At 40.9% G+C, this 144,179-nt stretch overlaps 1 protein-coding gene across 2 annotated transcripts; it reads left to right on the forward strand.

Moving 5' to 3' along the window:
• Window positions 1-1,926: 1,926 nt before the first annotated feature.
• Window positions 1,927-71,939, forward strand: GPAT3 (glycerol-3-phosphate acyltransferase 3). Of its 2 annotated transcripts, none has more exons than XM_007999116.3 (13): window positions 1,927-2,018; window positions 2,315-2,570; window positions 10,665-10,731; window positions 46,903-47,173; window positions 52,841-52,915; window positions 53,783-53,872; window positions 55,857-55,950; window positions 60,458-60,573; window positions 63,203-63,258; window positions 63,779-63,864; window positions 64,411-64,539; window positions 65,015-65,094; window positions 70,671-71,939. In XM_007999116.3, the coding sequence occupies exons 2-13, from the start codon at window positions 2,430-2,432 to the stop codon at window positions 70,768-70,770; spliced, it is 1,305 nt and encodes a 434-aa protein (XP_007997307.1). In that variant the 5' UTR covers window positions 1,927-2,018; window positions 2,315-2,429; the 3' UTR covers window positions 70,771-71,939. The 2 variants fall into 2 exon arrangements, with proteins under 2 accessions (XP_007997307.1, XP_007997306.1); XM_007999115.3 differs by lacking the exon at window positions 1,927-2,018 and adding an exon at window positions 2,047-2,166.
• Window positions 71,940-144,179: the final 72,240 nt, after the last annotated feature.

Consider the following 144,179-nt stretch of genomic DNA (forward strand, 5'->3'; position numbering starts at 1 on the left):
TCACAATCACTTTCAACCCTGAAAAGAACCCATCTTACTGATGAGAAAGGTGAAGCACAGAAGCACTTGCTCAAACTTACATGTGTCAAGCTGGTGTCAATCGAAGACTCCAAATTCCATTTTATTACCATTGCACCATACAGCTGTGGAAGAATAATTCTTCCGTAACAGTTAAAACAAAACCAAAACCATTTTGTGGAGTTTGTTCATGAGCACCAAAAATCATTGGAGAGTGTGTGCACTCAGCTCACGCAAAGTTGTGTGTATTATCTCCGTTGTGGGGTAAACTTTGGTACAAGGATTCAGCCTTCCTTAGTCATCTTGGTTTGAGGAATAAAAGGAAAATAAGAGTTTTGCCTGAACATACGGTGTTAAATATGCCAATATAATCTTTGGAGTTTTGCACTAAATATATATAGTTTTTGGAAGCAAGGACTTTGGGCAGCTTTCGGTAGTTGTGTTTTCCGTGTTTTTCTAAACTAGCCAACCCATACAGAGGTTTAATTTTGAGAAACCAAGCTCCTAACACGTCTTTATTCATAATCTGTTTCTTTGTTTGTTTGTTTCGTTTTTGTTTTTTGAGACGGAGTCTCGCTCTGTCTCCCAGGCTGGAGTGCAGTGGCACGATTTCTGCTCACTGCAACCTCGGCCTCCCAGGTTCAAGTGATTCTCCTGCCTCATCCTCTTGAGTAGCTGGGACTACAGGCGTGCGACACCACGCGGGGATAATTTTTTGTGTATTTTTAGTAGAGATGGGGGTTTCGCCATGTTGGCCAGGCTGGTCTTGAACTCCTGACCTCAGGTGATCTGCCCACCTCACCTCCCAGAGTGCTGGGATTACAGGCGTGATCCATCGCGCCCGGTCCATAACCTGGTTTTAATCATCAGGTTATAATTTTTTCCGTTCTTAGTGCTGGAGGGGGCTTGTGACAGCTACCTGGCAGTAAGTACATAAGGCAGACATCTACATTATTTACAGAGGGGCTTCTCACTTTCTTGGCTCCCCACTTCCTCCACACCCTGGGCAGGGACCATTTTCTCTGCAATATTTGCTATCAACGCTGTTTCAATTCAGTTTGCTGGCCCTCCCAGTTTTTCCAGCTTGAAACAACACCTGAAAAGTACCTGTAAGATATTTTGGTCGAATTCAGCGGCAATCTGGAAAATCCCTTCTCAAAATCTCTTCTGCTCATTCTTAAAAATAGTTCAGGTCTCTAAGAGAACTGCAATGGAGTAAATGACATACAGGATTTTGCCCTTCGTTGCTCTGATAAGGGCTGGCGCGGTAGAAGCGCGGAGCCTGAATACCCAGGAGACACGTGTCAGCTTGGTGAATGAAGGCTTGCGCCGGCCTGGCATTTCTGCTACCTCTAAGCGCGGAGAGTATTAGCTGAATGGTAGGGGAAGGTGTGGTTGGAATCTTCTCCAGGAAGGGAATGACAGGTTTCTGTGCTAGGGAGATGGCGGCTCAATGGGTTAGGCGACGCGTGGACAGAGCTTCCTAGTCTCGGGATAAGCAAGATTGAGCCCCACAGCTGTAGGCCATGCGGGGAAGGAGGTGTGGGAGCCTGAAGCGGCGTACACGGCTACCTGGTGCGCTCTGCATTTTCCTGTCCTTGGAAGCCCTTCCCAAGAGTTCGTTTTACACCCACACAAACAAGACCTCAAGCGTCCCAGAAACGTCAGTAGTTCGTTCTGCGGGTGAAGAAAATATTAACATTTTTCAGATGAAAACTCTCCTCCTGAAAGGACCTTTGCTGAGTGCTGGGGGAGGCGGGGCGCGGGGAAGAACTGAGACCGCCCAGGAGGCTGCGGCGCTCCTGGGCTAAGTCCTGCCAGGGAGCTCCCCCGTTGGGTGACGGAGGAGGTGGGGCGAGGGCAGCGCGCAGAAATAGGGCTCTGGACACCTGAGTGCAGCCAGCCTCCAGCACAGCCCGCGGCCCGGTGCGAGCTCCGCCCGCTGCCGGTGTGCCAAAGTGCGGTGCTCCCGCAGGGAACCTGGCTCGGGAAGGGCCTCTGTGAGTCATCTGCTGAGTTGTCGCAATCACCACCCAGAGGAAATCAGGCACCGGGCGGGGCGCGTTCCCGGCTGCGTTCGCGCGCTCTGCCGCGCGGCGGTGTCCCTCCGCTTACCCGCAGCTGCGACCACTGGCTCGCGCTACCCAGGTCTGCGCACGCCGCGGTGGCTTCAGCCCAGACCTGGGCCGCCGGCGGAGAAGGAGTTAACTGACAGGGGCTAGGAGGAGCCCGGGGAGGAAGGAAGGATATTGCCGTAATTCTGAAAGTTTTTTTCCTTCCTCTCTTCCCCTCGCAGAGGTGAGTGCCGGGCTCGGCGCTCTGCTCCTGGAGCTCCCGCGGGACCGCCTGGGGGGACTGCTGTGGCGCTCGGCCCTCCACTGCGGACCTCTCCTGAGTGGGTGCGCCGAGTCATGGAGGGCGCAGAGCTGGCCGGGAAGATCCTTTCCACCTGGCTGACACTGGTTCTCGGCTTCATCCTTCTGCCTTCGGTCTTCGGAGTGTCTCTGGGCATCTCCGAGATCTACATGAAGATCCTGGTGAAAACTTTAGAGGTGAGTGCCAGGAGGGATGCAGCCAGCCCCACGCCGCTGCGGGCTCAGAACCCTGGGGTCCAGCTCTCAAGGTCAGTGGTCGCAGGTCAGGCGTGTGTGTGCGCGCGTGTGCATGCGTGCGTGCATTTCTGTTCCTTGCCCGCGGCAGTGCGAAAGTCAGCATCTCGGCTTCTTTCGCGAACCTGGAGGGATCTGGGCTGAAACCACTGGACCACTCTATTGTTCCTCTGGTCGGAAGCAAAAATCACTCCATTCCCTGAGCATCGTTATTATTTTACAGATTATAATAACAATGCGACCAACTTTTTGTATCAGAGGATTTGCTTATATCCATTATGCAGTGCAGTTTCCGCTTCACCCGCTTGTTTTTACAGCCCCAGGTTTCAGAGGTCCTTTTGTGTACTCAGGCATCCTGTTCAGAAAGGCATCATGTTCTTCTTTATGCCCAAGCATCATGTTCTTCTTTATGCCCAAGATAAGAGACCAATTCCTGGATGGCAGAAAGAAATTGTATTTTATTTTAGTGGAGTCATGGAAATTTTATCTAACTAACAGCACTTGAAATGCCATTGAAAAGGTATATATTCTTTGACCTCAGGTCTCCCTACCCTCCTGTTTCCAAATTCTGCAAAGAAAAATGTTAGATGGAAGTGGGCCTGGTAGAGAACAACTGCAGCTTACTCTTAGGGTTTTATTAAGTGTCAAAAGGCTGGGTAGGGTAGAGAGGGCAAGTGCTATCCCCCTTTTACAGAGAGGGAAACTGAGAGTCAGAGATCAGTGGTTTGTTTGAATTAACTGTTAGAAGCAGGAGTCTTTTTTTAAAAAAAAATTGTATGTATATAATTTATATCTACTTGTTTCAAAAAATATATATTTATATATTATATATACTTTTTATATATATATATAAGAGACAGCGTCTTGCTGTCTTGGCCAGGCTGGTCTTGATCTCCTGGCCTCAAGCAATCTTCCTGCCTTTGCCTCCCAAAGTGCTAGGATTACAGGTGTGAGCCCCACGCCTGGCCAGAAACAGGAGTCTTAACTGAGAAGAGGCCCTACAGCCTAGTGGTTAGGAGTAGAGATCCTGGATACAGGTTTGCTTAGATTTGGTACCAAAATTGTAGCTCTGTTTCTCAAAATGTGACCTTAAGGAGGTCATCTACTCTTGTGCCTCATTTTCTTTATCTATAAAATAGGAGTAACAATAACTCCTATTTCCACAGTGTTATTCAAATAAGTTAAAATGTATCAAGCACCTTAGAAGGCTGCCTGCATCTACTATATGAATGTTTGTTGCTATTAAAAGAATAATATGATTACTGAGATTCTAGCATTCCGCAGTGCCTTCTTATAAGTTTGGTTCCCATTTTTGTGACCTTGTTTTCTCTCTGCCCTCAGGACGTGGCTTTATCTGCTCTTCTTCCTCAGCTAATTGGGTGGCTCCCAGGTATACTTCTCTAACCCACTGGACACTGTCTTGTACCTGCTAGCCTCCTATATTGCCCTAGACTCTTGTTTGTGGCTATTTCTTTGCCTAGTCTTTGAAGTTGTATGTGATTCTTCATTCTCAGTGCTCATGCTTTTAAAGTTCTATTGTTTCTACTTGGGAGCTATTTCTCACTTTTGAACTCTTATTGACTTTACATTCTGAGCTTGGTCACATTATGCTGTGAATTTCTTAGCTGCCTCCTACTGTTAGACCTTCTTCAGAATCCTCTCCCATAGCAGATGATCCTCTTCAGCTGGTGTTCCGTCTTTCTCTGAACTCTGAAATGATTGAACTGTTCTCCCATACAGCAATGTCTTTTGGAATTTATACCCTGTTTAAGAATGGTTTAAGGTAAATCATACCCACTGGCTTCCAGGGGCTCACTCCTGTTTTTCTTTAGTGACTCAAGGTACAGCTAAGGGCAGAGGCCAGCTAGTTGCTGTCAACCTGGCAAATTATTGCGCCTGATAGGATGATCTCCAGTCCAGGATCTGACTTTCAGTTTGACAGGGCCACAGATTTTAATTTTTGTCCTTCTGCACAACTCCAGAGCTGAACTCCTTGTCAATCAAACTGTCAAGAATGCCAGTTTTCTAATTCTGGTGGGAGAAACTAGATAGCTTGGAAACTAGGTAGGTGACACATAAGGAACCCACCCTGTCTGCTGAGACTAAGTTATTAGGTCAAAGAGATGCTTGATGTATGTGGAATTTGAATACAGATTCATTGTGTGAGCCAGCTCTGATTTGTTGGCTGTGACTGCCTGGAACTCCTGTGGGAGCATCTGAGCTCATCAGGAAGGAGAGCTGTGATCCCATAGTGATTTCTGCTTTAGGTGCAGGAGGACAGTAACCCAGGATCTTCTATCCTTCAACTAGAACAGTGTTAGATATTTCAAAGACATTTCTGTTAGACTGGGGTTAATATGGTGGACTGCTTTTCTCAACTATAGGAATAATTCCTTAAGGGATTATGTTGATGTTTAGCATGAGAAAATCTTCAGTGCTGGACAAATACACTGCCTTTTTGTAGATTGCATTCAAGGCCCAGCCGTTGTATCACTCCGTGGCAAATTCTTAATTGATTTAGTTGTTTCTTTCTTTACATTTCATTCCCAAGAATATTCTTTGAGCTCTGATCATAATTGGATGTTTCTCAAGTTTCCTTGCTTATAATTTATGTACCATTTAAAAAGATCATTTAGTTTTGTCTATTATACGTTTACTTTGACAAGTTTTACTGTCAATGGGTTTCTTTCTCATGACCATAAATGCAAATTCTAGAAGTTGAAATGTGTGTAGGGTACCTTCTAAATTGCTGATTTTGATAATTGTTACTTGTTAACTCACTGAGCTTTATGCTCTTCTCTGACCCCTTCTTAACCCACTGGTTCAAGTAATAATCATTTATTGAGCACCTACTTCTACTTTCTTCTGCATTGCTGGGTATCTCTAGATGTATGCATAAGTCACTGATATGACAAGATACTTGAGGATAAGCCTTGAATACTTAGAATAAGTTTAGTGATTCTCCAAGTCAGTGATTTTCAAGGGATATATGATAATTTGTTGGATATGTATGTTAATATTACAGCTTTATATTTGAGGAAATTGTTTTAGGAATACAAATTATGAAAAGTAAAACTTGGCCAGGTGTGGTGGCTCATGTCTGTAATCCCAGCACTTTGGGAAGCCGAGGCGGGCGGATCACTTGAGATCAGGAATTTGAGACCAGCCTGGCCAACATGGTGAAACCCTATCTCTACTAAAAATACAAAAATTAGCCAAGCATGGTGGTGTGCACCTGTAATCCCAGCTGCTCAGGAGGCTGAGGCAGGAGAATCACTTGAATCTGGGAGGCACAGGCTATAGTGAGCCAAGATCGCGCCACTACACTCCAGCCTGGGTGACAGAGCAACACTCCATCTACAAAAAAAAAAAAAAAAAAAAAAAAAATCAGACTTAAAGCCATTTCTTTTGGTGAATTTTGGATAGCTACCTTTTTCCCTCCAAGAGGATTTGGAAATTAGGTGGAAAGATAACTTCATTGATAAGTATCTTTCAACTTTCCTGGGGAGGCAGAAACTCTGGGTTGTTAGAAGCCACTTTTGTACTTTAGGACCATTTTGCTGACAGAGCTGCCTCTTTTGTGATGCCTTGAGGCAGATATGTTCTGATATACCCCTGTAAGAGATTCAGAACGTCTGGAAGAGATATTCTGTCTTTGTATTTGGGTTGATCTGATTGGCTAGAAAAGCTAGCATAGTAAAAGAGAAATAACTATTTTTGGGGAGAAGCACTGGACAGTCTGGAAAAAAGTGGCCATTTCAGAGGCCTGAAATGTGGAATATAGGGAGGAGGAGGCTACTTTGTGGCCTGCTGTGTGGTAGGCAGGAGCTACATTATCTCCTTTAGCCTTTACAGCTACCCTTGGTATTGCCCCTGTTTTATTTTTATTTTATTTCTTTTTGTGAGACAGAGCCTTGCTCTGTCACCCAGGCTGGATGGAGTGCAGCGGCACAATCTCGGCTCACTGCAACCTCCCCCTCCCGGATTCAAGCGATTCTCCTGCCTCAGCCTCCTAAGTGGCTGGGATTACAGGCGTGAGCCACCATGCCTGGCTAATTTTTGTATTTTCAATAGAGACGGGATTTCACTATGTTGACCAGGCTGGTCTCCAACTCTTGTCCTCAAGTGATCTGCCCGCCTTGGCCTCCCAAAGTGCTGGAATTACAGGCATGAGCCACCCCGCCTGGCCTTGTCCCTGTTTTAGAGATGATGGAATGGATGCCCCAAGACGTTAAAGTCTCTTGTGTGAGATGATTACAGCCAGGAAGTGGCAGAACTGCAATTCAAATGTATATCTATCTAGCTGCAAGGCACAGGTATGTTTTTACTTTCAGTGGCGGGTCATCCTACAGAAGAAAAGGGTTTTCTAGTACAAATTCCCTTAGGCACTAAATGTCTGCTTCTTCAACCTTAACATTTGCATATCCTTTTTTTTTTTTTTTTTTTTTTTAGGCAGGGTCTCCCTGTCACCCAGCCTGCAGTGCAGCGGCATGATCACAGCTCACTGTAGCCTTGACCTCCTCAAGCAGTCCTCCTGAGTGGTTGGGACCACAGACGTGTACCACCATGCCCAACTAATGTAAAACTTTTTTTTTTTTTGGAGAGACAAGGTTTCACCCTGATGCCCAGATTGGTTCGAACTCCTGGACTCAAGCGATTTTCCTGCCTTGGCCTCCCAAAGTATTGTGATTATAGGCATGAGCCACAGTGTCTGGCCTAAAATGTGCTTATCTTAACACAGTAATTGTGTTATGCAGGTAGACCTTTAGAGCTATCGTTTCAGGAGACAGAATGCATTCTGTAACTTGTCTGGTGCCAAAACATGGAGTGCTTTTGAGCAGATCATGCTTTTTGAGGAATGTCACTGTATTAGTTTGCTAGAGCTGCCATAACAAAGTGCCACAGACTGGTGGCCTAAACAACAGAAATTTATTTTCTCAGTTTTGGAAGCTAGAGGTTCAAGATCGAGGTGTCAACAGGTTTAGCCTCATTCTGAGGCCTCTCTCCTAGGCTTGCATGTGACTACCTTCTAGCAAGAAGGTGTGGTATCCTCACATGGCCTTTTCTGTGCTCACATCCTTGTGTCTATTTGCGTGTCCAAGTTTTCTCTTCTTACAAGGACATTGGTCAGATTGGATTAGGGCCCACCCTGAGGGCTTCTTTTTAACGTAGTCACCCTTTGAAGACCCTATCTGTAAATATAGTCACATTCTGAGGTACTAGGGGTTAGAGCTTCAACATATGAATTTTAGAGGGACATAATTCAGCCCATTAACAGGAACAGAATACCAGCATTTTCCATCATATGAGCATGGAATAATAGTTCTAGTCTGAGGTAACTACTATTTGTATAAAATATAAAATCACTCGCCCACAATGAAAAAAAATGAGTCTGACATGAACAATGATTGACTGTTTACAACATTTTATTTTAATTATATCTTTGGTTTACTTACAAATGATAATAGGCCCTGAAGCTTTAAGTGAAAAACTATGGAAACAGTTACTTCAGTTGAGAAAAGCTGAGTGGTATTAGTCCAGAGTTTGAGAACTCGTGCGCTAAATCCGCAAAAGATAACAGGATGAGTCTTATGATTTAGTCACTTGTCACTGGAAGCTGAGAAGACTGGCCTCTATTTATAGGCTGTTTTCTAAGTGCAAATGGCATGTTCTTGTTTGGCTCTGTGGGTTGTTTTGAAGGGTCCTGACGTAGTCAGATATCATGCATTACTCCCTGACCTTCATGCACGTTTTAGGTTATTCTCTATCAGTTACGTTCTTATTTGAAAAAGTTTTTAACCTCTCGTCAACAAACTCTTTTGAGCCTAGCAATAACTGAGGTTTTTTGACTTGGTCTATTAATAAATCTGTCTCTGGGCTGGGTGCAGTGGGTCACACCTATAATCCCAGCACTTTGGGAGGCTGAGGCATTTGGATCACCTGAGGTCAGGCGTTGGAGACCACACTGGCCAACTTAGTGGAACCCCCATCTTTACTAAAAATACAAAAATTAGCTGGGCTTGGTGGTGGGTGCCTGTAGTCCCAGCTACTTGGGAGGCCGAGGCAGGAGAATCACTTGAACCCAGGAGGCGGAGATTGCAGTGAGCCGAGATCATGCCATTGGACTCCAGCCTGGGCAACAAGAGTGAAACTCCTTCTCAAAAAATAAAATAAAATAGGCCGGGCGCGGTGGCTCAAGCCTGTAATCCCAGCACTTTGGGAGGCCGAGACGGGCGGATCACGAGGTCAGGAGATCGAGACCATCCTGGCTAACACGGTGAAACCCCGTCTCTACTAAAAATACAAAAAACTAGCCGGGCGAGGTGGCGGGCGCCTGTAGTCCCAGCTACTCGGGAGGCTGAGGCAGGAGAATGGCGTAAACCCGGGAGGCGGAGCTTGCAGTGAGCTGAGATCCGGCCACTGCAGTCCAGCCCGGGCTACAGAGCAAGACTCCGTCTCAAAAAAAAAAAAATAAATAAATAAATAAAATAAAATAAAATAAAATAAATAAAATAAAATAAATAAAATAAAATAAAATAAAATAAAATAAAAATCAAATCTCACGCCTGTAATCCCAGCACTTTGGGAGGCTGAAGCCAGTAGATTGCTTGAGCTCAGGAGTTCAAGTACAGTCTGGTTGACAAGGTGAAACCCGGTTTTTACAAAAAATCTAAAAATTAGCTGGGAGTGGTGATGCGGGCCTGTGGTTCCAGCTACTCAGGAGACTGAGGTGGGAGGATTGCTTGAGCCCAGGAGGTCAAGGTTGCAGCAAGCCCCTGTCTCAAAAACAAAAAAAATCGTCTCTGCCCCTTCAAGGGTACTTATGTTCAATTATAATTATTACAATACTTTTTAGTGTAAGAGCCCTGGGGATTCTCTAGAATGAGAGACTTGAAAAGTTCACTAGCAGTTTTTGAACTATGATGTTAATAGTGAATAATTTGGGAAGTGTGTAAAAAATGTATAAAGAAAAAAAAAATCACATCCGGGTAGATTTTTTTATTTGCTAGGTACCTTCAAAACAACACAAGAGTTGTTTTCCAGTTCTTAAATTCCCTAAAATCTGTAGATCTTCATAATTATAACATTTTCCTATGCATCTTCATAAGTAACCATGTGGACAGACGATTTTCTGTAGTTAATGATTTCTTTTTCTTTTCTTTTTTTTTTTTTTTGAGAGAGTCTCACTCTGTTGCCTAGGCTGGAGTGCAGGGGCCTGATCTCTGCTCACTGCAGCCTCTTCCTCCCTGGTTCAAGCAGTTCTGCTTCAGCCTCCACAGTAGCTCCAGCATGCGTCACCATGCCTGGCTAATTTTTGTATTTTTAGTAGAGATGGGGTTTCGCCATGTTGGCCAGGCTAGTCTTGAACTCCTGACCTCAAATGATCCACCCTCCTCGGCCTCCCAAAGTGCTGAGATTACAGGCGTGAGCCAATCGTGCCTTGGTTAATGATTTCATTGAGTCCTTTCCAGCTTTCCAAGTCTGTGCTGCCTCTTTCTGCAAGCTTATTTCTGATGCATCTTTGAGTGTGTCCTACCCCTGAATGTCTAATTTGTTGTGAAAATACTTATACTTTATGCCCTACGTTTTAGGCCCTTATATGTGTCATCTTGTTTAATGTGACAGCAACCCTATGGGATAGGATCTATTATCCTTATTTTACAATGAGGAAACAGAGGCCTATAGGGAGTAAGAAATTTTAAACCCAGACATTCTTGATGCCGTGACCTGTACTCATGCCCCCCATGCTTCACAGCCTTCTCAGTGAGTAATTTATCAGGACACCCATGCATGTGAGGTGGTTGAGAAAGGGTAAATATTGTCCTTTCCACATTTTATTAGGGCATTATCAGTAACTGATATAAAAGTATACTTGGGACTTGGAATACTGCTACATCAGAGATTCACTGGGGTTATCTCTTTAGTTCAGATACTGTCACAGCTTGATGTGTAATTTCACTTGTGTATAATATGGTTGAAGTATTTTATGTTGTGTCTGTGGGACAGTTTAAATTAGTATTTCTTGTTTTTGAACAGTGGGCCACAATACGAATTGAAAAAGGAACCCCAAAGGAGTCGATTCTTAAAAACTCTGCTTCTGTTGGTAAGTTTTCCTTTTCATTATGATTGTTACCATATTCAAATTGCGTAGATGTAAACCTACCCAATTTGAACTTGAAATATGCAGAGAGCAGTATGTTCTATAGGCTTTGGATCTTTCATAATTCTGTCAGTGTAAAATAGCAGCTGCCTGAGTTTTCATGGACTTTTTATTGTAAAGGTGGTAATATGTGTTAGCTCATCTATGTGTTCTTATAGGTATTGTTTTCCTTTCTAAGGGCATGCATTTGAAGATGGCTGTCCATGGTTTTAAAGATGTAGTCAATGGCCAAAAGAAAAAAGAAAAAGAAAAAGAAAAAGGCTAATGGGAGTTCCTGCAAGTTAAAACCTATTATTGAGGTTTCATTAACCAACTTGTGATTCTCAAAGTATGTTTCTCAAAATACTCTTTTCTGCTGAAGGCTGATTGGTAATACATGAAATAAAAAATAATTTTCTTGTGAAATAAGCTTAGGAATCATCACATACTACACTTTCCTTTTGGAGAGTCTATTGCATACTAATAAAGGCTCAGAAGAGTCCTGCAATAAAGAAACATGCTTGACCAGGTGCAGTGGCTCACGCCTGTAATCCCAGCACTGTGGGAGGCTGAGGCGGGCAGATTGCTTGGGCTCAGGAGTTCAAGACCAGCCTGTGCACATGGTGAAACCCCGTCTCAACAAAAAATACAAAAATTAGCTGAGTGTGGTGGTGTGCACCTGTAGTCCCAGCTACTAGGAGCGGGGCTGAGGTGGGAGGATTGCTTGAACCGTGCAATTTGAGGCTGTAGTGAGCCGTGATCACACCACTGCACTCTGGCCTGGGCAATACAGTGAGACCTCATTTGGAAAAAAAAAAAAAAGTCAAACTATCAAATACTTTGTTGGAAGGAATTTATCTTCTGGAAGCTTTTCTAAAAGGAATTGTAGAAATTGTATTCTATAACGAGTTTTGGAAATAGCAAAATATTTGACTGAAAACATTGGAGTATTTTTGTATAATCGGATTATGATTTTCAAATGATTGAAGCAACTAGTAGAGCTTCATTGTGTATACTTAAACACCAAAATATTATCACCAATAACATTTTTACCAAGTCTGGATATTTCTGGCTATATTTTATCGTTTTTTTATTGCCAGATACCTTCTCTGAGATATAACAGATCTATAATTTTAAAAAATTATTCTGAGTTCCTTTAAAAATGTATGTCCTTATGATTTAAGGAAAGAACAAACTTTCTTGCTGGTTTTCTGTTGTGCTTGGTGAGACTGAGCTGTTGATCTTGAGTGAAAATCAGTGAGCCTTAATATATTGGGGTGATTGCGGTACATGTTTTGGGCCATGAATTTTAATTTAATTTAATTTTCTTATTTACATTAAATTAATTAAATTTTCTGCTTTTGAGACAAAGTCTTACTCTGTCCCCGACGCTGGAGTGCGGTGGCGAGATCTTGGCTCACTGTAACCTCTGCCTCCCAGGTTCAAGTGATTTTCCTGCCTCAGCCTCCTGAGTAGCTGGGACTACAGGCGTGTGCCACCATGCCCAGCTAATTTTTGTATTTTTAGTAGAGATGGGGTTTTACCATGTTGGCCAGGCTGGTCTCAAACTCCTGACCTCAAGCGATCCTCCCACCTCGGCCTCTCAAAGTGCTGGGATTACAGGGCATCAGCCATTGCACCTGGCCAGGTCATGAGTTTTAAAGGACACAAAGTATTTCAATTTGGCAGGTGATGGGATTAAAAAATCAGTAGATGAGAGGGTCCAGTAGCATGGGTTTAGTTTTTTTTTTTTTTTTTTTTTTTGCCTATGCAGAAATGAGAACTTTTTGAATATTTACACTTACTGGATTACTATTTTTATTGCAATCTTTGTCAAACATCTGCTTTTTCTGTTTTTGATCTTTGTCTTTTCCGTGGTATCTCCAGGAAAGAATGGAAGTGAACAGGAGGAGAAAATAGAAATCATAATATTTTAGAGTAATGCTGATGCCTGCAAAATTTGTCGTATTTTATTCAGAGTGTCTGCCCTTCCTTGTAGCCTGTGAAATTGGAAATTGACTCTCATAGTTATTGAACAACTGCAACATGTAGGGTTGACAAAGGATCCAAAGTTGATTAAGACATGGTCCCTGTGGGGAGATAGGCATTTCACAGACCACTGTGATAAATACTGAAATAGGTGCATAAGCAAAGGACAGTGTGAGATCTCATTTCGGCTCTGATATGTACTGCTTTCGTCTCTGCTAATCCCACAACTGTGCATGGTATGCAACTGTGCTCCCCTCCTGACTTGGTGCTTGGGTATCCAGGGGTACTTAGTACCAGCGGTATTAAGTAAGGGGTGTGTGCCCTGTTGATACATACTAGTGTTTGGAGTCATCTGAGAAGTAGTGTCATAATCCTAGACAGGCTGATAGAGGGTGATGATGAAACATTGAGTACTTGTGTGCTTGGCTGGTGCAGTTTTTGGCTTTGAGAGCACCACGTCTCTGTATCAAAGTTTAGGCAAGGGTCACAGGCAGGCCAAGGACCCCAGGAGTGTGGGTACAATTTTGAGATGTGTCTGAATGATATAGTCCTGAAAATAGATTTTGAGGAGCTGAGAGGGAGAGTTATGCTTATTTTCTGCACTGAAAAACTTCCTTCTGCTGCTCTTTCATTTAGTGAAACACACTTTTTTTTTTTGAAATGCATTTCAAGTCTCCCCAGTTAAATCCCTCTTGCATTGTATTTCTTCTGTGCTTTTATTGAATAAGCCAATTGAAAGGTGAGCCTAGGCAAATTGTTAACTGTGGTTAAATAATTCTCTTCTGTCTTTGGTCATATTCTGCTGTGTCTTTTATTTAAAAGCTATTTAATTTGTTGAGCTTCAGATATGATTATGGGTAAATCTTGTTAAGAAGTTATGTTATTGCACTTTCACCTTCCTCTTCTTCTTCTTCCTTTTTTTTTTTTTGAGATGGGGTCTGGCTGTATTGTGCCAAATTCCTGGCCTCAAGCAGTCCTCCTGCCTCAGCCTCCCAAAGTGCTGGGATTACAGCCATGAGCCATAGTGCTAGGCCATACCTTACTCTTCTAAGCTTAAGGACTTTTCCTCATTGTTAACACAAAAAAGGGTAAATCTTTTTCCCCACTTCAAGTAACTATTTTATTCTGAGCATTAAACTTCAGTGGAGAATATAGTTACCCTTCTAGCCTAGTTTTGTCCCCTGAAAGCAGAAGTGCTAGAGCCACAGCATAGAAGGCTAGAACAAGAAAATACAAGAATAATGGCTTGTTTGCTTCTTTTTATCAGCTGTGCTTTTGTTGCTCCAGCCACAGGACAAATGCATCTCCTTGGACCCTGGGACTTGGTCTGACTGAGATCTTAGCAACTTTTATTTTAGCCTGTTTTAAGTATACAAAGGATCATTTGACTTTTAAGAGGCACCAGCCTTACTCTTTGGGCATCTGATTTTCAGGGATTATGATGCTGTTAGGTTTGAATTTGAATTTGGTTCATAGCTTTGATAGTAATTGTGATTAATATTAGTAATTATGTAATTTTAGTGACTCAAGATGAATTCTACTCTAATTGCATTATGACACTAGGACATTTTGAATGATTACCATGAAAAGTCACCAAGCATGAATAAAGGCCTGCATTTACCTGGGAGTGAGTCATAAACACCACAAATACATAGAGGCGGTAGCTTGTCCTTTGGCATTGTTCCCTTAGAGGGTGATGCTGGCGTGACTCAGCATTGTTGGCCACAAAGTGCACGCAACCACTGCAAGTCCTACACCATCCCCTGCTCCAGCAGCACCGCACACGAAGACTGTGGTCGCATGGCCTGCTGTTGATTTAGCCCCCGTGCTGAATTTCTCTCTGCCTTGTATCTCATGCCCCCAAGTCTCTTTTGCCCACCTAAACACTCAAAAAGGAGAAGGTACTAAGGTGGAACTTCTGTTGTTATACCTATTCAGAGAGAATTCAGGTTGCCTAACATGGCCCTCTAATTTTACTTTGGGAATTTTTTTCTGTGAGGCAATTGACTACATGAAATCCTGTATACATTGGTTATATGAACATTAATAAAATCTTATACATTCACGGAAAAATATAGGATCATATTTTGTGACAGAAGTTTGAGAAATATGAAGTCAGGTGGGGTCATGCATGCCTATAGTCCCAGACACTTGGGAGGCTGAAGGGGGAGGATCTGGAGTTTGAGGGTAGCCAGGGCAAAATAGTGAGACCCATCTAAAAAAAAAAGAAAGAAATTTGAGGAATATTTTTATACACTTATTTTGTTTTGGGCAGGCTGTTTTTGATAGTCTAAATTAGCTAACTTAATTAATGGTGTACACTCTGTGAATACAAACCAGTATGTGTGCCCTCAAGAATATGAAGTATAATGCATCTAATGGGGTTATTTTATTGATACAATACAGGAAGTTGTCATATATATATATGTATATGAAACATGTATTTGTGTGTGAAATATATAAACTTGTCTCATATATATGAAACATTATGTATTAGTATGTAAAATATGTATTATTAATACATAATATATATTATTATTTTTAAGACAGTGTCTCACTCTATTGCCCAGGCTAGAGTGCAGTGGTGCAATCTTGGCTCACTGCAACCTCTGCCTCCCGGGTTCCAGCAATTCTCCTGCCTCAGCCTCCTGAGTAGCTGGAATTACAGGGGTGCGCCACCACACCTGGCTAATTTTTGTATATATTTATTATTATTATTATTATTATTTTTTGAGATGGAGTCTGGCTCTGTTGCCCAAGCTGGAGTGCAATGGTGTGATTTCGGCTCACTGCAACCTCTGCCTCCCGGGTTTGAGAGATTTTCCCACCTCAGTCTCCTAAGTATCTGGGATTACAGGCATGCACCACCATGCCTGGCTAATTTTTACATTTTTAGTAGAGATGGGGTTTCACCATGTTGGCCAGGATGGTCTCAATCTCCTGATTTCATGATCCACCCACCTAGGCCTCCCAAAGTGCTGGGATTACAGGTGTGAGCCACTGCGCCCTGAGTTGTTAAACTCATTTTTGGGGGTTAAATTTATATTGTAAGCATAAAAAATAGAAAACCCCAACCAAATAAAACATTAGTAATCATTCAGCTAATGTTTATTCTGACAAATAGAACTAGTTATATATGAATGGAAGATAGGTACCTTCTTGAGGTGTGATTTGATGGTTATCTGCTCCAAAACAGCTCCATTCAGCCTGACCAGTGCCTGGAATTTAAACTTAAACCTGTGGAACAAAGGAGTTTTTAATAAAAATACATTACCTCTTAGAGCTGGTTTTCTCAACCTCAGCACTACTGATACTTTGGATTGGGTAATTCTTTATTGTGGGGAACAGTCCTGTACAATGTGAGATGTTCAGCGGTATCTCTGGCCTCTACCCAGTAGATGACAGACAGTAGCACACTCCCATTTGTGACAACCAACAATGTGTGCAGACATTGCCAGTTGTCCCCTGGGGGCACTTCTCTCCCCTTCCCTCACCCCACCCCTGCTCATTTGTGAATCACTGCTCCTAGAGAAGAATGCATTAGTGTATTGGTACCCACTGTCGTTAGCATTATTTTAGTTTTCTAACAAGTAGGCCCTTGAAGGAGCAGAATATGATTTCTACAGTTTTTGGGGGTTGATTTGGGGAAGAATGGAATGACAAAGTAAGGCATAGGTGGGGGTGGTTAGATGAGCAGCAGGGTTAGCAGATGGTAGAAGAGGAGGCAGGTTCCTTAAGGAAAGGTAGAAGCAGACAAAGAAATCTTCCTTCAAACTTTGCCTCATTATCTAATGAGAACATACTGGTCTATTTTGGAGGGAGCTTTACTTAGTGGATTAGAGACTGGCATATAGCTGTGCTTTATGGACTGAATGTCTATGTCCCCCCTCCCTAAATTGATATGTTGATATCCTAACACCCAAACCGATGGTATTAGGAGGTGGGGCCTTTGGGAGGTAATTAAGTCATGAAGGTAGAACCATAATGAGTGGGATTCGTGCCCTTATAAATAGGGGCCCCAGGGAATTGTGTAGCCCCTTCCACCATGTGAGGACACAGAGAGAAGATAGCCATCTGGAAATCGGAAAGAGAGCCCTCACCAGAGCCTGACCCCACTGGCCCCCTGATCTTAGACTTCCAGCCTCCAGACCTGTGGGAAAATAAATTTCTGTTTTTTGTAAGCTACTCGGGCTATGGGACTTTGTTATAGCAGCCTGAAGTGACTAAGGCAGTGCTCTAAACCTCTGAAACTAAATGACTTAGCATTTAACTTTGACCACTGATGAATGAGCAGGATGAAGTGGTTCTGGCCGGAAATGAGAAGGTAAAAGGTCAGATCAGGGCTATGGTCTTGTAACTGCATTGCGAAGTGATGGGTGTGAAGAGAGGGAAATAAGCCTTGAATCACAGAAAGGAAGGCTCCCATCTAAGGAAACTAGCTAGGACATTCATAAAATGTCTTGAATTATTTTTTAGATTGTTTTTCTTTTCGAATAGTGGTAACAACATGGATAATATTCCTGTGCCTTACTTCTATTTTCAGTGAAACTAGTTTTAAAATTTTCTGTCTCTAGCACTAACTGCTGAAGTTCTGGTTGGTGATTTAGCTGCATTAGTCCAAAGCTCCTCAGCAGCTTGGAAGAGGGTACCTGCATCTCAGAGTTGTGGAGTTTTGAAAAGGTTGAGTGAGAACTGAGATTCAAAGATTATTTGAGGCCCGGTGCAGTGGCTCACACCTGTAATCCCAGCACTTTGGGAGGCCAAGGCAGGTCGATTGCTTGAGCCCAGGGCTTTGAGACCAGCCTGGGCAACATGGTGAAACCCCGTCTCTACAAAAACTACGAAAAATAGTCAGGCATGGTGACTCAGGAGTCTGAGGTGGGAAGGTCTCTTGAACCCGAGAGGTCAAGGGTGCAGAGAGCTGAGATCGCACCACTGCACTCCAGCCTGGGCGACAGTGAGAACCTGTGTCAAAATAAATAGACAAAACGAAACAAAACAAAACGAAATGAAATGAAATGAAATATTTGAGAGTGAGAAGATAATAGGATCAGACAATAGTCCCTTATAGTCAACTCAAGAATACATAGCCTTTTATTTATTTATTTAGGGAGACAGGGTCTCCCTCTGTTGCCTAGGCTAGAGTACAGTAGTAAGGACCACTATTTACTGTAGCCTTGACCTCCCAGGCTCAAGCTGTCCTCCCACCTCATCCTCCTAAATAGCTGGGAGACCACAGGTATGCACTACCAAGCCTGGCTAATTTTTTCCTTTTTGCAGAGGCGGGGTCTCATCATGTTGTCCAGCCTGGTCTGTAACTCCTGGGCTCAGGTGATCCTCTCGCCTTGGCCTTCCAAAGTGCTGGGATTAAAGGCTGCCTGCCTTATTTATTTAGGGAAGTTCTCTTCACTGTTGGTAGGAGCAGACCTCTTAGCCAGTATCTACCGCACTGAAAATCCAGCTTGTCATTTTAGAAGTATTTCCCAAACCAGGCTCCCCACCCTCTGTATATCTCCTGGTCTCTTTATCTCCCAGAGAAAAATCTCAATTAAAACTCCAAAGCTTCTTTATTTTAAGAACCTGTCAATAATAGTAATCATAGTCACCACCATTTGTTAAACATTGGCCCCACTCTTCCTAATTATTTATTATATATGAGGGGGTCTTGTTAACCATCATTTTACTTGCTCTACATTGCGTGGCTGGTCAAAGGCAGCTTGAAAAGAATCCCAGTTTGTCTGTTCTACTCAAATGCCCCTGTTACCACTTCCTACTACTCTCTTACTATGCCTTCCTTACTAGCTCCTCTGGGCCATACTTTCTGATTCTCCTTTTGATGTTTAAGGTGACTCTTTTACACATGGAATGGAAGCTCCCTCTTCTTTTCTTTTCTTTTATTTTCTTTTGAGATGGAGTCTTGCTCTGTCACCTAGGCCGAAGTGCAGTAGCGTAATCTCGGATCACTGCAACCTCTGCCTCCTGAGTTCAAGTGATTCCCCTGCCTCAGCCTCCTGAGTAGCCAGGACTATAGGCGCACGCCACCATGCCTGGCTAATTTTTGTATTTTTAGTAGAGACTGGGTTATGCCATGTGGCTAAGATGGTCTTGAACTCCTCATCTCAGGAGATCCACCTGCCTTAGCCTCCCAAAGTGCTGGTATTACAGGTGTGAGCCACCAGGCCTGGCCTCCTCTTCTGAGAATTGGCTTTGTCACTGTGATATAATAAGAAACATGTATTGGACTTCTGCTGCCTCTCCCTTTCCTGGCACATAGGTCCTAAAACCTTTGGCATCTCTGCAGTGATAAGTGATAGTATCTTTGTATATGCTGTTGAGATGACTGGTGGCTGGGAGCTCCTGGATAGCCTCAGGATGGTGGCTGATTGCCAGGGGAGCCAAACGTGTGATTACAGGGTTGGAACTTTCAGCTCCCCTCCATATTGCTCCCCAAAGGGCAATGGTTTAATCGATCATGCTGATGTCCTGAAGCCTCCATAAAAACTCAAAAAGACAGGGTTTAGAGAACTTCCAGGTTGTTGAACACATCCAGGCCTGGTGGGAGGTGTACCCCAGCTTCATGGGAACAGAGGCTTCTGTGCTAGGGACCCTTCTGAACCTTGTCGTCTGTGCAGTCTTCATCTGGCTGTTCATTTGTATGCTTTAAAATATCCTTTGTAGTAAATCAACGCTAGTAAGTAAAGTGTTTCCCTGAGTTCTGTGAGCCATTCTAGCAAATGACTGAATCTGAAGAAGGGGCTATGGGAACCCTCAATTTATAGCTGGTAGATCAGAAGTACCAAAGGCTTGGACTTGCAATTGACACCTGAAGTGGAGGTGGTCTTGTGGTCTTGTAGAACTGAGCCCTTCATTTGTGGGATTTGACTCTAACTCCAGGTAGATAGTGTCAACATTTAATTGAATTATGGGACATCTAACTGGTGTTGAAGAATTGTTTGGTGTGGGAGAAAAACCCATACATCTGGGGTCACAGGAGTGTTCTGTGTTGTGGTGAGAGTATAGTAGAAGAAAAGTCAGTTTGGTTTTTTCTTATTATGTAGTCACTTACCAGGAAGCTCATAACAGTTTGTCCTCAAGTCGTCAATGACATTTTTGAAGAAACAAATCTATTAAGAATGTTTAGCATTACAATCAAAGATACTATACATAAATGCCAAACCACAAGGCTGACATTTTAAGGGAACTGATGGTTCATTTGACAGTGGAGTTTTATGAATAGTTCTGTGTTGTGGGATTTCTTGTTTAATCAAATTAGCTGTGTCCAAATCAACAGAGTTAATGTGGGCTGCCAGCCAAGATGTGGGTCAACTGTGTGTTGAGTGGGTTGTTTAAATGTTAGTCATTAAAATGGAACTCTGTTGAGACCATTCTGGCCAACATGGTGAAACCCTGTCTTGACTAAAATACAAAAAAATAGCTGGATATGGTGGTGCACAGCTGTAATCCCAGCTACTTGGGAGGCTTAGGCATGAGAATCGCTTCAACCCGGGAGGCGGAGGTTGCAGTGAGTCGAGATTGCACCACTGCAATCCAGGCTGGGTGACACAGTGAGACTCAGTCTCAAGAAAAAAAAGAAAAAGAAAAAGGAAAAAAAAAAAAAAAGGAGGAACTCTGCCTGTTGTTCTCAACACTGGTGTTTGTTTTTTTTTTTTAGTGCTAACTGACAACTGATTAGTGTCCACAGCTCCACCCCCTCCCCCATTTATGCATCAAAATTCACAGTTAATTATGTGGCTAATACTTATATTTGGGGTTAAAATTTTCCTATTTTATAATCAGCATTGATTATTTTGTAAGTTTTTGGAGAACTACGGGAATATGTAATGATGAAAAACGAAATAGATTTTCTCATCTACCTTTCTCAAAAAAAAAAAAAGTAAATTTATTGCTTCTAGCCTGGTATTTTTCTTAGTCCACTCAGGCTGCTATAACAAAATACCATAGAGTGGGTGGCTTATAAATAAGAAACATTGATTTTTCACAGTTCTGGAGGCTGGAAAGCCCAAGATCAAGGCCCAGCTTCCTATTTGTACAGGTTTATACAGAGCTGTCCTTTTGCTGTAACCTCACATGATGGGGGGAATGAGGGATCTTTTTAGGACCTTTTTTTTTTTTTTTTTTTTTTGAGACGAGTCTCGCTTTGTCGCTCAGGCTGGAGTGCAGTGGCTCAATCTCGGCTCACTGCAAGCTCCGCCCCCCGGTTTCATGCCATTCTCCTGCCTCAGCCTCCTAAGTGGGTGGGGACTACAGGCGCCCACCACCACACCAGGCTAATTTTTTGTATTTTTAGTAGACATGGGTTTCACTGTGTTAGCTAGGATGGTCTCGATCTCCTGACCTTGTGATGCACCCACCTTGGCCTTCCAAAGTGCTGAGATTACAGGTGTGAGCCACCACGCCTGGCCTAGGACCTTTCTTATAAGGGCAATAGTCCCATTCATGAAGGCTCCACCCTCATGATCTAATTACCTCTCAGAGGTCCCACCTCCAAATACTCTGACATTGGGGATTAGGTCTCAACACATTAGTCTTGGCAGATACGAACATTTAGTCTATAGTGGTACTTTTAACTTGGTTTTAATAACTGAGAGATGCTAGCAGAAAATTACTCAGTTATAAAAAAAAGGGGAGGGGTGCAAATTATTCTGTTACAAATATGCAAACCATGTAGAAATGGGAATATTGAAGTTACCTTTATTTTAGTAAAGCTTTTGATTCTATTGTAATCCCAAGTAACAGGGTCAGCAAATCCATTCTGCCTGTTCCCTTGCCATCATCCTGGCAGACATCACTAGTTGATGAAATCTGACTCTAACTCAGGGGTATCCAGTCTTTTGGCTTCCCTGGGCCACGTTGGAAGAAGCAGTATTGTCTGGGGCCACACATAAAAACACTAACACTAACAATAGCTAATGAACTTTAAAAAATTGCAAAAAAATTTCATAATGTTTTAAGAAAGTTTATAAATTTGTGTTGGGCCGCATTCAAAGTGGCCCGAAACAAATTTATATGCAGCCCACAGGCCATGGGTTGGACAAGATGCCCTAAACTGTGATATGGCCTCAGAACTCTTTTATGCAATCCAGTAGACAGCTACTCATGTCTCACTGTTTTGGAGTTGGCCTTTGCACCACCTCTCATCTGGAGGACAGATAGGGGTTCTCATGCTGTGTACCAGAGTGGGTCACTAACTGAGAGTTGGGGAACCTGTTGAGTAGCTGGGTTTTGGCATGCATTTGATTTTATTGTTTGAGGTAGTATTGATGAATTTGACATAATGTAAAGGGCAATGTAGTTGATTGGAGACTCTTAGAGTTTTAAACAATGTAGGAAACCGGATTTTAAAGTCATCTTGATTGGGTGTGGTGGCTCATGCCTGTGATACCAGCACTTTGGGAGGCCGAGGCGGGTGGATCACCTGAGGTCAGGAGTTCAAGACCAGCCTGGCCAACATGGTGAAATCCCATCTCTACTAAAAATACAAAAAATTAGCTGGGTGTGGTGGTGCATTCCTGTAATCCCAGCTACTAGGGAGACTGAGGCAGGAGAATCACTTGAACTGAGGAGGCGGAGGTTGCAGTGAGCCAATATCATACCACTGCACTCCAGCCTAGGCGACAGAGCAATACTCTGTCTCAAAAAAAAAAAAAAAAAAGTCATCTTGATAGTTTTGATGAATGAGCCATCAGAGAGCAGAACTGCTTTCAAGATTGTTTACCCATAGATGATGCTCTAAAATGGGATTAAAAAAACTGGGCTGGGTTATGTGATAAAGGCGTGCCACATAATGGCAGAGGCAGAGGTTTAGACAACCAGACGGTGAAAAACAAGGCAAAACATAGAACCTAAAAAGATGCAGCAATGCATATCAGAACCAGCACATACATACCAGAACCACACAGCCATGACTGAACCACTCACCCTGGTTTCTGCATGCAGTATGAAAGGAGATCATTTTGGATAGGGGACATTAGAAAATGTTTTTTGGTGGATATGTTGGTGTTGAAGCGGCCATGTGGAGATGGATTGGGATTAAATAAAGTGAGAAGACTGTCTAAACTGGAGGGATGAGGGAATAACTTAATTAGCAATGGGAGTGTATTTAGTTTAAAGAAGGGACGAAACATAGAAATAAAGTTGTAGGTAGGCAAGATTGGGTTCTGGAGGCCCTAAAAACAAAGCAGTTTGGCTTTGATGTAAAAGCATAGATAAACCCAGGTTTACTGTTCATATTAAGGGTGGTAAAGAGGAAATTCTGAAGCCTAAAAAATGGTTAAGAGATCTGTGAATCTGTTAAATGAGATCTGTGAAAGCTGATTACTGAATTTAGAGAAAAACCAAGGGATGACTCATATTAAGTTGGTTAACTAAGTTGGAAAGAGGAAGCAAACCCACGGTTTCTCAAATTCTTAAGAGGTGGAACAAAAAGATTGGCTTAAATGGGAATAAAAGAATTATATTGTATATAAGAAAAAACTTCTTATTAGCAAAAAATGATTAGAAAACTGGACCAGATTAGCAGGTAGATTATATGAGATCTTTTACAAGTAGGATAAATAGTTCAGAATTTTGGGAGAGGTATAAGTTATATAACAAAGCTCTTTTCATTTTCTTAACAGTGCCTGGTCATCTTGGTTATAAAACACCTCTATAAAAATTTTAAATGTCTGTTTATTTTTAAATCCTTCTTTAGGCAGTGTTTATAATTGTGGGACTATCTCATGTGGATTACTTAGTATATCGCAGATAAAGCAGGAAAGTTTTTTTTTCTTTTTTTTTTTTTGGCGATGGAGTCTTGCTCTGTCACCCAGGCTACAGTGCAGTGGCCCAATCACTGCAACCTCCGCCTGCCGGGTTCAGGTGATTCTCCTGCCTCAGCCTCCCAAGTGGCTGGGATTACAGGCGCATGCTGCCACGCCCGGCTAATTTATTGTATTTTAGTAGAGATGGGGTTTCACTGTGTTGCCCAGGCTGGTCTCGAACTCCTGAACTCAGGCAATCCGCTTACCTCAGCCTCCCAAAGTGCTGGGATTACAAGTGTGAGCCACTGCGCCCGGAGAAAGCAGGAAAGTTCTTCATCACTTCTTTTAATCTGCTAGCGAGTATCAACAATCCTTTCATTCTCCTTTGCCTTTTCTTCTTTCTCTAAAAGGTTTTGGTAATGAAATTTCCCATTTTTCTCTGTCCTCTCACTGAAGCTCCTGGGACCCATGCATTCTCATATGAACAAAAACATGAGGGGGGCAGGTGGCAAGGCATGCTTTGTACACAGAAGGTTGGGGAGATGGAAGTAGATAACAGCGCTTCTGTTCGTTGAAAACAGGCTTTTGGGCTCAGAGAAAGTAGACAGCCAATTGGACTTGTGATTAGACAGACTCCTTTTCTTGGGTTGGAGTAGGAAAAAGCCAGTGATGTCTGGATGCCCAGGGAGCAAGCAAAACCTTCAGGCAGGAGCTTTGGTCTTTGTGAGGCAGCCTCAGAATAGTATAGTGGAGGCTCCACTGTGGACCCCTTCACTGACTTTTCTAGACCGGGTGCTTGGTGTTCCTGCTCTCTTCCTCAAAGCTCTGTTTCCCCCCCCCCCCCCAAAGATTGGGCTGGTGAAAGAAGAGCTTTGATTGCCTAGAGGCCCATGAAGTTTCCAGAAGGTCCCTCAGGGAGCAAACCAATAGACCTTTACATCTTCTGTAATTTCTGAGGAATAGCTGGTGAACAAGAGCAAGACGAAAGTGCGACGTGGCCTGTTTTTCACCAGTTTGAGCCTCAGCATTTCTCCCTGGGGTGGGTGGGCCTAGCCTCCGAGCTTCTCTGGTATGGTGCCCAGGCAGCCCGTACCTGCTCATTTCTTATTTATTTTTGTTTAAATTTTTTTTTTTTTTTAAATTTAAGTGACATCACGGTCATACGTACCTGCTCATTTCACCTGAGAAATAGGAGTGGACCCTGAAGCATGAGGATGCAGGGGATACTGAGGACAGATTTTTGTGGGTGGGATACTTTGGCCCCTTTACCTTTGAGTATCTGGGAAAAAGCACTCTATGCAGAGGACTGTAACTTGGAGGAATACTGGTGATACAGTTTGGATGTGTCCCCGCCCAAATCTCATGTTGAAATATAATCCCTGGTGTTGGAGGTGGGGCCTGGAGGGAGGTGATTAGATCACAGGGGTGGGTTCTTATGAGTGGTTCAGCACCGTCCCTGTGGTACTGTCTTCATGACAGTGAATGAGTTCTCGCAAGATGTAGTTATTTAAGTGTGTGGTACCTCCCCTCCTTCTCTCTCTTGCTCCTGCTCTGGCCATGTGATGTGCCTGTCCCCGCTTTTGCCTTCTGCCATGATTGTAAGTTTCCCGAGGCCTCCCCAGAAGCAGATGCTGCCATGCTTCCTGTACAACCTGCAGACCCGTGAGCCAATTAAACCTCTTTTCTTATAAATTACCCTATCTCAGGTATTTCTTTATAACAATGTGAGAACAGACTAATACAACTGGCATCAGGCCTTTTCAAGAAGTTAATGTATTTTGGAGACAGTGTATACACATAGCAGATGACACCCTTCTTCAAGTTATTAGAGAAAACAGCACATGGGGGGTGATTTCTAGTATCCTTTTGCAACCAGCAGTATTCTCTTGGTTTAAGTGGAGAGAAACTGATAATGAATTCCAGAGGCTATCATTTTAACATAACAAAACAGAATTTTTTGAAAAAAGGAGATTAATGCCAGAAAGAGATTACAGGCTTTGGCTATGTGTAATTAATAACATGCTTGGTAGAATATGTAAAGTACTTAAAAAGTCTTTGCAAGGTGTAAGTGCATGTTCCTTTTTTTTTCAAGATTGGCAAGCTTTTTAGTTGTTAAGCTGATATCTGTCAGTGTATCATTCATATCCCTTCTTCTTCTTGCCTCTGCAATGATGTTGACACAAATGTGCTAAAATAAAATAACATCCTCGTTTTCACTGACTCATTGTCCAAATCAGTGAGTTTACTTGCCAGTGTGTAGGCCGACCCACATGACCTCCCACAAATAATATCAAGTGTGTGATGTGAGCAGGGATTGCAAAATTAGAACATGTGCTGGTATTCAGCATCTGATGTTCCACTGGCGTCCTGCACAAAAAGTATAAGCCCAATAGTGCTAATCAATAAAGAAGCATCAGGTATTTGTATCAGGGTTTGTGTGAAGGAGAGTTAAAAACAGGCATTTTGTAATTGAGAAAGATAACATAAATAATGTCCTTTTTCTTCCCTTTTTGGGTTAAAAAAAAAAAAAGAAAGAGAGCATTGCCTTGCCATTCCATCCTTATCTCTGTAGGACAAGGCATCTATCATGTTCTTTAATACAAGCCTGATTTAATTTTAGAAGTTTGGAAATGATATTTCGTAAGTTTGATATAAATTGGTCATTTTTTGGTCTTTGCTTATAATCATTTAAGACAACCCCTTATGTAATGAATGGAGTCATGAGCTCACGGAAAATAAGAAACAAGACAACAGAGTTCTACTGATGTGAAAACTGAGAATGATTTCAGGGAAAGGGGCATCTTGTAGAAGAAATTGTAAGCAAAGGCAGGAGGTTAGGAGAGCCTAGGAGATATTAGACACCCAATAACTGATTTCTAGTTATTATATATATATTATATACTTTGGCTGCAGCTAGAAGGCATGAAGATGAGTTGGGCATGGATGGACTTGAGATTGAATATGCAGGTTTACATTAAATCCTAAAAGGCTTTAAGTGAATGCCAGGCTATGAAATTCATTCCTGAGAGGAGGAGATCACAAAGTTTTGAAAAGATGAATCTGGCAGTTTTATGAAAGTAGGATTAGACAGGATATGTGTGGGGGAAGTGGAGAAAGGAGGCGGAGTAGACAGGAGGACATTGTGGAAGATAATGGGGGCTTGAACCAGAGCAGTGGCATTGGTGGAGTTTCCTAGCAGCCGTATAATAATGTGAGCCTGGGGAAGAAGTCAGGACTATAGGTACGTATTTGGGAGTTATTTGCAGAGGGTGAAAGTTGAAGTAGTAGATTTAATGAACTCACAGAAAGTGAAAGACATTTATAAGGGCTGGAGAAAAATTCATAGAAAGAGGGCAGGAAGAGATGAATGAACGAGACAAAGATCAACGAGGAAAGAGAATAAGAGCAGAGAAAATGGAAACAGAGAGAGAGAGAGAAAGAGATAGAGATAGATAGATAGATATAGATAGATAGATAGATAGATAGATAGATAGAGATAGATAGATAGGTAGATACTTCTAACTATATATATATATTCTCTCTCTCCTCATTCTTCTGTCCACTGCTACTCTTGTGGGCTATATTTTTCTCCCAAGAATAATAGAAGTTGTCTACCAACTCCTCTTCAGAAACAAAAGTATTGAATGTCTTATCTGTAAACTGTGCTTTTCTGTGAGTTAGTAACACATATGAGGCGGGGGATTATTAGGGGCTTCTAAAGCTAACACAGAAATTAAGTATTTTATGTAAGATTTGGAATGAAAGGGTAACACTAGTTATCGGGAGAACCCACTCCTGATGTTACGTAGGTTCTTTTCTATTTCCTAGGTGTCTTGGCTGGTTTGAGAAATAAAGGGAAAGAGAGTACAAGAGACAGAAATTTGAAGCTGGGTGTCCGGGGGAGACATCACATGTCGGCAGGATCTGTGATGTTCCCCGAGCAGTAAAACCAGCAAGTTTTTATTAGCGATTTTCAAAAGTGGGGAGTGCACGAATAGGGTGTGGGTCACAGAGATCACATGCTTCACAAGGTAATAAAATATCACAAAGCAAGTGGAGGCAGGGCGAGATCACAGGACCACAGGATGGGGCAAAATTAAAATTGCTAATGAAGTTAGCAATTGTCATTGATAACATCTTATCAGGAAACAGGATTTGAGAGCAGACAACCTGTCTGACCAAAATTTATTAGGTGGGAATTTTCCTCCTCCTAATAAACCTGGGAGCGCTACAGGAGAACCAGGATTATTTCATCCCTTCCGCTTTGACCATAAAAGATGGCACACCTTACGGGGCTGTTCATAGGCCTACCCTCAGGGCGCATTCTCTTTCTCAGGGGTGTTCCTTGCTGGGAAAAAGAATTCAGTGATATTTCTCCTATTTGCTTTTCAAAGAGGAGAAATATGGCTCTGTTCCAGCCGGCTCACCAGTGGCCAGAAGTCTTATCTCTGATGTTCCCTGAACATCGCTGTTATCCTGTTCTTTTTTCAAGATGCCCAGATTTCATATTGTTCAAACACACATACTCTACAAACAATTTGTGCAGTTTACACAATCACAGGGCCCTGAGGTGACATTTGTCCTCCTCAGTTTACAAAGACGACGATGGGATTAAGAGATTAAAGACAGGCATAGGAAATCACAAGGGTGTTGATTGGGGAAGTGATAAGTGTCCATGAAATCTTCACAATTTATGTTCAGAAATTGCAGTAAATACAGGCATAAGAAATTATAAAAGTATTAATCTGGGAAACTAATAAATGTCCACGAAATCTTCACAATTTTTGTTCTGCTGTGGCTTCAGCCAGTCCCTCTGTTCGGGGTCCCTGACTTCCTGCAACACTAGTTATGTGGAAGGTACCATAATCCAGTTTTACTTTGTTTCATCTTTACAATTCTGAGGACTTGCTGAGCCATCAGACTGATGTTATTCTGGGAGGGCTAGTACTGGTGGACAAACACACAAAGGATATGTGTGTGCAAGTTATTGTGTAAACACTTTAAATTTGGGTTTTACTCATTGTTTTGAAAACGTTTTAATTTTTTGCATAAGTAATAAACTCACATTGGTCAGAAATTATAGCAATGTAAAAACATACGTTTTAATAAATGTAGCTTCCACTCCTATTACTACCTCTATCCCAAGTTAGTTTCTTATGTATCTTTCTATTGTTTCTTTATGCTATTACATCACAAACATATTATTCTAATGCAAGTATTTATTATTTTCTTTTTTCTTTTCTTTTTTTTTTTGAGATGGAGTCTCACTCTGTCTCCCAGGATGGAATGCAATGGCACAATCTCAGCTAACTGCAGCCTCCGCCTCCCAGGTCCAAGCGATTCTCCTGCTTATAGCCTCCTGAATAGTTCGGATTATAGGCGTGCACTACCACACCCAACTAATTTTTGTGTTTTTAGTAGAGACGGGGTTTTACCATGTTGGCCAGGCTGGTCTCGAACTCCTGACCTCAGGTGATCCACCTGCCTTGGCCTCCCAAAGTGTTGAGATTACAGGCATGAGCCACTGCGCCCAGCCAAGTATTTATTATTTTCTTGACTTGCTAACACCAAATATGATGTCCTATAAACAGTATTCTGAGCCTTGCGTTCTTCACTTATTATATACCCCGTAAACCTTTCTATATTATTACTTAGAAAGTGTCTTCTTCTTTAAGAGTTGTAAGAAATTTCATTATATGAACGCAAATAGTTCAATTTACCAGTAGTTCCCAACCTTTGCTGCTTAAAAAATGATGCTGAAGTAAATATATCTGTAACATGAATTCTTAGCAATAGGATTGCTCTGTCAGAGAACATGTGTGATTTGGATTGATAGTGTCAAACTGCCCTCCATAATGACCTCTATTATGGAGGCTAGTGGGGCTATGAGTTCCCGCTAGGAGTGTATGCAAGTGCCTGTCTCCCCACAGCTTCACCAATGTTGTAAATACATGTCTAACTTTTGGATTTGTGCCAGTCCAATAGACAAGAAGTGGAAACGCAGTTGGGTTCTAATTAGCATTTCTCTGATAAAGAGTGTGCGTTTGAACATGTTTTCATGTTTAAGGGTCAATTGCATTAATTTTTCTGGGAACTATCTACTCCTGTTTTTTGACCTTTATTCTATCAGGCTGTTCTGTTTCTTTGTTTTCTAGGACCTTTTCATATATTAAAATGATTAGTGGTGGGTGTGGTAGTTCAGGCCCATAATCTTAGCAGTTTTGGAGGCTAAGGCGGGAGGATAATTAGAGCCTAGGAGTTCAAGACCAGCCTGGACAACATAGCAAGACCTTGTCTCTACAAAAACTCAAAAAATTAGCCAGGTGTGGTGCTGCATACCTGTGGTCCCAGCTACTTGGCAGGCTGAGGTGGGAGGATCACATGAGCTCAGGTGGTCGTGGCTACAGTGAGCTGCGATCATTCCACTGAACTCTAGCCTGGGTAACAGAGCAAGACTGTGTCACAAAGAAAGAAAGAAAAAGGATTAGCTTTTGTCTGTGGTGAGAGACAAATATTTGTTTCAATTTGCAATTTGTATTTTTACCTCTGCTTATCATACTTCTTACTGTGCAGACATTTTTTATTTTTATGTAGTCTAATGTATCAATATTTTCTTTTTCTAACTTCTGGATTTTGAGCTTTTAGTAGAAAGATTTTTTTTTCCTCTGCTAAGTTTTAAGGGAATTCTCCAAAGTTTTCTTCAATTACTTCCATGGTTTTATTTTTATGTTAAAATCTTTGATTCATTTATTCTTGTGTGTTTTTCCAGATGTCTATCTAGTTGTCTCAACACTCTGCAAAAAAATCCTTCAACCAACTGATTTGAGATGCATCTTCAATAATTTGCAGAATTCCATTATACATTTATTTATTTATTTATTCATTCATTTATTTATTTATTTTTGAGATGGAGTCTTGCTGTGTTGCTCAGGCTGGAGCACAGTGGCGCAATCTCAGCTCACTGCAAACTCCGCCTCCCGGGTTCAAGTGATTCTCCTGCCTCAGCCTCCCAAGTAGCTGGGATTACAGGTGCCCACCACTATGCCGGGCTAATTTTTGTATTTTTAGTAGAGATGGGGTTTCACCACGTTGACTAGGCTGGTCTCGAACTCCTGACCTCAAATGATCCTCCTGTCTCAGCCTCCCAAATTACTGGGATTACAGGTGTGAGCCCCCATGCCTGGCCTCCAGTTTATACATTTAGATCTGTTTCTGAGCTATTTTATTTCATTTGTGTACTTGTCTTCTCATGCACTGTTATCATATTATCTTAATTACTGAATTTTTTTTTTTTTAATTGAGACAGGATCTTGTTCAGTCGCCCAGGGTGGAGTGCAGTGGTGTGCTTTCTGCTCACCATAACCTCCGCCTTTAGGGCTCAAGTGATTCTCCTGCCTCACCCTCCCTAGTAGCTGGGATTACAGGCACCTGCCATCATGCCCGGCTAATTTTTGTGTTGGGGAAACCAGCCCCACACCACTCGGCATGTACCCCGAGTCCAGCAGAGACAAAGCAATTAGAAAGAGACAGAGTAAGAGTTTAAAGGCGGTCGGGGGTCCGGAGCATCGGAGGCTTGCTCACAGCCCCAAGCTCTTCGTCTCCACCCAGTTTATTGGTTTACAAGCTCTTTGTTCTTAAGGCAAATGGGAGGGGTAGGAAGGTATGAAGAAAAGGATTCATCAGTGGAGGAGAACTCTGTGAATTTCCTTGAGCAAAGGCGTGTGTCTAAAGTACTTAAGATCTTTAACTTATCAGGACTGACGTCAGTAGGAGTGGGTTTCAGGAGAAACCAAGATGATTAGACTCCACTGCTTCAAGGGGGTGTTATTTCCCTGAGCAACCTGTGGAATGCCAGAGCTGTTGTGCTCTCGGGGCATAAAGACATGAAGGCAATAAGGAGACTTTTCTCCTCAGAGGCCGCCCATGGCTCCCCATGGCTGTCTCACACAGGGAAGACCAACTCATCTGGCATCCAAGAGACTCTCTTTCCCACATTTTCGTATTTTTGTAGAGACGGGATTTCACCATGTTGGCCAGGCTGGTCTCGAACTCCTGACCTCAGGTGACCTACCTGCCTCGGCCTCACAAAGTGATGGTATTATAGGCGTGAGCCACCAAGCCCGGCCAATAGTTGTTTTAGTGTCTGGTAGGAATAGTTGTTCTTATTGCTTTTCCTATTTATTCTTTTTTTTTTTTTTAATTAATTTGTTGTTGTTATTATTATTATTATTATTAATAGAGACAGGGTTTTACCAGGTTGGCCAGGCTGATCTGGAAGTTCTGACCTGAAGTGATCCACCCGCCTCAGCCTCCCAAAGTGCTGGGATTACAGGTGTGAGCCACCATGCCTGGCCTCCTGTTTATTCTTGTTTTCTTATTTTTCCATATGATCTTGAGATTCAGCTTTCTGTGATACAAGGAAAATACAACAACCCGTTTTTATTGGAGTTGTATTAAATTTGTAAATTTATTGAGGAAGGTTTGACATTATCTATATTGGGTTTTACTTTCTGAGGACATTATATCTTTCCATTTGTTTAGGTTTTCTTTTTTTTCTCCCATTTGTTTAGGTTTTCTTTTTTTTTCCCGCATTTGTTAGGTTTTCTTTTGCATCCTTAAGAGATGTTTTAAAATTTTCCTCAGATAGGTGTTGCACATTTCCTCTTAGTTTTATATTTTAGTTGCTATTATAAATAGGGTGTGTTCTTCCATTATATTTTCTAAATAATTGTTGTTCATGCATAGGACTTACTACCTTACTTTATTAGGGTAGAAGAATATAAAATTAAGAATTCTCATACTGTATATGGGTTTTCAGGAATTTCCTTTTGTTCAGATATATAATTATTTTATCTTCAGATATTGATAGGCTTGCCATTTCTTATTCAATTTTGGTTTGCATTTTCTTTCTTTCCCAGTTCGTACTTCTTTTTTTTTCTCTTGTCTGGTTGTGCTGGCTCATACTCCCTGCAGTGCTGAACGGTAGTGGTGCTAGTTGGCATTCCTATGTGGATGGTCTTCAATGCCTTTAGAGTCTTCCCAATAAGGATCGTGTCAGCTTTGATCTATTTTTCCATCTCATGTTAAATAGTTGTTGATTCTTGTTTTGTTACTTTAAATTAAGAATGAATGTTGAATTTTTCGTGCTTTTAAAGCATGTCTGATGGTGAAGATAGATTCTCCCCCTTAGACCCATCGTAATGAATTTTATTAATAACTTAAAAAATGTTTGAATTAACTTTGCATTTATGGAATAAACATTACCTGGTCATAATATAATGCTGGAAGTTGTCTGCCAAAATTGAAGTTAGGATTTTTACAGTTGATTCTTATACTTGTGATTAGTGTATTACTTACCTATCTTCCTTCATTTCTCCCTCCCTTGTCAGTTTAAATGTGTGGTAGAATTCCTTAAAAAAAGGTCTGGTCCGGGAGTGGTGGCTTACCTGTAATCCTAGCACTTTGGGAAGCTGAGGCGGGTGGATCATTGAGCTCGGGAGTTCAAGACCAGCCTGGGCGACACGGCAAAATCCTGTCTCTATTTTAAAAAAACAACAATAAAAAAAGCCTGGGTCTGGTGCTTATTGGTTGGTTAGGGGCGCATATATAAGTATTTTTTTGCTGCCTGCAACGTTATTTCATCTGTGCAAATGGTTCTTTTTAGCATGTTCATCTCTTGGTGTCAGTAAAGCTTTGAACAATTTTTTTTTTTAATAGAAAGTTGTCTATTTGCCCAGATTTTTATTAAAGTTATTTGCATAAGACTTTGTGTAGAATTCTTTCTTATGATTTTTATGATTTTTCTGTTTTTTCTTTGCACATTTTTATTTTGTATTATATGTGGGCCCTCTCTCCTGCCCTTATTTTATTTTTCTTAATTGGGTTAAGTAGTGGGGTGTACAGGTGCTTAAAGTAAACTTTACCCTTTTTCACATAAAAAAAAAATTGTTTGGAACTTGTAACTTTAAATGTGCCAACCCAGGCCACGTTACTAGGGGGAGCATGAGTAGTTTCATAACTTGAATGCTTTTTTTCAAAATAGGCAGTCGTGATTGAGTCATCATGATTGAGTAGTGCTTAGGAAAACCAAGGGAGATGCATTTATTTTGAGCACATTTCATGTATATTAAAGGTCATCATAGTTGTGATGACTTCTTCCGCTTTTCATTTTATGGACCTATTGTATGGTGTATCATACTCTATTTCTTCTAAGGCAGGGTTGTTGCTACCAGGAAACCTGTGAAACTTTTATGTAGTGAGTTTTTTTCATTTTTCATTTGTATTCACTTTTTTTTTTTTTTTTTTTGAGATGGAGTTTCACTCTTGTCGCCCAGGCTGGAGTGCAATGGCATGGTCTTGGCTCACCACAACCTCCGCCTCCTGGGTTCAACTGATTCTCCTGCCTCAGCCTCCCAAGTAGCTGGGATTACAGGCACCCGCCACCACACCTGGCTAATTTTTTGTGTTTTTAGTAGAGACGGGGGGGTTTCACCATGTTCGCCAGGATGGTGTTGAACTCCTGACAGGTGATCCACTGGCCTCAGCCTCCAAAGTGTTGGGATTACAGGCGTGAGCCACCACACCCTGCCTGTATTCACATTTTTCATTTGTCATCCTCTTCAATTTCCCCACTTCCAATAATTGAGAAACTTAAAACCTTAAAATAACAACGAAAGTACCTAACAAGGAGCAACCCCTCTTACTAGTACATTGCTAATGTAACCATTAAATAGGTAAAATACTATTCATAGTAAGTGAAATAAAGTGGAAAGATGTAATGTGTTTCTGTGACCTCCCAGTGTTCTAATACTTATTGGTAATAAGTTGGTTCTCCCATCTTAAGTATTTCTCCTAAATCAGCTTCATTTGTAAGGTGAATGGTTTAACATAGATCTGTTGTTTGTATCAACAAAATGATAATGTTATTCAGAGGTAGGGGCAAGTCCAGGTCTTGTGGGGGCTTAAAGCTTATGTAATTTGGAGGCCTTCTTTAATAAGGAATCCAAAGTGACCCAGGCAAAAGTAAGTACAGGACCTTGGAAGGGGCCTATGCAAGTTTGGACCCTGAATTTAACCTTACTGGCTTCATGGTTAATCTGTCTTTTGCTCAAAGACCTTGAACTCAAACCTGGAGTGATGACTGAGGATATAGCAGGGCTGCTTGACTCTTCGAAACAAGAAAGAGAGACCATTTTCTACAAACCTTGCCTGGCTGACAGTCCAGGTTATTAAAGATGTAAAAATTGTAGAAGGTGTGGGAATATATGTAACAACAATAACACCAACAACAAATCAAGGGTGATTATCCTTTCTAAACCTTGACTAAGCCGTAAGATGGGTAGGGAAGCTGCTTCTGCCGTGTAGAGGCCTTGAAGAGTAAGGATACTGGCAGGATGCCTGTGCATTGATGTTACAGTCTTAACAGAGGGCAGAACGGTCTCCTTGGACACCGTGGACCTGGCTGAACTACAGCACTGGGGGACCACTGGGTGCACCACAGCCCAGGGGATGGTTTTGTTTGTTTGTTTGGCTGATTGTAGGATGGTCCAGAGATTCTACATGAGAGGAATTTAAGTGGGTTCCAAGCTATAAAAGATTCCTGCCTCCGTTAAAAAAAAAAAAAAAAAAGGTAAATTGAGTCACAACTTGCTGGGAAGAATGATCAAGTGTAAGTGAATTATAAGTGCATCTCTAGATTAATGTTAGATAGGGGCCATATATAGATTTTCTTGTATCAATTAAAGTTCTCTTTCTTCCCTCAAAGGTAGGAGAAATGCTAGGAAGAGCTGCTACTCAGGGCTTTCTGTCTGGCAAGGAAGAACTGGGGGTGGTGTGATATTGACGGGAAATATCTTACATATTTGGGATTCATCAGTGGGCAGGTATTGGACAGAGTGATGTGAAACTTGAGGCAATAACATATGAGGAAGCACTTGGTTTTGGAGTCACTGACTTGGTTCCAAATCCTAGCTCAGTTCCTTCTTTCTGGCCCCAGGCAAGTTACTCAACCCCTCTGAACTTTAATTTCCTCATGTATAAGTTGGTGATAATAAAGAATACCTCATAGGATTGTGAAGACTACAAAAGTGTAGGTGTCAAGGGTTTTATATACAGCCTGGCATCAGGAAACACTCAATGTCAGCTGCCTTCTGGTTTAGGAAGGAAGATTTTAAAATATACATGGGAAGATAGATAGGATTGGCTAGAGCCTTTAATTGAAATTATAGCTAGAAATTTGGGAGAACTCTTTTTTTTTTTGAGAGGAGTCTTGCTCAGTCACTCAGGCTAGAGTGCAGCGGCATGATCTCGGCTCACTGTAACCTCCGCCTCCTAAGTTCAAGCGATTCTCCTGCCTCAGCCTCCTGAGTAGCCAGCATTACAGACGTGCACCACCACACCCGACTAATTTTCGTATTTTTAGTAGAGACAGGTTTTTACTATGTTGGCCAGGGTGGTCTCGAACTCCTGACCTCAGGTGAGCCACCCGCCTTGGCCTCCCAAAGTTTTGGGATTACAGGCGTGAGCCACTGTGCCCGGCTTGGGAGAACCCTTAAAGGTAACCTTTTTTCTCTGATTAAAAAAAATTGAAGTATAATTTACATCTGTTAAAATGCACATATTAAGTGTACAGATACATGATTTTTTACATATTTGTGGGCTCATGTGTTTACCCTAATCGAGCTAAAGAACACATTTATGATCTCAAAGTTCTCTTAAGCCCCTGCTCGATATTTGCCCTTCATCTCTCAGTCCGTGTGGTACTCTGTCTTCTGATTTCTGTCAGCATGTTTTTCACATTTACATAAATGGAATCATACATTGTATATTCTTTGTGTCTGTTTTTGTTCCCACTCTGTATAATATTTGTGAGATTTCTCCATGTTGCATGAATCGGTGGATTTTTAAAAATAATTGCCATGGAGTATTCCTTTATATAATACCAATAGTTTGTTTATTATAATGTTGATTGATAATTGGGCTAGTTCCAGTTTTTAGCCATTAGGAATAAAGCTGCTGTAAACATTGTACAGACATTCTTATGACTATCTGTGCCATAGGGTAAGCAAGTATTTGTTGAACTTTATTAGAAACTGCTACATGGTATTCTAAAATGTTTGTACACTCAGCAGCAACGTTTGAGAGTTCCAGTTGGTCCCTAGCATCTCCAGCACTTGGTATTTTTGGCCTTTTAAAATTTTAGCCATTTTTGTGGGTGTGTAGTAATATCTCATTATAGTTTTAAAAATAGCATTGTAAGTATTTTTCTCAATGTAAATTAATATATATACTTTATTGAAAAATTAGACGTTGCAGAAGTATAAATAAGAAAGTTAAAAATCAGTCATATGAAATACTTATTAATAAGAAAAAGCCTAATATTTTAATGTATTTTCCTTATAGTTTTTCCCCCATTCATATATATATATATAGTTTTGTTGTTGTTGTTGTTGTTTGAGATAGAGTCTCCCTCTTTTTTTTTGTTTTTTGTTTTTTTTGAGACGGAGTCTCGCTCTGTCACCCGGGCTGGGGTGCAGTGGTCGGATCTCAGCTCACTGCAAGCTCCGCCTCCCGAGTTCACGCCATTCTCCTGCCTCAGCCTCCCGAGTAGCTGGGACTACAGGCGCCCACCACCTCGCCCGGCTAGCTTTTTGTACTTTTTAGTAGAGACGGGGTTTCACCGTGTTAGCCCGGATGGTCTCGATCTCCTGACCTCGCGATCCGCCCGTCTCGGCCTCCCAAAGTGCTGGGATTACAGGCTTGAGCCACCGCTCCCGGCCTAGAGTCTCCCTCTTATCCAGGCTGGAGTACAGTGGTGCCATCTTGGCTCATTGCAATCTCTGCCTCCCGGGTTCAAGCAATTCTCCTGTGTCAGCCTCCCAAGTAGCTGTGAGTACAGGTGCTTGCCACCACACCGACTAGTTTTTGTGTTTTTTGTAGAGACGGGGTTTCACTATGTTGGCCAGACTCTCAGACTCCTGCCCTCAGGTAATCCACCCCTCTTGGCCTCCCAAAGTGCTGGGATTACAGACGTCAGCCACTGCGCCTGGCTTCATATATATATATATTAAAATGTAACTGACATTTTATTTTAATATATCTGGGAGTGGGCCCTGGTGTCTGTTTTTTAAAAGATTCCACAGAGAATTATGGAATGCAGCCATGCTTGAGAACCACTGAGTTAGCTCAACCCTTTTTTCTCTTTTTCCCTTATAACTTAGTATCTTGTCTGGTGCCTGTCACTCTTTATATATTGACTAACTGAATGAATGAGTGAATGATTTTTTAAAATTTAGATGAGGAAATTGATCCTCAGCTAAGCTGATATCTCCAACAAATTTCTTAAGTGCATTTTTAAGCATAGTATTAATTTTTTAAAAGTAGAAAGAATAGTACAATTAGTCACCTTATACCCTTCACCCAAGTTCAACAGTTATCAAGAATTTGCTACATGTATCATTTTATTTCAGGTTTTTCCTTTGTGTAAATATTTTTCAATTTAAAAAATTAATTACAGAAGCAATATGTGAGCAATGTAGAAAGGTAGAGAACACCAGTAAGTAATTAGAAATACCATAGTCTCATCTTCATGTATATCCTTTTATGAAAGTATTTTAAAGTTAATTGCAGGCCAGGCGCGGTGGCTCAAGCCTGTAATCCCAGCACTTTGGGAGGCCGAGATGGGCAGATCACGAGGTCAGGAGATCGAGACCATCCTGGCTAACACAGTGAAACTCCGTCTCTACTAAAAAATACAAAAAAAAACTAGCCAGGCGAGGTGGCGGGCGCCTGTAGTCCCAGCTACTCGGGAGGCTGAGGCAGGAGAATGGCGTAAACCTGGGAGGCGGAGCTTGCAGTGAGCTGAGATCCCGCCACTGCACTCCAGCCTGGGCGACAGAGCAAGACTCCGTCTCAAAAACAAACAAACAAAAAAGTTAATTGCAGATATCATATCCTTTTACATACTTCAGTATACATCTCAAAAAATGGACTTTTTGAAAAATATAACCCTAGTGCCATTATTATGCTTAACTAAATTAATAACAATTAAAAATTTTTTAAATGTTTGGCAAGGGAAGCAGTGATAATCAGGATCACAAAGGAGTCACTGTGAAATGAACTTAGCCAAGTGGCCTAACTTATGTCCTGGAAATCCTGGCTTGACTAATGGCTCAGGGAATGGTTTGGATTTGGTATATCTACAGTTTAGCCTTGCAGTGTTACATCTAAATTATTGTGAGAAAAGGTGGCAAAAAGTGGACTAGAAATCTGTGCAGTTAGGTGACTATGTTGTTGATGCAGTAATTAACATATTAACATATCTAGTGATTAATGAACTGTAGAAGGACAAGATGGAGATCAGTTGTACATTCCTGGGATCTGTCCTTGGTACTAGCTTGTTAAGATGGTATAATGATCTTTTTATTTTTATTTAATTTAATATTTTATTTTTTTGAGGTGGAGTTTCACTCTGTCGCCCAGGCTGGAGTGGAGTGTCATGATCTTGGTTTGGTTCACTGCAACCTCCTCTTCCTGGGTTCAAGCAATTCTCTACCCCAGCCTCCTGAGTAGCTGGGACTGCAGGTGCATGCCACCATGCCTGGCTAATTTTTGTATTTTTAGGAGAGATGGGGTTTCACTACGTTGGCCAGGCTGAGTCCAAGTGCCTGACCTCAGGTGATCCACCCACCTCAGCTTCCCGAAGTGCTAGGATTACAGGCATGAGCCACTGCACCTGGCCATAATGATCATTTGAGTCTTTACATCTAGGTGATTGCTTGAGTATAGGCCAGGCCTCTTCCTTGACATTGAATATTTCTGCTCTTTAATCCCAGTAGCTCTGGTCCATCTCATTCCCCAATGTATACATGCAGTTGGTCATTATACTACCTTATCGTGGTCTCTTCTTTAATCACACTAATCACATTTATGGGTCAGGGAGGAGGTTGGGGATGGTAGGGAAAGATCTAGACCTGGCTTCTTTGCCAAGGATCTGAGCCCCTCAGAGGAGCTTCTCATGCCAGGAAAAGTACGCTATCACCAATAATTGGTGCTGGAACAGGTAAACTCCTCCCTTCCCAATTTTAAAATAATAACATAGACAGGAGTGTGAAATAATAAGTGTACAACTTCATGCATTTTCCAAAATGAACTTGCTCATATACCTCTCATCTAGGTCAATAAATTGAACATTAGCAGTACCCCAGAACATTCCCCCAAAGCCCCCTTCCAGTCTCTGTGGGATTTAGGAATATATTTTTGCCAATTCCAAACTAGATTTAATTTAAAATTTTCCTATAGAAACAGTGTTAAGAGAGACTTTCTAGTTCATGCTATTACTGCTCTGTGATCACCTGTTTTTGAGTGAGTTAAGCTTATGACTGGGTAGGGTTCTTGCTCACACAGACCACTTCAAACAAGGCTTCCATGAGAAAGTGTTTTTCATGCTGAGGGTTTTGCTGCTGTGTTTGGAACACAGGCCATTGGTAGATTAAGGGTCTACTTCTGTATATAAGCTACTATATCTTCTTTGGTCTGCAGTAGACCCTGATTTTCTTAACTGCTTGCTTAGGAAGTTTGCTTTACAACTGGAGGACAGAAAAACTAGTGTGATTTATAAATGCACTGTTATTCTAAGAGTTCACTCAGCTAATTTAGAGTTAATTATGTTTGAGATGGTTTCAACTTCTGCCTTCATTTCCACAGGCCTTTCATGTCTGGTATTATTTGTGTACAAGTGACTTGCTAAAGGCACAGGGGCACAGGGCAGCTTGTGCAATTAATCGCTTGCGTGAGATAGAGGTACAGTTGTAATTTTATCTTCATCCAAGCATGGACTGCGTTGGCTGGGTGAAAGCATTTGGTGTAAGAACAAAGTTCGAACGTTTATGGCTTTACCCTTTTAAAGCTGACTTGTAAAGTAAAAGGAATTTTTTTTTTAGAATTAGAGTTTTACCAATTTAAGAACTGTGGACTGCTTTGAAGGATCAGGATTAATTTATTAAAAATAATGAGATTGCTTTAATGATAACAAAACTAATATAATAATTGAATCTGTGTTAGCTAATCTGATATGTGTTTATTTCTATGTATTCTGAAGACTTTTGGTCTACTCACGAACATTTCTTGGTGCCAAAACAAGTATTTCCTCTCTTCCTTTCTAATCTGTAATTTGAGGTCTGATGCATAGTGAGTGTTCCTTGTATGTTGATTGAATTGAATAGTTTTTCCTGTCAGAGCTTATATTTAGGTAAATTGGATCTGTAACTCAGACCCTCAGTAATCAAAATATCTCAGGAGAAAGTAATATTATGTTTTCAGTCGTGCTCCTTTTGACACCTTATTTTATTTTATTTTATTTTATTTTATTTTATTTTATTTTATTTTATTTTATTTTATTTATTTTGAGACGGAGTCTCACTCTGTTGCCCAGGCTGGAGTGCAGTGGTGTGATCCCGGCTCACTGCAAGCTCTGCCTCGCGGGTTCACGCTATTCTCCTGCCTCAGCCTCCCCAGCAGCTGGGACTACAGGCGCCCACCACCACACCCAGCTAATATTTTTGTATTTTTAGTAGAGACGGGGTTTCACCGTGTTAACCAGGATGGTTTCGATCTCCTGACCTCGTGATCCACCCACCTCGACCTCCCAAAGTGCTGGGATTACAGGCGAGAGCCACCGTGCCTGGCTGACACTTAATTTTATAATAGTACCCATTTTCAGATATTGTGTGCCTAATATTAGAGCACTCATAGTCTGGTACCTGCTGTTTTACAATGCAGATTTTCATCTTAGGGACAACTGTCAGTTCCATGTAGCACTTTATTTTTTGGTTATATCACATATGTACTTGCCACCTCATTTAATAAATACAACATTACAGAAACAATGGAATTCTCCTAGGCATCCTTTCCTGATCCCTTACCCTGCTACTCCTTGAAACTACTACTCTGACTTTCATGCTTATCTTGATGCATACTTTCTTTCTTTCTTTCTTTCTTTTTTTTTTTTTTGAGACGGAGTCTGGCTCTGTCACTGAGGCTGGAGTGTAGTGGTGTGTTCTTGGCTCATTGTAACCTCTGCTTCCTCCGTTCAAGTGATTCTCATGTCTCAGCCTCCCGAGTAGCTTCGATTACAGGTGTGTGGCACCATGCCTAGCTAATTTTTTTTGTATTTTTAGTAGAGATGGGATTTCACATGTTGGCCAGGCTGGTCTCGAACTCCTGACCTCAAGTGATCCGCCCACCTCTGCCTCCCAAAGTACTGGGATTACAGGTGTGAACCACTATACCCAACGGAGTGAGAAAATATCATTTTAAAAGACACATAGTACTTACTCATTAAGGCCAGAATCATCAATAGATGATAATACCATGGGTGAAAGTTTGAATTTACAAAGTTTGATATCCTAAATATCCATGGGGAGCAGGTTATTTACATAGTCTCAAAGTATCTCTCCTTTATAGATGCTTGTACATAATAAGTACGTACTTATTAATCATAAGGAGAAAAAATGCTAATGTTACATGGAGAAACCTGGAAGTACCACTTTAAGCCAAGTGATCAAAGTCACACATCACCAGTCACGACACATTGTTTCCTGATGAGATGCACTGAGAGCACCACATTCCTTACATTGTATTACTTCCAAAAGTGTACAATCTGCATCTAATCATGAAGAAACGTTAGGCAAATCCACATTAAGAGCTACACTACGAAATAAATGGCTCATACTTTTAAGAAATGTCAGTATCTTGAAAGACAAAGGAAGGCTGAGGAACCTTTTCACATTTAAGGAAACTAAAAAGACTTGACGTGTAAATGTAAGGTGCAATCCTGAACCAGGAAAAAAGAAATTGCTGTAAAGGATATTAGTGAGACAATTGTCAAAATTTGAATAAAGTCTGCAGATTAGATGCTCATATTGCATTAATGTCAAGCTCCTTGATTTTGATAATTATAATTTGGTTAAATAAGTGAATCTCTGTGTCCTAAGGAAACATATGCTGAAGTATTTGAGGGTAATGGGTATGATGTTTACTACATATTCTAAGTGGCTCAGGAAATTTTTTTTATACATATAAAGATAGAACAATAAAGCGAATGTGGCAAGATGTTGGCAATTAGTGAATCTGGGTGAAGTGACCTATTGTTGCAACTTCTCTGTACGTTTGAAATTATTTTTTAAAAAGATCTTCCTAAGTTATACCTGGGAGTGAAATTGCTAGGTCATAGGCTCTGAAGGTCTTTGAATTTACTGGCTAGTGCCAAGTGGTTTTCCAGGATGGTTGTACTAATTACATTCCGTTGTTCCACATCTTTACCAGTACTTCACATTATCAGATTAAACATCTTTATCAGGCTTAGGGGTATGAAGGAGTATCTCATTGTGGCTTTTTTTTTTTTTTTTTTTTTTGAGACAGGGTCTCGTTCTGTCACCCAGGCTGGAGTAGTGCAGTGGCGCAATCTCAGCTCACTGCAACCCCTGCCTCCCGGGTTCAAGTGATTCTACTGCCTCAACCTCCCCAGTAGCCGGGATTACAGGCGTGTGCCACCATGCCTGGCTAATTTTTTGTATTTTTAGTAGAAACGGATTTTCACTGTGTTGGCCAGGCTGGTCTCAAACTCCTGACCTCAAGGGATCTTCCCACCTCAGCCTCCCAAAGTGCTGGAATTACAGGTGCAAGCCACCATGCCTGGTCTCACTGTGGTTTTGGTTTGCATTTCTTTGATTATAGTGAAGCAGAACATATTTTCAAATGTTTCATCAGTAAGGCTACTCTTTTATGAATTGCTTGCTATATTCTTAGCCATTTTTAAAACAGAGTTCTTTGACACTTTTAAATTAATTTATTTTATGTATTAATATATTCTGGAAATTAATCCTTTGTCGACTAGATACACTGCAGTTACCTACATACTTTTGAAAGATGCTTAGCTAAAATATAAAATTGAGTTATATTTTATTTAAGTTACACAGAATAAACTAGGTAAGAAGGCAGAGAAAACATTGCACAACAAGTGTGTAGGAGCTGGAGGGCTGGCATTGTTTGCAGATCTCTTCTCTCTTGGCTCAGTCTAATAATATGGGGCAACTTGAACTTGCATTCTTATCTCTGGCCCCTCTGAAAAAGGTTATTTTTAGGAAGGCTGTCTGTTGTCCCCAGTGTATTTCATTCAGAAATTCGCTGAAGAATGTATTCTTCCCTCTTGCTGTAACGAAACTCTTGCACTGCTAAATACTGGCCAGTACTTGGATTGAGTAATGGGCTTTGAGTGGTATTGCAGTGCCTGTAGAGCAAGAGGGTAATTCAGTAGGCACGGTATCGTGGTTCATCCTCTAATACTAATTAAATCTCTTTTGAAGGTGGTGAAAAAAGATTAAACCACTTAGACTTGACTTCTGAAAAAGAGAACCTAGTAATCATTCAAGAACTTACTTTTTTCCTTCCTTCCCTCCCTTCCCTCCCTCCTCTCCTCTCCTCTCCTTCCTTCCTTCCTCCCTCCCTCCCTCCCTCTTTCTTTCTTTCTTTTTTCCTTTCCTTCCTACCTCCCTCCCTCCCTCCTTCCTTCCTTCCTTCCTTCCTTCCTTCCTTCCTTCCTTCCTTCCTTCCTTCCTTCCTTCCTTCCTTCCTTTCTTTCTTTCTTTCTTTCTTTCTTTCTTTCTTTCTTTCTTTCTTTCTTTCTTTCTTTCTTTCTTCCTTCCTTCCTTCCTTCCTTCTTTCCTTCCTTTTCTTTCTTTCTCCTTCCTTCCTTCCTTCTTTCTTTCTTTCTTTCTTTCTTTCTTTCTTTCTTTCTTTCTTTCTTTCTTTCTTTCTTTCTTCCTTCCTTCCCTCCCTCCATCTCTCTCTCTCTCTTTCTTTCTTTTCCTCCCTCCCTCCCTCCCTTCTTTCCTCCCTTCTTTCCTTCCTTCCTCTTTTCTTTCTTTCTTTCTTTCTTTCTTTCTTTCTTTCTTTCTTTCTTTCTTTCTTTCTTTCTTTCTTTCTCTCTCTCTCTCTCTCTCTCTCCCCCCCCTCCTTCCTTCCTTCCTTCTCTCCCTCTTTTCTCCTTTTCTCTTCCCTTCCTTTCCCTTCCCTTTCCTTCCTTTCCCTTCCCTTCCTTTCCCTTCCCTCCCCTCCCCTCCCCTCCCATCCCCTCCCCTCCCCTCCCCTTCCCGTTCCATCTCATTTTGTCACCTAGGCTGGAGTACAGTGGCATGATCACAGCCTACTGCAGCCTCCATCTCCCGGGCTCAGGTGATCCCCCTGCCTCAGCCTCCCAAGTAGCTGGGACTACAGGCACATGCCACCATGCCCAGCTAATATTGGTATTTTTTGTGAAGACAAGTTTCACCATGTTGCCCAGGTTGGTCTCAAACTCCTGGGCTCAAGTGATCCGCTCACCTTGACCTCCCAAAGTGTTGGGATTACAGGCATGAGCCCCCATGCCCAACCCCTGTTGCTCTAATTCTTAAGGTGACTAGGTATAAACTTTGCATATGGAACAAAAACAAACTCCAAAATACCCATATATCCCAAACCTAAAATCATAAAACATTAGCCCTGTAAGAAAACTAAAATTGTTTCCATTCTCTCAGTTTATAAAAGACATCAGTCATGGAGCTGGTGGTTGTCCTAAACAGGACTTGGCTTTTAACTCCAGGTCCTCTTTCCTTTCTCCTCTAGTATTAGTCCTTCCAAAAACTGGACTATTACAGCTCTTTCTACTGATACACATATAACTCTTCCTAGGGATAGGTAATACAGCACTGTCCATTTTCCTCATTGATTTCCTCGTAAACCGGAAAATGGGGTGATCAAAAAAGATCTTCTTTCAGGGAATTTAACATCTTAATCACTATCTCAAAAGAAAATATTTTTCTTTGTAGTCTAATGTCAGAAGTAACCTTTTGTGATACACCCCAAAGGAAACAATGAGTGATCATATGACTGTGAATGTAGTTACTCTTTATCCTTTGAAGACTTTCTCATTTTTTGTACTTAGTAGTTAGAATTGAATGACAGCAGTCATTTTTCAATTCATAAAAATTCATGCTGCTTTAAAAATCATTGGATTATTTTCTTGATGGAAAATACAATAACAACATAGAGAGGAAAATCTAATCCTATTTTCTAGAAATAACTACTTAATGTTTTCATTTTGACATTTTTTCTATGTATAGTAGTTCATAGAGTGAAGCTATAGTTTTAGATTCTGTCTTTTCTTGATTAACATTATAGTATTTAGTAATGGATGCATTTTATATCATTGTGTGGATTAATTATAATGAAGAATGCTATAGTGAACACCCTTGCCTACATTTGCCTACATTTCTAATTATTTTCTGATGACAGATTCCTAGAATTGGAGTTATTGATCATCAGCAAAACTATCTTCAGTCTTTTCATGCCAAACCAACTTTGACTAAGTTGCTACTACTTCCATACTTGTACAAGTTGAATATGAGAGTACCTGTGTCTTTCAAGTCATTGATTTTATCATTGAATAAAATGCTGCTGATTTGCTACTGTAAATAGGTCTTTGTCTAATTCACATTTCTTTTTTCATTAATGAAAAGTTCTATGATATTAACTATTAATATTTATGTTGTTTCTGTGAACTTTGCTTACTGTTATGCAGGAGGCTGTGTTTTTCTTATTAAATAATTTTCATATATTAAAAAATCGGCTGGGTGCGGTGGCTCACTGTAATCCCAGCACTTTGGGAGACCGAGGGAGGCAGATCACAAGGTCAGGAGAGCGAGACCATCCTGGCTGACACGGTGAAACCCTGTCTCTATTAAAAATACAAAAAGTAGCCAGGCGCCTTGGCTGACGCCTGTAGTCTGAGCTGCTCGGGCGGCTGAGGCAGGAGAATGGCGTGAACCCGGGAGGCGGAGCTTGCAGTGAGCCGGTATCGTGCCACTGCACTCCAGCCTGGGCAACAGAGCAAGACTCCATCTCAAAAAAAAATAAATAAACTTTTTGCCGTTTACAGTAAATCTTATGCCATTTTGCTTGCTTTTTGATTTTATGGTTTTTGTCAGGGAGAACAGAAGTCTTTGTTTTTACACAACCTAGAGCTATACTTGGGGATAATTATTTTTGTGTGCGTGAGTTCTTTGGCTAATGGTACACAGGGAAGAAATCCAAGCAAGAGGATTATGGAGGACCAAAACTCCTCTTTATAATTAACAAAGATCATGGGGTAGAGACCATTTCATGCAGACACAGTGATTTCACCCCTTTTCCCACTGCAATTGTTTGTCTCTTACTTCTGAAGATGGCTGATGTCACCCGTTAAACTTATTTACTTGTTTTGCGTATTTAACTTCTACACAGTTAAAGTTTTCCCTTTGGTCAATTCTTCTGTCCTATGGCATTTTCTTATGTCCTGATGCTTTCTTTTAAGGTATTATCCAAAGAGATGAGTCACCCATGGAAAAAGGGCTCTCTGGTCTACGAGGAAGGGACTTTGAGCTGTCTGACGTGTTTTATTTCTCCAAGAAGGGATTGGAAGCCATTGTGGAAGATGAAGTGACCCAGAGGTTTTCCTCAGAGGAGCTAGTGTCATGGAATCTCCTCACAAGAACCAATGTAAATTTCCAGTACATCAGTCTACGGCTCACTATGGTGTGGGTGCTGGGCGTCATAGTGCGCTATTGTATCCTACTGCCTCTGAGGTAAGTCACGTGCCTGGTAATTTGATGATATGCTTGACTCAGCTTTCTTTTTGAATCATGTACATAGTGGCCACATAAGTGTTCTGTGGTGCTTATTCCACCCATTTCTATGTAGGAAATGCCACCAAACATGACCTCTGCAGGAATGTATTAAGTCTCCATTTCCCTTTCATAATTTTTCCCCAAATGAAGTTGTATATTCAGAATCCAACGTGTATCTTAGAATCTGGATCCACTTTGCTATTAGAGTCCGAGCTAACTTGAGGATGGAGAGAAAAGGGAAGAAGAAGAAGGAAGAAGAAGAAGAAAGAAGAAGAAGGAGGAGGAGGAGGAGGAAGGAAGAAGAAGAAGAAGAGAAAGAAGAAGGAAGAAGAAGGAAGGAGAAGAAGAGGAGGAGGAGGAGGAGAAGAAGAAAGAAGAAAGGAGAAGAAAGAAGAAGAAGAAAAGAAGAAGAAGAGGAAGAAGAAGAAGAGGAAGAAGAAGAAGAGGAAGAAGAAGAGGAAGAAGAAGGAGAAGGAAGAAGAAGAAGAAGAAGAAGAAGAAGAAGAAGAAGAAGAAGAAGAAGAAGAAGAAGAAGAAGAAGAAGAAATCATCAACAGTTTCATATTCACTAGAGCATCAACCAACTGTAAGAGCTGACCAGAACCCACTGCCTTTCTTTGCCAGTCCATTGCACTTCATAATTGCATAAGAGAGAAAAAATTCTTGAGTGTGGTTACACATGGGAGACAGCCATTTAGTAGTGTGAGTTTGTTCCATCTAATTCATTGTGATCACGGACTTATCTTATTAAAGGGTCCCCACCTGGGTCCCCTTCTGCTTCGGAGCTTGAGTGCCACCTGCTGAGAAGGCAGTGTCAAGCCTAGTTCATGGAAAGCATGATGTGGAACGTGAGGAGAAGGCACTGCGTGGTGGGATGAAGCTGTAAGTGACCGAGATCTGATTAGCATGGTGGTAGCAGTAGTAGGCATGTATACCAGCCACAACATTATTGTTGATCATCTTGCTTCATTTCCCTGGACATGGGCTTGGCATCCTCTCAGCAGAGCTTTCCAGGCAGTGGCTACCTGCCAACTAAACTTGGCACATGAGTTGAAATCTTTTTACTACCCCCAGGGTGGCCTGTGCTTGCCTCATTCAGATTTATTACCAGGGAAAGTATTGCTTAACTACAGGCAAATGTAGATTTCTAAGAAATCATTTCTTTCTTTTTTTTTTTTTTTTTGCCCATATTGCTAGTTCAGACATTGGGGCATAGTATGTCTTTTGGGAATCGTTTCAGCTGTGATAATGAAGCAAAATTCAAGGTTTCACATACGCTTTTGCTTGAACCTTAAACTAGTGCCCCCAAAGTGGGGTTCATGTACTCTGGGAGTGTACAGGACTATCCATTGGCTTGCAGGAAGGAAATACTAGGGCTCTTATTTATTAAAAGCTTCTGTTCTGGCTGGGCGCAGTGGCTCACACCTGTAATCCCAGCATTTTGGGAGGCTGAGGCGGGCGGATCACGAGATTAAGAGATCGAGACCATCCTGGCCAACATGGTGAAACCTCGTCTCTGCTAAAAATACAAAAATTAGCTGGGTGTGGTGGTGTACACCTGTAGTCCCAGCTACTCAGGAGGCTGAGGCAGGAGAATCGCTTGAACCTGGGAGGCAGAGGTTGCAGTGAGCTGTGATCGCGCCACCGCACTCTAGCCTGGCAACAGAGCGAGCATCCGTGTCAAAAAAAAAAAAGAAAGAAAAGAAAAGAAAAGAAAAAAGCTTCTGTTCTCTTTATAACTAGTGCTTCCATTTATTCTGTTTTCATTCTTAAAAAGAGAAAGGCCAGGGGCATGGTGGCTCACACCTGTAATCCTAGCACTTTGGGAGGTCCAGGTGGGTGGATCACTTGAGGCCAGGAGTTCAACTGGCCTGGCCAACATGGCAAAACCCCATCTCTACCAAAAATACAAAAATTAGCCAGGTGTGGTGGTACGCACCTGTAGTCCCAGCTACATGGGAGGCTGAGGCAGAGAATTCCTTGAACCCAGGAGTCAGAGGTTGCAGTGATCCAAGATCACGTCACTACACTCCAGCCTGGGTGACAGAGTGAGACTCTTGCCTCAAAAAGAAAAAGAAGTTTGGCCGGGCATAGTGGCTCATGCCTGTAATCCCAGCCCTTTGGGAGGCCAAGGTGGGTAGATCAGTTGAGGTCAGGAGTTCTGTATCAACCTGGCCAACATGGTGAAACTCCATCTTTACTAAAAATACAAAAATTAGCCAGGTGTGGTGGCATGTGCCTGTAGTCCCAGCTACTTGGGAGGCTGAGGCAGGAGAAATCACTTGAACCCGTGAGGCGGAGGTTGCAGTGAGACACTGTATTCCAGCCTGGGTGACAGAGTGAGGTGAGGCTCCATTTCAAAAACAAAAACAAAAACAAAAAAATACACGAAGCTTTAGTCAAGTTCAATATATGGTTTGGTTCATATCCAAGGTAACCTGAAGGAAGAATGAGGAATTCTACAGCACAGTGCTTGAGATGCCCTTGTTTGTTATTGGTTAGCTTTCACCGTCCTGTGGGGGCCCAGAAAATGCTGTTGTGATTCCCTTATCTACTAAACAAATGCTCACAAAGTAGATAAGTGACTTAAAATATTTTTGCAAAGAAACTGATTTAAGATAATAAATCAATGTAAACATTTATCACTTCTTGGCCTTTGGGCTAAGATCAAGTGCAGTGATATAAGCATCTGAGAACAAAAAGAAAATGCAGAGTTAACACTCCTACTCTTAGTAGATACTTTTCAGTGTGGAAGAATTGCTTTGTAAATGCTTTTTAAAAGAAGCACCTAGTACAAAATGAGCTTTTCAAAAACCAGATTGTATTAAGATAGATTGTGGTGATGGTTGCACAACTCTGAATACACCAAAAACTATTGAATTGCATACGGCGCTATCTTGGGTCACTGCAACCTCTGCCCCACGAGTTCAAGCGGTTCTTATGCCTCAGCCCCTCCAGTAGCTGGAATTATAGGTGTGTGCCTCTGGGCCTGGCTAATTTCTGTATTTTTAATAGAGATGGGGTTTCGCCATGTCAGCCAGGCTGATCTCAAACTCCTGACCTGAAGTGATCCACCTGCCTTGGCCTCCCAAAGTGCCAGGGGGATCTCATTACAGGCATGAGCCACAGTGCCTGAACTGAATTGCACATTTTTATGGGGTTAATTGTGTGGCACATGAATTGTATCTCAATAAAGCTCTTAAAATACAGACTGTGGCTGAAAACTTATGTCATCTATGAGAACTCTAACACTGGCTCACTTAAACTGGGATACATAATGTTCTGGTCTGTTAATCTAGCAAGTAAAAAGTTTCAGTAGTTTTGAACCCAATTGTTAAACATGTTAAAATGAAAGTCCTTCTGATTTAATGGACAGGAACAAGTGATTCTCCTTGGGGCAAGATGGCAAAACTTTTTTTTTTAAAGTTTTGCATAATTGATGATGAGATTAAACAATAATTTAGTTATTGCATCAGTAACTGACAAGAAAAAAGAACCTGACCTTCAAATTGCTATGTCAAATCTTTAACAAGATTTAACACCTTATTTAACAAGGTATTTATAGGAAAGCATATTCAAAAAGCTTTCTTCTCGCTCAGAATAGTAATAGTATTATACTTATTAGCTATAGTAATATATCATGCTATTAAATTATAATTATACAATTGATAACATTATCATTACGTACAATTGATAATTATAATAAAATTAATAATATATATTTATTAATGTATTATTATATTATCCTATTTTGAGTGAGGACAAATTGCAACATTAATATAATTTCAAAATACTGTATTTTTCCATAAAAATACTTATTTTTTTTACATTCTTTATGTTTCCAGATGTTTTATAATGTACATTATATCAGTACAGCATATGCACATTATTCTTAAACATATTGGGGTACCTGTTCAGATATGTTATTGATGGAGTGTTTCTCCAACTGGGTTGAGACCGCTGCCTTTTATGCTGTTTCTTTTTTTTTTTTTTTTCTTTTCTTTTCTTTTTTGAGACAGTCTCACTTTGTTGCCCAGGCTGAAGTGCAGTGGCACGATCTTGGCTCACTGCAACCCATGCCTCCTGGGTTCAAGCAATTCTCGTTACAGGGATGTGCCACTATGCCTGCCTAATTTTTGTATTTTTAATAGAGACAAGGTTCACCATGTTGGCCAGGCTGGTCTCCAACTCCTCACCTCAAGTGATCCACTTGCCTGGGCCTCCCAAACTGCTGGGATTATAGCCTTGAGACACCGCTTATTTCTTTTGTTTTAAATAATGTTAAACTGCTATGTTAAATAATAATAATCTCCTGAAAGACAGAATAACATAATGCTTATGAAAATGAATTCTGGAGCCAGACTCCCTGGATTCAAGTCCTGACTCTGCTGCTTATTGTCTGTGTAACTTTGGGTACGTTATTTAGCCTTTCTATGCTCCAATTTTTTCATATGTAGAATGGGGATAATGATAATATTATTGCCCCATAGAGTCTTGGGGATGATTAAATGTGTTAAATATAAAAGGTACTTAGAATATTGCCTGGCATACAGTGTTAGCTGTTGCTTTATCATCATCTAATGTAAAACCTGGAATTGGTTAAGACAAACAATTTTATGCTCCAACTATCTGATCAGGAGGTAAACAGCAGTAAACGAGCTTCACCCTGGAGGGGGTTGCTGTTTCTCCTGACCCTTGACATTAGGCAGCCATTGTAGCTTCCCCAAACACACAGGGTCCTTCTGATACTGCAGTGGTGGTCCCCTTCAGTCTTCTTACTGAATACCTCATGCATTCAGCAAAATGTGTATGCTCTTCTGGGAACAGGAAGACATAGATAGGCCTCTGGTTTGATTTGAGAGAGCAATGAGATAATCTAAAGTTTCTGCTTTCTTCATTTGACAAAGATGATTTAAAGAATCTTATTAGTAAAATATGATTAAACTATTGATTTTTCCTCTCTTTTAACTAAATCCTATTTATTTTGAAAGATTTTAAGTCTTTCCTTTTTGAATAATTCTATTTACATTTCTAGAAATTACTACTTTCCTTTTGAAGTCATTGGATGTATATTAAAAGCACTTTTCAAAAAGAAGGCAATGTCTCTATGGAGGTTAGAGATACTATCAGTCACCTTGTTTGCTAACTTCTGAGTTATCTTGAACCATGCAAAAGGACAACAGTTAGATTTGCATTAAAAGATGTCTACATGGTGATATATTTTGGTGTTCTTATTATTAAAGCACCTTTAAATATATTCCCTTCACTAGCCCTCTTAACCCTTTGATGATTATATAGATTTAACTTGATAGTTTTATGGACATTTCCAGGCCTTCTCTATGCAGGTACAGACTTGTTACACATGTGCCTGTTGTTATTTTGCAGATGGCATCATATTCTTTAATTTATTCTGAAACTTACTTTGCTTTTTGTCTCTCAAAATGCATCGTGGAACATTCTTCCGTGTTAGATCTATATAGATTTACCCAGTTATTTTAGTGGCTGCATCATATTTCATCATGTGGATACTCTACAACTTATTTACAATTTTGTTATTTATGAGCTTTTTGGTTACTTCCCTATTATGTGTCAAAATCTTATATGACCCTTTCTTTTCTTTTTCAGGGTTACCTTGGCTTTCATTGGGATCAGTTTGCTGGTTATAGGAACTACACTGGTTGGGCAGCTGCCAGACAGCAGGTGAAATGTTTCCTTCCATCCAGCCATACATAGGATTGTTTTTACTCTTAGCTGTGTCCACAAAGAGAATATTTGTTTGATTCCTATGTATTGCATCATTATTATTATTATTATTTTTGAGACGGCGTCTCGCACTGTCACCTGGGCTGGAGTGCAGTGGTAGATCTTGGCTCACTGCAACCTCCGCCTCCCAGGTTCAAGAGATTCTCCTGCCTCAGCCTCCTGAGTAGCTGGGATTACAGTCACCCACCACCATGCCCAGCTAATTTTTTGTATTTTTAGTAGAGACAGCGTTTCACCAGGTTGGCCAGGGGGATCTTGAACTCCTGACCTTGTGATTTGCCTGCCTTGGCCTCCCAAAGTGCTGGGATTACAGGTGTGAGCCACTGCGCCTGGCTGTATTGCATTAAAATTTATGTTCTCTACTCATTTATTAGAATCCTGCTCACTTACTTCATCTTCATAGTCTTTCTTTGATTTTTTATCATACTTCCATATTAATCGAAAGAAATTGTTTTTTCAAAGGACAACTGAAGAAAGAAAATGAACTGAGTTACCTAAGAGAGTCTTATATAGTGGCAAGCTCATAAGACCAAGACGAAAGAAGCTTCAGTTTATCTTGTTCAGGAATTTGTCATAATAACCTAGTGGTTTTGAGCTACTTTTCATCAGAGTTATGTCCAGTTCTTTTGGTAGACTTTTATGATCTAATACTAAATGCACCAATGAGACTATAAGAATTGAACTGTACTGGTTCACCAGAATAGAATGCAGTATGCTGTTGTGGAAAAGCACATTAAAACTTTCATTATACTGTTTCTTAAGAGTGCCCAGAATGGCACAATAAAATGTTTCTATTTCCTTCAGCCTCAAAAACTGGCTGAGTGAACTGGTCCATCTGACTTGCTGCCGGATCTGTGTGCGATCCCTCTCTGGTACCATTCATTATCATAACAAGTGAGTATCTGCTGCCAACGTGCCTGTCTTTTTCTAGGTCAATTCAGCATGAGATTGACAAGGAAGCACTGGAAGTGGGTGGGAAGAAGTGGGTGGAGTCAGAGTGCTTCCAATGTGTTCATCTCTACTTCTCAGGGTGGCACAGGCATAATGCACAAAAACACTAAATAGCAGTGTTTGCAGAAAGAATATAATAATAAATATGTAGTTGTGCTCAGTAATTGGGCATTTATGGTGTGCAGGCCAGACCCTATGTTTCTTATAGTTCATCCCTATGAGATAGCCACTGTTAACCCATTTTAAAGGAGAAGAAATGTAAGCTTTGGGATTTGTTGTTTAGGGTCACAGTGAATAAGCAATGGAATCAGGTTTTGAACAAGGTCTGTCTGGTTTTAAAAACAATGAAGTTGACAGGTCTCTAGTGTGATGGAAATAGGACTAGACGTGGAGTCTGGAAATGTGGTCTCTAGTCTTAGTCCTGCTACTTCTAAAATTCCATAATTGAGCCTTAAAACAAAATTCTGCTTTTCTCTCCCAGAATTGTAGAGAATGAAGGTAGCAAAGGAAAATAATTAGCTAAGTGAAAGTGATTTTGATTGCATTTGAACTACTTTCTTGGTATCTCAATTTTTTTAGATTTAGCATCATTGTTTTAAAAGTTCTAGGCCAAGCATCTCTTTTTTACTGATTTGGTCTTTCTTTCTCATTTGTAGAAGAGAAACATTTCGCCATTTGGCTTTACCGTGTGGTACCAACATAAAAGACCCTTTAAACATTTTAAATTATATGATCTTGCAATTGGACTATGAGCTTTAAAGTGAAGAGTAAAAGAAAACACTCTGGCAGAGGTGCAGTCAGAAGAAACACCTATAGAAAAGGCACACTTACTACATAAAGAGGAGTTCCTAACTTCTTATAGAATTGCTTCTAATTTTAAAGAAAATGTGCTAAATAATTGTGTATTTGATTCTGTTTCTTCTCTGTATAGGCCCAAACAAAACTACTTTGCTTTATTGGTGTCAAAGGCTGGTTTCACTCTAGGGTAGAGATCCACAAACTGAATGGGAAGCCTATAGGCCAAATCTGGCCCACCATCTGTTTTCTGTAAATAACGTTTTATTGGAACACAGCCGTGCTCATTCACAGCCATGGTTGCTTTTGTGTCACAACAGCAGAGTCAAGTAATTGTGACAGGCATTGTCTGGCTTGCAAAGCTTAAAGTATTTACTGTCTGGCCCTTGATAAGAAAAGTTTGCCAACCTCTGCTATAGAAAGATAGGAGGGAGGAAACTATGGTGAATTTTCTGCATGGACTACCATGAAACCACTAAAAGTGATGTATATAAAGATAAAAATAATATGAAAATGCTTCAGATTAAATAAGTGAAAGCTGTGTATTATCAATGTTAAAATCATGGGCCCCCTACCACACTCTCATCATACTGCCTAGAGATCACCTTTTAAAGATGGGCCCATGTACCTCCAAACTTAATTTTTAAAAATATTCTTAAAAAAGACCAGGCACTGTGCTCATGCCTATGATCCCAGCACTTTGGGAGGCCGAGTGGGGCAGATCACTTGAGGTCAAGAGCTCGAGATGAGCCTGGCCCACATGGCGAAACCCTATCTCTGCTAAAAATATAAAAATTAGCCAGGCCTGATGGCACATACCTTTAATTCCAACTACTTGGGAGGCTGAGGCAGGAGAATTGCTTGAACCCCTGGAGGCAGGGGTTGCCTCCAGGGATTGTACCACTCCAGAGCCGGGATTGTACCACTGCACTCCAGCCTGGGCCACAGAGTGAGACTCCACCTCAAAAAAAAAAAAAAAAAAAAATATATATATATATACACACACACATATATATATATACACACACACACAAACACACACATACACATACACACTTAAAAAATAAGGTGACTATTTACATGCTGTGGCTATTTTAGAAGACTTTGAATTTTCCGTTGTTTGTAATTGCAGGCAGTACAGACCCCAGAAGGGAGGCATTTGTGTTGCCAACCATACTTCCCCAATTGATGTTTTAATCTTGACAACGGATGGATGTTATGCTATGGTAAGAGCAGCTCATTGATATTTCAAGTAGTTACATGTTTTATGGATTGATCAAACTTTTTATTTTGGCACAAATTAGCAAGTTGGTTTTATGTTAGAAATTTGGCTGCGTTATACTATTGTAGCTATATAAGTTATTTGTAATATATTTACATGAGGAATATGTAGTGCAAGAAAAGGAAGGAAAGTAGCCATTATATTTAAGATGGTAAAAATTTAACTTAATGAAATGCAGACATTCTTGAGCTTGATAGTACCTTGTAAAGTTGATTCAGTTTTCCTTGTAAAATCCCTGCCAGTGTTTAATAATGTTTGCAACATTAAATTCTTTCTTTTTACAGTTGTACATATCCCCCAGCCACCCAATTAGTTCTTTCTTTCTTCAGGGACTTATATTTTAACGAGGATCTAGCAAGAAAGGCAAATATTTATATCAGGTTGTCTTTCTCAGTCCTTGCCTGTAGCCCCAAAAGAAAAGAAAACGAAACAAAACCCAAGAACAAACTACAAAGCCCACAGTAAAACTGTATACCTCAGAATAGCCTTTCATGGGGATGAATACAGGAATCATATTCTGGCATTTTTTTTTTTTTCAAATCTGTGTTTTCTGTTGCCCTTGCAAATTTGTCAAGATTTCCTGCATCTCCTTTCTGTGTCAGATAGATTCTGCAGGATAATTGAAGCTGCATGGTGGTTAAATGTGCCTTCAGTTGGTGTTTGCCTGGACAAGGGTCCTAGAGGATCACTTTCTCATATTTTCATGGTGGTGGCTTGGGCTTCAGGGAGAGTAGATGGATTTTATTTCACTTACTATTTCCGAGGATTGATAGTCATGGTCTGGTGTGTTTTTCTGAGAAGGCATTTGAAGGGAGCCATTCTTGATTAAATGTCGCTGCAAGTAGGAGGGTGGAGAGTATTGGCACGTGTGCACGTATTTGACTCTGCATGGGTTACACCATCATTAAGGGAATTTTGAAGGCCTTTGCAAAAATTTCTACTTATTGCCATGTGTTTAATCTGTCTAAAATACATGGTCAGATACATAACTCTTGGACACTATATTTTAACACATTATTAAATTTCTCTAAATACTGAGCTCTTTCTGAATCCAAGGAAGCGTTAGCCACCTTTATGAAAAGACTTATGGGAATTGGTAATTCTTAATCTTTTCTTAGGTTAGGAATTAGTTGATAATTATGTACCTTTTTAAAGAAAAAACTAATATATATCTGCATCATACAAACACAATTTTATGTATAATTTCAAGATGTTTATGGGTTTCCCTAAAGACCGTCCAAGGATCCTCATGTTAACAGCCTTGATAGACGCCCCAGCACAATTCTCAGTGTATGTAATAATCTTTGTATTTATGTGGACAAACACTTTCATGCATTATATTTGACCCTCCCTGTAATCCAATCAGGTTAGGTCTGAGGTTTTATTATAGATGAGGAAGCAGAGGCTTAGGCAACCAATCTGACTGTCAAAGTTGATTTTGTGCTGCTATAACAGAATACCACAGACTGTAACTTATAATGAACAGAAACTTACTGGCTTACAGTTCTGGAGGCTGGTAAGTCCAATATCAGGGTGCCAGCATCTGGCCATGGTTGTCTTGCTGAGTCATCACATGGTATAAGGCAGAAGGGCCAAAAGCCCAAGAAAGCAAACCCACTCCCAGTGCCATTTTGTAAGGGCATTAATCCATTCATGAGGAGAGTACCCTCATGGCCTCAGTATTTCCCGTTATGCCCCTCCTCCCAAAACTGTTGCAAACCATAACACTCCTTGGTCATGGTTTTGTGTTTCAGAAATCATATTCCTCCTGTATTCTGGTCAACAAAGAGTTGAGTATAACCCATTTGTGACCAAGGACCTCAGAACTTTGTTGCCATTTTTCTTACTTTTGGATTGTGTATAACTGCAATTGCAATATATTAGTCAAAATTTAGAAAAGCATAGTAACTGCAAACTGTCCAATGGGTTGAGTGTAGAAAACTAAAGCTGACTGAATTTAAATTGGAGGTGGCGCAAGGCAGATGTGGGATGATATGGTGCCATTAGCCTCCAGACATCATAATTGGCCTCTTTTGACTAAATATAAACTCTTTATCTGAAGAACATCAAAGATCTCTTCTCAGTGACTCTCCTTTTATTAAAAGAAATCTATTGTTTAATTGACAAATAAAAATTATATTTATAGTATACAACAGATGTTTTGATAGATGTATATATTGTAGAATGGCTAAATCAAGCTAATTAACATATCCATTACCTTACTCAGTGACTTTTCTAGTCTTTTTTTTCCTTCTAGACAAAGACCTCTACTTTTCTAAATTTAGAAATATTTTCAAGCTTACAGAAAAGTTGTAATAATAAGAAAATCACAGTAGAGCACCCTTACGCCCTTTATCCACATTTACCTATTGGCAACATTGTGCCTCATTTGCTTTATCATTTGCTTTCTCAGGTACTGGGAAAAGCTGTCTTGTTCTATCTCTCCCTATAAAAATGTGGGTAAAATGTTTGTATTTTTAATATATTTATTTTTAAAATTTCTTTTTTTTTGAGACAGCACCTCACTCTGTTGCCCAGGCTGGAGTGCAGTGATGTGATCTTGGCTCACTGTGACCTCCATCTCCCAGGTTCAAGTGATTCTCCTGCCTTAGCCTCCCTAGTAGCTGGGATTACAGGTGCCCACCACCACACCCAGTTAATCTTTGTATTTTTAGTAGAGACAGGGTTTCACCATGTGGGCCAGGCTGGTCTCAAACTCCTGACATCACGTGATCTGCCCACCTTGGCCTCTCAAAGTGCTGGGATTACAGGTGTGAACCACTGTGCTTTTTTTTTTTTTTTTTTTTTTGAGACATAGTCTTGCTGTGTCATCCAGGCTGGAGTGCAGTGGTGTGATCTCGGCTCACTGCAACCTCTGCCTCCCAGGTTCAAGTGATTCTCCTGCCTCAGCCTCCCAAGTAGCTGGGATTACAGGCGCCCACCACCACATCCAGCTAATTTTTGTAGTTTTTAGTAGAGATGGGGTTTCACCATGTTGGCCAGGCTGGCCTTGAACTCCTGACCTCAAGTAATCCACCTACCTCAGCCTCCCAAAGTACTGGGAATACAGGTGTGAGCCACCATGTCTGGCCTATATTTACTATTTATTTCTAATATTTACATTGGAAATCTGAATACATCCAACTCTTAAGGTTCTTTCTTGCTTTCCTTCAATTCATATTTGTATCTCGCTTTTTCATAGTGAAAATCCTGTTTCCCAAAAATATCAATATGTTTACTAATTTTCTCGATTCTATAATACATCTAAAATTATTTCAGAATTGCTTCACTACTACAGACAAAAATCTAGTAAAAAGAATTCAGAATGTTTTGCATCCAAGATGGAGGGTATGTGGTGAGACACTGTCTGTGTAAGTTTCTTGGATGTTTCCCCCTTCTTTTAATGCTATTCTTTTATTCACTTAAAATACAATTGGGTTCATTTGCTTCAGTTTGCTTTAGTTTGTCATTTGTTCCTTACTGATTTACTTTTATTTATTTTTTGAGTATGTAGGGTATCAATATGTTTCCGAATGTCAAAACAAAGCAGAAAAGGTATACTTATTGAAGTGCTGCTACCTTCCATGTTCATTCCATCCCATTCCTTCCTACTCTTGTAGGTTCATTGACTTTGGTATTTCTTTTTGTAAAGATAAACACATGTATGTGTATTATTTCCCCTTTAGTCTTATGCAAAAGGTAGCATACTGTATTTGTTCTTTTGTCTTTTTCATTTAACAATATCTCCTGGAAGTTACTCTTTATCAGTCATAGAGATCAACCTTGCTGTGTTCCCAGCTGCATAGTACTCCATTATTTGTATGTACTATTGTCTATTTATCTAATTTCTTATATTTGGACGTTTAGGTAGTTTCTAATATTTTACCATAACAAGTAATGCTGTAGTTAATAGCCTTGTGCATATATATTTTCATTTTGTTGGAAGTTTATCTTCAGGATAAATTTCTAGGAGAGGAATTATTGAAATGAAAGATGAATGTATATGCAATTTTGTAGATGTTGCCAAATTTTCTTCCATTTGTGTTGTAATCTGCTGCCTTCTCCCAGGCAATGTATGAAAGTTATCCATAGCTTTATGTCAGAATGTATTGTCAAGCTTTTAAATCTTTGTCAGTGTGATGGGTTTGAAATGGTATTTCAGTGTAGTTTTAATTTGCATTTCTCTAATCTTGACCAAGTTGAAGAAGCTCTACTTTTTGAAGTTAGAGGATTGCTAGCACAAGAACATAACTTAAAATTCAAAAGTGCTACTAAAGAATACCTTTTTGCTTACATTTGACCTTTCGGACTCTTTGATCAGACTAAGAACTTCAGTCCATAGAAGGCCAATCTTATCTTTGAGTGGAGAACAGAAATTTGTTGGTACTTAAAAAACTTTCTTTGGACAACTGTGTCTTTTACATTTTTTTCTTTTCTTATGGTACTTCTAGGTTGGCCAGGTTCATGGTGGCTTGATGGGAATTATTCAGAGAGCTATGGTCAAGGCTTGTCCTCATGTCTGGTTTGAACGCTCAGAAATGAAGGATCGACATCTGGTTACTAAGAGGTAAGCAGTGAAATTACTCAGAGTTCACTGGAGTAGCATGAAAGCTGATAAATCTTGGCCTTCCTACCAAAGAGGGCCGAGCAGCACTGAGTCTCAAAACTAAAACAGAGCTCTGTTTGCAGTTGGATTTTCCTGGCAAATCACCTGTCTTAGCCACTTTTTTTTTTTTTTATATATACACTTTAAGTTCTAGGGTACATGTGCACAATGTGCAGGTTTGTTACATATGTATACATGTGCCATGTTGGTGTGCTGCACCTGTTAACTCATCATTTATATTAGGTATATCTCCTAATGCTATCCCTCCCCAAGCCCCCACCCAACAGGCCCTGGTGTGTGATGTTCCCCACCCTGTGTCCAAGTGTTCTCGTTGTTCAGTTCCCACCTATGAGTGAGAACATGCGGTATTTGGTTTTCTGTCCTTGCAATAGTTTGCTGAGAATGATGGTTTCCAGCTTCATCCATGTCCCTACAGAGGACATGAACTCATCCTTTTTTATGGCTCCATAGTATTCCATGGTGTATATGTGCCACATTTTCTTAATCCAGTCTATCATTGATGGACATTTGGGTTGGTTCCAAGTCTTTGCTATTGTGAATAGTGCCGCAATAAACATACGTGTGCCTGTGTCTTTATAGCAGCATGATTTATAATCCTTTGAGTATATACCCAGTAATGGGATGGCTGGGTCAAATGGTATTTCTAGTTCTAGATCCTTGAGGAATCACCACACTGTCTTCCACAATGGTTGAACTAGTTTACAGTCTCACCAACAGTGTAAAAGTGTTTGTATTTCTCCACATCCTCTCCAGCACCTATTTCCTGACTTTTTAATGATCACCATTCTAACTGGTGTGAGATAGTGGCTCATTGTGGTTTTGATTTGCATTTCTCTGATTGTCTTAGTCAGATTTTTTAAAAATGTAATTCTGTAGTCATGGTGGGATATATGATGGGATTAGAAGGCCAATGTATTTATATTGCTGTGACTTAGATATAGTCCAGTCACTGAATCTTCAAAGATAAAAATTACCACCTTTAAATTTGATATGTTCTCACTTGAGTATGAGCAATTTAAAAAATAAATTAGATATGTATATTTCACCTCAAGGAAAAATATATGAAGAAGGAAAAAGATACCACCTTGAAGGTTAAATAATTGATAACTACTTGCTAAATAGATGATTGATTGTTTGCTGAATGATTGTTATCACTTAAGTCCAGCTAGAAGCTGGGCATGGTGACTGACGTCTGTAAGCCATGCACTTTGGGAGGCCATGGTGGGAGAATGACTTGAACCCAGAAGTTCGAGACCAGCCTGGGCAACATAGTAAGACCTCATCTCTACAAAAAAATAAATAAAATTAGCCGAATGTGGTGGCATATGCCTGTGGTCCCAGCTACTTGGGAGGAAGGATCACATGAGACCATGAGGTTGAGGCTGCAGTGAGCTGAGCCTCACTACTGCCCTCCAGCCTGGACAACAGGGGGAGACTTTGTCTTAAAAAAAAAAAAAAGGTCCAGCTAGAGATAGAGGAATGGGAGAAGGAACCTTTGGGGTTTAGGGTAAAGTTGAGCTACCAGAAACCTTTGTTAGGAAACAGCTTTTGCCCTGAGGCCTTTAACTGAAGGCACATTGGTTATTGCTTCTATAAACACATTATATTCTTAAGAACATAATGAAAAGTATTTGCTGAATCTGCTTCAAGTTAGAGAAATGATTCCCTATCTTGAGATCATTTGGCAGTGGGACACTCTGGCAGCTGCAGTCTGGCTACCTCAGCCCTTACCAGCTCTGGAGAGAAGAACTGGGAATATAGTGTTGGCTGCAGGGAGGACAGAACCTAAGCCTGGGAGAACGTCAGTCTTTCTCAGCTTCATGGTGTACAAATGGAAAGTTCAACCTGAATCGTTTAAGGATTGTCTTGTACTTAATGGCCATAATGCAGTTAGATCCAGCAACCCAATATTCCCATTTTTCAGATGAGGAAACCTAAGAACATGGAAAAGAGCACAAAGCTCATGACACAGAGTCTCCAAAGTCCATGTCACATGACTGTCTAGTACTCTTTTTTAAGAACAGGCGAAGACACTGAAAATCACTTACTTTGGTCCAGGCATATTTGCTCATGCCTGTAATCCCAGCACTTGGGGAGGTTGAGGCGGGTGGATTGCTTGAGCTCAGGAGTTCCAGACCAGCCTGGGCAACATGGTGAAATGCCATCTCTACAAAAAATACAAAAACTCAGCCAGGTGTAGTGGTGCACATCTGTGGTCCCAGCTACTTGGGAGGCTGAGGAGGACGGATTGCTTAAGCTCAAGGGGTGGAGGTTGCAGTGAGCCGAGATCATGCGCCTGCACTCCAGCCTGGATGAAAGTGTGAGACCCCATCTCAAAAAAAAAAAAAAAAAAATCACTTACTTTGAAATTTGAGAAATTATAATAGTGCAGATCTTCTTATACTTTTTTAGAAAGGAAACAACTTCAAATTTATTTCTTTTACTTATATCTCAATTCTGTTCCCCTTATTGCTTCACAGTTGTGCCAGTAAAGTGCAAAGAATATCAAAAAGGACATCCACCTCTCTCTTTAAAAAGGCAAAATTTTGATCCTTTTTTTTTTTCGTAGACTAAAAGAACATATTGCTGATAAGAAGAAATTACCCATATTAATTTTTCCTGAAGGTAAGAATGGGCCTGCCTACCGAGCTATAGTTGATAACAATAAACCACCAAAAATGTGTGAGGAACAGAATTGCCATAGAATTGGCAACCTTAGCCCAGATCTCTGCTCTCACAGGAATGGGATGTCATTCTCTGAGCTATTAATTCCTTGCTTTCTTTTGAGATTTGATAAAAGTCATGTTACCTTTTTAATTCAAAAGTCATTTCTGGGTAGTGAACCGAGAGCAGAATTGTCCATGACTTTAAGGGTTGCATGTATTGAAATTATCACCTGTTGAGAAGAAGTTGTACCCATAGGCCCATGGAGTGTTCAGTAGAAAAGTAAAAGCTTCTTGTTAAACCTGCTTAGTTAGAACTATTGGATTACTACTTTGGCAGGGTTTGGTTTATGATATGGTAGTACAATGCCTGTAATTTTGATATTTTAAATTATTTTATATCAAAATAATTTCTTTTAAAATTTATTTTTAAAATGACTCCCTTTAAAAATATTTATGCTCCTACCTTCACCCCCTTGCAGGAACTTGCATCAACAATACTTCAGTCATGATGTTTAAAAAGGGGAGCTTTGAAATTGGAGGAACCATACATCCAGTTGCAATTAAGGTAAAACACATACCATAATAAGAATAATAATTACTATTATAAAGATATTGTATTGGTAATTTTATTTTGGTAGCATTTTAAACTTAAAATTTGCAAGAACGAAGAACACCAGTTTTTGCATGTACCAGTCCTCTGCACTTTGCCTCTTCTGCTTTCTCATGCACTCACTCTCTATCTGTAGGTAGATGTATACTGGATGACTCTGTGCCAGGCGCTGTATTTGCTCGTAGTGTTAAGTGAAACAGTTGCTGTTCCTGCTTTCATCAGCCTTCTAGTTAAGTAAGGAGACAGATATTTAATAGTCACATAAATAACTCTTGTTGCTGCACTCTGTGGTTCTATTTAGAAAAGTAGTCAGCTCTAGTCAGACGTGTTAGCTGGCCTGGTTTACTTTTATTTTTTAATAAATTCTATCAAGTGAAATAACTTCTCTTTTTCCTACAGTCTGATAAAGCTGTTTGGCCTACCACATTTAAAACATTGGGCACAGATGAGAAACCACCCTTAGTTCATAACTGGGATGAATTTTCTTTTCTTTTTTCTCAGTATAACCCTCAGTTTGGTGATGCATTTTGGAACAGTAGTAAGTACAACATGGTGAGCTACCTGCTTCGAATGATGACCAGCTGGGCCATCGTCTGTGACGTGTGGTACATGCCCCCGATGACCAGAGAGGTATTCCTTAGCTAACACTTTATCTAATCAGGTAGAGACAAGGAGACCTTCACCTGAAAACCTGGGTGTCTCCCTTCTCCATGCCATGCTTTTCTGCTTGCTCAGCAAATGAGTCATTTTTTAAATAATGTATTTAGCTCCCTTTAAATCAAACCATTTTATATTTAGAGATTCTTTTCCATGTTGGTGTTACAATTGCTCTTGGTTTATTGAACCAACAGATATTATCTTGGGTAACACTAATAAAGAGCGTGATAAATATATGCACATGGTAAAAAATTAAACAATACAGCACTGCATTTTCTTGATAGAACAAATATTTGCTATGATTGATTAAGAATACAAAGCATTTGAGCTGAAAATGAATCTTATATTTTAAAACAAATACAGATGATTATGAGATGGTATTAAAAACTCGATAAACTAAGATGTTCTTGTAATTTTTTTTTTTTTTTTTTTTTTTTTTTTTAACCAGGAAGGAGAAGATGCAGTCCAGTTTGCTAACAGGGTTAAGTCTGCTATTGCTATACAAGGAGGCCTGACTGAACTTCCCTGGTAAGAGATCTTTCAGAAGTACTATCACTTTTTTTTGTTTTGTTTTTAAGAGAATGCCTCACTCTTTTACCCAGGCTGAAGTGCAGTGCATGATCATAGTTCACTGTAGCCTCGACTGCCTGGGCTCAAGGGATCCTTCCATCTCAGCCTTCCGAGTAGCTGGGACTACAAGTGCTTGCCACCATGCCCAGCTATTTTAAAATTTTTTGTAGAGATGGGGTATCCTTGTGTTGCTCAGGCTGGTCTCAAACTCCTGGGCTTGAACTCCTGCCTAAGCCTCCCAAAATGCTGGGATTACAGTCATGAGCTACTGTTCCTAGCCTTTTTTTTTTTTTTAACTAAAAAGAGTCACTGGTAATAATGTCATTTATCATTCTAGTTAGTTATAGATTTAGCTGAAAGTAATAGTGGTTTATACATAACAATGGCTTAAGTAAGATAGAAGTTTATTTCTCACTTTAACATAACCAGTCAAGGCTGGTAACAGCTCAATCTGTATTGCTTTACTCTCCTCAATTTGTGCTTCTCTTATGGTCCACGATGGCTGTTCCAACTCTACTCATTGTGTGTAGCAAATGGCTATGAGGAAGGAATTTTAAAAAGGATACACCCATCTCTAAGAGCACAAGCTGAGAGTTGTATATCCCACTTGTACTTGTATCCATTGGCTAGTACTCAAGTCATGTGACAACACCTAGCTGCAAAGGAAGCTGGGGAATGTAGTCATTGTTCTGGGTGGTCATGTGCCTATCTCACATTTAGGGTTCTTTTTCTGAAGAAGAAAAGGAGAATGGATTTGTGAGTACGGCAGACATTGGGAGGCAAGGGGCTACTTTCAGGCTCATTCATATTTAACTCTAGCTATAACTGTATAATAAGAAAATTGAACAACTTGAAAAGAAGGGAAATAAGTGAAATATTTTAGTTATGGATCACTATGGTTTTAGTTTTTGTTTGTTTGAAGATTGAACGTAGGTGAATGTATTAGTCTGCTTGGGCTGCCAGACAAAATACAGTAGTCCCCTGGGATAATGGGGGATATGTTCCAAGAGCCCTAGTAAATTCCTAATACGATAGTACAAATCCTATATAGACTATGTTTTTTTCTTTATGTACATAGCTATGATAAAGCTTAATTTATAAATTAGTCATAGTAAAAGATTAACAACAATAACAACTATTAACTAGAACAATTATAATAATACACTGACTAATAGAAGTTTTGTGAATGTGGTCTCTCTCTTTCTCAAAATATCTCAATATTTTCCCAGGTTGACTGTGGGTAACTGAAACCATGGAAAGTGAAATCTTGTATAAGGGAGGAGTTACTGTACCACAGACTGGGTGGCTTAAACAATAGAACTTTGTTTTCCCACAGTTCTAAAGGCTGGAAGTTTGAGATTAGGGTGCAGCATGGTCAGTTTTTGATAAGGGCTCTCTTCTTGTGTTGCAGATAGCTGCATTCTCCTGTGTGCTTACATGATCTCTTCTTTGTGCAGGCGTGAAGAGAGAGTGCATGTTCTCTAGTCCTAGTTTCTTTTTATAAGGGCACTAATCCCATCATGAGTGCCCCACCCTCATGACCTCATCTAACCCTAATTACCTCCCAAAGGATCAGTCTCTAAATAGCACCACATTGGTAGTTAGGGAATTTTGGGGAGGACAAAAACATTCAGTCTATATCAGTGAAGGTTAACTATACCTACATTATAGTGGGAGGTTGAATTATTATTATTATTATTATTTGAGATGGAGTCCTCTCTGTCACCCAGGCTGGAGTACAGTGGTGCAATCTGGGCTCACTGCAACTTCTGCCTCCTGGGTTCAAGCAATTCTCCTGCCTCAGCCTCCTGAGTAGCTGGGACTACAGGTGTGCACCACCATGCCCAGCTAATTTTTTTTGTATTATTAGTAGAGATGGAGTTTCACTATGTTGTCTAGGCTGCTCTCGAACTCCTGACCTCAGGTGATCTGCCTTAGCTTCCCAGAGTGCTAGGATTACAGGCATGAGCTCCCTGGCCTGGAGACTGGATTCTTATTTACATACAGGGTATTAAATTAGCAGTCTGTCACAAAACAGTCTATACTTCAAGTCCTATACAGTTAATAAAGTTCCTGCTGTCTTTTTTGGTGTTTGAAAAACACTTTGCATGAAAAGTTTATTTGAGGCAATTGTAGCAATGTTTCTAGGAGGAGGATTTGGCCATCTGAGTTAGGCTGTCAGCCAGGAAACCAAGGACCCTCCTGAACCAGCAGAGGATGGTTTAAGGTGTCTGCCTCTAGAAGAAGGGCTGGCTAGATATTAGACAGTAAGCATTCACTTCACATCATTGATAGGTTCTTGTAGGCTGTGACTTTAAGCAAAATGACTTTATAGTAGGTTCTTGAATAAATAACATCATTTTGTTCCATGTACTTTCTTTATAATGTTGATGAGAAAAAATACTGGGTTTTGTTATAAATCATTTTGTTTAAAGTTACAGTTTCTAAGAACCTATCAACGGTGTTCAGGGAGGACTTACTGTACTCCGTTATGCAAGGGTGGGGAGTATCACTAAAATATTTATCCATTCACATAGTGTGAATACAACTAATTGTGTCCAGGTAAACCGTTTCTGATATCCATTATGCAAATTAACAAGCCACTAATTTCTACAGTGAAAACTCATTTCTAAAATTTGTTATGCAAGGACCTGGTGCAGTGGCTCATGCCTATAATCCCAGCACTTTGGGAGGCTGAGGTGGGTAGATCACCTGAGTTTAAGAATTTGAGACCAGCCTGGGCAACATGGCGAAACCCTGTCTCTACAAAAAAAAATACAAAAATTAGCTGAGCCCTGTGGCGCACACCTGTAGTCCCAGCTACTCGGGAGGCTGAGGCCTGAGAATCCTTGAACGCAGGAGGTTGAGGCTGCAGTGAGCTGAGATCGCACCACTGCACGGCAGCCTGGGTTACAGAGTGAGACCCTGTCTCAAAAATAAATAAATAAATAAATAAAATTTGTTATGCTAATTAACAAAGCTTGAGAAATCGATGGGCAATAAAGATAAAGATAGCTAAAGCCATTAGTGGCATCTCTGAAAGGCAGCCTTCTGATTAAATGCTGGCTGACCACCCTGGAGTATGAGTTCTTGACTAACAGGGTATATGACTTGAGTTCCATACACCCTGGAGTATGAAACTGACTAGTCCTAAGGCACAGGTTAGGACTAAACATTTGTATTACACTATCTACATTGGAATATGTTAAACTAAATGACAGAATCATAGCATCATAAAACTATATAAAACGACCTTGGTCCACAGATGTCCTATAACCCATGGTCATATGTGCAGCTGGGTTCCTTTTCCTTATTCAGTTTTTAAAACTCTTTACACACCCTTTATCTTACCTGACACTCAGCCCTCCTGCTTCTACCCTGAAGTCAGTGTCTGTAGTCTCAGATGCAGAGGAAGGGAAGAAAGCCTTGAGAGGCAAGAACCACTTAGGGGAGTCAGCCAAGTACAGACTCTCCATCAGAGTGGCTGAACTAAATCCGTCAAAAATGATCGTCAGAATTGTCCAATTTCCTTTTATCAGGCCATATGCAATTGTACAATAAAATTACTTTTAATTACCTAGCCTCTTAAAGAAAAGAAAGTGGCCTCATTGCCTTTCTAGAGATATTTGTCATTTACCTATTGGATATGAATTAACATATCTAGATTTTTTTTTCATAGATTGAGTGAAAATATAATTTTATGATCTTAAACTGGCTCTTACATATGGCTGCTCCTTTCCTTAAGAACTAAGACCTGCTGCCATTGCAAAGGGGAATTGGGTAAAATTTTGAAGTCTCTAGGGGTGGCAAGTCACAGTTTAAGTACTTAGGGCAGCATGAGGTTTATTGGGTGCTTGGGAAGGAGAATTGTACAAAATGATGTCAGATTGCTCAAGACTTAAATTTTTGCCTGTTTTGGGCTTGGATCTTGTGAAAGGAGAAAGGCCTTTCTTACTTCTTTAGTTGCCTTAGTTCTCACTATTCAGAATTCAGGTAAGTGCTGTTAATAGAAGAAGCTCATTTGGATAAAAGAGGCTTATGTGGACAATTCTGTGGACCTAACAACAAATTATCATCTTGTTTCATGAAAACTTCCCACAACTGACCCCCTGGATGATTTGTGGATCACAGTCTGTTTTTAAGTTGAGGACTTATTGCTGCGTCTTAGATTTGACTCTAGAAGCCAGAGCACTGCATTGGTCTCAAGCAGGTGTCTCTATGGAGGTCAAGTTCTGTCCTCATGGCACTGAGTTCACTGGCTAACCTATGATCATTCATCATCATCAGAAAGCATTTGGTAAACATGCACGCTTAACTAGGTTAAAATTAAACAGTCAGAGTATAAAGTAAGCAAGTTCTCAGCCCATGCTCTCCTAGCAGTTAAAATCTAAAACATTAGATTAGGAGCCAGATAGTGACCTATGGTAGTCCAAACTACTCCCAGCAACTCCTTTGTTTCTTTGTGTGTAATCCAAAGAAGGAAAAGCCTGCAGAGTTCTTATACCCAGACAGGCACCCTGGAGAGAGTTCAAAGATTTACAGGTTCTGAATGAAGGAATGCTGCTTACATAGGCACTTCTGGTTGAATGCAACTTGTGATTTTGTTGTTTGTTTTATTCTGAGTCTGTTTTGGAATATAAAAGATTATAAATGCTGGAAATGTAGTGCTTTGAATGAAAATACAACTTGTTAAACATAGATAGGGTTATATTTGAACAATGATTTATCTTTTTTGAATAATCATTTATCTTTAAGAAATTTACCCACACATATACAGTATATACCCTTACCGTTTCTTCTGTGTATATTTTAAATTTTCCTATGGTTTTCCAGTAAGACATAGGTAGATGAAAAACCAGTATTTTGTTTTCCTTAAGGAACAATATAGAGAAATAATCCTAGTTTTAATAATCCTTGTTTCAATCCAATTTTTGGTTTTTTTTTTTGTTTTTTTTGAGACAAAGTTTCACTCTTGTTGCCCAGGCTGGAGTGCAATGGCATGATCTCGGTTCACCACAACCTCCGCCTCCCAGATTCAAGTGATTCTCCTGCCTCAGCCTCCCAGGTAGCTGGGATTACAGGCATGTGCCACCATGCCCAGCTAATTTTGTATTTTCAGTAGAGACAGGGTTTCACCATGTTGGCCAAGCTGGTCTCGAACTCCTGATCTGAGGTGATCCACCCACCTCAGCCTCCTAAAGTGCTGGGATTACAGATGTGAGCCACTGCACCTGGCCAATCCAAATATTTAATACACTACCCCTTAACTTCTAAAGAAACTGAGTTAGAGATATTGTTACTTATTTTAACCAAACATCAGAGAGATTGTTGCTTCCTCAAAGCAATGTATGTTTGGCAAGTGGTAGGGCAGAGACTGAAATCTGGGTCTTCCTGTTTCCAAATCCAGTGTTCTTTCCCTTATTTCATCCCAGCTGCCTAAGCGTCATGGCATCATACAGCATGTTATTATTAAGTTAACTCTTTTAAATCACTGCTGTAAAGTATCTTTTATGTATTTGTCTTTCTGTTCGCAGGGATGGAGGACTAAAGAGAGCAAAGGTGAAGGACACCCTCAAGGAAGAGCAGCAGAAAAATTACAGCAAGATGATTGTGGGCAATGGATCTGTCAGCTAAGAGGACAACTGACAGCCTTTAGATCTACAACTAGCCCTTAGAAATGGAATGGCTTTGTTTTTTGTTTTGTTTTTATGATTGTGAATCTTTTCTACAGAATGATTGTCTCTACCTCTTTATGCCAGAGGCAGAACCTACAGGTGCCCTTTTTGGCTTTTGTTGTTGTAACATTAGCCCCATGGATTGTAAGGTGGTTTACTGAGTTCAAACAGATTCTGCTTTGATAAAATGATGGCGTCACTGTTGACTGAATGAAATATTTGTATAGAAAAAAGTGCTTGTAAACTGTGTTTGGAACTCATCGGTAGGGTACTTCTCCAAAAATGCCCAAACTCTCTTTTTATAATTAGCCTTGCCACTTTCTTCGGTCACTTAAATGGTGAGATTACACATCAATGCAAGATGACCATTATGGTTATGGTCTACTGCAAGGTTGAAAGGAAAAATGGAGGATTGTATTTAGGAAAAGGGACAACTTTGTGGCCACCTGCTCTGAAAGTCAAAAGGAAACATAAATTAGTGTTATTAGTATGTCGGAAGAGAAATACTACTTTTCTTTTTCACAGGAGTTCTCTGGCCCTGTGAACTCCACCTTGAGCAATGTCACAGATTACAGTTATTTTGCAGGTGAATTAAGCTTCACCAAAGAAAAGTGAGTCAAAGTTAATGTGTATGTGCATTTATATGTAGGCAGCTCATAGACCACATTTTAGCCAGCAACTGGTAACAAAGAGCTTAGTTTTCCTTGTTTGAATACTGTAGATCTATACCTAGTACCCCTCCCATCTACTGATTTGTTTGTTTTTATAACCAAACACATTTTCAGATAGAAGGAGCCTTAAAAAAAAAAAAAATCACATTGAGTAACTTCAGTATGAATGAATGAGAGTGTGCGGAGCTACCCCTCACCCTCCACCCCTTTGTGGTTTATTCCCTAGTTTTCCCAGTCTCTTAAACAGAAAAAATGACTGATATAATTACCTTTTGGAAACTGAGCCTTAATTTTTTTTAGAGGGAGAAATAAGTTTTCCTCAACTCACACAGCATAAGCAATGTTTGACAGCAATATAATGCCGTTGTAAACTCCTGGGAGTATTGTATCTGTTCTGGTAGCCATGTACAGAATGTGAAACTGTCTTATGAATATAAATAAATTCTATATTTCTAAATGTGTATTGCATTATTCCTCCCTCCCTTCCCCCCTTTTCTGGTTTTGAGTAAGTTAAATTCTTTTCTATTACAAACAAGAGTTTTTTGCTTTTCATTTCAGTGACATAGTTAGATTTTATTGGACTGGAACAAATGGGAAACAAGAACATGAGCCACTGACTCTCTCCCCCCTCCCCCCACTTAAATCTTATTTTTTAGTCTAGTTATTTGGACTCTGGCCCTCTGAACTCCACCTTGAGCAATATCACAGATTACAGTTATTTTGCAGATGAATTAAGGCAATTATATCTAACTAGGTAGGCCTAGCATAGCATATATCAGTTTATACTCTTCTTATCTATCTAGCTAGTTGGATTTCATCCCAAAAGAGAACTTGCAAATAGGTTACTCTCATGGCCATCCACCTCTCTGTTCTCACTCTCCCTACTTTCCCTTTGTTGTTTGGTGAAATTTTGCCCCACAAACTCTATTAGGAGTGATCTTGACTGAAAATTAGCAAATTCAAATATGTATGTTGGGTGACTTTTTGTCTTATTTTTTCTCAGAAAAAGGAGTGCCTTAAAAAAAAAATTCTATGTTAATTATGGCATGAATTAATAAATCTATTTCATTAGCCCAGTTCTCAGAAAAGTGTAACTTTCCAAGATCACTGTATTAAAAATAGCAATGCTATCATGTATTCACTAGATAACCTAATAGTGTCTCTATCTGAACTTTTGTCTTCCAGGTCTGATTTACACAACTAGTTTTCAGGTTGCTTGAGGAATTGCCATGTTGTTGAAACCATGTTTTTGGAAAGCTGATATTGCTCAGATTTAGCGTATGCTCCTTAGAACTCCTTTTACGTTTGCTTTCCTTAATATTATTCCATACCCACTTTAGAGATACTGTGTCCAGAGTTTAGTATTCCTGAGTCTTCCCTAATTGTAAGGCGATATGAAGGGAAGGCAGGATTTGGTAGAAAAATCTCATCAGATAAGCTGAGCTTTCATTGAACCCTTGCATACATTCATTAATTTAGCCTCAAGGTTGCCCTATTTTTATTTCAATTCTTTGTCCTGGGGTCATATTTATAGACAGCAGGTTCTAGGAATGCCAAGGATTTCTAAAATATGCCACATTCTGGGACTGGATGAGCAGCCGTGTGTGAAACAGTAAATATACTGCAGCGCAGGGAAAATAGTTTCAGATGCCACTCTGGGGCAAAGAACAATCTCGGGAAGTTTCCCTGCGTCAACAGACTTTCCAAGGCATAGTCACCTTTGTCTTGGTGATTTGCATGATCTCAGTGCCTATGTTGCAGTTTGCACATTCTGTTGATATTTTAACGTACATGATAAGAGTTGTTGGTTTCTTGTGAGTACAAATAACGTATTGTAGTCATGAGGACGGCCTCTTGGCCAAAGCTGCTCTCACGTTTTTTTTTTTCCTTCAATACGGCACTATTGACCTAAACTGCTTCATGATAGAAAAGGGTAGGTTATGATGGGAGGATAGGCCAGGGGTGGAGGTGGGGTGGAGGGAAGTGGGGAAGGGTGTTGGGGGTGTTGGGGACAAGGCTGGGATCTGGGATTGATACTGCTAGGAGCCCTAATAAGTATCTTCACAAAAACTGTGTTTGCTTTTGTTTTTTAACAGTTGTTTCTAGTGGATTGATACTAGATATGATTTTTTAAAAAAATAATGGTTAAGATAATGGGATTAAAGGGATAAAGAGTCATAAAACAAAACATTTTCTTTATTTTTTCTTTTTTTGTTTTTTGAGATGGACTCTCACTCTGTTGTCCAGGCTGGGGTGCAGTAGTGTGATCTCGGCTCACTGCAACCTCCGCCTCCTGGGTTCAAGTGATTCTCCTGCCTCGGCCTCCTGAGTAGCTGGGATTACAGACATGCACCACCATGCCTGGCTAATTTTTGTATTTTTAGTAGAGACAAGGTTTCACCATGTTGGCCAAGCCGGTCTCAAATCCCTGACCTCAGGTGATCTGCCCGCCTTGGCCTCCCAAAGTGCTGGGATTACAGGCGTGAGTCACAGCATCTGGCCAATTCTATTTTTTATTACACATTCCTTTTTTAATGATCAGTACATATTTATTATTATTACTACTACTGCTGTAAGCAAGCATTGGAGATTGGCTCATAATGTCTTCTACTTGCCATATGTCTTTATTAGCTCAGTTCATATTCATACCCCTTTTTATAGGTGATAGATGGTAACTTCTCAATCCTGTGTCTTTTCATTCAGAATCAGCACTTGTTCCCCAATAAAATAATTTCAATCATCCACAACATTGTCTTGCAGGCCTATTTTTCAAAATTGGGCAGTCTAGGGAAAGGGCTTTCCTTTGGTTTTGTTGTTTTCTTTCCTCATGTATAGTGACTGTGCCCAAAATGTAAGGAAAATCAAGAAATTGCAGAAGATATCATCAGCTATTCATATGAAATGTAAAACACTAAGTAATACTTAAGTTAATTTGTGGCTTGTAAAAACTTTGGAACGTTATATAATGAACTAATGGCACATAATTTCTGAGAGTTTTAATTAGACTGTTGGTATTTGCAGCATCAGCCTTAGCATACCTATTTTTAAATTATTAATTGATAGATAATTGTGCATAATTATGAGGGATAGTGTGGTATTTTGATACATGTGTACAACGTGTAGTGATCAAATCAACATAATTAGCAAATCTATCACCTTAAACATTTACCGTTTCTTTATATTGGAAACATTCAAAATCCTATCTTCCAGCGATTTGAAAATATACAAAAAGTCAGGCATGGTGGCTCATGCCTGTAATCCCAGCACTTTGGGAGGCTGAGGCGGGTGGATCACCGGAGATCAGGAGTTCGAGAGCAGCGTGGCCAACATGAAACGCTGTCTGTACTAAAAATACAAAATTTAGCTGAGCATGATGCCGTACACCTGTAATTCCAGCTACTTGGGAGGCTGAGGCAGGAGAATCACTTGAACCTGGGAGGCGGAGGTTGCAGTGACCTGAGATCGCACCACTGCGCTCCAGCCTGGGTGACAGAGTGAGACTGTCTCAAAAAAAAAAAAAGAAAATATACAATAAATTGTTAACTCTAGCCACCCTACAATGCTATATAGAACACCAGAATTTATTTCACTTATCTGGTTATAATTTTGTATCTGTGAACCAATCTCTCCCTATACTCCCCTTCCTCCTACCCTTCTCAGCCTTTAGTAATCACTATTCTACTCTCTACTTCCATGAGATCAAATTTTTTAGCATCGACATATGAGTGAGAACATGTGGTATTTATCTTCCTGTGCTTGGCTAATTTCACTAACCACTACTGTCCTCCAGCCTCAGCCATGTTGCTGTGAATGACAGGATTTCATTCTTTATATGGCAGAATAGTATTCCATTGTGTATATACACCACATTTACTTTATCCATCCATCTGTTGATAGACACAGGTTTATTCCATATCTTGGCTACTGTAAATAATGTAATAAACATGGCAATGCAGATAGCTCTTTGACATTGTGATTTTCTTTCCTATGGATAAATACTCAGTGCTGGAATTGCTGTGTCATATGGTGGTTCTGTTTTTAGTTTTTGAGGAACATCCATACTGTTTCCTGTAATAGCTGTCCTAATTTACATCTTCATCAACAGTGTATAAGAGTCCCCCTTTCTCTGGACCTTTGCCAGCATTTGTTATTTTTTTGTCTTTTTTATGATACCCATTCTAACTGGGGTGAGATGCTCTCTCATTGTGGGTTTGATTTGCATTTCCTTGATGATTAATGATGTTGAACGTTTTTTGTAAACTTGATCATATGCATGTCTTCTTTTGAGAGATGTCTATTTAGATCATTTGCCCATTTTAAAATCAGATTATCATTATTATTTTGCTCTTGAGTTTTTTAGTTCCTTGTATGTGCTGGATATTAATCTCTCGTCAGTGGCTAGGTGCAGTGGCTCATGCCTGTAATTCCACCATTTTGAGAGGTGAAGGTGAGAGAATAGTTGAGGCCAGAAATTTGAGATCAGCCTGGGCAACACAGTGAGACCCTGCCTCTACAATTTTTTTTTTTTTTTTTAATCAGCTGGGCATGGTGGTGCATGTCTGTAGTTCTAACTACTTGTAAGGCTGACACAAAAGGATCACTTGAGCTCAGAAGTTTGAAGCTGCAGTGAGCTATGATCACTGCACTCTAGCCTGGGTGACAGTGAGAGCCTATTCAAAAAAAAAAAATTATCTTGTTGGATGATTAGCCCACAACAATCTTTTCCCATTCTACAGGTTGTCTCTTTAATCCATTTATTGTTTTCTGTGCTGTGCAGAAGCATTTTAGTTATACATGATTCCATTTGTTTATTTTTGCTTTTTTCCCTATACTTTTAAGGTCTAATTCATAATTTTTTTGCTCAGAACAATGTACTGAAACATTTCTCCTATTTTCTTCCAGTAGTTTCATAGTTTTGGGTTTTTAAAGAAGACAAATGTCCTGAAATATTCCCCCTATTTTCTTCTAGTAGTTTCATTGTTTTGGGTTTTTCATTTAAGTCTTTAATCTGTGTCGAGTTGATTTTTATACTAAGGATTTAGTCTCATTTTTCTGCACATGGATACCTAGTTTTTCCAGTACCATTTATTGAAGATACTGTCCTTCTCATCGCATGTTTTTGGCAGCTTTGTAAAGAATCAGTTGGCCGGGCGCGGTGGCTCAAGCCTGTAATCCCAGCACTTTGGGAGGCCGAGACGGGCGGATCACAAGGTCAGGAGATCGAGACCATCCTGGCTAACACGGTGAAACCCCGTCTCTACTAAAAATACAAAAAACTAGCCGGGCGAGGTGGCGGGCGCCTGTAGTCCCAGCTACTTGGGAGGCTGAGGCAGGAGAATGGCGTAAACCCGGGAGGCGGAGCTTGCAGTGAGCTGAGATCCAGCCACTGCAGTCCAGCCCGGGCTACAGAACAAGACTCTGTCTCAAAAAAAAAAAAAAAAAAAAAAAAAAAAAAGAATCAGTTGGCTTTAAGTACATGGATTTATTTCTGCATTGTCTATTCTGTTTCATTGGTCTACTTTTCTTTTTATGCAAGTATCATGCTGTTTTGGTTAATATAGTTTGTAGCATATTTTGAAAGTCAGGTAGTGTGATGCCTACAGCTTTGTTCTTTTTGCTAAAAAATGATATGGTTTTTGTTTTTCATTCTGTTGATGTGATGTATCACATTTATGAGTTTACATATATTGAGCCATCTTTGCATTCCTGGGATAAATCCAACTTGATCATGTTGTATATTTTTTATGTGCTGTTGAATTTGGTTTGCTAGTATTTTGTTGAGGATTTTTGGATCTTTGTTCATCAGATATTTTGGCCTATACTTTTCTATTTTTTACTGTGACTTTGTCTGGTTGTATTATCAGAGCAATGCTGGCCTCAAACAATGAGTTTGGAAGAATTCTCTCCATTTCAACTTTTTGGAATAGTTTGAGAAGCATTGATATTAGTTCTTTTAAAATAATTTTGTAGGATTCAGGAGTGAAGTCATTTGGGCCTGGTCTTTTCTTTATTGGGAGATGTTTTATTACTGGTTCAATCTGGTTACTTGTAATTATTCTCTTCAGGCTTTTCATTCTTTCTTGGTTCAGTCTCGGTAGGTGGTATGTGTCCAGAAATTGATCCATTTCTGTTAGGTTTTTCTAACAGAAATTAGGAAGTAGAGTTGTTCGTAATAGTCTCTGATGATCCTTTGTATTTCCGTGCTATCAGTTGTAATGTCTTCTTTTTTTTTGCTTCTGATTTTATATATTTGGGTTATTTCTCTTTTTTCTTAGTCTAGCTATTCCTTTTCAAATTTTGTGTATTATTTTGAAAAAGCAGCTCTTTGCTTCATCTTTTTTTTTTTTTTTTTTTTTTTTTTTGCATTTTTTTGGTCTCAATTTCATTTATATTTGCTCTGATGTTATTATTTGTTTTTTTCTCCTAATTTTGGGTTTGGTTTGATCTTGCTTTTCTAGTTTGTTGGGGTGCATTGTTATTTATTTGAAATCTTTCTACCTTTTTTGATGTATGTGTTTACTGATGTAAACTTCTCTCTTAATACTGCTTTTGCTGTATCCTATAGGTTTTGGGTGTTGTGTTTCCATTTTTATTTGTTTAAATAAATTTTTAAATTTTCTCCTTAATTTCATCATTCACTCATTGGTCATTCAGGTGCATGTTGTTTGATTTCCATGTATTTGTACAGCTTGAAAGTTCCTCTTGTTATTGATTTTTAGTTTTATTCCATTGTGGTCAGAAAAGATACTAGATGAGATTTTGGTTTTTAAAAATGTGTTGAGGCATTTTTTGTGGCCTAATGTATGGTCAGTCATAGAGAATGTTCCATGTACTGATGAGAAGAATGTGTATTTTACAGCTGTTGAATGAAATGTTGTTAATGTCTGTTAAGTCTTTTGGTTGTAGTATGTTTAAATTTGATGTTTCTTTGTTGATTTTCTGCCTAGATGATCTCTTCAATGCTGAGAGTGGGGTCTTGAAGTCCCCAACTATTATTTTACTGGAGTCTATCTCTCCTTTTAGATCTAATAATATTTGCTTTATATATCTGGGTACTCTAGTGTTGGGTGCATAAACATTTACAATTGTTATATCCTGTTGCAAAATTTATGCCTTTATCAGTGAATAATAACCTTCTTTGTCTTTTTTTTTAGACGGAGTCTGACTCTGTTGCCAGGCTGGTGTGCAGTGGTGCGCTTGGCTCATTGCAACCTTTGACTTCCGGGTTCAAGCGATTCTCCTGCCTCAGCTTCCTGAGTAGCTGGGATTACAGGCACATGCCACCATGCCCAGCTAATTTTTGTATTTTTAGTAGAGACGGGGTTTCACCATGTTGGCCAGGATGGTCTTGATCTCCTGACCTCATGATCCACCCACATCAGCCTCCCAAAGTCCTGGAATTACAGGCGTGAGCCTCCATAGCTGGCCCTTTGTCCCTTTTTTAAAAAAATAGTTTTCTTTACCTAATGCCTATTTTATCAGATATAACTATAGCTACTCCTGTCTACTTTGGGTTTCTGTGTGGAATATCTTTTTCTTTCCCTACACTTTTGGTTTATGTGTATTTTACAGGTGAAGTGAGTTTCTGGTAGGCAGTACATGGTTGGGTCATTTAAAAAAAGTCCATTCAGCCAGTGTATATCTTTTGATTAGGGGATTTAATCTGTTTAAGTTCAAGATTATTATTGATAGGTGAGGACTTTATTCCTGTCATCTTGTCAATTGTTTTCTAATTGCTTTGTATAGCCCGTGTTCTTTTCTTTCTCTCTTATCATTTATCTTTGAAGTTTGGTGGTTTATGTGGTGATAAGATTTGATTTATTTTTCTTTCTCCTTTGTATGTCTGGTGTATCAGTGAGTTTTATGCTTTCATGTTCTTTCATGTGTTTTCATGATGGTGGTTATTCTTTTGCTTCCAGATGTAGAACTCCCTTAAGTATTTACTTTAAGGCAAGCCTAGTGTTGATGAATTCCCTTAGTTTTTGCTTGTCTGGGAAAGGGTTTGTGGACTTCATTTTTCAAGGATAGCTTTCCTGGGTATAGTATTCTTGGCTGGCATTTTTTTTTTTTTTTTCTTAATGCACTTTAACTATGTTGCCTCATTCTCTTTGCCCTGTAAGGTTTCTGTTGATAACTATGCTATTAGTCTAGCGGAAATTCCCTTATATGTGACTTGACATTTTTCTCTTGCTGTTTTTAGAATTCTCTTTGTCTATGACTTTTGACAATTTGACTATATGCACCTTGCAGAAGACCTTTTGGGTTGAATCTATTTGGGAATCTCTGAGTTCCTTGGATCTGACTATCTCTATGCCTCCCAAGACCTTGGAAGTTTTCAGCCATTAATTTATGAAATAGGTTTTCTATGTATTTTCCCATCTCTTGCTATAGTTTGGATATTTGTCTTCCCCAAATTTCATGTTGAAATGTGACCCATCCCCACTAATGTTGGAGGTGGGACCTATTGGAAGGTGTCTGGTTAGTGGGAGTAATCCCTCATGAATGGCTTTATCCCCTTTCCATGGTAATGAATGATGGCTTGGTCCCCTTCCCGTGGTAATGAATGAGTTCTTACTCTATTAGTTCATACAAGAGCTGGTTGCTTAAGGCATGGCACTCCTCCCGTTGCTCTCTTGCTCACTCTCTCACCATGTGACATGCTGGCTCCCCTTGCCTTCCACCATGAGTAAAACCTTCTTGAGGTTGTCACCAAAAGTAGATGCAGGTATCATGCTTCTTGTACAACAATAAACCCCTTTTCTTTATAAATGACCCAGCCTCAGGTATTTCTTTATAGCAATGCAAAATGGACTTACACGCTTCTCCTTTTGAAATTCTCATAATGTGAATTTTTATTTTGCTTTATGATGCCCTGTAAATCCTGTAGTCTTTCTTCATTCTGTTTTATTCTTTTGTTTTTGTTGTTGCCTGCCTGGGTCATATCAGAAGACCCGTCTTCAAGTTTAGAAATTCTTCTGCTTGCTGTGGTCTTTTGTTGAAGGTCTCAGTTATATTTTTTTATTTCATTCATTGAATTCTTAAGTGCCAGGATTTCTGTTTGTTTCTTTTATTCTATCTCTGTTAAATTTCTTATTCAGATCACAAAGTGTTTTCCTGATTTTGTTGAATTGTCTATACATATCCTCTTGCATCTCACCAAGTTTTCTTAAACTCATTATTTTGAATTTCTTTTTTGGCATCTTGTAAATTTTTTTGGGGGGGGTGCTGGTATTGGAGAATTACTATGTTCCTTTGGAAGTGTCATGTTTCCTTGCATTTTCGTTTTCTTGTATCTCTATGTTGATACCTGTGTATCTGCTGAAACAATTGCCTCTTCCAATTTTATGGAGTACCTTTGGTAGGTAGAGTCATTCCTGTAGGTGAGTCATATGATGTCCATCGGTAAGTTGAGTTGGCCTTGGTTCTGGGTGGACACAGTAGTGTAGTCTATTAATCTGTTAAGATTCTTTTGCTAGAATCCATGCTAATGATCTTTGCGGGTACTTCAGTGGCCTAGGCTGCGATAATCTATGGTGGCAGTGGTGTATCTTTGTGGGAATGGGACTACTGACCTTTTCCTCTGGCCAGAGGCATAAGTGTGCAGTGGGTTGGTTGGTTTGGTGACTGGCTTGCTGGGGGTGAATTTTCCATGCTGTTTTGCTGGCCATGGGTGCGGGGACACAGATGCTTGGTGAACCTGGGGGTGGGTCCACCAGGAGTGTTTCTGATGGAGGTGGGTTCACCTTGTTGCTTCTCCAGCTGGGACATGGGTGTGCAGTAGTTTGGTGGCTTGTCTCAGGGGCAGGTTTGTCAGGTTGTTTCTTTGGTGGGGAGTGCCAAGAAGGGGGACTTTCTGGGGGAAGGTCCGTTGGACTATTTAGTTCAGCCAGCCAAGGGTTGACTTTCCCGCTGTGCAGTGCTGAAGTCGTGGCTGTTCCTGGCCCCATGTTCCAAGCAGACAGCGTTGTGGTTTTGAAACCATCTGTGTGGACTTGGTAAGATAATGGCAGAGACTCAAGGCTGGAGACATGCAGTGACTGCTGGACCCCAGAGCAGAGTGGACTCTAGCAGTGGTTCCAATTTCAAGATGGCACAGTGCTGCAGTGGCTTGGCTCACAGGGGTTGATTAGGGTGGGGAGTGCACATCTTCTGTTCCTACTCTGGAGTAATGCAGCTATGTTAATTCCAAGCAGCTCCCCAAACTGGGCTAAGGGTTTTTGAGGACTGTGGGTTTCTCCTATAGTAAGTACTACAGGAATCTGCAGTGGTAGTTCGGGCAGGTGGGGGCCTTCTGCTTACCTTTTCCCCATATGGGTAAGTCCCTCCTGGATCTGAGCCAATCTCAATGAGAGAGATGGGGTGGCCGGGGCAGGATGCTTAGCTCCCCGCCTTTTGCTGACATCCTGGGCTTCTGTGCTCCATAGGGATTTCCCCAGTCCCTTTCTGCACTCCAGTGCTGTCCCTCAGACACTACAGTTGAATGTTAGTTGTTTATTTGTTGTTTTGGTTATTTTTTGTTGTTAGGGAGGGATATGTACCAGGCAACTCTAGTCAGCCATCTTGTTGATGTCCTTTATTTATTTCCCTTTGTTTTTTTTTTTCTTTTGAGACTGAGTCTCCATCTGCCACCCAGGCTGGAGTGCAGTGGCACAATCTTGGCTCACTGCAACCTCCACCTCCTGGATTCAAGCGATTCTCCTGTCTTAGCCTCCTGAGTAGCTGGGATTACAGGTGTGCACCACCACCTCCAGCTAATTTTTTGTTTGTATTTTTAGTAGAGACAGGGTTTCACCATGTTGGCCAAACTGGTCTCGAACTCCTGACCTCAGGTGATCCGCCTGCCTCAGCCTCCCAAAGTATAGGGATTACAGGTGTGAGCCACTGGGTCCAGCCTTATTTCTCATTTGTAAGAGTTGTAGCTAATTCTTTTTCAAATGTGATTACTCTCATATAGTTTTGAAGTACCTTATGCTTATTGATTTGATGTTTTTCCCAACAGCTCCAAAATCTTATATCTTTTGAGGGTCTGGATCTATCTTTTCTGCTGCTTCTTGTTCATAGAGTCTTTGTGTGTTTAGAGAATTTTCATAATTATCATCTATGGAATTTTATCTTCTCTTAGACCTGGAGAGCAGAGTTCAGCAAACCAAAGCTTATAGGCCAAATCCTGCCCTCTCTGTTTTTGTAAATAAAATTTTATTAGAAGACAGCATTTGTTTATATATTGCCTATAGCTGCTTTTGCATGACAAAAGCAAAGTTGAGTAGTTGCTATAGTGTCCTGCATGGCCCACAAAGCCTAAAATGTTAACTGTTTCTTCCCCTGATATGGTTTGCCCACCGCAGCTCTAGTGCACTATCAGTCTGGTACTACTTTAAACTGTATTACTGGCTTGAGGTTATTGGGCTATGGAAATAGTGAGAATTTAGCCTGTAAATCCAAATATGAGCCATTGCAGTTTTGAATGATCTGCGTTCGATTTTTAGATAAATCCATGTTGTGTTTATAAGTAATTCATTCCTTTTAATTGCCAAGTAGTTCTAAATCTTTGCGGGAAAGTTATTTTTCCCTTTCACTTAGCAGTAAGGTTTGACACAAGCAATTTACCTTACTTACATCTGAGAGTGGGGGATGGATGATTTCCTTCTTTCTTTCTTTTTTGAGATGGAGTTTCGCTTTTGTTCCCCAGGCCAGAGTGCAATGGCATTATCTCGGCTCACTAGAACCTCTGCCTCCTGGGTTCAAGCGATTCTTCTGCCTCAGCTTCCAGAGTAGCTGGGATTACAGGCGTGCGCCACCACGTCCAGCTAATTTTGTATTTTTTTGGGGGGGTAGAGACGGGGTTTCTCCATGTTGGTCGGGCTGGTCTCGAACTCTTGATCTCAGGTGATCTGCCCGCCTCGGCCTCCCAAAGTGCTGGTGTTACAGGCATGAGCCACTGCACCCGGCCCTTTCTACTTTACTCTTACACAGAGGTTATAGTCCTTTGATATCTCACCTTCAAAGGAAGACTCTAGTTAGACTTCCCATCTTGGGCAGGACTTCAATTTTGGTTTTTGTCCCTTAGGCCCTTGAGGCTCTAGAAAGCAATGATCAAGTTTGCCTGGTTCAGCCAATGCCTGCAAAGTAAATGACAACTGCTGGGCTCTCTGCTCTGCTTTTTTCTCTGGGAACCGATCTTCTCTTTACTCAAGTCTTTGACTTGAGTAGTCCTAACTTTCTTGCCAGTTACAGAAGCATTCAAAATCATTTTCTTTTATCATATAGGAAGAGAGTGAGTACTTGTTGCTAAAAATAAAAGTTTTAGAAGAAGACAATTTTAAATTTAAAAAGAAGTTTCTCTGAGTGTTTTTCTCTAGATTAAAGCCATTATTTAAATATAAAGAGAAAAGCCTCTCCCTTAGAATCATTACTGTTCATTTACAAATTAAATGTTTTGCTGAAAGTTTTTGTAGGATAAAGTGATTTATAGGAGATCTGGACTAACACAGGGAAAACTGTAAGATTTTGGTACTGGTGGAGAATACAAAAACCCAACAGCAGGAAGTCAGCTGAAAGAAGCTACCAGGTCAGTGGCGTTCTTGGCATTGTGGGTGGGTGGTGAGTTTTCAGGCTGCACATGTTACAACCTAGGCTGAGGATCCCATCAAGGCTTTTGATGGCCCTCCATGCTCATAAATTCCTGTTATGAGCACTCCCTGCTGTTGTGAGACACATATAGTAATTCTGACTACTTGTTGGCCTCTTGGCTCTATGTCCAGAAAAGATGTCTTGGAGAACTCTGAGAATAAAAAATGTATACTCTATCTTGGTGACCTAAAACATTTCAAATCCCTTTGCCCTCTAAGCTGTGATCAGGGAGTGGATATCTGAAAGAGCAGAACCAGTTCTTCTCCTCTCAAGATGAAATATATATATATTTCTTGTCCAAATAGGTGAATTTAAACTTTTTTGAGAACCTTTGACAATTGTATGTTAACTAATTGGCTTAGTTAAGATATATCCTTGCTGATTACACAAATCAGTTAGGGATCACATGTTAGAGTTGGGCAAGTTTTCAAATCGTTGTTTCTCTAGCTTTAGAAAGGAAAACACCTATATTTGGTGCTTACAATTCCTATACTGTTCTGGGTCTGAGGACACAACAATGACAAAGACAAAAACGTTGGGCTATGGAAATCCACTGAAGCAGGTGGAAAATAAAAACAAAATCAAGAAACATGTTTGGATGAAAACATCATAGGGGATTTAGAGTGGCTTTGAAATTTTTTCATATAAGTTTGGGATAGTAAATGCCTAAGCATTCTTTTGAAAGAGTTTACAGAAAAGTATACTTCCTTTATAACTAAAGTATAGTGTCAATGGAATCAAGCTCTGTGACTAGGAGCCGGGGGTGGAGCTGACATCTATGGAATGCACACGTGACAGTGCTCATGTGCTGAGTCACCTGTGGGGTTGACCTTGGTTCAAAGCCTGTTTTTCATTGCAACCATTCTTTGATACAGGCAGCCCTGATGTCTGTTGCTAAATCAGGCACAAGTGAACCTGTCAAACTTCCTAACTGGAAGGAATTTTTAGTGCTGGTTGTTTGTAAGGCAGATTCTGAAAATGTTCCTGCAGAACCAGAATTTTTTTTAGGATAGGCAGAGAAATGACTGGAAATCCTGTTCTATCCAGCCAGTTCTCCAGATATTTGGTTAACCAATGGAGTGATGAATGAAATACCATAGCTTCAACTAGGAAATTCCTTGGTCCAATAGCTCTTTTTGGAAACTGCTTCTGTTTAACAGTTATCCTCTTTAGACATTTACACGTATTTTATACAATACATACTCTAATTCAGGCTCTATTAGTCCTGAGGCTCTTCACTGCCCAAGACAGGAACTTGCCATTTAGGAGCTTAGAAAAATCTGGAAGTGGAGACAAACACCACTAACCACAAGAGGAAGTGGCGAGGCTCTGTTTTCCAGCCCAGGAACAAAGTGTTGTGGGAGTGTAGAGAAGTGATTAATGTTGGGTGGAGGGGTGTGTAGAAGGGAGGACATGAGTGTGCCTTGGAGAATGACTAAATGCTCTCCAGTGAAGTCAGGAAACGTGCAGGTGATTCCTTGTTCTGTACAGGTACTGTCCTTCCCAATCCGCATGCCCTAGAGAAAAACAAAACAAACAAACAAACAAATAGGAGAGGATTGTTTATAATAGCAGACCTTTTTGACTCCAGAATGTCCCCTGTTCTTACTTTGGAGCCATTTACCACTTCCCCAGCATCACCACCCTAGCCCAAGCCATCATGATTTCTTACTGAGCTATAGTAACTCTTCTAATGGATCTCCCTGCCTCTTCTCTTGTTCCCCAAATAGTCTATTTGGTAAATAGAAGCTAGTGTGAAAATTTCAACTCATAAATTGAATCATGTTGCTCCCACTTTCAGAACTCGTCAGTGGCTTCCCATTCCACAGAGGATAAAGATGAAAATCCTTACCCCAGTATTTGAAGCCTTGATACAATCTGATCACTGATCAGTCTTCTAGCCTGATTTCTATCATGCTTTCCCTGGCTCAACCTCCTGCGGTACTCTGGCCTTTTTGTTCTTTTTTGAAACCACTACGAATTTTTATGCCTCAGGGCCTTGGCACTTGCTACTTCAGCTTGGAATGATCTAGATATTTGCAAAGCTCCTTTTTCTTCATTTGTTTGCCCAAATATCCCCTTCCCAGAGGACTTCCCTGGCCATCCTACCTAAAAGAGCAGCCCCTGCCACTCCCTATCCCCCATCCTGCTTTTTTCCCATTAGTACTTATTTTTGAATATTATTTGTTAGTTTTACACACCCCTGCCACACTATATGCTTGATCAATATTTGCCAAAGAATAGGTAAATTTGTGATCTTTCCTCAATCCTTCCTTGACTTTCATGCCTGTAACAATGTTGAGAATCACAGGCCAGGCACTTTTTTAGTAGTTGCTTTAATTTGGGTGTTTCTGATGTTTTCTCATGGTTAGTTCCAGGTTATGCATCTTTGACAGGAAAAACAAGAAGTGATTGATGCTCGGTGCCCTTTTCATTGTATCCTCTCAGGAGGTGCATACTTTTGATTTGCCCCATGACTGAAACACAGCACTCTGAGTGCTTGATAAAGGTGGTGATATGGTTTGGAGCTGTGTCCCCCTACCCCAAATCTCATATTCAATTGTAATCCTCAATGTTGGAGGTAGGGCCTGGTGGGAAGTGATTGGATTGGTAGTGAGTAAGTCTCATGAGATCTTATGGTTTCAAAAAGGGTTTTCCCTTTCACTTCGTCTTCTCGCTGTGTACTCATATGGTTGTCCCCTAGTCTGTGTGTTTTCTGTGTCCTAATCTCCTTTTTTTACAAGAACACCAGTCATATTGGATTAGGACCCATGCATATGACCTCATTCTGCCTTAATCACCATCTTAAAGGCCCTATCTCCAAACAATGACAGTTTGAGGTACTGGGAGTTAGGACCTCAACATACAACTTTTGCGGGGTACACAATCCAGCACATAATAGGTGGTGTCTGCCTGGATTTTCCATGGTAAACTTACTCTTTTCTCCTTCATTAATGAATGAGTCATTTGGAGGGAGATACTTTGAAACTACACAGGTATCTGATATGGTTTTGCTGTGTCCCCGCCCAAATCTCATCTTGAATTGTAACTCCCATAATTTCCACGTGTTGTGGGAGGGACCTGGTGGGAGACAATTAAATCATGGGACTGGTTTCCCCCATACTGTCCATTTCCAATCCAATATTACGGGTTCATTTTAATTTTCTCCCTCTTTATATTTGTAAGTTCCCTCTCAAACACTGAGGAGCCTGGTTCCCTATCTTTGATATATTTACAATTTTGTAACTAGTCTCATTGGCTTTGCACTCTCCCCATATAGATGCCTTCCTCACCTCACTTAGTGTCTACTTTATGGAGGACCACTTCCTTCCATGAATGCCTTTCTTACCCTGTACAGGAGGGGCCACTCCCTCATGATCTTCCCATTACTGCTCTAGGCTTGACTCCCCACACCAGGCTGTCCCCTCCCAATGAAGATATCCTCCTCACTTAATGCAGGCTCTGTCACCTCACCTGTTTAGGTTCCAATGCCCTGCATTGGGCAGCCTTCTTCTGAGGATGTTCTCACTATGCACAGGCTCCACCATGAACAGACCCTGCTCTGTGCCACCAGTGCTTCCCATCACCAGTGTGGAGGCTCACCTTGCTCTGCCCACCTATGGCTTTAGGACTGAAGTATTCGAGGAAGGCGAAAAAGAGATCATGCCATTGGCTGTTGCCCAGGCTAGAGTGGGCACTGGCACTATCTTGGCTCACTTGCAGCCTTAACTTCTTGGGCTCAGGTAATCCTCCTGCCTCAGCCTCCTGAGTAATTGGGACCACAGGCGTGTGCTGCCATGCTTGGTTAATTTTTGTATTTTTTTTAGAGATGGGGTCTCACTATGTTGCCCAGGCTGGTCTTGAACTCCTGGGTTCAAGTGATCTGCCTGCCTCAGCCCCCCAAAGTGCCGAGATTGCAGGTGGGAGCCACCATGCATGGCCTTTGTTTTTGATTTATGGTTGCAGAGTATATCTTTTATTCAACCTTTACTTTCAATTGTACATGTTTCTTTAAATTACACAGATAAGCATGCATATTTAAGACACAGTCTCTTTTAATAACCAGGTTACTTTTCTGAATGATATGGTTTGGCTATGTCCCTACCCAAATCTCATCTTGAACTGTAGTTCCTATAATGCCCATGTGTTGTGGGAGAGACCTAGTGGGAGGTAATTGAATCATGGGGGCAGTTACCTCCATGATGTTCTTTTGCTAGTGGGTGAGTTCTCATGAGATCTGATAATTTTATAAGGGGCTTTTCCCACTGCCCTTTATTCTGCACTTCTCCTTGCTGCTGCCATGTGAAGAAGAACATGTTTGCTTCCCCTTTTGCCATGATTGTAAGTTTCCTGAAGCCTCCCAAGCCCTGTAATTGACTGTAAGTCAATTAAACATTTTTCCTTTGTAAATTACCCAGTCTTGCGTATTTCTTCATAGCAGCATGAGAACAGAACGAATACAGTAACTTAGTACCAGCAGTGGGGTGCTGCTATAAAGATACCTTAAAATGTAAAAGCAAATTTGGAACTGGGTGACAGGCAGAGGCTGGAACAGTTTGGAGGGCTCAGAAGAAGACAAGAAAATGTGGGAAAGTTTGAAACTTCCTAGAGACTTGGAGGGCTCAGAAAACAGGAAGATGTGGGAAACTTTGGAACTTCCTAGAAATTCGTTGAATGGCTTTAACCAAAATGCAGATAGTGATATGGACAATAAAGTCTGGGCTGAAGTGGTCTCAGATGGACATGAGGAAATTGTTGGGAACTGGAGCAAAGGTGACTCTGATTATACTTTAGCAAAGAGACTGGCAGACTGGCATGTTTTGCCCCTGCCTTAGAGATCTGTGGAACTTTGAACTTGAGAGAGATGGTTTAGTGTATCTCGTGGAAGAAATTGCTGAGCAGCAAAGTGTTCAAGAGGAAGCAGAACATAAAAGTTTGGAAATTTTGCAGCCCGACAATACAATAGAAAAAAAAAAAACCATTTTCTGGGGACAAATTCAAGCCTACTGCAGAAATTTGCATAAGTAACAAGGAGCTGAATGTTAATTACCAAGACAATGGTCAAAATGTCTCTAAGGCAAGTCAGAGACCTTCATGGTAGCCCCTCCCATCACAGGCCCAGAGGCCTAGGAGGAGAAAATGATTTCATGGGTTGGGCCCAGGGCTTCTCTGCTGTGTGCAGCCTAGGGACTTGGTGCCTTCTGTCCAGCCACTCCACCTGTGGCTAAAAGGGATCAAGGTAGATCTCAGACTGTGGCTTCAGAGAGTTCCAGCCCCAGTCCTTGGCAGCTTCCATGTGGTGTTGGGCCTGTGGGTACACAGAAATCAAGAATTGAGGTGTGGAAACCTCTGTCTCGATTTCAGAGGGTGTATGGAAATGCCTGATTGTCCAGGCAGGAGTTTGCTGCAGGGGTGGAGCCCTCATGGAGAACCTGTGCTAGGGCAGTGTGGAAGGGAAATGTGAGTTTGGAGCCCCCACACAAAGTCCTCACTGCGGCACTGCCTTGTGGAGCTGTGAGAAGAGGGCCACCATCCTCTAGAAGTCAGAATGGTAGATCCACTGACAGCTTGTACCATGCACCTGGAAAAGGCACAGGCACTCAAAAACAGCCTGTGAAAGTAGCCAGGATGGGGGCTGTACCCAACAAAGCCACAGAGGCAGAGCTGCCCAAGGCTGTGGGAACCCATCTCTTGCATCAGCATGACCTGGATGTGAGACATGGAGTCAAAGATTATTTTAAAGCTTTAAGATTTAATTACTGCCTTATTGGATTTCAGACTTGCATAGGGTCTGTAGTCCCTTTGTTTTGGCCAATTTCTCCCATTTGGAATGGGTGTATTTACCCAATGCCTGTACCCCCACTGTACCTAGGAAGTAACTAACTTGCTTTTAATTTTACAGACTCGTAGGTGGAAGGGACTTGCCTTGTCTCAGATGAGACTTTGGACTAAGACTCTTAAGTTAATGATGGAATGAGTTCAAACTTTCAGGGACTGTTGGAAAGGCATTATTGTTTTTTGAAATGTGAGGACCTAAGATTTGGGAGGGCCAGGTATAGAATAATATGGTCTGGCTGTGTCCCCACCCAAATCTCATCTTGAACTGAAGTTCCTACAATCCCCATGTGACATGGGAAGGACGCAGTGGGAGGTAATTGAATCATGGGGATGGTTACCCCTATGCTGTTCTCGTGATTAGTGAGTTCTTATCAGATCTGATACTTTTATTTTTTATTTTATTTTATTATCTTTTTTTTGAGACAGAGTTTTGCTCTTGTTGCACAGGCTGGTGTGCAATGGTGTAGTCTCATCTCACTGCAACCTCTGCCTCTTGGGCTCAAGCGATTCTCCTGCCTCAGCTTCCTAAGTAGCTGGGATTACAGGTGTGTGCCACCACACCCAGCTAATTTTGTATTTTTAGTAGAGACAGCGTTTCACTATTTTGGCCTGGCTGGTCTCCAACTCCTGACCTTAGCCTCCCAAAGTGCTGGGATTACAGGCATGAGACACCACACCTGGCTGAGATCTGATGGTTTTATTAGGGCATGCCCCCTACTTTGCTCTGTACTTCTCCTTGTTGCCACCCTGTGAAGCTGCTACCATGCTTCCCCTTACACCGTGATTATAAGTTTCCTGAAGCTTCCCCAGCCCTGCAGAACTGTAAGTCAATTAAAGCTCTTTCCTTTATAAATTACCCAGTCTTGGGTATTTCTTCATAGCAGTGTGAGAGCAAAACTAATACACTGAGTAAATTTCAATTTGGCTTTAATAAACAAAGAATGTTAGTATATTTTGGGCTCTGCCGTCAAATTTCATTTTGAAAATGGAGGTCTGATATTACCATGAAACAAAGTTGTCCTACTTTATTTCAGTAATGTAAGGGGTAAGTGTTACCTTTTATCTTTCATGTATTCTTCCATTTTCTTTTGTTGATGTGTTATATTATTGGGCAAGCATCTTCTTCCACAGAGGTTGGCACATGCCCCGACACTGGCTGGTTAGAGACCTTCTTTTGGCTCAAGGGTGGACACATTATCTAAGAGTGTCAAGCAGAGTCCTTCTGAAAGAGCAATAAGGACACAGAGAGATAGGTTCTTAGATTGCAAATAGTAAGAACTATGCAGATCCAGAGATCATGGGAGCCATCTATGTTACCACAAGGAAAATATCTTCTGAGAATGAAGCCGGCACAGAGGAAAGTGGAGAAAAAAGAGAGAGACCCATTCTGATGATATAGCTTGATACCCTTCATTCATCAGTGCTTGGAGCCAGAAAACCCTTTGACTTTCCAGATACAATAGTTAATACAATCTTTTCCACATACTTCAGCTAGAGTGAATTGGGTTTGCAATTAGTTAATTGAATTTACAGCAATAGTGAGTTGCAAATGAAATAGCCCTAAAACGAATAGTTTTATAAACATATATTTATAGTATATATATGTGCATATCTATACATACATATGTGTGTATGTCTGCATGTGTGCACACACACACACATATATTTTCTTTTTTTATCTATAGAAGTTTTTCCCCAGTGAAATCTTACATAATACTTTGATTGAATCAGTGATGAGGTTCCAAAGACTCAGAGCTCCATTGACTTGGTTTCCTTCTGCTTCTTTTTATTTTCTTTCTTTTTTTTTGAGACGGAGTCTTGGTCTGTTAACCAGGCTGGAGTGCAGTGGCGTGATTTCGGCTCATTGCAACCTCCCAGGTTTAAGCGATTCTCCTGCCTCAGCCTCCCAAGTAGCTGGGATTACAGTGCCCGCCACCATACCTGGCTCATTTTGTATTTTCAGTTAAGATGGGATTTCACTATGTTGGCCAGGCTGGTCTCGCACTCCTGACCTCATCCTTCTGCTTCTATTGCTAGTCTCTAATGCACCTTATTAAACCCTGAGGCTCTGCGAAGCAAACATTAAAACACAGCCTTAGAGCAAGAAATACGTTACTTTAAGAGATTCTTCCCCTCTCTATTGTAGGACCTAATTTTAATGATTTAAATATAAAATATTCACAACAGACTTTGTTGAATGTTTATTGAATCTAATGTCTATTAAGCTAAATTAAATATTAACTTAATTAAACTGGACACTAGCTGAGATAGGCAATTGTGCGCAGAAGCCTTTGGGAGTTTCCCACCTGCTGCTACACTCATGTCTGAGGCAGAGAAGCCACTGTTGGGTGTTGCCCAGACAATAGAGGCCTCAGAAGTGCATGGGTTCTTCCAGGAGCTGTACAGTACACATTCTTTGGTCAGTGCCAGGAAAGACAGCCAGGGAGAGTATTGCAAACTTATAGGAACTGGAGGAAGACTTTCCAGAAGGAGTAAGATAGAGAAAAACAGAGCATTTGAGGCTGTGAATATCTCTTATTGCTAATTTACACCTCATTCTACTCCCTGTAGCCCAAAAGAAATCCCCATATTCAACGCTAAACACACACATTTGTTTAATGTTGCAGAGTGGTTAATTTTGGCATAGAACACACCACTCTCAAATCTGAATATAAAAGGGAAAATTAACTCTAACCGAATTATGAAGGGATTTATAAATACTGGTAGTTAGAGGTTTCGCAATGCTGCATTCCCTGTTTTAGGGAGAGGCGAGCAGGTGAAAATTCCAGCAGTGCATTTCTTCCGTGAACATACACTGCTGTTTGGAGGCGATACTGTTTCACAGAAACACTACTCTTAGAATTCAGGAGCTTGCGCAAATCATGTCAGCCTTCAATAAAACAATGTAGGAAGCAACCCATTTTCTCATTGTCTCTGGGAAAGAGAATCAGTCCGTATTAAAAAAGCATTTTGGTTGTTTCTTTGACCTTGTTTTCTCTGGATCCTCTTTCCTTCTATTTATAGTGTGGCTCTAGCGCATGTCTGGCTCAGGTTACCTACACTCAGTTTATCTGGGTTTGCTATTTTTAAACACTGTGTGGAGGTAGTTTGGGATCAAAGTCATGTATCTGGGCAGCACAAGTCACTCAAGTAACAAAGGCATAATCATCACTGAAGTGACATCCAAAGTAGACTTTTTTTTTTTTAAGTGTGGCATTTTCAAGTAGATTTGTGAATTCTTATCAGATTTACTTTGGAGCAAGAAGCATTTTCTTTTCTAGTACTGATATTATTTCCTTCTAAAGTGGTGTCATCATGTAATTGGTTACATCATTAAGGGAAAATTCAGTTTTCTAAACATAAACCTAAGTCTTAGGCCAGAAGTTCAACTTCTACTAACAAAGTGAACGATGTCCTCTTAGCAGATTTTCTCTGTAATGGGAAATTGCAAAGCATCGCTACATGGTTACACGTTTAAATTTCTTTCTCTACACTTTCTGATAAATTCCAATTCTGAGGATCTTGTTCTGCTATTGTCACATTATATTTATGGATGAAATTAAGAGAGTGGATCTGCTGGCAGCAGTTCAAAATATTTCACTGATAAATCTGTTCTGCAGCCCATCTTTCTTAATGAAAGCTTGAGGGATATTCATTCATTCATTTAATCAGTGCTCACTGAAGCAGACCCTTTCCCAACAACCTGCTATCTGGGCAGGAATGAATGTTGTTTTTCCACATTGAGTGCCCCGCCTATCTGTATGGTGGCCTGTCTTGGGCAACCTCAGATTGTCTGCTGGTGTGGTCTTGGGGCAGGATCTGTTATCTGCAGTCCTTTCTCTAGTCTTGGGCTAGCTGTCCCTAGCCTCTTGAGGTAGGGGGCCAGGCCAAGGGCATAACTGGTGAGTTAGGCTGGCTCCCGAGGCTGGCTACTGGTGTTCCTGAGGAGGAGTGGTGGGTAGGTGGGATGCAGCCCCGGCCTGGCACATGCATGTGTCTCAGATTGGCAGATGGCTGATAAAGGTGGATGGCATTTCGAGAATACTGAGTTCAAACAAGGAAACTTTTTGTGACTTTTTGCTTATCCCACACGATTGGGCTTTCTATTATATTAAAGTTAGTAGATTCATGTTATTTTCTGGAAGAGAAAGGAACTTCATCTACCTGCTGCTCTAACAGGTGGATGTGTCTAGGCCACACAGCTGGGCACGCCGTCAAGTGCTGGTGTGCCTCTATTTCCCCTTCTAGTTGCAAAATTAGGTGTAATGGCCATTGTTTACTCTGTGTACCAGGAACTCTCATCTTGCAAAGTAGGGATCACTATCCCCATTTTCAAATGAGGAGAACTGAGCTCCGCAGAGCCTGAGTGTCTTGCCCAGCCAAGGCTTGCCTACGTTGTAGGAGATGGTGCCACTCAAATTATTTCTCTTATAAATATTTCACTGCTATGGCTTTCAAATTTGCTGCCAGGCCTCATTATTTGCCTTCCTTAACTCTAGCAGTCAGCCACAGAGTTCTCCTTGCTCCTCCTGTCCTATTGACATGGTACCGCCTTAGGTTTTCCTGTCTCGTTTTCTCTCCACCCCCTTGGCTTCTTTGTCCTGTCTCCTGCCCTCTCTACATAATTGGATTTTTTTCTTTAAAATATCTCTCTAATTTTATTCTTCCATCATCCCTATTCAGGTAACATTCAGATCTTTTCATCTCTTGCTAGATCATAACAGTCTTAGAACTAATATTCCTAAGTCTAAAGCCACAGTTACATTCAGCTTCCTAACTCACCCCTTTCATCATGTCACTGTTCCTTATTAGATACCAAGTGAAATCTAATTCCTTGGCTTGTGATTCTAGGCTCTCTACAAATCTATTTCCAAATTATTGATATTTCTATTTATCCCCTTTCCTCTGGGTAGATGTGTATACTTGATATTTCTAAAACATCTTATGAGACCTGGTGCGGTGGCTCATGCCTGTAATCCTAGCACTTTGGGAGGCTGGGGAAGGTGGATCACGTGAGGTCAGAAGTTTGAGACCAGCCTGGCAAACACGGTAAAACTGTGACTCTACCAGAAATACAAAAACTAGCTAGGCATGGTGGTGTGCACCTGTAGTTCCAGCTACTCGAGAGGCTGAGGCAGGAGAATGACTTGAACCTAGGAGGCAGAGGTTGCAGTGAGCCGAGATTGCACCATTGTACTCCAGCCTGGGCGACAGAGCAAGACTCTGTCTCAAAAATAAATAAATAAATAAATAAATAAATAAATAAATAAATAAAAAACATCTTATGGCTGAGACTATTTACTCTCTTCAAATTAATTGTCTTCCTCTGCTTAGTAACAGAACCCTACATTTACTCAAGATGTTAGCATACCCAACTAGAAACTGTATTTCCCAGGCTCTTTTGCAGCCAGGTATAGGAATGGGATTTAGTTCTGGTCAAAAGGACTTGAATCCAAGTCTTAAGGAGGACTTTTGAGAAGTATCTATAAAAAGTATTTTTTCTTTCTAGCTGTCTGGTTTGGGAATGTGACGGCTGGAACTCTAGTAGCCATCTTGGGCCTTGAGAATAGAGAACATACTCTAGGTTAGAGATCTGGAAGATGTCTTGCTCCTCAGTGATTTTGTGGATATTTGTATTGTCAGCTCTGGCTTCAAAATTATATGAGCCATCATTTGAACCTCATCCCAACTGATACACATGCTTCATGGAGGAGGTAGCATTGAGAGATTCCTTGAGGGAAGAACAGGATTTAGATGGTCAGGAAGAGTAGGGAAACATCATAGGCAAGGGGATAAAATAAAAATAAAAAACCATTAAATTTACAAGAGTACTTTACAGCTTGTAGAGTGCATTCATATCCACTATTTTATTCATTCCTCGTAATAACTGGGTATGATATATGCGCATATTATCTTCACTTTACAGATTAGAACTGTGGAGTCCAAAGATGGACAAATGATTAAATGGAAAGGACATTGGGTTTGCAGTCAGAAAGTCTGGGTTTGAGTTTTTTATTGTGATGGACAAACTTTAAGGTGGCCCCCATGGTTCCCCTCCTGGTGTTTACGTTTTTATATAATACTCTTCTCTTGCAGGTAGGCAGACCTGTGAATTACTTCTAATCAGTAGACTATAGCAAAGGTGAGGAGATGCTGCCCTTAAACTTTCATTATATTATATATCACTCCAGAACCTTCTGCTCCCTCAGCCCCTCCACCATCTCCATTGCTGATTTTGAAGAAGAAAGCTGTCATGAATCTTATAGCTGCAAGGAACTTAATATTGCCAAGAACCATTTGAGTGGGAAAACGAATTCTTCTCCAGGCAAGCCTTTAGATGAGACCTTAGCTCAGGCCAACACCTTGACTACAGCCTTGTGAGACTCTGAAGCAGAGAACCCAGCTAAACCATGTCCAGACTCCTGGCTCAGACTGTGTGTTATTTTAAGTTACTCAGTCCATGGTAATTTGCTATGCAGAAGTAGCTAGCTAATAGACTATCTACTAGTTGTGTGGCCTTGAGTTAATAGCATAACTGCTTTGTCATGGCAGAGGTGATTAACTGTTCACCATAAAGTTATGCTTCCGCTTCCACAGAACAGCATTATCACTGGGAAGCAGCCACCCAGCGAGAGCCTATATTTTGCAATACCCTTTGCATCTGGGTGGAGGCATTGACTGTTCTCACCAATGAGACGTAAATGAAAGTCATCTGGGTCACTTCCAGCATGAGGTTGTTAAAAAGTAGGTGTGCTTTCTCCAACCTCTCTGCCTGTCTGCCAGCTTGAGGCAGGAGACTCCAAGGCTGTAGGGTCTGCTGGGGCCACAAGACAGAAGGAGCCAGGGCTCAATTACCTCATGGAGGAAAACTGCGCACCAACCAGGAACACCCTCAGTACACAGTTACATGAACAGGAAATACCCCTATTGTGTTAAGCGCTGACTGTTTTGTTTATTGTAGCAATTACTGTTTCCCTAATGTAGCATTAATTTTCTTATCTACAAAACGGGGATAAAGTTGTTGTGACATGAATGGAACAATCTGTTTAAAACACTTATCAAATTGTAAACTATTATGCTTATATGAGGTGTTAATAGTGTCTTCACAAAACCCCTGTGATGTAACTAGAGAAGGAATTATTCCTTCATTTTATAGGTGATAAAACTACGTGAAATGGCCATGTGGCTGGTTTGAGGTCTCTGAATGAGTAACAGGGGTAGGACTATCTCTCTTGATTCCCTACTCAATATTCTTCCACACTTCCATGACATCACACAAGGGTTCAGGGAAGTGGAAGGTGTGCAGAGGCACGGGGAGTTGCAGGAAGACACATTTCTTTAAACATGTGCAGATGAATACAGTGATTTCAAAGGTGTCCCTGTGGAGTTGAACCAAATGCCTTTCTCTGCAGAGGCTGTAGGTTTAGTTGTCAGTACATGGAAGAGAAACATAGTTTCACCTTACATATGTTTTAGTTAAATTAGAAGATTAATGTATATTTACTCTGAGGTGATTGTTGAAATACCTTCCCTGTGTGTAATGGAATTTTCTCCTTTCGGCGCCGCCAAAGACAGTTCATTTAGCTGCATATGTTGTCAGAGAAATTTCCCACATGCTTCCATGAAACATTCGTCTTCTCCAGATGGCCTGCGTAAAGCCCAGTTGTTCTTCCAAACAAATGTATCGTTAGGACAAATGTGTTATCTCTGGACTAGCTGAGATATCTGTTTTGGAAAAAGAAATCGATGGTTTCCTACAATTCAAAGACAGATAGATTTTTCAGTGTAAAGTGGGCATGAAACTCTGTTCTAAGACTGAAATTTGGTAGGATCTGAGTTTTAAAAATGAATAGGTAGATGTGTTGCTTTCATCCCCCTCCACCCATACAGTCTGTGTAAGTTCCCTTCATACAAGAATCCCAAACACAAGAATTCCCCTGCAGATTGTTTCCACATTTCTAACCTCTTGCTTTGCAACTTTTTCCCCCAATAAAGCCTTACTTTTAAAATTAAAAACCCAAACACTTTATTATTCAATATTTAATATATGAAAAAGAATCCTTATAACACAGATATAAGTTAAGAAGCATACTAATAAATCGGACACCTGGGGAACCAGTGATCAACTCAAGAGCCAGAACCATAACAATGGCATTGTACTCATCTGCTCAGTTCCTTGCTTCTCCTGTCATTCTCCTCCCACTAGGAACCACTACTGCCCTTTACTTTTAAAAATTATTATGAACTGATTATAACTATTTATAAAAAGGTTTGAAAACCTTAGTGGGAGAATATGCAACGTGACTTCAGATTGGTATTAACAATAATCCTCAACCTTATATTGAAGGCTTTCAAGTCTGTTTTTTTTTTTTTTGAGACAGGGTCTTACTGTCACCCAGGCTGGAGTGCAGTGGTGCAATCGTGGCTCACTGCAGATTCAACTTCCTTCGCTCAAATGATCCTCCTACCTCAGCCTCCCGAGTAGCTGAGACTACAGGCATGTGCCATCATGCCCAGCTAATTTTTGTATTTTTTTGTAGAAATGCCAAAGGGATTACAGGTGTGAGCCACTGAGCCTGGGCCTTATGTTTTCAAGTCTGTGAAATTCACGAATCCCTGTGAGCTTATGAGTGCACACATTTTATTCTTTTTCAGATTGGAAATGGAGGCCCACACTGAACTGATCACTATTAGGTAGCAGAGGAGGCTAGAACCAGAAGCTTTAGACCCTAAGTCCTGTGATCTTCACAGTAAATGACATTGCTGATGAGTGAGTAGTTATCAAGGAGATTTCAAAGGATAAATCATTGTTCCTCACCTCACAGAAATATCACTGCAGGCAGCAGCAGCATAAAAATAGTACTTTGTATCATTAGCAGACCCAGCAATGCAGGACCAGCTATTGTATCTTAGTTTTCCTTGTATTCCCAGTTCATGGCATGGTGTCTGACACATAGGAGCTTGGGCTCTGGCCTTAAACACCATTAGGCTGAAAACTGGATTTCCATTTAGTAGCTACATGACATTGGGCCAGTACACTGGCCTCTATAAGCCCCACTTACTCATTTATGAAATGAGCATAAACGTGGCAGAAGGACAAGAGCCCTTCTATCCTAGCCCACTTGCTAATATGGTGCAGCTGAAGAAGGGCATGAGTGGTAGTGTGGCAGGTGTAGCCAGCGTGTCCCCCTACCCACCCATCCCCCCTGCGCATGAAGCTGCACAGAAGAGTTCCCCACAGGCGCAGAAAATTGACCGGGACCCTGACTAGAGAACTTGGGGTGGGGTTGCCTTGCAGTCACAATGAGGAGGACCCAGGCTATCTTGCTAGGGCTTGGTGACCCAAGCAAAAGGGGACAGGGACAAGATACATCTGCATGCAATGGCGACTGAGTCTTGGTAATCAAAGAAAGCGGAGATAAATTGTGTTAGCAACAAAACCAGCATGAGAGGAGATGGATCAAGGAGGGCTGGCTGACGACTCCTACAGACCCCAGGACAGTAGAAGCAACAGCTTAGCTGGGAGACAGGTACTCAGAATGATGAGGGATACCGTGTGTTGTATATTATTCTGGATTATGTTCAAGGTGCTGTGGCTATGGGAATATGACAGAGGGAGTAAGCAGCTCCAAAGAGAGGATGACATGTGCTGGGTTTGATAGAAGCTCATGCTGTGGGAAAGAGGGAGGTAGTCATTCAGAACAGAGGGAACATGTTCAGAGTCCCAGAGAGGTCAAGAGCATGAAACATATGGCAGACAGTGAGAAGCCCGGATGTCCAGAAGGTCAGATACAAGTGAGAGAAAGACAGGACAAGAGACAGGACAGGGATGTGGAGGCCAGCTGCAGAGAGCCTTGTATGACATGATAATTTCCCCCAACTCTAGATCTTTCTATGAAAGTTTCCAGAGTTCTTTTTACGAAAGACAAATATGATCTTGTCATTTAGCTAAAAGTCTTGTATTGACTTCCCTTAGAACAGGGATTGTTGGCCGAGTGCAGTGGCTCAGGCTCAGAAAAAATATTTTTCAATGCATAACATAAAATAAATAAGATCACAAAGGAAACCAAATATATTGAAATACATTGGGAGGCCAAGATGCATAGATAGCCAGAGCCAAGGAGTTCCAGACCGGCCTGGGCAACATAGGGAGACCTCGCCTCTACAAAATAAAAAATTACCAGCCTGGGAAACATGGTGAAACCTTGTCTCTACAAAAACAAAACCCCAAACACCCCAAAACCAGAAAGTAACCAGGTGTGGTGGCAGGTGCTTGTAGTCCCAGCTACTCTGGAGGCTGAGTTGGGAGGATCCCTTGGGCTTGGAAGATAGAGGCTACAGTGAGCCTGAGCTGTGACAGTGGCCACTGCACTCCAGTCGGGGCAACAGAATGAGGGCTTGTCTCAAAAAAAAACAAAAGCAGAAATTCTTTTTTTTTTTTTTTTTTTTTTAAATAGTTAATAACAATGTATCTTATTCCGTAAAGGGTTTTTAATATTTTCAACTTTTATTTTAGATACGGGGGTACATGGGCAGGTTTGTTACATGGATATGTCGTGTGATGCTGAGGTTTGGGGCACAAATGATTCCCGTCATTCATACAGGTAGTGAGCACAGTACCCAATAGGTAGTTTTTTAAACCCATCCCCTCCTCCCTACTTCCCGCCTTCTTCCCCTGCCCAGTAGTCCCTGGTGTCTATTGTTCTCATCTTTATGTCCATGAATACCCCACGTTTAGCTCCCACTTATAAGTGAGAACATGCGGTTTGTGTGTGTGTGTGTGTGTGTGTGCGCGCGTGTGTGTGTGTGTGCGTGGTTTTCTGAGACAGTCTTACTCTGCCACCCAGGCTGGAGTGCAGTGGTGCAATCATGGCTCACTGCAGCCTTGACCTCCCAGGTTCAAGCGATCCTCCCACCTCAGCCTCCTGAGTAGCTAGGACTATAAGCACACAACAACCACAACCATGCCTGGCTAATTTTTGTGGGTTTTTTTTTTTTTTTTTTTTTTGTAGAGATAGGGTTTTGTCATGGTGCCCAGGCTGATCCTGAACTCCTGGCCTCAAACAATCTGCCCACTTCAGTCTCTCAAACTGCTGGGATTCCAGGCGTGAGCCACCACTCTCTGCCGGTATTTGGTTTTCTGTTCTTGTGTTAACTCACTTAGGATAATGGCTCCAGCTGCATCTGTGTTGCTGCAAAGTATTCCATAGTGTCTATGTACCACATTTTCTTTATCCAGTCCATCATTGATTGACACCTAGGTTGACTCCATGTCTCTGCTAATTGTCTGTTTTTGGTAGAATGATTTTTTTTTTAGAGGGGGGCACATACCCAGTAATGGGATTGCTGGGTTGAATGGTAGTTCTAAATTATTTGAAAATCTCCAAACTGCTTTCCGCAGTGGCTGAACTAATTTATATTCTCACCAACAGAGTATGAGCGTTCTTTATTCTTTGCAGCCTTGCCAGCATCTGTTATTATTTGACTTTTTAATAATAGCCATACTGACTGGTGTGAGAAAGCATCTCATTGTGGTTTAGTGAGATGGTGATTAGTGATGATGAGAATTTTTTTTTTTTTCATATGATTGTTGGCTTCATGGATGTCTTCTTTTGAGAAGTGCCTGTTCATGTCCTTTGTCGCTTTTTTAGGGGTTTTTTTGTGGAACAGGTATTGAAATACGTTGGGAGGCCAAGGTGGGTGGATCACTTGAGCCCAGGAGTTCCAGATCAGCCTGGGCAATGTAGGGAGATCTTGTCTCTACACAATAAAAAATTAGCAGCCTGGGCAACATGGTGAAACCTTTGTTGTACCACGTGTTCGTAGACTAGTTCCGTGAAGCTCAGAGAAATATTTTTCAACGTGTAACATAAAATAAATAGAATCACTAATGAAACCAATTATATTGAAATACTTTTAAATATTTTAAAAGAGAAAATTTGTAACATGTGTGCTTCTCAGTAACATGTTAATGTCCATAGGTAGGTCTAAGAACTACTGTAATTTGAAAATAATGATGAGTGTATACTTTTTATGATATCTTCTGCAACTATAAAGTATTACCAAAAAAACTATGATATTACTTGGTTGAGTAAGCAAGGTTCTGGCCAATACTATAATACTTGGTTCATTACCTAAATTCTTTGTTTTGGTTTTGTCTTTTAAAGGCTAGTTGGCTGGGTGTGGTGGCTCATGCCTGTAATCCCAGCACTTTTCGGGGCTGAAGTGGGCAGATCGTTTGAGGTCAGGAGTTTGAGACCAACCTGGCCAACATGCTGAAACCCTCTCTCTACTAAAAAAACAAAAAATTAGCTGGGTGTGGTAGCTCATACCTATAATCCTAGCTACTTGGGAAGCTGAGGCAGGAGAACTGCTTGAACCTGGGAGGTGGAGGTTGCAGTGAGCCAAGATTGCCTGGGTGAGACAGCGAGACTCCGTCTAAAAAAGCAGAAAAAGAAATAAAGGCTAGTCGAGGGAAGCAGTGGGAGTGGAGGAGAAACAAATCTGTAACTAGTTGTAATCAATGAGTTGTAAACACTCCTTCCAGGATGTTGCCTAAATTCCTTTTTTTTTGAGATGGAGTTTTGCTCTTGTCACCTAAGCTGGAGTGCAGTGGTGTGATCTTGGCTCACCGCAACCTCTGCCTCCCAGGTTCAAGCTATTCTCCTGCCTCACCCTCCTGAGTAGTTGGGATTACAGGCACCTGCCACCACGCCCAGCTAATTTTTTTGTATTTTTTGTAGAGACAAGGTTTCACCGTACTGGCCAGGCTGGTCTTGAACTCCTGATCTCAGGTGATCCGCCACCACCTCGGCCTCTCAAAGTGCTGGGATTACAGGCATGAGACACTGTGCCCGGTGTAAATTCTTAATTGAAACGAATTTTAAATTTCAGAGGTTAGTGAAAATAAAGATGTAACTTTTTTCCCCTAAGTTCATGGATGTCAGGCCTCTGAGCCCAAGCTAAGCCATCATCTCCCCTGTGACCTGCACGTATACATCCAGATGGCCTGAAGCAACTGAAGATCCACAAAAGAAGTGAAAATAGCCTTAACTGATGACATTCCACCATTGTGATTTGTTTCTGCCCCACCCTAACTGATCAATGTACTTTGTAATCTCCCCCACCCTTAAGAAGGTTCTTTGTAATCTCCCCACCCTTGAGAATGTAGTTTGTGAGATCCACCCCCTGCCCGCAAAACATTCCTCCTAACTCCACCGCCTATCCCAAAACCTATAAGAACTAATGATAATCCCACCACCATTTGCTGACTCTCTTTTCAGACTCAGCCCGCCTGCACCCAGGTGAAATAAACAGCCTTGTTGCTCACACAAAGCCTGTTTGCTGGTCTCTTCACATGGAGCACCTGACAATGGATCCTTTGAATTCTGTGGTCCTTAGGCCCTAGAGAATGACCGAAGTAGGTATTATTCAATACCTATGCCAGATCAGGCAGAAATTATTACTAATTAGAGAAGAATGCCTCTTTTCCTCTCCTGACTTCCATGAGGAGGGATTACTTTCCCCTCGACACAGCTGACTTCTATACTTGCTTGTGTTCTAACCTTAAGTAAGGTTCAGATGGATGCATCTGTTAGGATTCGTCTGCAAGGGGCAGAGACCTAAAGTCACAGTGGATTAAACAAGGTAAAATTTATGCCCTGCTCACCTAATGTGAAGATAGACAGTAGAGGGTTGGATAGCAATTCTGCCCCATGATGTCTTTCTATACTGTACAGGATGCCTGTCAATCTAGGTGCCCCACCTCCAGTCAAGTGTTGGTCCAATGATCTACTCTAGGCCAATCAGATATTGTCTCTGAAACTGGCATCTGGAGTGAAGTGTCCATAAAGACTGAACATGGACTGAACTCATTGCCTTTGTGGAAGGCATCTTGAAGAGATAACCTGTTCTTTATTTCCTGCTACCCAGATCCTCAAAGTGGCTGTTTCTATCCTCCCTGAAGCCTGATTCTAAGCCCTTTTTTTCCTTTCCTTTCCTTTCTTCTTCCTTCCTTCTTTCCCTCCCTCCCCCCTCCTTCCCTCCCCCTCCCTCCCTCCCTTCCCTTCCCCCTCCCTCCGTCCCTCCCTGCCTCCCTCCCTTCCCTTCTCCCTCCCTCCCTCCCTCCCTCCCTTCCTTCCTTCCTTCCTTCCTTCCTTCCTTCCTTCCTTCCTTCCTTCCTTCCTTCCTTCCTTCTGTCAGGCCTCTGAGCCCCCCATCACATCCCCTGTGACTTGCACGTATATACGCCCAGATGACCTGAAGTAACTGAAGAATCACGAAAGAAGTGCAAATGCCCTGCCCCACCTTAACTGATGACATTCCACCACAAAAGAAGTGAAAATATCTGGTCCTTGCCTTAAGTGATGATATTATCTTGTGAAAGTCCTTTTCCTGGCTCAATCTGGCTCAAAAAGCTCCCCCACTGAGCACCTTGTAACCCCCATGCCTGCCCACCAGAGAACAACCCCCCTTTGACCGTAATTTTCTTTTACCTACCCAAATCCTATAAAACGGCCCCACCCTTATTTCCCTTCATTGACTCTTTTCGGACTCAGCCCGCCTGCACCCAGGTGATTAAAAAGTTTATTGCTCACACAAAGCCTGTTTGGTGGTCTCTTCACATGGATGCACATGACACCTTCCTTCCTTCCTTCCTTCCTTCCTTCCTTCCTTCCTTCCTTCCTTCCTTCCTTCCTTCCTTCCTTCCTTCCTTCCTTCCTTCCTTCTTTCCTTCTTTCGTTCATTCTTTTCTTTCTGAAACAGGGTCTCTCTCTGTCACCCAGGCTGGAGTGCAGTGGTGCGATCCCCACTCACTGCACACCAGACCTCCTGGGCTCAAGCCATCATCCCGCCTCAGTCTGCCGTGTAGCTGGAAGCACAGGTGTGCGCCACCATGCCCAGCTAATTTTTTGTTTTTGTTTTTGTATACATAGGCTCTTGCTATGTTCCTCAAGCTGGTTTTGAACTCCTGAGCTCAAGCAATCCACACACCTACGCCTCCAAAAGTGCTGGGATTACAGGTGTGAGCCACCGCTTTTAGCCTTTTTTAAAATTTTGATTCTATGAATTACTTCTGTTACTTTCTAGTTTAAATCAGCCAGAGTTGATTTTTGTTCCTTAAAGTTAAATAACCCTAACAGGTACAGAGGCAGTAAAGCATTGTTCAGTATCCCCTTTGTTGTGGGCAGTTTCCATCTTCTATGCATGTATTTCTGCACATATACTAATTTGTGGAAAAAAAGGACTTTTTAGACAGAAGACAAGCTGGAACTTGGCTGAACAGTTAATAAAAATAGGAAAATCTGACAGAGATGACCAGGAAACAGTGAATAGAACAAGGAGAGAAAAAGACAGACGAGAGGGTGGCTAGAAATACATGGACTGGACAAGAACCCTGTTTAGGGTTGGAGACCAGGGTAGGTTTCATCCATGTATGGCCAAGAGAGTTTAGGAAGAACTCTGGTGGGGACAGAAATAGATCCAGAAGTTAGTAGTCAGCCTCTGTATTAGTTAGAAGAGAGGATATGCTGGAGATGAGTTGGATACCAGTGATCCTGGGCTGTCTGACCAATATGATTTGAATCTGTGTCCCTGCCCAAATTTCATGTTGAATTGTAATCCCCAGTGTTGGAGGTGGGGCCTGGTGGGAGGTGAGTGAAATATGGGGATGTATTTCCCCTGGGTGCTACTCTCATGATAGGGAATGAGTTCTTATGAGATCTGGTTGTTGAAAAGTGTGTAGCACCTCCCAGTGTCTTCCTCCTTGTCTGGCCATGTAAGACGTGCCTGCTTCCCCTCTGCCTTTCCCCATGATTGTAAGTTTCTTGAGACCTCCCCAATCTTGCTTCCTATACAGCCTGCAGAGCCATGAGCCAGTGAAACCTTTTTATAAATTACCCACTCTCAGGTATTTCTTTATAGCAATGCAAGAACAGACTAATATACTAAGGCTTTTCTACCAACCAAAGAGGGTTGGCATGTGACACTGTTTTCTGTACCTTCCATTATTATCATGACATGGATTGTATCTTGATAAATAGTTGCACTTGTTTTATGGTAATTCTCTGTATTGACATACTTTCAACACTCTCATTTGTTTATTCATTCAATAACTTTATTGGGTGCCTACATAAATATTTACTGAGTGCTGGTCATTGTTATTGGTGCTAAGTACATAGTAGTACAAAATATAGTTCCTCCCTCATGGAGATAGATAACTGTGGAGTAGGAGAGAAAAATAAACAATTAAATAGAAATATAAAATTACAAAATGTGTGCTAAGTGCTCAAAAGGAAAATTGCTGGCTTTGAATAGAATGTAACATGTGATGGTGTTTTACTACCAAAGGAGAGACAAGAGGGAAAAACTCTTCTTCATAAAGTTCACAAAACTTATTATGGTAGTAGGAGCCTTGTACTTTATCCAAGAGGTCTTTTCCTTCCATTTTCGTGAGCTCACCTTAAAACGTAATTCAAAGAATCTGTAAGATGTAGTGTATTTTGGTTTTGACTTTATGTGTTGTAGGTCTGGAAACTGAAGGCAAGCTTTGAGGAGACTTCTTGGGCCAGTTGATGGACATTAAACCTGGTTGAGAGACAGGGACATGAACTTGTGACCTTAAGTTGTCAATAGGGAAAACAACTTAAAAATAATGTAAAGTTCTGTTTGCCTTGAAGACAGGGAAGATAATCAGGTTAATTTAATGAATGCATAATACGGGTTTGCTGATCTCAGCTGTTGTAGAGCATTTTAATTTGACTAAATTTCCTGAACATGTTGCTGGTTGATTTGTTATCCTGTAAGAAATGACCAGACATCATCTTTTCACATTTGTTTAGTGTTTTGGTGATTTGACCATTCACTGAAGACCATTATGTGCATGATACGCTGAAGGCTACATTGTAACTACCAGAGTGCTTATGGAATAATCTAGAATGGAAGGATTTAGCAATCTAATAGAACCTAGGATTCTTTACATAGGGCATGAGTGGCCTTTGAAGAATGCCTTAGGCGCCATCTTGTGGTCAGCATTATGAATGCATTGAATTCAACTCATCCTCAACTTGCTGGAGACTGAAAGTTTGTGAGGGCTTTCGGGCTGCTGAGACTTGAATACATCTCTCCATAGAACCAATGTTACAAAGGGAGGTTACATTATCCTACTATGGCAAAGACCTGGTATATTAGTCAGGTCTTTTTCAGCTTCAGGTGACAGAAACCTATTTCAAACTGGCTTCGGCAAGAAGAGGGGTTTTCTCACAGAAGAAGGAATTGCTGTAGGAACCAGGGCCTTTGGTTTTATTCCATCATGCTTTGAGGGAGGTTGTTATCAGAAATCCAGATTTTGAATAATTTTCCACATTATGACGCAGCTAGCTACAAGCAGAAGAATCTCAAGGAAGGACCCTGGCCTGATTGGGTCTCCTGCCAAGCCCTGTACCTACCAATCACGTGTTCTGGGGAGCGGGACACCATGAACAGCCAGCTTGAGTTGGGTGATCGTCCTCGGTGTTTAGGGGGTGGAGAAGAAGGGACAGAATATATTACCTTAGGGAGTGGGAAGGCTTGCTGGGCAAATGAGCAAACTAAAAAGAGCAACCACAACCTACTACCTTCTGCTACTGAGACACCAGAACACATCTATACCCTTCTCCCCATGCGTGCAATTCCCAAAGTGTCTACATGCTGTAACTTTCCTGAGTAGACATAGTACAAACTCACCTTCTCCACAAGAGGAATTAAAGATACATTAAGCTGATATGTTCAACACCATATCTAGGATTTCTGGATGATGTGTGTTCCTCTTAGGTTCAGATGTAGTGTCTACTCCAGGTCCAATAATCTATTTCCATTAAGAAAAAAACTTGACCACAAAGCCAGTTCTTTAATCTATTTCAGATTCACTTAACATACTTTTAAAGATTTCCAAAAGAGACAAATCCTGTGTCTTATTTTATTGAGTCAAACACTTGAAAGCTATTTATTCATTTAAATCAGTATTTTGAGTAAGTGTTTATATGAGCCCCTAATATTTGTCAGGTATTATTTTAGGTGCTAGGAGTATGTCCCTAATTTCTCATGAACTTAAAGACATGAGCAAATAACTAAGCAGTAAGGGGCTGTAATTGCAGTATGAATTGCATGTATGTTCTATTTGTACCATTTTTACAGAATTGTATGTATTTTACAAGTGGTATTTATGAAAAATTGAAATGACAGAAATAAGAGAATCTCATTGATATAGAGAATAGGGATAAATAGAACCTCAAAGAGAGTTACTAGGATCAATTTTAAGTTGGAAGATACTTGAAAACGGTTTGTCAAAAATGACGGAAACATTTTCTTCCTTTTTCTAGTTTATTTGGCCTTTTGTTCTAGCAAATTTTGGTTTGCGCACTTGAGGGCCAATAACTCATGTAGCAGAATATTTGAATCAATTTGCTTTATTCATTAATTGGTTGTCCTACTGGCATTTCTAATTTAAAACACATTGAATGACCTCCTAAGACAAACATCTAGCTTAATGATTAGAGGGAAGGATTGGATAGTACTTCAGAGCATGAGTTTTGGCATAAGTGTCACCAAGGTGGGCCGGGCGCAGTGGCTCACACCTGTAATCCCAGCACTTTGGGAGACTGAAGTGAGCGGATCACCTGAAGTCAGGAGTTCGAGACCAGCCTGACCAACATGGAGAAACCTCGTCTTTACTGAAAATACAAAATTAGCCGGGCATGGTGGCACATGCCTGTAATCCCAGCTACTCGGGAGGCTGAGGCAGGAGAATAGCTTGAACCCGGGAGGCAGAGGTTGTAGTGAGTCAAGATTGCGCCATTGCACTCCAGCCTGGGCAACAAGAGCGAAACTCTGTCTCAAAAAAAAAAAAAAAAAAAAAAAAGGTCACCAATGTTTAGTCCTGGCTTCACTCTTATTAGCTCTGTGACCTTCAGCAAGTCTTAGCCTTTCTTAGTTTCCTCATGTAAGTAGTGGTATTCAACTTGTACTAGTACTCAACTTGTAAGGTCATTGTGAGTGTTAAATAAATATGTCAGTGTATTAGCATATAGTAAGGGTTATATACATGTTGAAAGAATGATTTAAAAAAAGCGAAGCCTTTCTTAAGTGCCTTTTAAAAGTAGGTACTACATGGCTAAAATCCATTTATTTATTTATTTATTTATTTATTTATTTATTTTTATTTATTTATTTATTTATTTTTTTTGAGGTGGAGTTTCGCTCTGTCGCCCAGGCTGGAGTGCAGTGGCCGGATCTCAGCTCACTGCAAGCTCCGCCTCCCGGGTTCACGCCATTCTCCTGCCTCAGCCTCCCGAGTAGCTGGGACTACAGGCGCCCGCCACCTCGCCCAGCTAGATTTTTGTATTTTTTTTTAGTAGGGACGGGGTTTCACCGGGTTAGCCAGGATGGTCTTGATCTCCTGACCTCGTGATCCGCCCGTCTCGGCCTCCCAAAGTGCTGGGATTACAGGCTTGAGCCACTGCGCCCGGCCAAAATCCATTTATTAATGCCATAGAGACTTGGTTATTGTTCATATAATTGATTATTGTTTGCTCACATAACTGATTACTGCTCTCTTACTTGGGGATCAATGTCCCTCAGAAAGAGTGTTGACAGTATGGAAATTACAAAAGATGTTGTTTTCATTTATTAGGTTGAATGGCGGTATGAGGCAATCACTGGACTTGCAAAACTCTCTTAAAAATTTTGACATGGGATGGAGTGTGTGGTGGTGGGGACCCTTTTTCCCACTGTTGAGGTTTTATTCTTGTGGAGGGAGCTCCACTAGTCTAGGATTTCTGGATGATGTGTGTTCCTCTTAGGCTCAGACATAGTGTCTACTCTAGGTCCCCTCCTTGGTGTTTTTACGCCCCTTCCTTGCCCCTTTCTGGAGGATAAGTCACTTATCTGACTGGTGAATGTGGAAGGAATAACTGTGACCAAATGGCTCGGCCTCTTCCCTTTTTCTCTTGGGAGGAGCCTGTCTTCTGGAAGCTTGCATTCTACTCTGATCCTCCTTGTCATAAATGCACCAGGCAGGTCCTGTTTTTCAGAGGCTTGTCCCAGTCCAGTGCTACTTGGGATTCAAAAGAGAAGCAGTGACTGGGCGTGGTGGCTCACACCTGTAATCTCAGCAGTTTGGGCAGCTGAAGCAGATGGATTGCTTGAGCTCAGGAGTTTGAGACCAGCCTGGGCAACATGGTGAAACCCCGTCTCTATGAAAAATACAAAAATTAGCCAGTCTTATAACCCGGTCTCAAAAAAATAAATAAAAATTTAAAAAGACCAGCAGTTTAATTCTTGAGTGCGATGTGATCTACTTGCCTAGAGACATTGCCACATTTTTCAGTATTAACAATTTGATATCTACTCTCATAGCTGCCTTATTCTTTGGTCAGATTTCTTAATTGCCTCACAACATTTGTGAGAAAGATGGATGTCATTTACCAAGCCTGTTGAAATCCCAACAATCCTGTTAACAATGAATTGTGCACATTCTGCTGAGGTCTGTCTGTCCGTCCTTCTGTCTTTCCTTCCTTCCTTCCTTCCTTCCTTCCTTCCTTCCTTCCTTCCTTCCTTCCTTCCCTCCCTCCTTTCTTTTCTTTTCTTTTTCTTTCTTTCTTTCCTTCCTTCCTTCCTTCCTTCCTTCCTTCCTTCCTTCCTTCCTTCCTTCCTTCCTTCCTCTCTCTCTCTTTCCCCCTCTTTCCTTCCTTCCTTCCTTCCTTCCTTCCTTCCTTCCTTCCTCCCTCCCTCCCTCCCTCCCTCCCTTCCTCCCTTCCTTCCTTCCTTCCTTCCGGTCCTTCCTTCCCTCCCTCCCTCCTTCCTTCCTTCCTTCCCTCCTTCTCTCTTTGCTTTTCTTTTCTTCTTTCCTGAGTCTCGCACTGTCACCTGGGCTGGAGAGCAATGGCGCAATCTCGGCTCACTGCAACCTCCGCCTCCCGGTTCACGCGATTCTTCTGTCTCATCCTCTTGAGTAGCTGGGATTACAGGCACACCCCACCACACCTAGCTAATTTTTGTATTTTTAGTAGAGATGGGGTTCGCTATGTTGGCCAGACTAGTCTCGAACTCCTGATCTGATGATCTGCCCACCTCAGCCTCCCGAAGTGCTGGGATTACAAGTGTGAGCCACCGCGCCCCGGTCAGGGACTTTCTAAGAGCCTGAGTGGAATACACTTCAGAATTATCTATTGAACGGCAAGGGAGCTAGGGTGTCTATCCACCAACTCCCGTCCCTCACTGGCTGAGGGTTGCTTAATTCCCTGGTACTTTTAGCTTGCCCATTTTGTGGCTAGCAGAAATCCTCAGCCAGAGCAATGCAGGTGTTCGATGTGGGAAACCAAGAATAAGATGAGAACAATCTACTGAAGCGCCAGGTAACTCTCAGTGTGTCCTGGGAATGGGTGGGGCACCCACAGTGCCTGCGATAAGGTTGTCTCTGAATTCCTGTGGACTATGCTAGTACCCTTGCTCTGTGATTCTACAGCTGTTTCCTTAGTCAAATCCAGCATTGGATGGGTTTATTCTGTCACCTCAGCTGTAAGCTCTATGTGGGCAGGGACCAGATGCATGCTGTTCACTGTGGTATTCTCAAGCCTAGGTGATCAGTAAATATTTTTTAAATGTAGCCAGGTGCAGGGGCTCACGCCTCTAACCCCAGCAATTTGGGAGGCAGAGGCAGGTGAATCACTTGAGGTCAGGAGTTCAAGATCAGCCTGGCCAACATGGTGAAACCCTGTCTCCACAAAAAATACAAAAAAAAAAAAAATTTTTTTTAGCTGGGTGTGGTGCCACGTGTCTGTTATCCCAGCTACTTGGGGGGTGCTGAGGCAAGAGAATCACTTGAACCCAGGGGCCAGAGGTTGCAGTGAGCTGAGATCACACCATGGCACTCCAGCCTGGGCAACAGAGTGAGACTCTATCTCAAAAAAAAAAAAAAAAATTATTTGTTGAATGAATGCTGTGGTCAGGAATTAATAAATGGTCACAGTGAAAAAAATCATATGCAATTATTATTAAAGCTAGTTTTGGTGTTTTGTAGAAAGTACATTTGCTATACAAAGAATTGTACTGCTGAACCCATTTAACACAGAGACGTGACGTGCATGGTTTGGACCCACCTGATGTTAGGTTTGAAGGAAACTTGCCTTTCACAACTTTATGGTCCTAGAAAAAGGGGGATCAGATATTTTCCTTTCTCAACAAAAATAGTTAGTAAGGAATAGTTTCCATGAAGGTAAAACAGAGTAAGAAATTTATTCTATTTGAAGTATTTTAAACAGGTTCTGTTTGTGAAGTTATTCGTCAGTTTCTCAACAGGGGAGAGAGATGGATTTCAGGGCTGAGGATAAGATGATGTAATGTGACAACATTGCCAGTAGGTGGTGCTGTTTCACGTAGCATTAGAAGTTTTACGGCTTTGGATTCTGTAAATAGAGTTCACATTATTCTCAAAATGAATTAGATTAGTTTCTGAACGATTGATAGGATTTTTAACGTCAGGCAGGCAGTAAAAGAGAAAGCGCCAAAATCAGTCACCCCCCTCCATAAGCAAAAAACTCTGAGGGAGATAAAAATCTGTAATTCATACAACTGCAGCCAATATGGGGAAGAAATAATAAAATGGAAAAAAATGGCTAATTCCAAGTTGATTGTACGCTCCGGTGTGGCCTGGATAATTCCAGTTTTGAAAGACCATTGTGGATGGGCACGTATGCTGAGAAAAATTCAGATATAATGGATAGTGGGTAGTTTTTGTTATAGAATCAAGAGTTGCTTGAATAAATAGCTTTAAGATGAACTGGGAAGTGCTGGGCTTAACTTTGTGAATTACCACATGAAATACAATTATGCTCACAAATTACTATATTTAAAAACAGCTCACAAAGTAGTTCTCATACTCCTGTATTTATAACTTGACAAACTACTGAGCTGTCTTAATATTTCAATTGAATCTAATAAACACTTATTGGGGGTCTACTGTGTACCAGGCAGTCTGCCAAGCACTGGGAATCCACAAATTTTAGTAAGACAGAACCCTCCCTTCGAGGTTAGCCTTTAGCCAGGGGTTTTCAGGCCTTATAGAGAGACTGCTTCTTTTCCATCACAGCCAAAGAACTCAGTCCAAGAGCTGTGGTGCAAGGAGAGGAGTGGTTACTCCCTGCCTCCGTGGTCTTCCTGTAGCAAGGTCTCTGCTCCTCTAATACGAAGACCTTGTTTAGTCTGGAGGCAACCAGGAAGTAAGAATTGCCAACACACTGATTATTCCTCTCACATCACTCCTTTCAATGCAGAGGGAAGAACTATGGTCATTTTAGATGTTTATCAAAATCTAGTTAATAGATTTAAAAAAGATTATCATTCGTCACTCCTGTCATAATCACTCCCTTTTCCAGGAGGCCTGAGGAAGGCTCAAAGACACAGTGAAATGGCCAAAATAATACTCTGGGACTAGCCTAGAATATTCTAGTCTTCTAATAGGTTCTAAAATGATTGTCTGGTGCCAGGACACTGACACAACTGGCCCCAGATTTACCCCTTCCTCTCCCTCCAGAAACATTCGAGATGACAAAAGTTTTCCCATGCAGCAGCAAAAAGCTATCCGATGACTTTCTGGAGGAGTGAAATCTTTTAGAAGACACTAGCAACAAAGATTTTGAAATGGGGTCAAAGAACAAGGATGTCTTTGGAAACACACAGTCCTGGTTTGGATTCCAACTTAATTTTTCAGCCCTGTGATTTTGGGCAATTTACTAAGCTTTGGCTTTCTTGCTTAACAACAGGAATTATCATTCCCAGCTGTTAAGATTATTGCAAAGTTTGAAATAGGATAATCTATGGGAAAGCACCTATAATAATTCCTGGCATGATGGGCATCCTAGAAAGTGTTAGGATTCTCCCTGCCTTCTTTGGAGGGAGTGTTGGTCATCAGTTATGTGATCGTCAAAACACACGTAAGCATGTTTAGTATCCAAGTCATGTCATCAACGTAGACCCATCATCTCCTCCTGGCCTGCTACTAATGCCCCTCATTTTGATAGTGATGTCAATATACTTTTTCATGGTAAAGTCAATGAACAGCTATGATCATGAGGGCTAATTCTGAAAGCATTCGTAGGTAAATCCAAAGCAGGAAGAGGCTATATTTTTCCTTAGTTTTCTTATAAGAGGTGTACCTGAAAGCTGGCATTCTGAAAGAAACTGATTAAATGATGCATCATTTTGATGCATTCCAGAGCCTTCCCCTTTTTCGCTATGTGATTCTCAGTCTGCCAGCTCAAGTGAAGTGAGGAACAGTTTCTCTTCATATGCCACGCACAATATGGGAGCATGGCGGCTTTTGCTGCTGATGAAAATATTATGGCCTCAGTTCTCTGTAATCAATTTACTGCTTTATGGACCCAAAGTCCTCCAGAGAATTTAATAAATTCACATAATGTTTCTAAGTGCTGCATTGTGCATTTGGAGCGCTGATTTAGCTGACAAATGTGAAAAATTCGTGTAGCTAGACAACTCCCTAGCGATTAGACATGTGTGGAAGCTAAAGAGAACACGTTGCTCCGGAGAAGGTCAGCATTAACATACAGCCCAGAATCTTCTCTTGACTGGCCTCATGTCCCTTCAGCTCTGATGGATGACACCATCTGACCAAACATTTATTTGGGGGGTAGGGGGTTTACTCATTTCCAGTGGGGCTGTACTTTTGATTCTCTAAAAGCCTGCTCTGGTCTAGGCAGAGTGAAGAACGACAAAGTTAAAGGTGATAGTGTAATGTGTGACTAGCATGGCACCTACGGATTTAGAGGATGAAATGGTCACTAAATTATGCACATTTGACCCTGAGGGACACCAGAGGTTTCTAACGGAGCATTTTGTGGGACAGCAGCACAGAGTCACTTGTTTAAAACCAGTTCCATTTAAAGTTATATTGACTCTTTCTGCATATCTCTCTGTCTTCCATTCAAATTTCTTTCCAAATGTAAACAGATTTACCAAAAATAATTACTAAACCACTTTATTACTCAAAGTAATCTTCTATCTTTACTGATGTACATATAAATATTCTGCATCGTGATAACCTATCTATTACATTGTCCTAACAATGCCATTTTGTATTCCCCTTTTCCTCTTCAATGTTATTTCATACAAACAACCAAAGTGTTATTTTGTGTCCAACAATGTGGGCCACAGAGCTGTTGTTTCAAATAGGTTTTCAGTATTTAATTTCTGGTGCTGTATTGTTACAGAGACCATCATTATTCAGAATTACTGCAGGTTTTACTGTTAATTTTAGCTTGAATTTTGGTTTTCAGCTCAAGCAAAGATTTAAGATTTACCTTGAGTTCCCAAATTTGGGGCAATCTGCAATGGATATGGGGCCTGGAGATGTTGTAATAGCCCGTGTGGAAACAAGCAGACGCCTGTTGCACCTCCTATCCTGGTGATGGATGACCCAGCTGATACCTCTACTCCGGCAGGCTCTGAGCACTGGATGAGTGACTGTGGACTCTCTCCTGGAGGACCCAGAAGGTTTGGAGCTGCTCCTATGGCTCTGGATCTGGGTAGAGACACCCAGATGCTTCACTGATGAAAAGGGAATACCACTTCCTGTATTTGGATGCTGTAAGCAATGCTTGACAGGTGAACTTTCTACCACTGTCACAGCAGCCGAAGAGTTGGGGAAACAAAATGTTGTTGAGTATTAACAATCAGAGATAGGATGGGAGTGAATATTCCTGTTCATGAAACACTCTGTAAAACACTTAAAGAGGTATATTCTGAGCCAATATGAGTGACCATGGCCTGGGGAACTGTATCAAGAGGTCCTGAGAAAGTGTGCCCGAGGTGGTTGGGTTACAGTTTAGTTTTATACATTTTAGAGAGACCAAGAGTGACAGGCAAAGACATAAAACCAATACATGGAAAGTGTATATTGGTTTGGCCCAAAAAGGTGGGAGATCTTGAATAGGGGGTGGTGCTTACAGGCCACAGGTGGATTCAAAGACTTTTTCGATTGGCAATTGGTTGAAAGACTTCAGCTTCGTCAAAAGACTTGAAGTCAGCTGAGCCTAGACGGCCTGGAAAAGGAAGGTCTGGCTGCATTCATGGAGAGTCTCTACAGATGCAAACTTCTCCCACAAAAGACGGCTTTGCAGGAGTATTTCAAAATATGTCAAATAAATATGTCTTGGGGCTGGGCACAGTGTATCACGCCTTTAATCCCAGAACTTTGGGAGGCCGAGGTGGGCAGATCATTTGAGGTCAGGAGTTCAAAACCAGCCTGGCCAACATGGTGAAATCCCTTCCAAAAACACAAAAAATTAGCTGGGCGTGGTGGCAAATGTCTGTAATCCCAGCTACTTGGGATCACTGAGGCAGGAGAATCCCTTGAACCTGGGAGACAGCCACTGTAGTGAGCTGAGATCATGACAGAGTGAGATTCCATCTCTCTCTCTCTCTATATATATATACTTTGAGAAATATATATAATATATAATATATATAATATATAATATATTGAGATATAATATAGAATATATTATATTGAGAAATATATATAATATATAAAATATAATAATATATTCTATTATATTGAGAAATATATAATATATTCTATATAATATATTGATATATAATATAGAATATATTATAAATATATAGAATATATTATAAATATATTATAAATATATGTGATATATTTATATATCATATATTATATATTATATATAATATAACATATATAATGTTACATATAATATAACATATATTATATATAATAAATATATAATATATAATAAATATATAATATAACATATATTATAAACATATATATATCTCTATATATTTGAGGGTAAAATATTTTGATGTTCTTCAGGGTCTGCTATCTGTCGTGTGATGATATACCAGGGTCCAGTTGGAAAATTATTGCACAAGATATTTTAATTTCAAAGGCTTTTGAGTGAATTCTGGCCTGGATGGTGCAGTGCAGCACAATGCAGTGATACTATAAACAATATGCTTGATTGTGAAGCTTCCTGCCTCCCAGGAGTTAACAACAGATGATGAGAAATGGAAAGGTTGAAGGTTTAGTGAAGGTCCCTTTTAAGAGGAGGGTACTTGCTAATGAACACGCTTTCTAGAAGTTCAACTTTCTCCATGGGGAAATCTAACTGTATTATATTCCACCACCCATCCTGAGATTGGTGGAGCTGAAACGTCTGTGCCAGGCAGACAAGATTCCACATTATTACTGAAATGACAAACCTATGAGGCCAACTTGCTTGTGAGGTTGTGATTTTATTTTTGCCACTATTTTGTTGCTGTCATTCCTCATAAGTACGTCTCCACACCTGTCAGGTCAAATTTGCCATCAATTGAAATACATAAAATGCATATCTCTGTATGTATACATATTTTTCATTTTCTAAAATGAACATCATAAAAACAGAAACGTGACCTCCAAAGGCAGGATACAGACTCCAAATATTGTACAGCAGCTTCATTTTTTTATTAGATTTTCTGTGTTTTCTTCTCCCCCCAGTTGCTGGATAAAATCCATACAAATGAAATACTGGCTCACTCAGTAAATAATAATGAAAAGGTAAATTCATTTTACAGAGAAGCCAGTGCATGTAAGACATCATCTTGAATGACTGTGATTTTCTTGAACTGATCACCAGGCTATTATAGTCTCTCAAGAATAATATCTGGTTTTTAGGTTCTCCAATTGTGCCTGTGACCTCTCCTTAACCTTTGGCCCTTAAGAAACATTGACTTAAAAAAAAAAAAGTGCAACAGTATGCTGCTAAAATGACACAGGTACAGTTTAGTTCACATTAACTTGGAGTTCTAAGAGCTGAAACACACACTGAGGATCTGGCCTCTTCCTGCCATCATCTGACCCCACCTCTTGTATCTTTTGATAGTTGTGATGTAACTATAAAGTTCTTTACGAGTGTAGAAAAGAAATATCTTTAGGGATAAAATCTTGTTTTCTTTTTAAGTTTGTTGTGTAGCTTATAGTGTCTCCAAATCTGCCATATTAGTTTCCATTTTGGTTTTTGGAAAAGACCAAATGTTTATATACGATTTTTTTTGTTTTTTTGTTTTTTTTTCCTGGGTAGGACGCTGACTTTTAAGTAGGAATACATATGCCAGAGAGGACCCACTTCCTGGTTTGCCCCAAACTGAGGGCGCTTCCAGGACATAACACTTTTAGTGCCCAACCTGGGAAAGTCTCTGGCAAACCAGGATGAGTGGGTCACTCTACGCGATGGGTTTTCTTTGGACTTTGTTTCGGTGTGAATTAAAGGTAAAATTAAACTCAACAACTGTTTTGTTGAGGACATAAAGGGCCTCTAAGAATGGAAGATCAGCAAAACAAATCTCTTCTTCTCAGAGAGTTTTCTGCTTGGACTAACTGGTGAATCAAGTTCTCAGATAGCTGTAGGCCACGGTGACCCAAGCTAAGAGCTACTGGAGCCCTTACACAGGCTGGAAGAATCAAAGGAAGGAACGGTCCCTTCCAGATGAATAAGTTGCTCTCTGGCATTTCTTTTTGAATTAAAAATAAAATACCCTTTTAGCTGGGCATGGTGGCCATGCCTGTGGTCCCACCTACTTGGGAGGCTGAGGTGGGAGAATCACTTGAGCCTGGGAGTTTGAGGCTGCAGTGAGCCAAGCTTGTGCCACAGTTTAGTTCTGGCACGACAGAGTGCTTGGATGACAGAGTGACACTGTCTCAAAAAAATTAATACAAAAATATCTAAAGCTCAGTAATGCCATGCAAATAGTTCAGGGTTTCTTGTGTATCTAAGAAAACAAAAATATATGAGTAAGCCCTTAGAAGTAGTTTGTCCACTGCTCAAGATGAATCTTGGGTTTTACTGAAAGCTTTATTGTGCTTTATTGAAAACTTTGAAGATGGAAACAGGTTGGCATCTCTAATATATTTGTCTTCAGTACCAAGACTGTATAGTAGCTTGAGGAAACAATGTCTATAACATCTGAGAATAGGTCCAGGTTCAAGTAGCTTTGAATACGAGGAAAGAGAACTATAAGTTTGACCACAGTGAAGAGAAGCCAGGGTGGTAGAGTGCATGTAATTTATTTACTTATTTTTGAGATGGAGTCTCGCTCTGTCACCCAGGCTGTGCAGTGGTGTAATTTCAGCTCACTGCAACCTCCGTCTTCCAGGTTCAAGCAGTTCTCGTGCGTCAGCCTCCCAAGTAGCTGGGACTACAGGTGTGTGCCAACATGCCTGGCTAATTTTTTGATATTTTTAGTAGAGACAAGATTTCACCATGTTGGCCAGGCTGGTCTCGAACTCCTGACCTCAGGTGATCTGTCTGCCTTGGCCTCCCAAAGCCACCGTGCCCAGCCTGTGCATGCCTTTAGACAGGAGACCTCAGGAACCAAACCGTGGAGTCCCTTGGTTTAGTTTCAGGACAGGCAGGCCCTGATGTTGTTACCAATAGAAGGAGAGAGAATGGCTCAGTGCAGAACCTCTATCCTGGTTTTTGTCACAAAGGTGTGAAAAGCTGGCAATGGCCAATAAGTAGAGGGTAAGGGCAGAGCCAGGTAGTCCTGATTGGAATCCTTTTCCCACTACTCTCTAATTGTGTAATCTGGGGCAGTCTACTTCCTCCCTCTAAAATCCCATTTTCTTATCTGTAATCCAGGGCACAATTCCTTTACTATAGTTTAGTCATCAGGATTAGATGAGATAATGTAAAAAACAATTTAGCGTAATCCCTGGTACAGGTGCCCAATACCTAGTAGCTATGCATATTATCATTATCAATAATAGGATAGGCATTTCATTCGATTGCTGTGATGGATTAACATGTGTGAGTTCTTTCTCTTGTCAGTTTATGCAATCATTTTTCCCCCTGAACTAAAATCATTCTTTTATTGATATGTACTGTAATTATAAGAGCCATTTTCTAGTGGATGCATAGATTTAAGGCATAAAATATCCATTTGATAAATCTCTTAGGATTAAAATTTGACCTATGTTTAAAAAGGCTGATCCAGGATTTCTTCAGAAGTAACAGGCTTATTATTTTTCTGAGAGTGCCCCTGGGTTTCCCCTGGGATGTAGTTTTTCGTCTCCTTCATGGGCATAGGTGCACCCTGTGTCATCTGTTCTCCTGGGCTGAGAATGAGGATGGAAAGTGGGAGGCCTGCTCACTGCACTTGGGATGAGAGCTGTGGATAGCTGTCGGGACACGTGAAAGTGTGACCGACAATGGCAGCAGCCGAAACAGAATCACCCTTGTCCACAAACCCACACCGCCAGATTTGTTTTGCTCTCTCCTCTTCGGCAGCCGTTCCACTGACTTTTCTGCACTAGGTAAAGTCATCCTGGTGTTGGGGATTAATCCTCCTCAAGGGCTCTGGTAGTGATGAGAGCACGAAGCAGATACAACCAAGGCTAAGTCTGTGCTCAAGGAGAAGAAAGACACATTTGAAGTACCTGCCCTGGGCTGCAAAGCAAATTTATGTCATGTCCTCCTTATTAGGAAGCTGGAAATTATACACCAGCCAGACAGTAAATGTCTTGAATTCACCCTCATAGGGTGAATTCTGCTGCTAAGACAATTCTTTTGATTTCAAAGAAAACTACCAATCGTTCAGTCTTTTCATTTTTATTATTTATTTATTTTTTGAAATGGAGTCTCACTCTGTTGCCCAGGCTGGAGTGCAGTGGCACGATCCCGGCTCACAACAACTTCTGCCTCCTGGGTTCAAGTGATTCTCCTGCCTCAGCCTCCCGAGTAACTGGGACTGCAGGCGCGTGCCACCATGACCGCTAATTTTTGTATTTTTAGTAGAGACGGGGTTTCATTATGTTGGCCAGGCTGGTCTCCAACTCCTGACCTTGTGATCTGCCCGCCTCGGCCTCCCTAAGTGCTGGGATTACAGGCATTGAACGACCGTGCCCGGCCTTGTTCAGTCTTTCTAAAATGACAACTTCTTACTGGGCTGAGTTTGACTCTTCTCTGTTAGAAGGCAAATACTGGCCGGGCGCAGTGGCTCACTCCTGTAATTCCAGCACTTTGGGAGGCTGAGGCGGGCGGATCACGAGATCAGGAAATCAAGACCATCCTGGCTAACACGGTGAAACCCCGCCTCTACTAAAAATACAAAAAACTAGCTGGGCATGGTGGCGGGTGCCTGTAGTCCCAGCTACTCGGGAGGCTGAGGCAGGAGAATGGCGTGAACCCGGGAGGTGGAGCTTGCAGTGAGCGCCGAGATCGCGCCACTGCACTCCAGCCTGGGCACAGAGCGAGGCTCCGTCTCAAAAAAAAAAAAAAAAAAAGGAGGCAAATATTTATGCTTGCCTCCTCCCAGAAAACAACATTAAGCGGTTAATAGTAAATCAAGTGTCCTGGACAAGCTGTGTGAACGTCAGCTGTGTTTACAGCTGGGGTTCAAGGGGCCTGACAGAAGCCTATTTGCATAAGGTGCTGGGGAGCCTCATGGGCGACACTTCCCTAAGTGAGGTAGGAACCAGCCTCATGAGCCTAATCCTCAAATGAAGCTCAAGTAAGTTGTTAGGAGGAACACACCTTGAACATATTCTACCTCAAACCCACAGATGGATGAACAAAATAAAACAAAGAGCTAGAAAAAAGCTGACAAAGTCGCTATACCAATAGAACTCACTATGAACAATTCTACTGAAGGGGAAGCCCAGGAGCTGAGGAACTGCTCAATATTTACAGTTGAGATGTGGGTACAGTTGAGTTGTGGTTGGTAGTTTTGAGGAGAGCAGTTTTGACACGTAGCAAACTTGGAGTTCGCATCCGCAAAATAAATGTTGTAGGTTGGATTCTTCGGGAAGTAGTCAACCACATCACAGCTCAACTTCTCCTTCTGCCCAATCCTTCCCTAGTAGGCGTCAATCCCAAAAGGCTAGGTCTTTGTCCCCAAACCCCAAAGTTAATGCTTTTGGGATGAACGCCTACTGGGGAAGGATTGGGCAGAAGAAGAAGTTGAACTGTGACGTGGCTGTACTCCCAGGAGCTTTGCAGCTGGCACAGACCTTTGGAGTTGTCCCCACTTGGACGTGGAGGCTGGAGTTTTATACTCCTACATCCACCAGTCATTGAATGCAGATTGGGACAGTCCTCAGCTGGCTAAAGACCAACATCTCAACCAAGGTCTTGCCCACTTCCCAGGGTCAATCTGCATTCAATGACCCTGGAAAGTGGGCAAGATCTTGGCTGAGATGGTGGTCTTTAGCCAGCTGAGGGCGGTTCCAAAGGGCTGAGAGCTGAAGGTTGTTGGAGGGCAGGGTGCCCAGCAGCAGTGGGAATGACTTCTCCAGCCCTGAAGCTGGGATTTGGGTGGCACAGCACTGTCTGTTACAAAAGGACTTATCTTTTGAGAGACTAGTAGAATGTACTGAAGTACTGCTGACTTGGGGAAATAGACATCAGTGTGGATTTTCAAAGCAAACTATAGTAACTCACACATTTGGGCATAAGGGACTGCCTTGGTTTAAAGCTTAAGTGAAGTAGGAAGCAGGCTCATGAGCCCAATCCTCAAATGAAGCTCAAGTAAGTTGCTAGGAGGAACATGCCTTCTCCAGAAGCTGGAGAATCGGGAGGTCACAGGGCCCACTTTTAGTTACAGGGCCATCCTACCAAACCTAAACCAAGTCAGACTAAAATGAATGAGCTACAATCGGTTTTTTTTTTTTTTTTTAATTTGGGTTTTCCCATTCGAGAAGAGTATTCCTTTTTCTCATACTCTGGTAAATAGTAAGTACTCTGTGTACTTCTAAGATCTTATGGTGCTACAGTCATAATAACAGTAAGAATAATTACAACCATAAACAACATTTATTGAGTGGTACTGTGTGCCAGCACTCTTCTAAATGCTTTACTTACAATTGTATATTTGAAGGTCAAGTCCCTTTGTAATAGACGGTGCTGTGCCACCCAAATCCTACTGTAACCCCTATGACATAGGTCATTTTATTACACTCACTCTCAAGATGAGGAAACTGGGATACAGGGAGTTGAAATCGCTCTCCCATGATTACATAGCCAATAAGTAGCAGTGCTGGGTTGCAAACTCAGGCATGAAAAGCAAAAGGGAAAAGGTGAGAATCAAAGCAAAGTGTTCTTTAAAAGAGATGGTCCCTGATGCCTTGACAGCTGGTCACATAAGGTTTCCCAAGCAATGGCAGTGGGCATGACCAGCTGTCCTCTGCTTGAAGTGGGCATGCTGTAGAACTGTGTCTGATCTATTCACAGCTACGTCTCCTACTCTAGCCCCCTACCGGGCTCCTGGGGAAGCACAGTCCCTTTGAAGCACTCAAAGAGAAATGTAATGAAGGATTAAATGAATATACCGGAAGGATTGTTTTTAGAGTTAAACAGAGTTAAAACCCTGGGCAATTTACTTATTCTCTCCTGGCCTTGGTTTTTTCATCTATAGAAAGGAAATGATGACCAAGGGGTGGCGTAAGTTTTGATCTATCATATAGTCTTACATAGCATTAACTCCCAATAAATAGAAGCTATTATTTGTATTATTATGATTTCTCTCTACATGCTGGAAGGTGATAGTTGGCTTAAAAATTGCAAAGAAGAACTAAATATCTCATTCTTTTCATCAGCTTTGGAAGGCTTGACTACATTATCTCTAATGTTCTATCTTTAAGTATGGAATCCTAATTTTGATGTTTTTTTCAGGCACAATTTTTCAACAAAATAATTTGTACCAAAGTAAAAATGGAATTTCTCACCATCCTGCCCTACCCTGTCCCCTTCCAATATTTTCCAGGCACGTCTTGTTTTTATTACCCCTGCATTAACAGATCTACTTCAAGGAGCTTACCATGACCCAGGAAATGGAGGCTGACCAAAAATGGAGAAGAGAGGACAAAGAGACATAAAAGGAATTTTATGTTCTTTTTAAGGAGTCATTAAAGTAGTATAAAATAAAAAACCTTAAAATGCCACACAATGTCTTGTTTAGATAAGACTCAGGGAAGGCTTTCTATAGACATAGAGAAGGCAGAGCCAGCCTGGTTTTGACAGTTAACCCTGGGGTAGAATTGTGCTTAGAGGTCCTGTCAGTCAGTATTCAGTGGCATGGAGGAGAAACCACTTCAGTTATTTCGTGCAGAAGAAGATTAAATCATGGAATGAGGGTGGAAGGACTGGAGGAGCAGGTCCCAGGCTGGCCCTCCCCCAGCTACTACCAGAAGGACAATTCAAACCCGGCCTGGCAAAGAACTTCAACTGGACATAATCAGGAAGTTGGAGAATCAGGAGGTCATGGGGCCTATTGTTGGGTACAGGGTTATGTTACCTTAGCTGTGCATCTGGAATCAGGAAATCACTGCCTCCAATGCTGGCTTAGAAACGTACCACCCAGGCTGAAATCTAGGGATCAGGAAACTGGCTCCAACATTGTGGGCTCTGGAGCCATGATTTGCCTGCTAAAGCTGCACCAGCAAGATAAATATCTCCCTTCCACTTACACTAGCTTCAATTGGGGTCTTGCTCAAGTGCATCTTCAGATAAGTTAGGAAAAATGTGGTTTGTATTTTTCTAGCTTCTGCAGTGCAGAAAGGCATGCCAGACACGTTGGAGGGGATGTTGAGCAAATCTATCTACAATTTCTACTACTATAGTTTACCCAGTGGAAAAATAAAAGATTGGGAAGGCATCAGTTCTTCTTTTCTGTTCTGTGTGTTGTTGTATGTACATGGAAGAATAGAATATAAGTGTTTGTAATCAGAAACTACATAACATTCACTGTATCTTGATCTCTGACTAATTTCAGTTAACCATAACACAGAACCTGAATTATTAGGACTTTAGTATAAAGTCCAGCCCTTTGCTAATCCCAAGTATGCTTAGACAGCAAAGGCAATTTAACTTAAATGTTGGAATATCATTGGAAAATGTAGTCCCAGTCCTTTAAAACTGTTTGTAAAACCCATACCCATTAAAACCTCATTAAGAAATAAATAACAACTCATATTCTCTCACATACACAAACATGTTTAATAACATTGAATTTAATGGAGCTGTTTATTTTGTAACACACTTAGAGAATCATCACTTTTCTTGTGGCCATGGTCAAATAAGTGCCCAAATTGTTTTTCCTTAGGCTCTTTGGTTGCTGCTGGTTGCTTGGATCATAACCAACTCTCTTTTTAACAAGAGCAGCCTAATTGACCAATACGATGGCCTGCAATTTCTGTGAGGTCAGGAACGACATCTTTCAACCACTTCTTGCCCCCAACCCCTTGCCACAATCAATGCTGTTTTTCTAGCACCATAGACATAGCAAGTGTGCAACAAATGTTTGACTATTTTTTAAATGAATGATGAAATGCATGAATGCATAATTGCTAAATGGATCACATGTTCAATTTTAATTGTGATGAAACAATGGGAAATGTAATAGGGGTTTTCTCATTTGGAAGAAAAGCATTTTGATTTAACATTTTAAAAATAAGAATGCTTATGAAAACAGTTCCTGGATATCATAGTTAATTATTTTCCTCCTCAGGGTTTTATTCCAGATCAGATCTGTTTTTAAATGAGATTCACATGGTGATTATAACGTGGTTTTCTCTTTCCCTGCTGCTGTGGCCGCAGCAGAAGGAGCAGGTTCTCCCAGGAGCTTTCTTACTCTAGGCTTCTCTTCAAGCACTTAGCACACTTCTCATGCATTCCTAGATCTTGTCATTCAACCCAGAATAACTATTTCCTCAGCATTCCTCACCCCTGCTGAACCCTCATCAATGCTATCTTTTCTGACCTTTACGAGGAGCAGTAGGCAAAGCAAAACTTTCCTCCGCAAATTATAAACTGCGAATTATTTTTTTCCCAATAAGGCTGCAACGAATTACCCAGAATAGTATTTCATGATAGGGACGTCCAGACTGCATTATAATTATAAAGTCAAATACTTTTCTTTTGTATGAGACTTCTGAGGAGCAAAGATATTAAGTTCCAAGCGTTTTGTTCTCATCAAGTAATTGTTATATTGTAGTGTAATTTGGGTGCCTAAAGGAATGTCATAGATTACTAGGTAAAAAAGACCAGCAATGATTTCATCACTTCCCCATTCCAAAATTATTTTTGAGCACTTGCATCCCAGGAACTGTTTCAGTTGCTGGAAATAAACAGAGAACAAAACAGGCAAAAATCCCTGTAAGTCCTCAAAGGACTTACATTCTAGTAGGGAGATGTATTCAATAAATACATACATATGTAATAAATATAATGTCAGGTTTGGTCACTGGAATGAAGAAAAATAAAGCAGCACAAGGTAGTAAGGGATGAAGTTTAAGCAGATAATAATGTGAAAGAGATGTTCCAGGAATGGGGAGTGTCATGCGAGTCTGTGTGAAGAGACCACCAAATAGGCTTTCTGTGAGCAATAAAGTTTTTTAATCACCTGGGTGCAGGCGGGTTGAAGAGTCAGCAAAGGGAGATAAGGGTGGGGTCGTTTTATAGGATTTGGGTGGGTAGGTAAAGGAAAATTACAGTCAAAGGGGGGTTGTTCTCTGGCGGGCAGGAGTAGGGGTCACAAGGTGCTCAGTGGAAGAGGTTTTTGAGCCAGGATGAGCCAGGAAAAGGACTTTCACAAGGTAATGTCATCAGTTAAGGCAAGGACCGGCCATTTTCACTTCTTTTGTGGTGGAATGTCATCGGTTAAGGCAGGGCAGGGCATTTTCACTTCTTCTGTGATTCTTCAGTTACTTCAGGCCATCTGGGCATATACATGCAAGTCACAGGGGATGAGATGGCTTGGCTTGGGCTCAGAGACCTGACAGGGAGCAAGTGCAATGGCGCTGGTACCAAAATGAGCATGGCCCTAATCACCAGTTAATAAGTAAGAGCAGGAAGGGGCATGGCCGGGCTATGGGTGGGGGGTGGGGGGGGCAGATGGGCCATGATAAGGAATTTGGATTTTTTTGGAGGTACATGTGTGATGAAAAGCCAATAGAGGACTAACAGCAGGGGCTCAACATGATCTAACTTATATTTTGAAAGGATCTCTCTGCTACTGTATGGAAAATACACTTCAGGTGAGGTAAAGTGGAAGCAAGTCAACAAGTAGGGGCTTGGCTGGGTGTGGTGGCTCATCCCTGTAATCCCAGCACTTTGGGAGGCTGAGGGGGGTGGATCACCTGAGGTGAGGAGTTCGAGACCAGCCTGGCCAACATGGCAAAACCCTTTATCTACTAAAAATACAAAAATTAGCTGGGTATGGTTTCAGATGCCTGTAATCCCAGGTATTTGGGAGACTGAGGCAGGAGAATCGCTTGAACCTGGGAGGTGGTGGTTACGAGCGGAGATCGTACCACTTAACACTCCATCCTGGGTGACAGAGCGAGACTCTGTCCCAAAAATAAGTAAACATATTTATTTATAAGTAAATATATTTATATCAACATTTGAGGGCTGTTGGAGTTATCTGATCATCTGCACTAGAGCACTGGCTGTGGAGGTGTTGAAAAGTGGCTGTGGAACTATACTCAATAAAATTTGGATTTACATTAACAATAGTGACAATCCGATTTTCATTCCTGCTATGTTGTGGACATTATAGGAAGAAATGGACTCAGGTAAGTAGAGGAATTTAGTTTAAAAGCAGGAAAAACGGTGGCGAGAACAAATTCTGCATTGGGTAGATGGAGATAATGTTGGAATAACTTTCCCTGAGATATTCTAGAAAAACGAAGTATTGAGGATTTAAAGGAAGAAAATATTCCAAGTGAAAGTAACTGTATATTCTTCAGTGCTAAAAAAAAATCCCAGTGACATGTTGTTAAAAAGCAACATGCCATTTCTTTTTTTTCTTTTTGCAATAGACCATTTTTTAGAGCAGTTTTAGGTCATAGCCAAATGAGAGGAAGGTACAGAGATTTCCTATGTATCCGTTGTACCCACACCTGCATAGCGTTTCCTGCTTCCAGTGTCTCCCAACAAAGTGGTACATTTCTTACCATTGAGGAACCTACATTGACACATCATTATCACCCGAAGACCATAGTTTACATTAGGGTTCACGTTTGGTGTTATAATGATATGTTTTCTTAGCAAAATTTCTGCTCACTTGGGCTCCTTCCTTTCATCTCCTTTTTAACTAATTACTTAGACATGAGATTAGGTATCTTAAAGTACACCATCAGAACTTTGTCGAGGGTATGAAGGAAGAATAGGTTCACATACATGTCTAAAAAAGTTGAGAAGACAGAAAAAAATCCAATTGATTTATCAAAGAACTACATAAGCTTCTGAAATAGAAAAAAAGTCTAGAAAAAGCTGAAGCTTCAAGGACAAATACCTGTAGAAAGGTTTATAGAAGTAAGGTCAGAATTACTAAAGCAGGAAATGAGATGCAACTTCCAAAGGCGAAATAGAGTATTTCTTTTTTTTCCTACTCTATCAGGAGCAAGAAAAGACTAGAATGGAGTGTTTTCCTTTAATTAGATAGGAAAGAAAGAGCCTCACTGATGACATCAAAAGGCCACAGGGCATTCAATATCTTTTTTAAAAAACCTTTCTGCATGATCAAGTGAATGGGCTCTGGAAATGGGTAATGCATGCTTTAGGAAAATGAAAAGGGAAAACGAAGACTTGGAGGGAGATAATATGAATAAGTGAGATCTGTATCTAAATGTGCAGGCCCTGATGATTTGCATTTGAGGGTACGAAAAGAATTGGCTGAAGTATTGTGGACCATAAATTGAATATGAGTCAGCAGTTAGTAATGCTATTATTTAAAAAAGGGAACATGATTGAGAGATGGATTAACAGGAGTATGACATGAAAAGGGCAAGGATATGTTCTTGAATACTTGGCACTGATCAACCATTATTTAGAATATAATTACCAATTTTGGTCCCTGTATATTAAAAGAGAACCACAAAATGATGAATGAAACAAAACGTAAGTGAGGAATTCCAATGGCTGGGATAAAAAGTTAAATTCTCCATTTTTATATTATCTTGGTTAAGAGTACCAACTTCCAGATTGTACTGACTCAGAAGCCTAGGATTTACCTTTTAAGTGATCTCTAAGTAGCCATATCCTCAGGTTAAAGGAAGTGGGCTTGCTCTTTTTAGAAAAGAGGCAGCTAGTGTTTAGGAAAGATTATTGTGAAAACCATTCTGGCTAATTGTTCTTTACATAGGAGGGAGTTGGTATATATTGGAATTATGAGAGTTAGACCAAAAACAACAACAAAAAATATCCCTAAACCCTACGCTAAGAGTGATTAAATACCAGAACTGAGTGCTAGTTTTCTCTCAGATCCTTAGCATAATAAGTCAGGGGCCCTATGAATGCGCTATTTACCTGTGTCGTCATAGAATCCTCTGTATCTTAACTCAGTAAAGGGCAGTGTTTCCATAGGGTTGTGATAAACAGGTGCCCATTTCAATGGGAATTCTGGTGTGATGTCAGAATTGCTCAACTGGCAAAATTTGTCTTCTGTTCTTCCCAATTAGCCTTCAAAGTGTCTCCTTTTCCCGCAGACCCACCCCAGAACATCTCTTTCCCGGACGCACAGGGCACTTAGGTGGCCTCTTCCTGGCAGCTCAGGGCCCTCCTGTTGGCTCTCTTTGGTGTCTTCCCCCTGCCCCGGGCTGCTTTCTCTGTGATGTCCCTCTATGCTTGGGCATCCCCTTCCTCACAGGCCTCTCAGAACTTACCTTTCCTCTCACCCATTGCCTAGGGTCCTTTACTTGGCATTCCAAAATGACAGCTTATGAATTCTGTAAACTTATTCTAAAGGGGTTAATGGTGGTTTTCCAGTGTCTCTTAGTTACTGAGTGGCACTGTGGGACTAGCGGTATGGGGGAGAACATTTTAGGTGGTGGCATATGAACGTGACATTACATAACACTGAATCACGTAGAGGGAAAATTATTTCCTTTTCAATTTCTTCTCAAGTCTTTCTGATTCAGTCAAGGATAAAGTTTCATTTTGGTGCTAGTGTGTTTTTAACCCTCGAAAATTGCTCATCTCCCTTTTAAATCAAGCAAGTGTAGGCTTCAGGCTCAAAACCTTGGGGGCTAGAATAATTTCTTAGACTGCTTTTTGTATTGAAGTATAATATACACACTAGAAGGGGGCATTAATAAAAATGTACACTTTGATTAATTATATTAGCTAGAATTTAAATTTATTTCTTTATTCTCATTGCATTTATTTACACAGTTTCCTTTTATTTATGCCAGTGATACTGGTTTCTAGGACGGTGATTTAAAAAAAGTTTTATAAAGAAATTTATTAAGTAAAAGAAAGAGTTGATTTAAGGAGAAAATATTACTGTATTTCACTGTTTTTAAAGGTTCATATTGTGCTCCACTATTATTTTAACCTTTCTGGAATCATGATACAGCATGTAACTGATATTATCTTACAATGTCAATGAACTAGGTCAGGCAAGGTACTTAGAGTGGTGTAGAATCTTTAGTTGATACTTGTGGTTAAATCAAGAAAGGCCAACATCAGAACGTTTTGGATTCAATGAAACATGATAAAAATACTACAGGCAGTGTTGCAGAACTTTGCTCCTTATTTCAGCTGAAACCGGGTTCTTGTCACAGGACCACGAAGGATTAGGAACACAGACTCATTGAAGGGTGAGGGGAACAGAATTTATTGGGCAAAAAAAGGAAAAGAAGAAGAAGAAGAAAAAACTCCCAGTAAAGTGAGAGGGAGTCCTGCTAAGAGGTCCCCCACCTCACAGACTGATTCCAGGCCACACACGTGAGCTAAAGAGGCCAGGCTCCCACCGCCGCACACAGTGCGAACTTCCTGTGGCTCCACCCTGTTCTCCCAGTGCGCAGGCGGTCGGAGATTCTCCGGGGACCCTCCCCCTTATCTGCCTCCTGCATCTATCAGTACTACTCCCATATGGAGAAAAATGGGGATGCGGTGTGCAGATACCTGAAGTTTGAGAAATAGTAGCTTAGTGACCTACCCTTCCCATCTGATGCCTTTGCATTTTAATAGGGGGTCTCTAGAGATGCAATGATGTGGCCCCAAAGAGCCTTGTGGCACAGTTGTGGTGGGTATTGGGAAATCCTGGGGGCGTGTATGCAAGTGAGCTTTATTTTGGATCCCCTCAATGTTCCTTGTGATATATGAATTAAAAAGAAATTATTTAGCCAGATAGTGAGGGTAAGGAAGTCCTCGGTAACGTTTCCCTTTTAATAAAAAGCAGCCCCCAAATTATTTCTTTTCTAACAAAAAGCAACTTGTAAAATTGGGCTGCAAACGTAGATAAGCAAGCTGGAAGCTTGCCTGGGTGAATGCCAGCAGCTGATGGGAAAAGGCTACCTGAGGGCTAGGCATGTTCAAGACCGAGGCTCCATCTTCCCTTTTATCAGTCCCGTGTACCCTAAGGAGCTGAAAACATGGCGAGGCCATGTAAAAAATCCATTGCATAATAAAAGATTAGGGTGGGGTGGCCAGCTTCTTCCAGTGCTATGTAAATGTCACACCTGGTCCAACCAATCGTTGGGCCCTATGTAAATCAGACACCACCTTCTCAAGTCAGTCTATAAATCCCTGTGCTCTTTACCACGGGACCAGAAGACCCACTCAGGTGCCTGTCTCTGCAGGAGAGTGAGCTATTCTCTTTTCTCTTTCTTTTGCCCATTAAACCTCCACTTTTAACCTCACTCCACATGTGTCTGTGTCCTTAATTTCCTTGGCATGAGGTAATGAACCTTGGATATTACCCCAGATGAATGACGCTGCCTCACTTGAGTATGAACCCTCTGTGTCTCTCCCTAAGGCCTGCCTGGCCATTTGTGACATATATGTTATCCTTGCTGGGAAACTTCTGGGCGTCACATATCAGGCTGCAGGCTTACAAATTATAAGGAAATCAGCTTTCAGCTCTAGAATATTGTTACACTGGAATATAGACCAATATCCTTGAACACCAGATATCTGTCCTTAGACTTTCTCCAGCACCTTGATGACCCAACGTGATGTCTTCTGCCTAGGAGCCTCCAAACACATATTTTTTGAAGAAATGAAGGAAGGAAGCCTACTCTTGGCCTTCCACTGGAAGACCCCAGCTTTGGCTGTACCATGTGGCCTGAGCAGCTAGGAGCCAGCAGAAGCCCACAGTTGGCTCCCCTAGGATCCTCTGCTGTGCTGGAAGCAATTGCTGTGCATTTGTATGGCAGAGTATTTGCATACTCTAATGAGATGGGCTATAATTGGCCTTCATTGATTTTGTTTTCATTGAGCTAAAATAGAGTCAGAGCTTCTTAGGCTAGAAGAACTGATTGATTTGTGGTAGAATTCAGGACTATTCAGTTGAAGAAATAATTAATTATGTTCTTATTTAGTAATCATCAGGGTTCAGCCTGTTTCTTAGCAGGAGAGTGTGCTCAGTAGAATTGGACTTTGCCAAGGCAAAGATGCTTTAAAATAAGTACTTTAGCCAGGCAAATGGATACCATACAAAATACTTATTATTATTATTCTTATTATTATTAAAGAAACTATACAGATTAAAGACAACCAATCTCTATGTATACGTAGAGAACAAGAGACATGCATTTTATCTTTCTTTTCTTCATCTTCCTCCTCACATGAGCATACTGCCCATCTGTTAGTCTCTCTCCTTATGCTTTTACCCATCCGTGCATCTAGCCATGTGTTCTTGAAACCATCCACCCATCTTCCAACATTTTGTAAGTTCCCTGTGAGTTAATTCAGTCTGGGTGAATGACAGCTTCCATCTTTGTCTTCTATTTCTCAGATCCGGGAGTTGCTTCAGATAGGCCGCAATCCTGGAGAAATAGACAAGGAAATTTCAGCCTGGAGTGATCACCCTGAAGCTTGGAACACTTAAGCAAGTATGGATATTCAATAGGCCATCCTGTGCAGATAGGGAAGCTTGGAATTTTTAACTGATTGTGATTCAGGTGTTTCTAATGGTTTAGTCTCACGTCAATCTCTCCCTCTTAAGTTTTTTTGAAAGTATTGTTTGTAGTTTTTGGACATAATTTGTCCCTATTAGAATAGTTATATTCTTTAAATTGAGGCCTTATATCTTTTGAGGAACAGGGTATAGATACAAATAAATAATATATAATAGACGTATATAGTTATACATATAAACGATATATATAAATATAGTTTATATCTGTATCAGACTCTCCTTTCATTCGGTAGACATTTATTGAGTGGCTCAATGTGTAAAGCATTATGGTAAGTGTTGTAAGGGATACAAAGATGAATAATACACTACTGCTGCTCTAAGGCATCTTAAGTCAGCATAGAAATATTTGTCAAAAATTCATTTGTAAGCCATAATTTGGAGGTTTGTAGTCAATATTACATATAGCCCATAGCCTAGCTCATGAAAATCTGTCGAAGTATTAGGTTGAACTATATGAAATTGCCAATGTTTGACCATTTTATTCTACAAAATGGCAACTTAAAATATTTCAACCTAGTATATGTAAAGCAATGTACTTTACTGAAGTTAAAACCAAGAGTAACTAGTGACCATAAATTATGATGATTATTTGGGGAAAATGTGTCCAGAAATCTATTTCTTTTTATTGAAGAAATAGGAATGAAACAATGAACCCCTTTCTCGATGGATGTTCCCATTTTGGGGGACAGTTGAAAAAGGGGTTTGCCTAACTGCTTGCCTGGGGTAAGAATCCCCATAAAGAGGATAAAGTAGAGGGAATGCAAAAGAGGACAGAGAAGAGGAGGTAAAAGTGGTTCAGGGAGGGCTGGGATCTCCTGCTGGTGTAACTGGTGATGCGCTGTGATTGGATTGTCACTACTGCCATCTCTTGTACCAGAACTGCATTGTGACAGCTATGATTCTCACTGGCAGAATGGATGCCCATGCACTGTTTCTTAAGTCCTGCAAAGCTAAGTGACAGGGTCTTCTGCTAATGCAGCCATGAAATAATCAAATCCAGTAAAACCCACGATGGTGTAGCCCACAACAGTACAAGTGTGGATATAAAGTGACTGGCAGCTATCACCCAGTCTGCTCCATTTACAAATGGAAGTGGAATGCAGTTCGCATTTTCTCTTGGGGAAGGTGGGGCTATGTGGGAGGAGGTAAGGCCAGGCAGGGCAAGCTAGGTAAGCCTACCTTGAGATGTTGGGATGCAGAGGGAGAGTCTCTGCATCATTGATATTCTCCCCATCCCAGACTCTCTGGATGGAGCTGATAAAGATGAGCATTTCTAGAATACTGCCACTGTCTGGGGAGTATCATTGGGGTTAAAGCTGGAGAAACAATCGCCACTGTTGACCACAAGTTGTGCAGGGACAGAACGAACTTTAGGTGTACAGCTAGAACCTCAGAGCTTTCCAGCTAGCTGGCTGGGTGGGCTTGCTTCAGTCATTACCTTAATCTTATGAAAACACCAGCCTGCATTTTGGTGATGAAAACTTTTGGACCAAGTTATCACATCAGGAGGCATTTTGCTGAATCTCCATAATGGGTTTATCCTCAGAAAGGGTTGAAATGGCAGAAGAAAGCAATAACGTGGCCTCCACTCACTTCCACCTTCCAGATACTGCACCGGTTTATTGAATGGGTCAAACCAAAACCACATCTAGAACTCCAGGTGTTTGTCAAAACTGTGCTTTTTAGCTTTTCAGGCTTTGCAGTAAAGGAAGACACACAAAGAGGAGGGTGGAATGGATGTTGAATGCCTACTCATAGTATCTACCAGAGTGATTTCAATTTTATAAGGATTTTTAATCCTAGCAACCTCTCCCCTACTTAGGACCACGACTCTTATCAGTTCTTTTGCAACTCATTTCTGGTAAGAAAAGGTGGCAGAGATGGGAGCTGACAATGAGTTTTCAGATATATGCAAAAAACTGAAGATTCGTTTATAACTCAGAGGAAAACTTAGACTCAGTCTTCTAAGCACTTTTTCTTCCAAGCAGGACTAGACGGTGGTTCTGGGGAGTGGTGTGGGAAGGGAGCAGGACTGGGCTGCCACCTGGGACTCCAGGGTTGGTCAGGGGTAGGAAGGGAGAAGTCTGAGGATTTAGATTTTCCCTTTCTCTCTTTTTCCCGTTGCCACATCAGTCTGTAGTTGGCTGCGAGATGATGATTGAAGAGAAGAACTCACACTGGGGATGGGCCTGAGTTTTATTTCCTATTTGTTATGTAGCACTGAAAAAGTTTGAAAATTCTTTTTCTAGGGTTGAAAATGCTTTATTTTATTTTAATTTAATTTATTTTATTTTTTGAAGTTCCAGAGTACATGTGTGGGATGTGCAGGTTTGTTACATAGGTAAACGTGTGCCGTTGTGGTTTGCTGCACCTATCAACTCATCACCAGGGTATTAAGCCCAGAATACATTAACTCTTTTACGAGAGTAAAAATGATAAACAGAGTAACTGTAAACAGTGAAGACGAAACTTCAGTTGCTGTCTCGGCTGGGCTGGGTTCTCTGTGCTTTCACACATGACTTGTTTTTTCCTGTTCATTGCACAGTTCTTTATCACTTGGTAGACTAAAATCTTAGCCATCTTCAGTTTTTGACTGAGACTTTTCTTTTGGTAACTGATTTATTTGAGGAGAATGAAATACCAAGTTTCTTCATTTTCTCCTAACGATTTTTCAGTATGCCTCCTCACATCTGCTTCCCACTAGCTTCTTTGGGTGATGGTGTAGAACCTAGGACATAATCATAAGCCAATTCGTGGTTCCTGAGTCCTTTCTTCAATTTGGAATCACGTGGATTTGGAATCTTAACTGATTTACAGGCCAAAGTTATTCTTGAGGCTCTTCAGATGAAATATAGCCTGTTTAGAGAATGGATGAATTTATAAAAATTGGGGCTTGCAGAGGATACATAGGTGTAGCCTTTGTTCTGTGTGAAGGGTCACATCTTCCAGGAAGCTTTTCCCATCCTCCTCCCCCAGATAGGTTGATCCTCCTTCTTTTGTACCCTCTTCCCCACTGAGCTCTGTACATTTTGCTCTTGGGTATCTGTAACACATTATCTTCTTAGTGTCTTAACAGCTCTGCCTTCTTTCCACTACCCTGCAAGCCCCTTAAGAACTGGGGCCTTGTTTTATTCATCTTTGTTGGATATAGAGTGTCTAACAAAATCCTTGCGTATAGTAGATGCTTAGGGAATAATTTTTGAGTGATTGAATAAATGGTAGCCCTGTTAGGGAGATATTAAAAATAATGAATTTATTGTTTTTATACAAATGAAGGCCGGGTGTGGTGGCTCATGCTTGTAATCTCAGCACTTTGGGAGGCTGAGGCAGGTGGATCATTTGAGGCCAGGAGTTTGAGACCAGCCTGGCCAACGTAGCGAGACCCTGTCTCTACTATAAAAATACAAAAATTAGCCAGGCATGGTGGCACATGCCTGTAATCCCAGCTACTCGGGAGGCTGAAGCAGGAGAATAGTTTTAACCTGGGAGGTGGAGGTTGCAATGAGCGGAGATTGCACCACTGCACTCTAGCCTGGGCGACAAAGTGAGAGACTCTGTCTCAAAAGAGAGAGAGAGAGAGAGAGAGAGAGAGAGAGAGAGAAAAAGATACACGCTTATCATAAAATCCCAGAAAAACAAAAATAAATACAAAATAAAAGGGGTAGATAACCACAAATTCCACTGTCCAGAAATAACCATTGTCAAAATTGGTTACGTTCACATTTCCAGATTTCAAAACAAAAGTGATGCTGACTTATATAGTGATGATATCTAGACTAGACTAGTGGGAGTAAATAAAACTATAAACTTATTACAGACTCAAAAATACCTTGAATACTTTTGAATTCTTAGGCATACTAGTATATAAACTCCCAAATTTTTGTAACAGGATCTCTTGCTGAGAAAATCAGCGTGTGGACTGAAAATAAAGATAATATATTTTTCTTAGATATTGGAATTACTAATATGTTTATAGTTATTTTGTACTGATGACCATGTGTTGGAACTCATTTAAATGCTACATTTCTTAATATTGAAGAATTAAGAAGTTTTTAAAAATTAGTCTACCCTTTAAAAAAACCCAGCCATTTTTCATATAAGGAGCAATATTAGTAGAGAGTTATAAAGGATGGTAATTTTTTATGTATCATTCATTCATTCAACTCAACCTAGACTGAGTGTGATGGTTAATACTGAGTGTCAACTTGATTGGATTGAAGGATGCAATATTGATCCCGGTTATGTCTCTAAGGGTGTTGCCAAAGGAGATTAACATTTGAGTCAGTGGCAGACCCACCCTTAATCGGATGGGCACCATCTAATCAGACACCAGTGAATATAAAGCAGGCAGAAAAATGTGAAGGGATGAGATGGGCCTAGCTTCCCAGCCACATCTTTCTCCAGTGCTGGATGCTTCCTACCCTCTATCAGACTCCAAGTTCTTCAGTTTTGGGACTCGCACTGGCTCTCCTTGCTCCTCAGCCTGCAGAGAGCCTATTGTGGGACCTTGTGATCGTAAATAAACTCCCCTTTGTATGTGTATTATATTAGTTCTGTCCCTCTAAGAGAGCCCTGACTAATACACTGAGTATCTTCTATATTCCAGGCATTGTTGTAGGGGATACACTTGCAAATAAATTTTGACTCTTGAATATATTATTTTCCTTTATTCATCCATAGGAAGTCTACATTACTTTACTTTGGAATATTTTATTGAGAAGGGAGATTATAAAGCTGCCTTAACTCTGAGGTGACCAGATATCCTGGAGTGATAGGATCACAGCTAGGTAACATCATTTTTCCTCAAGAGGTTGACTCTCACTCATGTTTGTGGCTGTGCACTAGACCACATACCTCTCAAGCACTATACTTTTGGCTGATTTTGGCCTAAGGTTTCATCAGAGGTTCTGATTACATTCTAATTTAGTGATTTTTCTACCATTTTAGTAAATATTTCTTAGAAGCTTAGAACCCCGTCTACCCTCTAAGATGCAGTGTGGCATAGTGCCAGAAAAAGAACCTAGTGAGGAATCAGATCTGGCTTTTCAAGAGTAGATCCAACAAACATTTCTTAGGATCTGTCATGCGCCAGACATGGAATTCAGCACTTTTGCATACATGTCCTTTTAAAATCCTCACAATAACCCTGAAGGTAGATATGATTATAATCATTTTACCGTTGGAGTTAGTCGCAGGTAAGGAGTATGTTTCTCTGGGTTTGAGTCCTAGTTTTATTATTTGTTGTGTAACTGTGTGACTTAAAGAAGTTTCCAAAGTTTCTCTTCTTCAGGTTTCTTAATTAGGCAACAGTATTAGCTTATAGGGTTTGGGGGACGATTAGATGAATTAAGCAAGTTAAGTATATAGAGTGGTATCTGACCCACAGGAAACGCTAAGCAAATATAAGCTGTTTTTGTCTGTGATCAAGCTGTTTGCAGGTGATGCTTGCTAGCTCTGCTACCTTGGGCAAATTATTAGCTTTTACTTATTTATTTATTTATGTATTTATTTATAGGCAGAGTCTTGCCCTGTCACCCAGGCTAGAGTGCAATGGTGTGATCTTGGCTCACTGCAACCTCTGCCTCCTGTGTTCAAATGATTCTCCTGCCCTAGCCTCCTGAGTAGCTGGAATTACAAGTGCCCACCACCACACCCAGTTAACTTTTGCATTTTTAGTAGAGACGGGGTTTCACCATGTTGGGCAGGCTGGTCTCAAACTCCTGACCTCATGACCCGCCTGCCTCAGCCTCCCAAAGTGCTGGGATTACAAGTGTGAGCCACCGTACCCATTCTATTAGCATTTTTGAATCTAAAGCATCATATTTTAAAAGCTTTATAGCATTGTTGTAAAACCAAAAAGAGTATACTTAGTGTGAAACTAAACAGTGATGCATTACGTAATTATACAGGATTAGGGTTAAGTTTTTGATTATTTAGCATATCCTTGTTACTAATCCCAGTATCTAGTTTTTCTTAAAAATTCTATCCAAATATTCTAGGAAAGGAGACAAGGGCTCAAAGACTCACTCATTTTTTCCTATCTTGAATCGTCCAAGCTCCTTTTTGCTAAGGTCTCAAAAAATGCAATTTCAGTTTTATCTTTTGACTTCTAATACATGTTATAAATTTTGACCAGGGAATAGGAAAGGCTTTATGAGTGGATAAGATATGTAATAACTATTTTTTTAATAATAACTTTAGTTCAGTAGTTCTTTGGGATGTATTATAATAACTACCTACATCTGATAATTAGCACACTTTTCTTTTTTTTTTTTTTTTTTTTTGAGACGGAGTCTCGCTCTGTTGCCCAGGCTGGAGCGCAGTGGCCGGATCTCAGCTCACTGCAAGCTCCGCCTCCCGGGTTCCGGTCATTCTCCTGCCTCAGCCTCCCGAGTAGCTGGGACTACAGGCGCCCGCCACCTCGCCCGGCTAGTTTTTTGTATTTTTTAGTAGAGATGGAGTTTCACCCTGTTAGCCAGGATGGTCTCGATCTCCTGACCTCGTGATCCGCCCGCCTCAGCCTCCCAAAGTGCTGGGATTACAGGCTTGAGCCACCGTAGCACACTTTTCAAAAAGCTTTCATTTCCTTTACAACAACCTTCTAAGGCATGTGGGCGTGGGTTGTCATGCTCACTTTACAGATAAGAGAGCTGTGATCCTGAACTATAAGTTAACTGCCTAAGATTTCATCTAGGAAAGTAATGTTAGAATTGTTCTCCTATCTCATAATCCATAATACTATATATATCATTGTTCAGCAAAAGAATGTCAATTTCTGGGCTGTGTTTTGATTTTTGTGCAAAAGTAATGTTTAACATAATTCTCACTATAACCCTACATGGTAGACAGTGCCTCCATTTTATAGATGTGAAACTGAGCCCAAAACTTGCATCACTGCAATGCAGTTCTGATGCTAACTGCCCAGAGCTGGTGCAGATTTCACAGGTTAAGAGCACAGTACCTGATAAGACTGCCTTCACTTTAGATGGCAGCTGCAAATTTTGGGGTCCTTTGGCCATTTGTGCTTTTGATCAACTGGCTCCAAATTCGGGGGTTCCCATGACCCTTTCAGGTGTAATAATTCACTAGAACAACTCATAGAACTCAGAATAGCATTGTACTTACAGTTTTATTATGAAGGATACACACAGGGCTAGGTCTAGAAGGGTCCTGGACAAAGAGCTTCCATGTGGAATCAGGACAGATCACTCTCCCAGCACATTGATGTGTTTACCAACCAGAAAGCTTCAGTTTCCACAGTTTTTATTGGAGTTTCATTGATTGAATTATTGGCCCTGTGGTTGGACTCAGTCTCTAATCCCTAGAGATTGGGCTGATAGCACCTGGCTCAAAGCCTCAACCTCTACTCACATGGTTAGTCTTTCTGGCATGATCAGCCCCTTTCCTGAGTCATCACCTTAGCATAAACTCAGGGGTGGTCCAAGGACACAACATGAATACCGCAGACTCTCCTACCACTTAGGAAACCCTAAGAAGCTCTCTTCCAGGTATCTGGGACAAAGACAAATTCTTTACTATGTAGCAATACTTTAAATAGGACAAGAATCAGCAAATATTTGTTAAATGAAGTCTGGAGGAATGAATGAGAAAATGAAATGTATTTGATGGGTTTTCTGAGGGATTTGAACCAGGTCTTATATGATCTTTTCTAGGGTAATGCTCTTTGGAGCTTCTGAAAGTTTCATCCTACAAAGTGTCCTGAATCTGCCAGTCTAAATCCACATGCTGACAGGGGTCACGCATCTTGGATTCAGGATCTTGGCCCTTGAGCCAGGTGTGGTAGAGATGGTGGTGATGATGTTTCTTCAGAGTGCATTATACTTTTCATGTGCCGCACTATTACCGCAGGATATTCATTTATTTAACAAATATGTAATGAATGCCTGCAATACTCTAGGCACTGCTCCAGGTGCTGGGGATAGGGTGGTGAACAAAATAGACAAAACCTCCTGCCTTTTTGAAGCTTTTATTCTAGTGAGGAGAGATGGACAATAAACAAACACCTAATGATATGCTAGTCAGGTGGTGATGAATGCTTTGGAGAAAAATAAATGGAATGCCCAGAGACTGTCGCTGCTCCTCCGCAGGCTGGGCAGGTGAGCCCTGGACAAACATCCAACTCTGGGGCAAAGTTTATAATTTGTTGTTGCTGCTGCATGCCCTCGAGGTTAGAAAAAAGTCTGTCCCTGAATGTTTTAGTGAGTCTGCCTGGCCTTTTGATTCTGCAGTGATTAAATGCCAGGCCACTGGGAATTAGTTTTATTCTAATTCAAGGTTAAACGTAGAAAAGACCTCCCTCTTCTCCATCTGTCAAAATTCAGCTATGGATCTTTCAAGGGTGTCAGCCCCTCTTTGAAGCCTCCTCTGACCTACCCCTACCCCAATTGCATTTAATTCCTCCTTTCCCCGCTTTTACAGCATTTAACTTACAGCTCTGTTGTATCACATTTCATTCTGTTTTATGTGAAATTACATGCTTCTGTGATCTGTTTTTCCAACACAATTTGTAATTTTCTTGGAGGCAAGGAGGTTCTTTTTCACTCTGTTCTCACTGTATTCATCTCCTCCCCCTATTCCAAAGAACTTTAAAATGCCTGGAACACAGTAGCTGTTCAATTAACTATTGACTGAAAGAAAGACATCTTTATTTACTTATTTTTTTAATTTTTATTATACTTTAAGTTCTAGGGTACATGAGCATAACGTGCAGGTTTGTTACATATGTATACTTGTGCCATCTTGCTGTGCTGCACCCATCAACTCGTCATTTACATCAGGTATAACTCCCAATGCAATCCTGCCGCCCTTCCCCCTCCCCATGATAGGCCCGGGTGTGTGATGTTCCCCTTCCCGAGTCCAAGTGATCTCATTGTTCAGTTCCCACCTATGAGTGAGAACATGCGGTGTTTGGTTTTCTGTTCTTGTGATAGTTTGCTAAGAATGATGGTTTCCAGCTGCGTCCATGCCCCTACAAAGGACACAAACTCATCCTTTTTTATGGCTGCATAGTATTCCATGGTGTATATGTGCCACATTTTCTTAATCCAGTCTGTCACTGATGGACATTTGGGTTGATTCCAAGTCTTTGCTATTGTGAATAGTGCCACAATAAACATACGTGTGCATGTGAAGAAAGACATCTTAAAGCATTCTTACCAGTGCTGATATCTGACTTGCAATGTGTAAGTTTCTTATCTTATTTCCACTACTTTCTTAGATGAATGGAGTTTTCACTAGTTTCCTTAGGACAGTAGTTGTGACTATTTCTTAGGAAAGCGTATCAAATTTCAGACTTCTGAATGAAGTGACAACAGGCACTGGGAACAACAACAATACATATATCCTTATTGTTTCTTTTCTGATTGCAAAGAAATACATAATCACTGTAGAAAGTTTAGAAAGTATAAATAAGCATAAAGTAAATAAAAATCACTTTCATTCAAGTATTCATTTAAAAGATATCTACTGAGCTATTACTATTTACTCTCTAGGCACATGCAACACACTGGAAATACAACAGTAAATAAAATAGGCCAAGCCTTGCTTTCAGAAGTAGTGATAAATTAAACATATAATTATAACTTACACAGTTAATGAATTACAATTTTCATAATTCTTCCACATGAAGATAGTTCATGCTAAGATTTTGTTGTATATTTATCCAGTCTATTCATTAAAGCAGTATATTCATAACATTAAAAAAAATGAGATGAAGTGGGGCACACCTGTAATCCCAGCTACTCAAGAACTGGAGGCAGGAGAATCACTTGAGCCTGGGAGGTGGAGGTTGTGGTGAGCCGAAACCACGCCACTGCTCTAGTCTGGGCGAGAGAGTGAGACCTTGTCTCAAACAAAACAAAACAAAACAAAACAAAACAAAACGCGATGATATTGCAAGACTGTTTTCTAACCTGCCTCTTTAACCTAATGTATTATGAATACTTGCTCTATTGTCCAGGCTGGAGTGCAGTGGCATAATCTTAGCTCACTATAACCTCTGCCTCCTGGGTTCAAGTGCTTCTCCTGCCTCAGCCTCCTGAGTAGTTGGGATTACAGGTGCCCACCACCACGCCCAGTTAATTTTTGTATTTTTAGTAGAGACAGGGTTTCACCATGTTGGCCAGGCTGGTCTCGAACTCCTGACCTCAGGTGATCTGCCCGCTTTGCCTCCCAAAGTGCTGGGACTACAGGCGTAAGCCACTGCGCCCTGCCTACAATATTGTTTAAAATAGCCAATAACATTTTGTTTAGTGATGTTCCAAACTTTCTGTGATACATTAATCATTTACTTAGAACAAATGACTGGAATTGGAATTTTTCTATCAAAGGGTCTGCAAAAATGTAAAGATTTTGATGGATATGGCTAAAATGCCCCTCTGCTCTGCCTGATCACTGCCAGTTTACATTTCTGTTGTCAGTGTATGACAGGACTGGTATCAGCAATTTTTTTCATTTAAAAATGAATTAACCTTGTTGTGCGTTTTTGTTCGTGAGTGTGTGATCATTTGTTACGCATTGATCTCTAATGAGATCTGCTCCAAAGTAGATAATGAATGAAATTATATATCAGTGTTAGGCCAGAGAAGTATTTTGCTAAGGTGGATGTCAGGACTTTTGGATGGTTTCAGCCCTTACACCACAAAGCAAGGGAATGACAAATCCAGGCCCTATTCTTTATGTCTATGTTAATAGGTTCTTCATTTTGGCCATCGTCTTTCCATCACATGAAGAAAGGGCATTTAAGAAAAATCTCAGGCTGAGAACACAGAAACAAAGAAAGAGCTAGGGCAAATGGTACCAGTGTCACTAAGGAGATTGCAAAGGAGAAGCACACCAGGTACGCATGAGAAAGGCTGTAAGGAGAAGTGTCAGTGTGAGGATGGTGTCAGTGTGACACTTGACTTATAAAGTGCTAGAACATCACTACTTTATATTAATATTATGGTCTAGGCACTAAAGATATTCTATTTTTCTTTCTAAAACCTGCCAATTTTTTTTTTTTCCACATACAAAATGAAAGTGGTATCAGACAGGGCGCAGGCTTGTGAGGGTTCTGTGCTGTGGAGGGGAAGGCGAGATCAGCTGGGAAGCAGTGCTAGAATGCCGGTCAGTCGCCTTGTGTTCTTTTTTGATTTTACTACTGCCTACCTCTGTGACCTTGGGCAAGTTCCTCAGCCTCTGAGGACTTCAGTCTCCTTGTTGTTAAAGTGAGGGGTTTTAACAAAAGGGG

The sequence above is a fragment of the Chlorocebus sabaeus genome, chromosome 7 (genome assembly GCF_047675955.1).
Source record: "Chlorocebus sabaeus isolate Y175 chromosome 7, mChlSab1.0.hap1, whole genome shotgun sequence".
NCBI lineage: Eukaryota > Metazoa > Chordata > Mammalia > Primates > Cercopithecidae > Chlorocebus > Chlorocebus sabaeus.

Coding starts and splice junctions, on each gene's coding strand:
- GPAT3 (XM_007999116.3), top strand. CDS start 2,430: ATGGAGGGCGCAGAGCTGGCCGGGAAGATCCTTTCCACCTGGCTGACA. Junction 55,951..60,457: donor CGGATGGATGTTATGCTATG/GTAAGAGCAGCT, acceptor TGGTACTTCTAG/GTTGGCCAGGTTCATGGTGG. Junction 65,095..70,670: donor GGCCTGACTGAACTTCCCTG/GTAAGAGATCTT, acceptor TTCTGTTCGCAG/GGATGGAGGACTAAAGAGAG.